The sequence below is a fragment of the Lycium barbarum genome, chromosome 1, assembly GCF_019175385.1.
Source record: "Lycium barbarum isolate Lr01 chromosome 1, ASM1917538v2, whole genome shotgun sequence".
Taxonomy (NCBI): Eukaryota; Viridiplantae; Streptophyta; class Magnoliopsida; order Solanales; family Solanaceae; genus Lycium; species Lycium barbarum.
The window spans coordinates 131,479,109-131,584,503 of NC_083337.1; the positions used below are offsets into that span (position 1 = coordinate 131,479,109).

The window sequence follows — 105,395 nt, forward strand, 5'->3', positions numbered from 1 at the left end:
CTTCCCGCCGGCTTCAGATGTGAGAATGACTGCAAAATATCTTCTCACCTCGACTCTGTGAAAAAATTTGAATCCTTCATCGATGAGGCTACCATCCCCGTAATTAGGGAGGATGCAACCTTGGTGCGGATGTCGATGTCCACCATGTTGAAAGAGGGATGAGGATCAATCATCATGTTGCTGGCTATTCGATGATCTATACCTATCATTTCGCCATCGAGTTTTCTCTTCTCATTCCTCAAGTGATCGAGGATTTTTGTTGCCGATATCGTGTTTGTATTGGCCAAATCGCCCCACAAATTTGGAGTCTTGTGTACTGCTTCGGAATATTAGCTAACGTTGCCGGGGTTCCCTTCACCCTCGATCATTTGTTACATATATACGTACGCCGGGTAATCCGAGGGGGAATAGTTCATTTGCTTCCCCGAGAAACTCGAGGTCTCATAGACCCGAAAAATGATTATAACCAGGGATGGCTACATCAGTTCGTGATGATTCGCACGACCCAACTTCACCGCTCTTTATCCGCAGATTTCCCCGAGATGTGGAATCCTATCCCGAATCTATTTGAACCTGAGCTCATAATCACTATCTTTGAATGGGTAGTTGCGCTTTTGGGCGCTTCTCGTAATGTGGGCCATTCTTAGAGGAGGATGGCACCCGAAGGGTGGAAAGGCAAAAACCATGGTAATTTTCAATCTGTTTGTGGGATTCTTTAGCTTTCCATTTCGTATCCTAACCCCGATTATTCGATTTTTAGGACTCCCGATAAAAAGGTCTTCAAAAGGAAATACCATTGACGAAGAGGGCGTCGAGGGTGCAGTTCGGGGAAGAAAGACTTCGCCTGCGTCGGCGAGGACGTCCAACCGACGAGTCACTACAGCACCTCGGCCATTCCTTCAGAGATAGGTTCTCGGGTCAGAACGTGCCATATCATGGAGACTCGACGAGAGATACCCCGTGGTGGACTACCTTCGACGATAGTTTTTGATGAGGAGGACCTGTCGGACGCAAACACCCCTGATTCCCATCCACGCGTCATGACCCGATTGGGTGAGAGGTCGGTTATGAAATCTCAGCCATCTCGACCTCACTCTATAAAAACCAAGTTTTTCCTTTCACTTTTTACTTTCAGAAATTTCACTCTCAAAATTTTACCATCGTACCTTTGAATACGCCTACTTTCATACATTCATAAGTTCATAAATTCATATTCCCACCATCATATCTTCAACAAATCTTCCCATACCTTCAAACCTTCATACCAAACCTTTAAATCTTGCTATTACCATAACAATGACCAAGTCTTCGAAAGCAAAAATTGGTGAGACTTCCACGGCTCCAAAATCGGAATCGAAGTTGTCAGAATTTGTCCCATCTTACTACATAACGACCAGGGATTTTAACTTCGAAAGGCCTTCTCCGCAAGGAGACCAAGGGGCTAATATATCAGACTACATATGCACAATTCCCCCGAATAAACTCGAGTAGGTCAAGAAGGCCTGCGGTTGGGAAGATAAGGAGGTCGTTATTCCCGAGCACACTGAAGCCATAACGACCCATGTGGAGGGGTATCTGAGTGTTTATACATACCCCTTCACGTTTGGTCCACTCGACCCGGTGGTCGTGGACTTTTGCAAGAGGTACGAGATATGCCTCGGTCAGATCCACCCCTCATTTTGAAGGATCATTGTACTCCTCCGTTATTTTACAAATAACGTGAATGAGCCTTTCACAGTCTACCACCTCCTCTAGTTGTATAGTCCCCAGGTATTTCGGGGAGGGGGGGGTATGATCAAGCTCACGAAACGAGCAAGAAAAGCTCCCTTCTCTAGCCTTGATGAGGATAGAGAGGCTGGCAGGGAAAATTTGTCCGGGTCAAGATCGAGGATCTGATCCCTGCCGACAAGATACCGTTCCCCGAGAAGTTGAACCCGACTCGTAAGCTGCTTATATTTTCAAACAGCCCGGTGGTACTTTCGACGTTTTATTTGCGATAATTTTTAACTCTTGTTCATTTGTTTGCAGCAATTCCCCGAACCCTCAACGTAGTTTCCAACTTCGAGGAATGGATCGGAAAAATATGTTCTCAACTTAACGCAACTGGTGTTCATTATCCAACGACAGATGGGAGACCGAGAATCACGGTGAGTCTCTGACCGAGGTTCTGTTCTACTTTTCCCTTGTATTACGCCATAATTTATTTACTTACTTTGTTCTTCCTTCTTTACAGGCCTTTCAAAGGCCACCAAGATCCGGGGGCACGATGAAGAAGAGGCCTCGGACGATGAAGCTGACATCGAGGCTCCCGGCGAAGGACACCCTTCTAAGCCCCCTACCCATCTGCAGACCGGGGTTGAGGCCGCCGAGGAAGATAAAAGCTAGAAGAAGAAAAGACGGTCCTCCGAATCTACTGGTGCTCCTTCCGAGGTCAGAAAGAGATCGAGGCTTACCGACAAGGAGGTCCCAAAAAAATATGCCAGGGCCCGGGTTCTGGATCCCGAGGCCATTGATCTGCTTGAGAATTATTCTGATGATGAGGGACTCGTGTTCGTCAAGCACCATTCTTCTGAGGAGAAACACCAACCAAGAGTTGAGAAGCTCCACAGAAACCATTCCACCATTGGTGCAAAGTACAGGTCAAGAGCCGGCAAGCTCAAAAAATAAATATGCCGCCACTAAGCCTTCACCCTCTGAGGATCGGGGAAAGAGAAAGCCGCAGCGGCCAGATCGAGGGTGGCGTCTATTTTCTCAAGATCGAAGGTACCTTACATTCCACCTTTATATGGTATAGGTTCCGTCGTTTCGATACAAGCTGTGGCTTCGGCTAAGACCATTATTTGCATACAGGACTCGCCACCTCGACTAAAGGTCGTTCAATCCGAGAGCTCTAAGGCCAAAGGAAAAATGACCGAGGGGTCGATAGCACTGGAAGATGAAATCGGTCATTTGCCTGAGAAATATGATGTCCCGGTCGAGGGATATTCAAGGTTCGACCATCTACCCATCCCAATAGCCAATCGTTTTGGGGTTAATTATTATCCTCAATTGAAAAAAACTTTTTCGGCGCCAAGCGTAGACCCGAATCGAAAAAGGCGGGTCTTGTCTACGGTACCGGATGATATGAACATGTTATCGGGATCGGTCGGGGTGGCCAGTTATCTGTACCCTCAGGTGACCGCAGAGGATCGTAAGAAAATAAAGAAGGTCGGTGAATCCTGCCTTTACGAGGCTCAGCAAGCTTTGAACCGAGTATACCTTTTTCCTTTTTTCATTTTTATACTTAAGATTTATTTTTCTTTATTATTCTAACAATTTCTCCTTTCTTGTTTTAGGCCTCCGTGCTTCATCATGAAAGCTTCCACCGACTGAGGTTGGGGGTGGACCGTCTTAAGGATCAGCTCGAGAAGCAGACTCAAGAGACAGAAGCACTAAGGAAGCTCTACGAGCAAAACCTGGAGTATATCTCGAGCTTTCCTGACCCCTCCACTCTTCAGTCGGATCTGGCAAGGGCCTGGAATGAGGCCATCAAGGCCAAACGGGAACATGACCTCCTAGCAGAGAAGGTAAGGGCTTTCAAAGTTGATAATAAGTGGTTAATAGCTGATGCTAACGCTACTCATTATCAGGCCTGGGATTATGTGACCCAGATTGACCAACTTCGGTCAGAGCTTAACGAGATCAAGCCCGAGCTTAAGGCCTTCAAGGATAAAATGATTGGTGTTGACACCGAGCGGGACACTCTCAAGGATCAATTTCGTGCGATAACGGAGCAGGCTGATGAACTTCGATCAAAACTTGCTTTGGCTGAGTCGGAGAGTGACAATCTTGGCCGGGATATTACCGATCTGTGGGCCAAACATAATGATGACTTAGGCCAAATCTCAAGATATGACGGGATTTTGGCTCAGTATAAAGCCGACGTGGCCGCGGCCGAGAGGGTTAGCGACACTATGGCCGAGTATATGCGGCGCCTATCCCGAAGGGAGACCTTGGAAGAGATTCACGCCACCAGGGTGGACTTGTTGGGTCAGATCGAAGAGGCCAAGAGGCTCAAGGCAGAGCCGAAGGCCTTGTATGATCCTGAGGTGTCGGATAGTGATCTCGAGTCAGCGAAGGGTGATGCCAAGAGCTTAGGCAAAGACCAGGCTTAGGAGTCTTAGATTTCTTTTTGTCTTTCGAAACTCAAAGCCGTTATCTGAGCCTTTGTAATTCTTTGACATATATATATATATAAGAAGATTTTTGCCCGGTCTATTCACCGTTTTTCATTGCCTTGTATTATGTGTTTAAGAATTAGAACACTCATTGGTTTGGTTTAATGTTTGTCCAATATGCACTATTGCCTTAGCATGTATCATTGCCTTAGCAAAAAATAAAATTTAGGTTGGTAGTGACTCGAACTCGAGTGTTATCGTCATGATATTACCATAGTACCGAATTATAGAGACGATAACGAGGTTATTCGTTAACCGTTAACAAGTTAATGAATATGCAGCATACAAAAGGCCTTGTTTGCAAACTTAGATGTCTCTGATTGGCATAACGTGATCGGGTCAAAATCTTAAATGATTTCGGTCCTCGTTTTGTCCGTAATTGGCTAGACGAGCTGGGTTGTTATTTTTAGGTTTTTAGACAATAGTCTTTAACTATTTAGACCGCCGTCTTTTAGTTTACACGTTTCAGATACTTAGGGGTTCGATGACTGTTTTCTTTATCGATTTAGACCGTAGTCCTTTAGTTTGCATATTTCGAATACTTAGGGGTCCGATGAAATGCAATATAAATACGAAGGACAGTTTCAACAAAGACGATACTTTTAGGAATTTCCTCGTTTTATTGATAGAACCGGAGACAAAATTACAATTGTTTCCGAGCCAAGAACAAGCTAATCAGGCAGGATTCAATTAATCGTTTGGCCCAGCTAATCGAGCACGATTCAATCGATCGTTTGACCCTTACATAAAATACTATCATTCAAGCCTTAGCTTTAAATAGGCATCGATTAGGCCAGGGTATGATAGTCCCCTAGTACTTGAGTCTGAAGTGTGAGGGCTCAGGTATTATTGATCTGATGTGGGCAGTCCCCAGTCGCCGGTTCTTGATCGGTCTTCTTTATTTTAGTAGCATGTTGTACGGTGTTGCCTCATTAAAAACCTTTTCGGAAAACCCATTTCTAGACAAAACCAATCGAAGGGAAAAAGAGTGTAGCACGTGCTTTCAGTCCTGAGTCTATGACTTCTCGACCTTCATTGTGCTGCTTTCAATGTCCACTTCGATGTATGCCTGCATGGTTAGACCAAAAGGAACAGAAAAAAATAAAAGTTTACTCGTACCTTTAACAATAGTACCGTTTTAGGTGCGCCACATTCCAATTGTTTGGAAGTTGCTTTTCATTTTCACTCTCAAGCTGATACGAACCTTTCCCGGTAATGCCGGTGGCTCTGTATGGCCCTTCCTAATTCGAGCCCAATTTCCCTTCATTTGGGTTCTTGGTTTGGAGTGTGACTTTCCTCAGGACCAAGTCCCCAATCTGAAAGTGCCTAAGGTTGGCCCTTCGGTTACAGTAACTTTTCATCATTTGCTTTTGAGCTGCTAACCGGACGTAGGCAGCTTCCCTTTTCTCATCCAATAGATTTAGACTAGTAGTCATTGCTTCGCGGTTTGAGCCCTCTGCAGCATGTTGAAATCTTAAACTTGGTTCATCGACTTCAACGGGTATCAGTGCCTCGGTTCCATATACCAAGGAGAACGGGCTTTCCCCGATACTCGATCTTACCGTTATGCGGGAGGCCCATAAGACCTCGGATAGAATCTCTTTCCACCTGTGCTTAGATCGGGTCAAGCTTTTCTTTAAGTTCTGCAGTATAATCTTGTTTGTCGATTCAGCTTGACCATTCGCGCTTGGATGATACGGGGTGGACAAGATCTTTTTGATCTTGTATTCTTAGAAGAATTTGCTGACCTTGTTGCCTATGAATTGCTTCCCATTATCACATGCAATTTTCGCGGGTATCCCGAACCGATAGATTATATGGTCATATATGAAGTCGATGACTTCCTTTTCCCTGACCTTCTCGAGTGCCTGTGCTTCAACCCATTTAGAGAAATAATCAGTCATAAGTAAAATAAAATGCGCCTTACCGGGAGCCCAGGGCAAAGGCCCTACTATGTCCATTCCCCATTTCATGAATGGCCACGGGCAAAAGACCGGATGAAGTTCCTCCCCCGGTTGATGTATCGATGGAGCGTACCTTTGGCATTCGTTGCATTTTCGAACGAAGGCTTTTGCATCTTTCTCCATCTCATTCCAGTAGTAACCGACACTGATCAGCTTGCGCACCAGTGAATCGGCTCCTGAGTGATTCCCACAAGTCCCCTCGTGAATTTCCCTCATAGCATAGTCGGTTTCCCCTGGCCCCAAACATCTCTCCAAGGGACCATAAAATGACTTTCGGTACAATTGGTCATTGACCAGACAAAATCTGGCTGCTTTAGTTCGAAGGGCCCTCGATTCTTTGGCATCATATGGCAATTTCCCTATTTCAAGATAGTCTATGTATTTTTTTCTCCAATCTCAAGTGAGGCTGGTTGAATTTATCTTAGCTTGGTCGATCTCAATGGCCAAACTCATCAATTGTACCACCGCTCCGAATTGAACCCTTCCGATTCTACCGATGATCCCAAGTTTGCCAGGGCATCAGCCTCATTATTTGGTCCCGAGGCACGTTCTCCAATGTCCATTCCTTGAATCGACGAAGGACGGCCTGTAGTTTTTCTAAATAACTCTGCATTCAGTCGTCCTTGACTTCGAATGTGTCGTTCACTTGATTGACCACCAGGAGAGAATCACACTTGGCCTCGATGATTTTGGCTCCCAAGCCTTTAGCTAGTTCTAAACCTGCAATCATAACATCATACTCGGCTTCATTGTTAGTCAAGTTAACAGATCTAATAGATTCTCTTATTATATCACCAATGGGTGGTTTAAGAACGGCCCCAACCCGGACCCCTTCACATTGGAAGCACCGTTCGTGAATAAGGTCCAGACCCCCGAACCATTCCCCGAGGTAAGAAGTAATTCTTTATTGACCTCCGAGATCATGGCCGGTGTGAAATCGGCCACGAAGTCTGCTAGTATTTGGGATTTTGATAATTCAATATCGTACCCACTAATCTCGACAGCCCATTTTGCTAACCGACCTGAGAGTTCGGGTTTATACATGATATTCCTTAAGAGGTATGATGTTACGACACATATAGGATGACATTGAAAGTAAGGCTTTAATTTTCTAAATACACTCAATAAAGCCAATGCTAGTTTTTCTAAGTGTGGGTATCGGGCTTCAGCGTCACCTAAGGTCTTGCTGACATAATAAACTGGGTATTGCGTACCTTCTTCTTCTCGAACCAAGACACCACTTACCGCTATCTCGGACACCTCCAAGTATAGATACAACTGCTCGTTTGCCTTTGGTGTGTGTAGTAAAAGTGGGCTCGATAAGTACTTCTTGAGTTCTGCTAAAGCCTTCTAACACTCGGGGGTCCAGGCAAAGTCAGTCTTTTTCTTCAGCAATGAGAAAAACCGATGACTTTTATCCTAGAATCTGGAGATGAATCAGCTCAGGGGAGCTATCCGCCCGGTCAACCTTTGCACCCCTTTGATGTCATTTATCATGGTGATGTCTTCAATTGCCTTTATCTTGTCCGGGTTGATCTCGTTCCCTCGATTTGATACCATGAATGCAAGAAACTTACCCGAGCCGACACCGAAGGCATATTTTTCCGGGTTCAGCTTCATGTTGTACTTCTTTAATATGTCAAAAGTTTCCTGCAAATACTTTAAATGGTCCTCTGCTCGTAGGGACTTAACAACCATGTCATCTATATAAACTTCCATTGATTTTCCTATTTGGTGTTCGAACATACGGTTGACTAGCCGCTGATAAGTGGCACCGACATTTTTTAATCCGAAGGGCATTACATTATAGCAATATGTGCCAAACCTAGTCACAAAAAAGGTTTTTTCTCGGTCCTCTAGGTCCATCTGTATTTGATTGTACCCGGAGTAAGCATCGATGAAACTCAGTGTCTAGTGGCCCGCCATAGCGTCAATCATACAATCGATGTTGGGCAAAGGAAATGAATCCTTCGGGCATGCCTTATTTAAATCTTTGTAATCTATGCACATTCTAAATTTGTTTCCCTTTTTAGGTACTACTACAACATTAGCTAACCAGTCTGGGTATTTAACCTCCCGAATGGATCCTATTTTAAGGAGTTTAGATACCTCGTCTTAGACGAACGCATGCTTGACCTCGGGCTGCGGCCTTCTCTTTTGTTTAACTGGAGGGAAACTTGGGTCCAGACACAGCTTGTGCGTTGTCACCTCCGGTGGGATACTTGTCATGTCTAAATAGGACTAGGCAAAGCAATAGGAGTTATTTTTAAGAAATTCAATAAATTTTGTCCTGAGCTTGGGGGTTAACCCCATGCCCAGGTATACCTTCCTGTCCGGTAGATGAATGAACATTATGATTTGCTCAAGTTCTTCGACCGTGGACTTAGTGGCATCTGAATTATCGGGTACCACGAAGGACCTCGGGACTCCAAAGTTGATCTCTTCATCTAGCGTGTTCCTATCCCAGTCTTCCGAGGACACCAGGATCGGAACCGTTGATTGCTATTTGGCATCTTCCCCTCTGTTCGACTTTCCGTCCTTCGATACTGGAGCCTTGACTGCCGCAATCGCTTCTTCGACTGCCAACATTTCCTTTGTGGCTTGCTGCTCGCCATGAATGGTTTTGATCCTTTCTGAGGTCGGGAACTTTAACGCTTGGTGCAGAGTTGAGGGCACTTCTCTCATGTTGTGAATCTATGGTCTTCCAAATAATGCATTGTATCCCACGTCTCCCTCTATCACATAAAATTTAGTCTACTGTGTGGTCCCAGCTGTGTTGATTGGTAAGGCGATCTCACCCTTCGTCGTTTCACAGGCCATGTTGAATCCGTTAAGGACTCGGACTGCTGGCACGATCTGGTCTAGTAGTCCCAACTGCTCAATGACTCTCCATCGGATGATATTAGCCGAGCGACCTGGATCAATCAACATACATTTAATTCTAAACTTATTAACAAGGATAGATATTACCAGTGCATCGTTGTGGGGCCGAACGATGCCTTCTATATCCTCGTCATTGAACGAGATGGGACTATCAGGGTCATAACTTCGGATACATTTTTCTCTTGTTATGAAAACTCTGGTGCTCTTCATTATCGGCCCCTGAGGGATGTCCGCTCCCCCCATAATCATAAGTACCACCTGGTGAGGCTCTTCCTGTCTATCCTGCTTGTTGGTGTCCACGTTTTTTAAATGAGTTTTAGCCCGTTCACTTAGGAATTCTCGAAGGTGACCTAGATTAAACAGACGAGCGACCTCCTCTCTTAACTGTCAACAGTTTTCGGTTCGGTGACCGTGGGTGTGATGCTACATGCAAATTAGGCTTTTATCCCATTTTTTCGGGTCGGATTGAATTGGCCTCGGGTGCCTTATTTCTCTATTGCGGATGACGGCTGCTACTATGGTCGCCACATCGACGCAAAAATTATACTCGGACAATTTCGGGGCTTCTTTATTTCCCGATGATCTGTCGATAGTATTCCTGTTCATCAACCCTCGATTACTTGAGCCTCAATCATTCCTTCTATCATTTTTGCCTGATTCACCATTGCGCACATTACCCTTTCGATCATGTGGATAAGGCTGATACCTGTCATGTGATGGTCTCAGTTCTCGATTCGTCATTCTTCTCGATCGATCGTTCCCTTTATTGGGACGTCACGATCCCGATGCAATTCTCAAAAACATATCATCCTCGACCCTGATCTTTGATTGATACGTGTTGTGCACATCGGCCCAAGCGATTGCCGGGTATTCCACCAGATTTTCCTTCAACTCCAAAGATGTGACCGAGCTTCTTGAGTTGAGCCCCTCGGTAAAAGCTTGAACGGCCCAATCATCTGTAACCGATGGAAAATCCATACGCTCCATTTAAAATCGAGCCACAAACTCACGGAGGGTTTCATCATCTCGCTGTTTAACGTTGAACAAGTCTGATTTCCTGGTTTCAACCTTGATGGCTCCAGCATGAGCTTTGACATAACCATCTGTAAGCATAGCAAACGAGTCAATTGAATGCTCGGATAAATTGTGATACCATATCATTGCTCCCTTGGACAAGGTTTCCCCGAACTTCTTAAGTAGCACTAACTCCCTCTCGTCCTCTGCAAGGTCGTTGCCTTTAATGGAACATGTGTATGCGGTCACGTGCTCGTTTGGATCAGTGGTCCTGTTATACTTCAGGATGTCGGGCATGCGGAACCTTAGGTGGGAAAGGCATCTGAATGAACTTCTTCGAGTCCGATCCTTTCAATACCGGGGCGCTCTACGAATTTGATCAACCCTCACGTTATAGTTTTCCACCTTCTTGTCATTTGCCTCTATCTTCTTTTCCCCGAACTCTACTTGTTTCGTCTATTCCTCGAGCATTCTTATCAGCTCGACATTTTGTCCGGGGTTATTCCCGTTGTTCCCAGCAATGTGCCTTTCTTCATTTTCCTCAGTCTATTCAGATGGAGCAGCGTTGGGCGCTCGATTTTTATTTTGCAATTGCGCTATAACCGCCTGTTGGGCTTGCAATTGCGCCATAACTATGTCCAACTGGTTCTAGAGCTGTTGCAACGTGGCTCCATTATCCCCATCTACTGGCACGTCACCCACTGACGACCCGATCTGGTCAGGATCGATTGGGGGCACGTTGTTGTTAGGTACCCCATTGTCGTTTTCCTCATAGTGGCTTGATTCAGCGTGAAAATTGACAGAATGAGAGTCTGACATATCGGGTAGACTTGAAATCAAACCTTAAAGAGCAAGTGTAAAATATCGAGTGTTATCAAAACTCGTATTAAACCACCACTATTATCCTAGGCCCCACGGTGGGCGCCAGACTGTTTACCCTACAAATGGATAACAATTAAAGTTGTACGCGGTGCAAAAGATACACGGTTTGATTTAACACGATTGACTATTATGTGATAAACAATGAAGTAGATACAAATATAAATGATCTAACCACAGTAAAGTAATGGTTGGCCTCGGGTTCTGGGAACCGAGATCGAGCTACAATGGTTGTATAATGAACAATGAACAGTGATGAAACACTAAGATAAATGAACAGTTGCTAACAATTGTATTGCTTTTGCGGATTTATGCGTGTGTCAAAAAACTCTGCAAACTAAAAGGGGGCCCTCCTCTTTATATAGTAGAGGAGTCCTAACCCTAGTACAAGTCTAGATAAGGCATATAATCTCCTATTAACGGATGGGCTATATCAGTGCCAAAATATCCGACTGATGGTGGATATTTCGATCCTTCACCCATCGTGATTAACTGCCTTATTTTTGTATCTCGGTAACTAACTTCAACCGAACTCGACGACCAGGGGCCAGGTGTGGTCGGTCTGGCTCCAACACGATGCTCGACTTGGTACCTAACCGGGACTAGTTTGACCCAGCAATGATCGTCATGAACTTAACCCCCATGTCGGGAAACCGAGGATACCATTATCCTCGATTTTACCCGTATACAGATTTTTATGATTTTGATTAATTTGTAAAATAATAAAGTACATAATTAAATAATGCTAAAAGTTATTGTTAACAAATTTAGACAATGAACTAAGCTTATATATTGGTTTATTTTTCACAAATATTAACTATTATAATCTGTCGAGGTGCTAAATATACTAACATTCTCTCATGTAAGTTTTACAATATTATTTTACATCAAACTGAATCTTGAAATTGTTCAATAAATCTGTATACTCATGATTACGTTTATCATGCGCAGGTACATATACTAGTTGAAGTGAATTTGAGATTTAAAATTAAAGTTTGAAGTTAGTTTTAGTCAAAATGAAAGAACTAACACAAATATAAAATCAAACCTTGAAATCATTAGTTAATCGCATGTCCAAATATATGATTTTCGGTTGAAATTCTACGGCTGAAAAGGTTGCAAAAGGGACAAGAGGGGTTAAGCACGTATCATTTTCGGTTGCCAATTTCGAGCAACGAGATCTTTGAATTATATACGTTTGTTGGAGAAAACAAAAAACAAAAAGAATCTTTGAATTATTCTAGATGTGAAAGTGGAACACTTGAAGATGCAAGTGTATGGCAGGTATAACAACAAAAAATATCTTTACAAATAAATAAATATATTGATGAAATATTAATTACTTGCTGTTTTTTGTACATTTTTTTTCAACCATCAGAAGTTGTGATACAACAGTAATTATTCTTCCATCCATAACTAAGAAGTCGGGGGTTTAAACCTTAGAATATAGTTACCTTTTGTAGTAAGCGCTAATTGAATAAGAAGTGAGCTACCAGACACCAAATTTAAAACAACAAAAAATATTGGTCTTTACAAATAGTCTTCCTCTTGCTTCTGTACTCGTTAGTCACTTAAAGTAGCATTTAGATGTTGTTGAAAATATAATGAAAAAGCTATTACCATACTGTGTCCGCCAATCTCTGAACTTGTCAAAATAATTGGGAGTCGTCTATGCATTTTTTGCCTTTGATCTATGCGGACTCTACACATATAGGTCTGATGTAATACTGCCTTACGATAAAAAGAGTAAAAGAGTGTTTACATAATTTGTTTTTAAATCAAAAGAATCTCCACTTATCAAATCAAAAAAGTATTAATATTATTATTTTAGATGTGCCTCTATTAAGTGATATATGATCAAATTTTAATACCTATTTAATTAGGCGCTGTTTAATTAAATTTATATACGGGTAAAACCGAGAGCATGGATATTCTCAGTTTCCCGACATAGAATCTAGGATCGGCTGTAGTCAAAACCGTCATACAAGGTCTCGGGTTCTCGTGCTCGGGATGGAACGAGGTGCTGGGCCGCGATAAGAAGACAACTAATCGCTATAAGGGGAAGACTGAAATATTCGCCACCAGCCGGATATTTCGACACCGATCTCGCCATTAATTATTTGGAGGATTTTTGCCTTATTTAGACTTGTATTAGGGTTAGGACTCCTCTACTATATAAAGAGGAGGGCCCCCTTTATTTTTCGCCCAGTTTTTTTCTGACGTAGAAGCAAACAGTTTGTATTGAGCAGGCAACATAGTTATCTACATTCTTCTTGCTAACTCTTTCACCATTGTTCACTATTCAATATCCGACCGCGGTGGATTGACCTCTGTTCTTAACACCCGAAGTCGACCTATACTTGACGTGGTTAGATCTAAATATTTCATTTCCCTTTATCGTTTATCATATAATCTAATGTCGTGTTAAATCAAACTACATATCCTTAGAGTTGTTATCCATTTTAAGGGTAAACAATTTGGCGCCCACCGTGGGGCCTTGGATAACAGTGGTGGTTTAACATGAATCTTTATAACACTCAATATTTTTACACCTGTTCTTTGAACTTTGATTTCAGGTTACCCAACATGTCAGACTCTCATTCTGTCAACTTCCATGTTGAATCGAGCCACCACGAGGGAAACGACAATGGAGTACCTAATAACAACGTGCCCCCAGTCGATCCTAACCAAATTGGGTCATCAGTAGGCGACGTACCAGTTGGTGGAGATAATGGAGCCCTGCTGCCACAGCTCCGGAACCAGTTGGACATGGATATGGCCCAATTGCAAGCCCAGCAGGAAGTTCTAGCATAATTGCAAAATCAAAATCGAGCACCTGATGTTGCTCCATCTGAACAGACTGAGGAAATTGAAAAAAGGCACGAGACTGGAAACAACGAGAACAATCTCGGTCAAAATGTCGAGTTGATAAGGATGCTCGAAGAACTGACGAAACGAGTAGCATTCGGGGAAAAGAAGATAGAGGCAAACGACAAGAAGGTGGAGAACTATAACGCGAGGCTCGACCAAATTCCTAGCGCACCTATGGTATTAAAGGGACCGAACTAAAAAAAGTTTGTCCAAATACCGTTCCCGTCAAGTGCATCGCCAAAGTCGATCCCGAAGAGGTTTCGTATGCCTGATATACCAAAGTATAACGGCACCACTGACCCAAACGAACATGTGACTGCATATACATGTGCGATTAAAGGCAATGATCTTGCCAAGGATGAGGGAGGCGGTGCTGCTTAAGAAGTTCGGGAAAACCCTATCCAAGGGAGCAATGATATGGTACCACAACTTATCGAGCATTCGATTGACTCGTTTGCTATGCTTGCAGATGCTTTTTTCAAAGCTCATGCCAGAGCCATTAAGGTTGAAACTCGAAAATTGGACTTATCCAACGTTAAACAGCAAGATGATGAAACCCTCCATGAGTTCGTGGCCCGATTTCAAATGGAACGTATGGACTTGCCTCCGGTCACCGATGATTGGACCGTTCAGGATTTTACTCAGGGGCTCAACTCAAGAAGCTCGATCACATCTATGGAGCTGAAGCAAAATTTAGTGGAACACCCAGCAGTCGCGTGGGATGATGTGCACAACAGGTATCAATCGAAGATCAGGGTCGAGGATGATAAGGTTCTGAGAGCCGCATCGACATCGTGGTGTCCCAGCAAAGGGAATGATCGATCAAGAAGAACAACATATCGAGAACCGATACCATCGTATGACAGGTATCAGCCTTATCCACCTGATCGAAGGGGTGACCGGTGAAATGGCGAACCGGGCAAGAATGATAGGAGGAATAATCGAGCCCCGAGAAACCGAGGACTTATAAACAGAAACGTTGTCGATAGATCCTCGGGAAATAAAGAAATCCCAAGATTATCGGAGTATAATTTCTGCGTCGATGTAGCGACCAAAGCAACTGCTGTTATCCGCAATAGAGAAACAAGACACCTAAGGCCAATTCAATCTGATCCAGAAAAAATAGGACGAAAGCCTGATTTGTAAATACCATCACACCCATAGTCATTGAGCCGAAGATTGTCGACAGTTAAGGGAGGAGGTTGCTCGTCTATTTAACTTAGGTCACCTCCGACAATTCCTAAGTAAACGAGCCAAAAATCACTTCAAGAACGTGGACGCGAACAAGAAAAATAGACCGGAAGAGCCTCAGCAGGTGATCCACATGATCATGGGGGGCGGACCTTCCCCAAGGGCCGGTAATGAAGCGCACCAAAGTTTCCATAACAAGAGAGAAGCGTATTTGGAGTTACTACCCCGACGGTCCTATCTCATTCTATGACGAGGACATGGAAGACATCGTTCAGCCCCATAACGATGCGTTGGTAATATCTGTTCTTGTTAATAAGTTTAGAATTAAACGTGTGTTAATTGATCCAGGTAACTCGGCTAACATCATCCGATGGAGAGTCATCGAGCACCTGGGACTACTAAATCAGATTGTACCAGTAGTTCGGGTCCTCAACAGATTCAACATGGCCTGCGAGACGATAAAGGGTGAGATCACCTTACCCATCAATACTGCCGGTACCACGTAGCAGACCAAATTTTATGTGATAGAGGGAGACATGGGAGACTACGCATTGTTGGGAAGACCATGGATTCACAGCATGAGAGCAGTTCCCTCAACCCTGCACCAAGCTTTAAAGTTCCTGACCTCAGAAGGATCAAAACCATTCACGGCGAGCAACAAGCCGCCAAGGAAATGTTCGCGGTCAAAGAAGCAGTTGCGACGACTAAGATTCCAGGTTTAAAGGACGAAAAGTCAAACAAAGGAGAAGACACTAAATAGCAATCACAAATTTTGATCCTGGGGTCCCCGAAAGATCGGGATCGGAATGCACCAGATGAGGAGATTGATTTTGGAGTCCCGAGGTCCTTCATGGTGCCCAATGACTCGGATGCTACCAAATCCACGGTCGAAGAGCTCAAACAAGTCATACTATTCATTCATCTACCGGACAGGAAGGTATACCTAGGCATGGGTTAACCCCCGAGCTCAGGAAAAAAATTATTGAATTTCTTAAAAATAACTTTGATTGCTTTGCCTGGTCCTATTTAGACATGACAGGTATCCCACCGGAGGTGACCACTCACAAGTTGAGTTTAGATCCAAGTTTCCCTCCAGTCAAACAAAAGCGGAGGCCGCAGCCCGAGGTCAAGCATGCATTCATCAAAGATGAGGTATCTAAACTCCTTAAAATAGGATCCATTCGGGAGTTTAAATACCCGGACTAGTTAGCTAATGCTGTAGTAGTGCCTAAAAAAGGAAATAAATTTAGAATGTGCATAGACTATAAAGATTTGAATAAAGCTTGCCCGAAGGATTCATTTCCTTTGCCCAGCATCAATCGCATGATCGACGCCATAGCGGGCCATGAGACACTGAGCTTTATCGATGCCTACTCTAGGTACAATCAAATACAGATAGACCCAAGGGACCGAGAAAAACCTCTTTTGTGACTAAGTTTGGCACATATTGCTATAACGCGATGCCTTTTGGTTTGAAAAATACCGGTTCCACTTACCAGTGGTTAGTCAATCCTATGTTCGAACGCCAAATAGGAAAATCAATGAAAGTTTATATAGATTACATGGTCGTTAAGTCCCTGCGAGCAAAGGACCATTTAAAGTATTTGTAGGAAACTTTCAACATATTGACGAAGTACAACATGAAGCTGAACCCGGAAAAATGCGCCTTCAGTGTCGGTTCTGGAAAATTTCTCAGATTCATGGTATCGAATCGGGGGATTGAGATCAACCCGGACAAGATAAAGACAGTTGAAGATATCACCGTGATAAACGACATCAAAGGGGTGCAAAGGCTGACCGGGCGGATAGCTGCACTGAGCCGATTCATCTCCAGATCATCGGACAAGACTCGTCGATTTTTCTCATTACTAAAGAAAAAAACCGACTTCGCCCGGACCCCCGAGTGTCAGAAGGCCTTAGCAGAACTCAAGAAGTAGTTATCGAGCCCTCATTTGCTATATACACCAAAGGCAAATGACCAGTTGTATCTATACTTGGCGGTGTCCGAAATAGCAGTAAACGGCGTCCTAATTCGAGAGAAAGAAGGTACGCAATACCCTGTTTATTATGTGAGCAAGACCCTAGGTGATGCTGAAACCTGGTACCCACACTTAGAAAAACATGCATTGTCCTTATTGAGTGTATCTAGGAAGTTAAAGCCTTACTTTCAATGTCATCCTATATGTGTCGTACATCGTACTCGCTAAGGAACGTCATGCATAAACCCGAGCTCTCGGGACAGTTAGAAAAATGGGTTGTTAAAATTAGCGGATATGATATTGATTTTAGACCCCGGAACGCTATTAAATCCCAAATACTAGTAGACTTCGTGGCCGACTTCGCATCGGCCATGATCCGCGAAGCTGATAAATAATTACTCCTTACCTCAGGAGTTAGTTCGGGTGTCTGGACCTTATATACGGACGGTGCTTCCAACGAGAAAGGGTCCGGGTTGGGAATAGTTCTCAAACCACCAGGTGGTGATATAATAACGCAATCTATTGATTTGACTAACCATGAAGCCGAGTATAAGGCTATGATTGTAGGTTTAGAACTAGCACAGAGCTTGGGAGCCGATATCATTGAGGCCAAATGCGATTCTCTCCTGGTGGTCAATCAAGTGAACGACACATTTGAGGTCAAGGATGACCGAATGCGGAGATATTTAGAAAAACTGCAGGTGGTCCTTCATAGATTGAAGGAATGGACACTGGAGCACGTATCTCGGGACCAGAATAACGAGGCCGATATTCTGGCGAACTTGGGATCATCGGTAGAATCAGAAGGATTTAATTCCGGCACTGTGGTGCAGCTTATGAGTTTAATCATTGAGACCGGCCACGCAGAGATAAATTCAACCAGCTTCACGTGGGATTGGAGGAATAAATACATAGACTATCTTCAAACAGGGAAGCTTCCGGCTGATGCCAAAGAATTGAGGACCCTTCAAGCCAAAGAATTGAGGACCCTTCAAACCAAAGCAGCTAGATTTTGTTTGGTCGACAGCCAATTGTACCGAAAGTTATTCTACGATCCACTAGCGAGATGTTTGGGGCCAGAGGAAGTTGACTATGCAATGAGAGAAATTCACGAAGGGACCTGTGGAAATCACTCACCGACTCATTGGTCCGCAAACTGATCAGAGCTGATTATTACTAGAACGAGATGGAGAACGATGCCACATCTTTCGTTCGAAAATGCAACGAATGCCAAAGGCACGCTCCATTGATACACCAGCCAGGGGAGGAGCTTTATCCGATCCTTTCTTCATGGTCATTCATGAAATGGGGAATGGACATAGTGGGGCCATTGCCCTGGGCTCCAGGTAAGGCATGTTTTATTTTACTCAGGACTGAGTATTTTTCTAAATGGATTGAAGCACAGGCACTCGAGAAGTTTAGAGAAAAGGAGGTCGTTGACTTCGTTTACGACCATATAATTTGTCGGTTTGGGGTACCCGCGGAAATTGCATGTGATAACGGGAAGCAATTCATAGGCAGCAAAGTCAGTAAGTTCTTCGAAGAATACAAGATCAAAAAGATCTTGTCCACCCTGTATCACCCGAGCGCAAATGGCCAAGCTGAATCGATGAACAAGTTATATTGCAAAACTTAAAGAAAAGACTGACCAGCTCTAAACACTGATAGAGAGAGATTATACCCGAGGTTCTATGGGCCTACCGTACAAGGGTAAGGTCAAGCACCGAAGAGACTCCACTCTCCCTGATATATGGATCCAAGGCTCTAATACCCATTGAGATCAGTGAACCGAGTTTAAGATTTCAACATGCTACTGAAGACTCGAACCATAAAGCAATGACTGCTAGTCTGAATCTGGTGGAAAAAAAAAGGAAAGTTGCCTATGTCCGGTTAGCAGCTCAAAAGAAAATGATGCAAAGATATTATAACCAAAGAGCTAACCTTAGGCACTTTCAGATTAGGGACTTAGTATTGAGGAAGGTCACATTTCACACCAAGAACCCCGCCGAAGGAAAATTGGGCCCAAGCTGGGAAGGGCCATATAGAATCACAGGCATAACAGGGAAAGGTTCCTATCAGCTCGAGAATGAAAACGGAAAACAACTACCTAATAACTGGAACGTGGCACACCTAAAGAGATACTACTGTTAAAGGTACGAGTAACCTTTTACTTTTTTCTCTATCTGCTTTGATCTAACCATGCAGGCATACGACTTAAGGGACATCAGAAGCAGCACAATAGATGCCGAAAAGTCATAGACTTAAGACTGAAAGCACGTGCTGCACTCTTTTTCCCTTCAATCGGTTTTGTCCCGAAATGGGTTTTCCGATAAGGTTTTTAATGAGGCAGCGCCGCACAACGTGCTACTAAAATATAGAAGACCGATCATGGACCGGGGACTAGAGATGGCCCATATCGGATCAATAGTACCCGAGCCCTCATACTTTGGACTCAAGTACTAGGGGACTATCATACCCTAGGCTAATCGATACCTATGTAAATCCAAGGCTTGAACTATAGATTTGATGTAAGTACCATACGATAGATTGAATCGTGTCCAATTAGTTTGTTCTTGCCACAACAATGATTATAATTACATCTCCGGTTACATCAATAAAAATCATCTTGCCCCGACTAAGACATTCTAATATTGCATTCCGTCGGACCGGGCCCCTAAATATACGAAAGGCGTGAGAAAAAAAAACTTGCGTTAATCTCAAAGACTACGGTTTAAACAGTTAAAGACTACGGTCTAAAAACCCTTGCATTAATCTAAAAGACTACGGTCTAAACAGTCAAAGACTACGGTCTAAAAAACCTTGTGTTGATCTAAAAGACTACGGTCTAAACAGTAAAAGACTATGTCCTATTTTGCCACTTATGAACGAAGCAGTGACCGAAGTCATTATGGGTTTGGATCCGATCATGTTGGGCGACTCAGAGATGTCTAAGTTCGCAAACAAGTCTTTGTGCAGGCCACAGGAACTCGAGAACGAGTCGCTATCACTTTAAATTTTATCTTTGCTAACACAATGATACGTGCTAAGGCAATGGCATAAATCGAACGAACATTAAACCTAGCCAATGAATACTCTGATTCTTGAGCACAAGAAACAAGGCAATGAAAAACGATAGGTAAGCTGGGAAAAATCTTCTTTTATATATATAAGGCAAGAATTTACAAAGACTCAGACAAACGGCCCTGAGTCCAAAGAGCAAAAAGAAATGTAAAGTTCCTAAGCATAATTTTCACCCGAGCCCTCGGTATCATCCTCGGCTGACTCGAGGTCGCTATCTAACTCCTCAAGATCGAATACAGCCTTAGCCTCTGCCTCGACTATCTTAGCCTCCTCGATTAGATATGATAAATCCACTCCAGTGGCCTGAATCTCCTCAAGGGTCTCTCTTCGGGATAAACGCCGCATATATTCGGCCTGAAGATCGCTAACCCTCTCAACAGCGGTCACATCGGCTTTATACTGATCCAACATACCGTCTTAGCTCGAGATTTGGCCTAGGGCTCTATTATGTTGAGCCAGCACGTCAAATATATCCCAGCCAAGACCATCACGCTTGATAACGTCCAAATCCACCCTATTAATTAGAATGGGCACGATCGTATGCAAATATAATTTACCCAACTATGAGTCGGGGTCGAATCCCACAGAGAACAATATGTAGGTGATTTAAGCAGATTAGGAATTATCACTAACAATAGCTATGCCCGAACGCATCAATGGTGGTTTTTTATAAGGTTTTGATAAAATACGGAAATATAAATTCTAATCTAGAAAGCAAGTAAATTGATCAATGGCAACAAGAATGGAAGGAGGGAAACTACTTCTCAAGTAACGATCCAATCTATTTCACGAATTGTAAATAATAGCAAGTTTATGTTATTTAGCCTCGGATAATGACTCTAAATTAACTTCTTCCGAAGATTAGCTAGACTACCCAATTGAAGATCCCTCAAGCAATTAGGAGCATTAAGAACACCCGAATATGGCTACAAGTGGTATTGCCTATTCCTAGGTCAACTTCCATTAGATGAGGGTTAACGCCCCAAATTCATGTTAATTATTCTATCCCAACTCCGTTCTTCCTCTTCCGAGTTTCAAACAAAGTAAATGGGCGAGTTGAAAGGTTAGCTAATCCAATGAAAACATTCAAGAACAAGAATAATTAAAATAGCAAAAACTTACTTGATTAAGAACAATGCAAATGAATAAATAAGCACAACAAGAGTATCAATCTTAATTGTCACCAAGAGATTTCCATCAACAAGGATTAAAAAGAAGAGAGAACATTTTTGTAGAAACCCTAGCCTCCAACTTGTGGGAGCTGCCAAAGATCTGTAATATTTTGCCCTAGTTTTCTATTTATATGAACTGGAATGGAAGACATCGTCAAAATCCGAATTCTGGTCGAAAATGCCGAAAAATCCTTCATCGCGATCGCGCCATGTGTCTGCGCGATCGCGTAGATGACGTCAATCTCCCCTACTCCCTTCATCGCGATCGCACGTCGATCCTGCGCGATCGCGTGGAATTAATGCCGCGCGTAGGCGCGGTCGCGTTTCATTCCAGCGCGAATGCGTGGATTGCAATTCCCGCGTGGGCGCGATCGTGTGGGTACGTTGCGCGATCGCGCAGAGCAATATTTCGCCAGTAATTTCCAGAACCTCCAATTATTTCCAGTTTTGCAACATTTTTGCTTGTTTTCCACACTTTGGCTCCAGGGACCTCGTATTACCTGAAACATGACAAAAACTACGTAAAATGACATAGACTTGCTTAAAAACAAGTAAAACTTATAGTTAAAAAGCATCGATTGTGGCGAAAAATCACGCCACATCAATACCCCCAACTTAAAGTATTTGCTTGTCCTCAAGCAAGCCATACAAAACCATGACTCAATCTAACACCTAGATATTATAGAATAACAATGTCTACATTGGTTTTGACTTTGAACTACCGGCATGCATGTTTTTCTTCCAAGGACCACCCCAATTTCTGTTTTAAAGCAACATACGCAACTCAAGAACACTACAACTAACCATGAAGCTTCAATGAATGACATCATATTATCGAACATATTATGGTGCACACAAACGCTACTTTAGGCGGTCACTTTATTTTGTTCAATTTTCATCCTTATGCCCTCACATAGACCAAAGAATGTCCCAACACACATATATACGACAAGAATGGGACGAAGACGAAAGAGAAGAGAAAAACACTCACACTCACAAAGAAAATTCATATTTACACATGCAAATACCATAGGCTTGCCCTTATTTTCTATGTTCTCATCGTAAGCTCGTTCGGTTGTGATCACATTAGGACTTGTTTCGGCTTGTAATGTAGGTTTAGGGACGGGTCGGATACTTTTTGGATATTAGTGACTCATCCTCCTTGAACACTACAACATCTTGTCACCTTAATTCGCCTCTTTTCTTTTCACCCCTTTATTTTCTTTCAGTTTTCAACCTCGATGTGGTTTTACTTCTAACCAACTTACAAATCTTTTTTTTTTTTTTTACAATTTGGTGATTTTTTTATTTTTATTTTTATATATATATATATATATATATATATATATATATATATATATATATATATATATACGCAACTACCACATCGAATCTCCACTAGCAAACTCCACCACCCCCAACTTATGTTTTTAACATGTACTCCACATTTAGTTCACCCCCAACTTAGGCATTTTGCCTCATCTAACTAGTAGCATCAAGGAGGGAACGGGTGCGAAGATGGATTAATTTCACAAAGGGTAAGGTTTCATAATTGGCTAGCCAAGAAAAAGGTCAAAAAGGCTCAAAAGGGAAACTAAGGGTATTTAACACTTTTGGTAAGGCTTATTTAGGCAAAGTGACTATTTCAACAAAGAAAGCCTAAGATCATCTCACAACCAAACTAACTTTCGGATTTCATACAAGACCAACCGGCAAGTTCTAGATTATACATGCATAAACAGAATCAAACTAACAACTCACACACACATCGGCATAAGGACAATAATTTTTACACTTGTGACCTCCTAAGTAGTAATTCATCACACACAACACCCCAACAATCATAATGTCATATAAAGAATCAATCATGTCAGACAATAACTGTTCTAAGTATGCATTTTTCAAAATTTCGAGGGGTCTAAAAATTTCAACAAAACACAATACATGCCATTAGTTACCAAGTAGTACCAAATAAAACAAAATTACTCTATTCAACCTAAGTAACATCCTAAACATGCCAGTTTCAACAAAATAAAACCCCCCTCAGGAAAAGAACTCTGGCAAAGAAAAGCCGAGGAGGTTCCTACCCCTAACTAAAAAAACTTGCAGTGTCCTCACTGCAGTACATCAACACAGATTTTTTTTTTTCATACCTCCTAGCACTGCGTGCTAATGGTCATCTCTGCTCACCCTCTGAACTGGAGCTGCTGGGCTCTGGCAGGACAAAATCGTCCTCATTTTCCTCCTCTTCATGTTGTGCTCCGCATACACTCCTCACAATGCTCATCATTTTGTTCAGAAATTTGGTTTGCTTCTTGGCGTGCTCTCTTGCCTTTTTCTGCCTCCTCTCTATCTTTCCCTGCTTTTCTTTGATATGCTTCATGTCCTCCACCACACCTGCTAATGTCGGACCAATAGGAACAGAGGGAGCTGTAGATGTGCCTTCTCCATGTGGGCCCGAAGGGAGACTAGCCACTAGCTGCTGAATCCGATTGTCCACCCCATGGACCTGGGTGGAGATATATTGGAAAGGCCTGGCGGCTTCTTGCAGTGGTGGCAAAATTGGTATAGCCATGGGGGGAGCAGATGCTCCACCAGTCGACTCTGATGCAGTAGAGGTGAACTGCCCAAATGATGATATTGCTATATCAATCTTCCTTTTCTTCTGTACATTACCAGGCCCTCTCTTTTTCAATGGATAAATCGGTCCAGCGGGCCCTTTTTCTCTGTCGCCTGGTCTTGTGGGCACTCCATCAGTGGAGCACAAGTAAGTGATCAATGATGGGAAGAATAAGCTCTTGGTCCGTTCAAGCACCACCTCCCGAATTTCCAGCATAATGAGCCTCCCCACGTCAACAGGAAATCCTTCCATCACAGCACAAATTACTTTAGCCCTCTCAAGCGGCACCTCTGAATCATGTTTTGAAGGCAGCACCCTGGATGTGACAATATCAATCCAAGTTTTGGCTTCAGCGGTGAACTCTGCAGAGTCAATCCTTTTCTGCATTGTGTTTAGCCACTTTGGTTGTTCCCCACCGTGAAGGTGGGTCACAAACCATTGTTGCCGCAGGTTTTCGTACATCTGTGCCATCTCGCTGTTGTCACCATCCTGCAGATTATAATAGGCATTGATTCTCGAGGCATTGCACAGGACATCCACACCTCTGACTTTGACAATTGCCCTATGTGTAATGTCTGCCTCTGCAGCATTTGCGTAGAATTCCCGCACCAGGGTATGATTTGCCCTGATTGGTTCATCTGCAAAGCGTATCCAGCCGCTTGTCACCAACCTTCCATAGAACTCGGGCATCTTTTCTTCCAAACTCTCTGTTACAAAGCCCCTCTATTCAATGAAGCTCTTTCCCAACAGTCTATCATATAGCTTCGAACATTTTGCTGACTGGAAGGTGGTGGTGTCATAATATTCAATCAAGGGTACTTGGGCAGCACTGGATGATGAAGCCATTTTTTTTTTTGAGTTTAAGTACCTACAAAACAAACACAATGCATATGAACACCTACAATGATGTATAATGAGGAGTTGGGTTAAGGACATTGGGCACCCAAGTTTTGAACCGCTCTGTGTGAGCATTCTGTTTGTGAACTGGGTTTTTGCCTTCAGCGCGATCGCGCAGGGAACTGGTGCGATCGCGGAATTTTTATGGGTTCCTTAACCGCGATCGCGGATCAACAGTACGCGTTCGCGTCAGTTTTGGTCGATTATTCAGCGCGATCGCGGCCTGTAGTAGCGCGATCGCGCTGAATTGTTTCAGATTCAGCGAAACATTTTCACAAACAGGTTATGGGCATCAATTTTGGGGCTTCAATTCAACGATTTTAAGCTTGTGTTTTGCCCAATTTTTTTCTTATATCAGCAACCAACACTCAACTCACATCACTCAACAACAAACAACAATTTATATAACAAGAATTTCAACAATTTCATCACATTTTCATGCTTAAATAAATGGAGAAAAAAATTAACTCACAATTTCTAACATGGAAAGATGATAAAAACAACCCTAGGAACAAGATAATGGAGGAATCACATACCTTGTGGTTGCAAGTTGAAGAAATTTTTCGAAATTTTGAAGTTGAATTTGAGAGAAAAGTGAGATTTTTGGAGGAAAAGTGAAGGAAAAGGGGGGTTAAGCCGTTTTGCCCTTTTAATTCTGTTTTGATACCTGGACACGCGCCTCTGCGCGTTCGCGTGTCCGTTCCGCGCGATCGCGCAGAGTTAATTTTTTTTTTTTGTTTTTTTAACCGCGATCGCGTTGGGTTGTTGCGCGATCGCGTAGAGTAAAATTCGGCAAAAAACCAGCAGTTCAGAAAATAAGCAGAAAAACCAGCAGCTACTGATTTGTGGCTGTTCTGAAAACTCAACATATTCAAAACAACTTCAAAAATTGTGAAATTTTGCAGATTAGTCACAAATCATAAACTAAACAATTCTAAAAAATCAAATTTCAAAAATGATTAAAATATTTAAAAACGATGGGTTGCCTCCCACCAAGCGCTTAAGTTAACGTCGCGGCACGACGGATACCAACTTTACCGCTTTTCTCGCCATTTGGAGCTTTTGAATTGGGCACCTAACTTGGAATCAAGTTTGTGACCACGAGCAGTGGGGGGTGGTAAATATCTGATCACGCCAAGTAAAATATTGTTCATTCTACACTTCTTGGCTTTCAAGTGAGGAATGTCATTTTGCCTTGTTGAATTTTCAAATTGCAGAATATAAGGCTCTTGAACTTTTTGAACTATGACATCCTCTTTTTCCCCCGGATTGGGGTCAACACCAACCATATTGTTCAGAACAATGGTTGACTCCCATTCATTTTTTTCTTTGGCATTCCCAATAAACTCATCTTCATGATTTACCCTTTTATCTTGAGCATTGGGTAGTTCATAATGATTTGCCCGTGGAGGATTTTCTTCTTCTTTCATCAAACCAAGTTGGAGACTAGTTTCCAAGTACTCTTCAAAAGCTTTTTGGTTTTCATTACCCTCACCTAGTAGACACTCCATCATGAATTTGAACTCACCAATTTGGCCATGCTCACAATAAAAGTCATTACTAAACAAGTTTTCATGGAAAGATGCCATTTTTTTTTTATATAAAATAAAACACAGAAAACAACTACACAAATATTTACGGGTTCGGATCAAAGCAAGTTAGCTTATTTCCTAGATTAGCCAAAATACACCAATTGTTCCCCGGCAACGGCGCCATTTTTGATAACGTCCAAATCCACCCTATTAATTAGAATGGGCACGGTCGTATGCAAATATAATTTACCCAACTATGAGTCGGGGTCGAATCCCACAGAGAACAATATGTAGGTGATTTAAGCAGATTAGGAATTATCACTAACAATAGCTATCCCGAACGCATCAATGGTGGTTTTGATAAAATACGGAAATATAAATTCTAATCTAGAAAGCAAGTAAATTGATCAATGGCAACAAGAATGGAAGGAGGGAAACTACTTCTCAAGTAACGATCCAATCTATTTCACGAATTGTAAATAATAGCAAGTTTATGTTATTTAGCCTCGGATAATGACTCTAAATTAACTTCTTCCGAAGATTAACTAGACTACCCAATTGAAGATCCCTCAAGCAATTAGGAGCATTAAGAACACCCGAATATGGCTACAAGTGGTATTGCCTATTCCTAGGTCAACTTCCATTAGATGAGGGTTAACGCCCCAAATTCATGTTAATTATTCTATCCCAACTCCGTTCTTCCTCTTCCGAGTTTCAAACAAAGTAAATGGGCGAGTTCAAAGGTTAGCTAATCCAATGAAAACATTCAAGAACAAGAATAATTAAAATAGCAAAAACTTACTTGATTAAGAACAATGCAAATGAATAAATAAGCACAACAAGAGTATCAATCTTAATTGTCACCAAGAGATTTCCATCAACAAGGATTAAAAAGAAGAGAGAACATTTTTGTAGAAACCCTAGCCTCCAACTTGTGGAAGCTGCCAAAGATCTGTAATATTTTGCCCTAGTTTTCTATTTATATGAACTGGAATGGAAGACATCGTCAAAATCCGAATTCTGGTCGAAAATGCCGAAAAATCCTTCATCGCGATCGCGCCATGTGTCTGCGCGATCGCGTAGATGACGTCAATCTCCCCTGCTCCCTTCATCGCGATCGCACGTCGATCCTGCGCGATCGCGTGGAATTAATGCCGCGCGTAGGCGCGGTCACGTTTCATTCGAGCGCGAACGCGTGGATTGCAATTCCTGCGTGGGCGCGATCGCGTGGGTACGCTGCGCGATCGCGCAGAGCAATATTTCGCCAGTAATTTCCAGAACCTCCAGTTATTTCCAGTTTTGCAACATTTTTTCTTGTTTTCCACACTTTGGCTCCAGGGACCTCGTATTACCTGAAACATGACAAAAACTACGTAAAATGACATAGACTTGCTTAAAAACAAGTAAAACTTATAGTTAAAAAGCATCGATTGTGGCGTAAATTCACGCCACATCAACGCTCCACCTCGGCCGAAGCAAGTTTTGACCTAAGTTCGTTAGCTTGCTCTACCGCCACCCGAAGCTGCTCCTTGAGAGCATCCCGCTCGGCAACAACACCAATCATCCTTTCTTTAACGACTTCGAGCTCGGGTTTGATCTCGTCAAGCTCTGCCCGAAGTTGATCAATCTGGGTCTCATAAGTCCGGGCCTGAGAAGGAGTAGCGTTAGCATCGGCTATTAACGACTTATTATGAACTTCGAAAGCCCTTACCTTCTCCGCTACCCGGTCATGCTCTTGTATGGCCTTGGCAGCCTCATTTCGGGCCGCTGCCAGATCTGACTGAAGGATGGAGGGGTCAGGAAGTCAGGAGATATACTCCACTTTCTACCTATAAAGATCCCTGAGCTCATCCGCATCCCTAGTTTTCTTCTCGAGCTCGTCCTTGAGACGGTCCACCTCCAACCTGAGTTGGTGGAAGCCCGCATGATGAAGTACAGAGGCCTAAAAGAGGAAGAGAAGCAATTATTAGGACGAGACGAGAAAATAAAGCTAAGTGTAGAAACAAAAGAAGTAAGATATACCTGGTTCAGAACCTGTTGAGCCTCGTTGAAGAGGCAGGACTCACTCACTTCCTTTCTCTTCTTCCGATCTCCTTCTGTCACTAGAGGATACGAGTAGCTGGTCACCCTGACCGGTCCCGACAACATGTTCATGTCAGCCGGAACCATAAATGAGACCAACCTTTTTCGATTCGGGTCAGCACTCGGGGCCGGGAAAGTTTTCTCTAGTCTGGGGCCAGAAATACCCCGAAGTGAGGGGCCACGGGAATGGATAAGTGTTCGAATCCCGAACAGCCCACGGCCGAGATATCATATTTCTCGGTCGGATGATTGGATACCCCCTCTGGTCGAACAGATCCCTCGGCCATTTTTCCTTTGGCCTTAGCGTTGTCGAATGGAATATCCATTGTTCGAGGTGGCGAGTCCTGTATATAAATAATGGTCTCAACCGAAGCCACATCCTGTATTGGAAGGACAGAACCTATACCATATAAGGGCGGAATGTAAGGTACCTTCGAGCCTCGTGTGGAGAGGGGCTCAGTAGTAGCATCTTCGGGATCCCCGACTTTCGACCTGCCGGTTCCCACGTCTACCGGTCTCGGGATATCTTTCAAGCCCACTGGCTCCGGGCCTGAACTTTCCACCAAAGGTGGGGTGATTTCTGTCAAGCTTTTCAGCTCTTGGTTGAGGCTTTCACTGGAAGGCCGATGCCTGGACAACGCTTGGTCTTCATCATCGGAATGATTCTTGAGAATATCAATGACATCGGCATCCAGAGCCTGTACCTGGGCATCTTCTGAAGAAGGCTCCCTAATGGTAAGCCTCAATCTCTTCCTGGTCTCGAAAGGAGCGCGAGAAGGTTCGGACGGCCGTTTCTTCTTCCTCTCGACCTTATCTCCCTCGACGGCCTCTTTCTCGGTCTCAAGCCGAGTACGGGGCTTGGAAGGACGTCCTTGGCCAAGAGCCTTAATGTCCTCCTCATCGGCTGAGGCCTCCTCGTCCTCCTGCCTCCGGATTTTGGTGGCCTTTGAAAGACCTGCAAATGGAAGGAAAACAGAATAAGCATACTGATCATGGCATAATGCGCAAAAAGATAAGATGGCACCCCGATAAAGGATTCACTATGATTTTCGGCCTCCCATCTGGACTGGGATAGAGCGCGCCAATTGCGTTGGGTGTAAGTAAGCTGAGAACAGGTGCTCCCAACCCATCCCTCCATGTTGGCAACCGCACCGAGGGTTCGACCAATTGCTACGTACACATTAACAGAATTGAGAGCTAGTAAAAACCAAACATCAGGGATAAAATAGGGATATTTGAACATGAATGCCACTTACGGGTGAGGTTCCATTTCTCGGGGAAACGCATCTTGTCCGCGAGAATCAGATCCTCGATCCTGACCCGGACAAATCTTTCCTACCGTCCTCTGTCCCTATCTTCGTCAAGGCTAGAGAAGGGAGCTTTTCTCGCTGGTTTCGTGAGCTTAATCATGCCACCCCGGAATACTCGAGGACTATATAACCGGAGGAGATAACTGACCATGAAAGGTTCATTCACATTCATTGTGAAATAACGGAGGAGTACCACGATCCTCCAAAATGAAAGATGGATTTGGCCAAGGCACACCTCGTACCTCTTGCAACAATCCACAATCACCGGGTCGAGTGAACTGAATGTAAAAGGGTAGGTGTAAACACTCAGATACCCCTCCACATAGGTCGTTATGTATTCAGGACTGGTCGGGAATAACGACCTCCATATCTTTCCAGCCACAGTCCTCTTTAACCCGCTGTATCTTATTTAGGGGAATCGCGCATAAATAATCTGATATATCAGCACCTCGATCCCCTTGCTAGGAAGGTCTCTCGACCTTGAAATACCTGGTCGTTACATAATCGGACGGGACAAACTCCGAAAATATCGGTTTCGGTTTAGGAGCTGAGGAAGTTTCACCAGCTTTGGTTTTGGAAGATTTGGTCATTGTTCTGAGAATACAAGGTATGAAGATCTATATGAAGATTTGAAGATCTAATGAAGACGTGACGTGGAAGATATGAATGTATGAATATATGAATATATACGTATTCAAATACCCGCTGGTAAAAATTTTGAGGGTGAGAATTCAGAAAGTGAAAAAGTGAAAGTGGAATGTTATCTTTTATAGGCGGGGGTCGAGACGTTTGGCATTCTGTAACCGACCCCCACCCAATCGGATCACGACGGGTGGCTGGTGTCAGAGTGACGCGACGGATGGGACTTTGATCCTATCCATTCATGAGAAGCGTATGGAAGAAGGAACCGGACCAGGCTACAAATGCATTCAAGAACCAAGAAAGACGAAGCCCTAGCTGCATTTGATTCCCGGTTAAGCCATTTAACACTCTTTTTATGGATCAAAGATCCCGTAACCAAGGTTTCAACACGGCTAAGAACGAGCATCAGCGTTATAACGATCAAGATCAGGTAGGGTCGAGTATGTCCTATCTCGATCATAGCAAACGGGGGTCGCTATCAAGGCGTTTTGATTTTTCGCGCATTGCTCCAAGTTCGACAAATCAAGATAATAGTGGATCGGACGTTTCACAAACATAAACAAAAGTACAAATTCAAAAAGAAGATACAAGTTGAATGCATTCGGTAAAGCCTGGAATAAGACCAAATAATGAAGTTCTATTAATTCGCTCGATATGACAAAACCCCCGATTTGATCGGATACATCAATCCAAGCAAAAGGAGAAAAATAAACCCTACTCTGCGACCCTACGCTAACAAAAAAAGGAAAATACATAACCACCCGCTAAGCCGGTATAGCCAGTCAAAGGTTAAGAACTTTGGCCTACACCTTAGGATGCTGGAACGGTATGAGTCGCCGACTAGACGATCCGGGAATACTTTGTTCCGGTTGATCCTCCTCATCAAGAACTATAGTCAGTGGGGGCCCACCATGAGGCATTTCCCGCTGGGTCTCCATGATGTGGCGCGTTCTGACACGAGAGCCAATCCCTGAATGAACAACCGAGGTTCCTGTAGCAGCTTGATGACTCAGTGTCCTCGCTGATGCCGATGCCTTTCTTCCTCGAATGACATCATCGGCGCCCTCTTTGACAATGCTTTTCCCTTTCGAAGATTTCCTTGTCGGAAGTCCTAAAAATAAAAATCAGGATTACAATGCGATACAGAAAAACTAAGACCCCATGGGCGGATTGAGAATTACCGTGGCTTGCGCCTTTCCACCCTTCAGGTGCCATTCTCCTCCAAGAACGGCCCAGGTTGCGAGAAGCTCCTAAAAGTGCGACTACCCATTCAAAGATAGTGACGATGAGCTCAGGTTCGATTGGGCTAGGAGTGAAGTTCCATATTTCCAGGAAATCGAAAAATAAAGGACGGTGAAGCTGGGTTGTACGTATCATCACAAACTGGTGAAGCCACCCCGGTCATAGTCATCCTCAGAGTCTATGAGGCCACGAGTTCCCCGAGGGAGCAAGTGAATTATTCCGCCTCGGATTACCCGAGGTACATATATACCCAGCAGATGGTCGAGGGTAAAGGGAATCTCAGCTATGTTAGCCAACATTTCAATACAATATATGAGCCTCCAAACCTAAGGAGCAATCTGACCAATACACACACGATAGCGGCAGCAGAAGTCCTCGATCACTCGAGGTATGGGGAGAAAAAACCCGATGGTAAAAGGGTAGGTGTAGATCATTGAGTAACCAGCGACGTGATGATTCATTTTCATACCACTTTCAACCAGACGAACATCAACATCCGCACCAAAGTTACAATCCTTCTTGACTATGGGAATGGTAGCATCATTTGATACAAGACCCAAATTTCTCCACAGAATCGAGGTGATAGGATATCTTGCAGTCATTCGCATATTTGAAACCCGACGACAGAATATCCGCAGCCAGAAGTCCTAACTCCTCAGTAGGACCGGAGGGCCCCGTAGGCGACAGAGGCGGCGAATGGGGAGGGGACATAGAATGGTCCTTGCCTTGGGTTAGTAATGGAAGAGAAGCCATTAATGTACAAAGCCAAACAAAGGAAGATCCCATCCAAAACGAAGGAAATTTGCGACCTAAGAAAGGGAATAAGATTTGGTATGAGCACGCAATGAGTTCCTGAAAAATAAAGGTTTAGAGAAAAGATCAATGATGCATGACAAAAGGAAGACATATGGGCTTTATATAGAAGAGGCTCCAAAAGGCTTTTTAGGGGTTCAAGAATTCTGACAAGGGCTGGTTCCCAAGATTGATTTGGCAGCTGAAGTAATAATGAGTTAACATCGGGTAGCATGCAGAAGGTTGACACGAACATCTTGTCTTAGGCAGATAAGGATGGCCCACTGAGCTTTATCTGGGTCCATTTCCGGCAGTCACTATCTCCCCTCGGGAAATGGGGGGACTATCTGTATACGGGTAAAACCAAGGGCATGGATATCCTCGGTTTCCCGACATAGAAGCTAGGATCGGCTGTAGTCAAAACCGTCATACAAGGTCTCGGGTTCTCGTGCTCGGGATGGAACAAGGTGCTGGGCCGCGATAAGAAGACAGCTAATCGCTATAGGAGGAAGACCAAAATATACGCCACCAGCCAGATATTTCGGCACCGATCTCGCCATCAATTATTTGTGGGATTTTTGCCTTATTTAGACTTGTATTAGGGTTAGGACTCCTCTACTATATAAAGAGGAGGTCCCCCTTTATTTTTCGCCTAGTTATTTTCTGACTTAGACGCAAATAGTTTGTATTGAGCAGGCAACATAGTTATCTACATTCTTCTTGCTAACTCTTTCACCATTGTTCATTATTCAATATCCGACCGCGGTGGATTGACCTCGGTTCTTAACACCCGAAGTCGACCTATACTTGACGCGATTAGATCTAAATATTTCATTTCCCTTTATCGTTTATCATATAATCTAATGTCGTGTTAAATCAAACCACATATCCTTAGCGCCGCGTACAAATTTAATTGTTATTCATTTTAAGGGTAAACAAAATTATCAACTTATTCTGCCATTAATTTAACATTTATGCTCAACTAGACATTAGAAAGTAATTAAATAACCGTTTCTCGAAAAAACAAAAAAGATTTTGAACAAAGATATTTTTCTGAGTAGTTTTTTCTTTTTTCTTTTTGTTTAAACAGGGTAGTTACTTTGTTCCATATCAGATATTCCGGGAAAAGTGGTGGAAAAACGTTCAAAGGTAGATATTTTATGTAATCCCATTTCCATCAGCAGCGTTAAAAAAAAAAAAAAAAAAAAAAAAAATCAATGAAAGGTGTTCTATAAGAAGGCACCCATTTGCACTTGTATTTCTGCTAATTTGGTGGAAGAGCCATTAATTCTTATTCATTGGTGTTGTATAAAAACAATTATATCAACCACTACCCCAATTTGTTTCACACCAATATACGCAACCCTTTTTTGTGCATTGGTGTGAAGCCTTACAACTCTCTCTGTGCCTTTTGAGTTCTGGCTTTGGAAATTAAAGAGGAAGAAAGAGATTTGCTTCTTCAAGAAATGGAAAATGGGTTTGGGGACAGTCCTTCTCGTAAGGAGAAAAAGAGTGATGTTGTGATTCCTGAAACTGCACATCAAGTTAGCAACGGTTTGTTTCTCACTTTTATTTGTGGAGAATTTGTCTTTTTCCCATTTTAATTGATGAAAACGGAGGGGATTTGAAGCCATTCTTGATCTATGGGGTCACGTAAATTGTTGTAATCTCTGTTTTTCTTGACCAAAAAGTAATTCTCTGTTTTCTGCTTCGTTGTTTTATGATCATTATTGGTCCTTTGTCACTCTAATTGATGAAAAAGCAGGGAATTTTACAAGTACTGAAGCCATTATTGATCATTTTTTGCATAGAATTAACCGTAAGTTGCTTCTTTGTGAAGAGATTTTTGAGATAGTTTTTTTGGGGAAACGTATTCTATGAGAATTGTTGTATCTCTGCTGTTAATTTGTTGTTTTATACTATTTCATTGGGAAAAAACAAAACAAAAAGAATGGTAATTCTTGGTCCTTTGTGAATTTGCCCACCTCTTCGAAATGGCTAGAAACATTTTAGGTGCAAAGGGGATTTAACAACTTTTAAATGTGCAACAAAAAATCATTTTTGTCCTATTTATGTAGTATAATTTTTCGACGAATCCCCTTGCACCCCTCTGCGTCCGCCCCTGTTCAGGTGTATCAGATGCCCCCTATGGATGCAACTTTCATGTTACAAACTTCCAATCAAACGTTTGAGTTCTTTTACATTTCTTTTTTGTCTCTCATTCATAATGAGAAAGAAGTCATTTTTCTGTTTGTCTCTTCTGAAAAGTTCCAAAAATAGGTTCTCTGATCCATCATTACTATTAAAAGAACTTGATAGCTTCTGTTTTCTTTTGAGCCGAAACAGCCTCTCTACCCCAGAAAGGTAGGGGTAAGGTCTGCATACATCTTACCCTCCTCATACCTCACTTGTGGATTACACTGAGTATGTTGTTATTGTTGTTGGTATTTTCTGTTTCTTTTATTAATTTGTATCGTTGGCATGAATGCTGTTTGACTCTTTTGTTGATTCATTTGCTTTGCGAAATGTAGATTCATGGTTTCAGGTGGGAGTTGTTCTGAGCATGGGTGTCAACAGCGCATATGCACTAGGATATTCTGGCACAATTATGGTTCCTCTAGGTTGGATCGGAGGTGTAGTTGGTTTAGTTTTCTCCACAATTGTGTCTTTATATGCAAGTACTCTTATGGCTAAGCTCCATGAAGTTGGGGGGAAGAGACATATCAGATATAGAGACCTTGCTGGATTTTTATATGGTATGACTAATGAAGAAAATACAACTAGCTGATTTTCAAGCTCCCGACATCAATAGGTTGATTGTGTTTTCAGTTCTAATTTGAATTGAGCTTATTTTATTACTGCAGGTCGGACAGCTTATATGCTTGTATGGGCATTACAATATGCAAATCTCTTCTTGATAAATATTGGATATGTTATCGTGAGTGGTTCAGCTTTAAAGGTTAGACTCTTCCCTCGTGCCACCTTTTGTGTTTTTCTTTGGACAATTAGATATGGTGAAGTGGAAATCCTTTTACCCTCCCCTAGACGATAGAAAGGAGAAGAAAAAGGTGGCAAGGCATTGCCAGATATAGATATCACTGATTGAATGAATTTTCTTGTTTTTGCGCTTCATTGTTTCATTGCACCCTGCAAATATTTAGTCAGTAGATCTTGACCCTTAAGTAATTCTGATGTACCGTTCTTTGAGTTGATTGCCAGGCTTTCTATATTCTCTTTAAGGATGACCATCACCTAAAGCTGCCACACTTTATAGCAATAGCTGGAGTTGCATGCATCCTCTTCGCCATTGCAACACCCCATTTATCAGCACTAAGGATTTGGCTCGGGTTTTCATCACTATTCATGCTACTGTATCTCGCCATTGCATTTGTGCTGTCCGTTGAAGATGGTACGCGTGCTACTTCCTTTAATGTTTGACTAGCCACAGAGAACAGTGTGTGCATGTGCCAACAGTTTTATTTCACATTAATTAATTTAGTATACTAGTCCACAGAATTGCAGTTCATGACTTAATAAAGTGGAACATGAATAAAGTGGAATATGTAATGAAATTTAACACGAGATCTACATACAACTTGAGGAAGTTGTAAAATGGGAATCTTCCATAAAACTATTGTACTTATGACAAAATTGATTATTAGCTTCCAAGTTGCTATTGACTACAAGTTCATTGATGATAAAATTTGATCACAAAATCATGATTATAAATGTTGAAACTGTTGGATAAGTTCAAAAGACTGCCTATTCTCAGGATTTATACTAAATATCGCCATTTCTCAAAGTAAGAAAAGCCATATTGTCAAGTTGCTTATTAAAAGACCTGCAGGCTTTCAGTGCTCATCATGTAGTTTTGTTTTCTTCTGCATTATGATAACAACTTATTATAGGAAAACTAATGCATGTTTAAGGAAACCAATTGTGTTAATTGGTTGCATAAACAGATAACTATCATTTGTTTCAGAGTGTTTGCTAATAAGAAATTTCAAGATGCATCCCAATGTCAAATATCACCAGTTTGTCATATTATACATGGGAAGGCAACTAGATTTTTTCAGTACAGCATGTCACTTTTGTTTTTTCTGTCATTCCTTTCCAGAAAAGTGTTCCAAAATCTCAAGGAACAGTTGGTAGAGCAATTACGAAAGCGATATTGTGGATTTTGTTCTTGCTTATCAGCCATATTTTTCTCTATCTAGACTGTTCTATGTTGTCTTAGTCTGCAAGCAAGCTTTGTGGCAGTTGTCAAAATGTCATATTCCCTGCCATGTTATCATCATATCAGGAGAATAGTTAATATGTAGGTTATCTACATATGGAGGCGTATCCTGTTTGCAAACCTGATATGTAGTTGATGTCACATTGGAGTATGATTTGATGCGCAAGCACTGTACTCTATATTAAAAAAAAAAAAAAAAATATATATATATATATATATATATATATATATATATATATATATATATATATATATTATGGTGTTCAGAATTGGAGAAAGGAATGTTAAAGTTTCAAAGATTATATCATTCAACCTTTCGATTTAAAAGACTAAAAAGGGAGGAAATATGGTTGCAGGAAATCTTTCTTTTGGCCCAAAAACCACTTCTTCGAGGGAGTTAAAAAAACATGAAGAAATTTAATTGGAATGAAGGAGATGCAAAATTCTGTAATATCAAAGATTCCACTCTAGTTTCTGACGGGATCTTTCAAATGGAATAATATCTTTTGTAGTCTCTTACCTTTTTCTCTGAGACCAGTCAAAGGGAAGAAATTGAACTTTTCCTTCCTCTATGTTTCTCACTTTTACCTTGTGAACTTTTTATTTTTTTTCCAAAAAATTTCATGGTCACTTAATGAATTTGAACTTTTTGATTTTCTTCATTTACTTGTACTTATTATAGCATTAGGATTTAGGACTATGTTAACCCTTCAATTTTGGTGAGGACTTGTACTTGATGATGAATGTCTATAATAATTTATCACATGCATATCTTTGGCATATGGAGGCAGCTTTAGATTTTAGGCAGGTCCTTCGGTTTGATTTTATTGAGTGACAAGGATGCCTACACTTTCTTCCTTCAGAATTACTTGAAGCAGCTACTGATTATACTTTAGCATCATGTTGCTTGTCTCATAGGTTCTAAGTTTACTGAAGTGTCTTAAGTTCCATATTACAGGTGTAAAGGCTCCTCCTAGGGACTATAACATTCCAGGATCAGGAGACAAGAAAATTTGGGCAATTATTGGTGCGACTGGAAACCTTTTCTTTGCATTTAACACTGGAATGATTCCAGAGATACAGGTTAGCAAATACATCCACCAACTTTTGTGATTACTGCCATCTTTTGTTATGAACTTCAAGTTACAATGACATGATTATATCCTTCAGATCATGTTGTATGATCAGTATTATCTATATGATATCATATTCAGATTGATATGGCTTCTTTATTATCTAATTGGATTAACTTAAAACGCGTTTGAAATGTTCGACCATCATTTGTAATTCCAAGATTTTCTTTTCTAAATACATTGATGGCCAGATTGCGCCCACTGGCACCTGATACACAAGTCAATGCTGTCGTGATAGTTTGCGCTTTTTAGCTCATTTTGAAGGGTCTCACTTGCTGATAGAGTGATAATTTCGGTTGGTGCTAAATGTTGCTTAACTAACTGCCATCTTTAGTTTGCTCTCCTCACCTGAAAGAACAAAGTTTGTTTTCTCTCAATCTTTGTTGATGTTTCTTGCTAATTGAGAAATATTCTATCTTATCTATTTAACTGTTGAATGGACCCCGCCAGGCAGTATGGAAAAAGATTTTATCTGGAGAATTCTGTTGATTTTATCTGTTAGCTCTTAAATTTATTTCAACCTGTTGTTTAATACGGTTTTCTTGAATTTGCATTGCAACAGGCTACAATCAGACAACCTGTCGTTGGAAACATGGTGAAAGCGCTTAACTTTCAGTTCACGGTTGGAGTAGTGCCTCTGCATGCTGTTACTTACATTGGTTATTGGGCTTACGGATCTGGTGTTTCGTCCTATTTGCTGAACAATGTTCATGGTCCAGCATGGTTGTTGGGAGTGGCTCACTTATCTGCTTTTTTCCAAGCTGTCGTTACCTTGCATGTAATAATCACCTTGTGACTATACTCTTCTTTTTACTAAAAGAAAGGCCAACAGTTTCACTCAGTTGATTATTCTGCTCTAATAGTTGTTATTTTTGCTGCTGCTTCTTGCAGATATTTGCAAGTCCAACATATGAGTACCTAGATACTAAATATGGAATCGAAGGAAGTAACTGGGCTCCGCGAAATATTCTATTCAGACTGATTGTCAGAGGTGGCTACCTTATCATGACCACTTTCCTCTCGGCTTTGCTACCTTTTCTGGGAAACTTCATGAGCCTTACTGGTGCTATCAGCACGATTCCTCTCACATTCATACTCCCAAATCACATGTACATTGTCGCGAAGAAAAACAAGTTATCTAGCTTACGGAAGAGTTGGCATTGGCTAAATATTGCCGTCTTTAGTTGCATGTCAGTTGCTGCATTTGTAGCTGCCTTGAAGCTTACCATTGTACAAACTCAAACTTATCATGTCTTTGCTGATTTGTAATTTTTTTTTTTCTGTTTGGTTTAGTTGGAAGATGTTCCAAGGTCTATATTTCTTTGTTTAGTAACTTTTATTTGGTATTATTATAACAACGCAAGCAGTCAGGTTTTGTGATTTTGATGCTGCCTAGCAGTTTTATCCATTCGCTGATATTTTATAACAGCCTAAGTTCAGTTTTGGTCTAAGCTCGTACAATTTTATAATGCATCACTAGGATTTAAGGCTTGCACGACCCAGCATCTCCTTCGTATTTTGCCGAGCATCACTTTCGTATTTGGCAATGGAGGATATGTCTAGTGAGTGATACACCTCTTTTATTAAGGGCATGGCGTTCTTGTTAAGGTTTCATCTGATTTTCCTAAGCCTAACTTGGTTTGTTCTACTGCCTATTTTAATGATGTGAGATTTGCCTAAACTTAATAGAACATTGAGGTTTATCTGCAATATCCCTCAAGATTGCACGTGGAGTAGCTCTAATATCATATGCAACAACTTCATACCATTACGTATTGTTTGCTTTGGGTTTAGGGCCACATAACTTCAAAACATGTCATTGGAATTTGATGCATCTCTTGAATTTTGTTGATGTGGAATTCGCCTGGTCTATTGCATATTTTGACTATGTTATTTGGGTTTACGTATAATATAAACGTAACCCATGTTATTGGCAGGTGTTTGTCTACCATTTTGTTTCTTTACAAAATGATACTTTTGCAATAATTATTCTCTTTGGTATAATTTTATTTATGACATTGACATCCTTCATCGATTAAAACTTTAATCCAACCTTAATTCTTCAAAAAGACAAAAGGAATTGTATAGGCCAGTGCACTAAATTACCACAATAATTATTATTCATCTAGTTACATTCCTAATGTTATAATCTTTATATGCTTGTGAATAAAATGACAAGTGAAATATGGAGATGTCAACTTGACTGTAAATTCCTCTCTGACAAACCCTTTAAAGGTTTTTGAAGCGAAGAACAATGGTTGGTTTGTATATCATCAATCAAAACGGATGTTCACAACCATAAGCAGTAGTGCTGTACAATTCCTAGAGAAGAACATATACGGTTCTTAGTTTCTATGAATGGACATAGCCCATTAACTCATTGGAATTATATTGTTCGGATTCTCCAACAATATTGTTTGGTGTATGTCATGAAATCCTCCAAAAGTTATGTATGTTGAAGTTATTTATCTATTTGCCACTGTTTTCTTGTTCTTGTAATGCAAAGCCAACCAAACTTTGTGGGTCCCTTTTCATTTATTTGTCTTATATGAAATGCACTTTATCCTTTAGTGGTGGCAGAAAGTTTTTTCTTTCTCCTTATATTGACACCCCCCCCCCCCCCCGCCAACAAACAACCCTCCTGCGCGAGACATAAGACACCAAAAAATCCTATCTGCTTCTTTTTCAAACTTCGTTTTCTTTTCTGGTCAATTCAGTTTGTGCAAACTCTAAACTTTTATCCACTAGTGCAAGTGTGTTTGGGAGTGGTATGAAACCTTGGGAGCGATTTGCACCATAATCGGCCTGAAATCGTTTTCAAGACAGTGGCTTGCGCGAGTCAGCATTTATTCGATAAGTTGTTTTCCTATTTTACTTGATCTTGATAAATATTGTTCTAATTTTACTAACAACGTACTTTCAAAGAATCCAACACGAGGGAGTGATATCTGAAAAATTCGAGCAATATAAATTGTGTAAGCTAGCAATAAAGAAATCCATCATGCGATCTAGTAAAGTTCACGTTAAATGGGCTTTATAGAAATACTGACAATTAGTTAGAGATACGAGCCAAAGCCGAGGAGCGCTTTGTTTACATGTTTTTGCGCGGATTGCCCTTCTTTTGGGGTGGTCTTTAAATTTTATCTCTCATATTTGTGATCTTTAAGTTTTGCCCTTCGCTTGGATACCTGAGGTTCTGGGTTCAAACCCCCCGCTTAGGCATAAAAAAAAATCACAAGGCAAGGCTGGGGGGAGTGTATGCCGAATCCGGCATACAGTCCTTAAGGAAAAATTAAAGTTATGTCGGAGGGGGCAGACTTTGCTTTGAGGCACATATTTTATTTTATTTACTTTTCAAGACAAACTTTTAGTTATGTCTTAGGGAAAAGTTTCGCCTTATGAGGCATACTTTTAGTTATGCCTTAACTAAAAGTGTGCCCCATAAGACATAACTAAAAGTATGCCCCATAAGGCAGAACTTTTCCTTAAGGCATAACTAAAAGTTTGCCTTATAAGGCAAAGTCTATGCCCTAAGGAAAAGTTCTGTCTTATAGAGCATACTTTTGGTTATGCCTTAATTAAAAGTTTGCCCCATAAGGTATAGTTCCATAAGGAAAAGTTCTGCCTCATAAGACATAACTAAACTATGCCTTGAGGAAAAGTTATGCCCCCTCCGGCATAACTTTAGTTTTTCCTTATGGACTGTATGCCCGATCCGGCATACACTCCCTCCAGCCCTGCCTTGCCAAATTATTTTTTTATTTTATGCCTGAGTAGGGGTTCGAACCCAGAACCTCAGGTATCCAATCGAAGGGCAAAACTTAAAGACCACAAATATAAGAGACAAAATTTAAAGACCACCCAAAAGAAGGGCAATTCGCCTTTATTTACGATCCATGCATGATGCACCCATTAGTGATTGGAAAAATCATATGCCATAAGGTTACGGGGTCAGATAAGTCAACTGGCTCTCTCTGCCCTGTTTTAGACTTCAGAATACTCCGTAAATTTTGTATCAAGCTTTTGAAGTCATTAACCTCTCAATTTATTTTTTCGATTAATCAAGGTAAGTGTTATTCATTATATTGTTTAAAAATCATTGTCTAATGATCTGAATGAGATCTTAAGAGTTAAGACACTAGAATGTTAGCACTAGGGGTGCTTTGTCTAAATATTTTTTCCGAATTAAAAAATGAATATTTTCTTATGATATTTCAATTAGTAGCTAAATACTAATAAGCGGTTCAAAAAATATCAATTTCACCTAATTTTCTCTATATATATTTAATCATATAACGTGGATGGCAAGCCTATAGTTCTCTATTAATCTTCTGCATTCAACAATTTAGACACGTAAACCTCAAGATTTTTAGTATGTGTATTCAGAGTGAGTATTAGGAGTGCTTTGTCTAAATATTTTTTTCCGAATTAAAAAATGAATATGTTCTTATAATATTTCAACTAGTGGGTATATCTATCTATCTATCTATCTATATATATATATATATATATATATATATATATATATATATATATATATATAAGTCAGATTAACGAAGAGACAATTTCTGCTATAACGTGGGAATTACACGGTCTAAGAGAAGATATAGCAAGACTTACAACTATTATAGAGCACCATAAGAAAGCTTGTAAAATAACAATTCCGTTAGGATAATAAATAAGCCGAGAAAAATAGATACCTTAAAAAATATAGAATACTTAGACTTAAAAATATACCCAGAAAAGAAATATAGAGCATTAACAGACCATAGTATTATAAAGTGTAATTTTAGTAACGGAGATCATATATTACATAGTGAAGACAAACAGTTGAATACAGTAGTAGATTTAGTCATAAATTTCAGTGAAAAAATACAAGAAAATAATAAAGATATCACTAGAATATTAGAGGTGGTAGCTGCATCTCAGACTAAGCAAAAGAAAACCTTTGAAAAATTAGAACAAAACCTAGATTACTTAAAAACACAAGAATTAGAATTAGAAAAGAAAATCCAGATTCTAGTTAATAAATTTAATTTAGAAAAATTGCCTACAAAAACGGAAATAGAAAAGGTAGTTAAAGTTATTACGGAAAAACCAAAAAAAATAGAACTAAAAACAACCCACATAGTCTCTAAAATAACGCAACAAGTACAAAATAGAATTAATAAATAGAATACAAGGAAAGAAAATATTTAGCAAATTTGACTGTAAATCAGGATATTGGCAGGTACGAATGCATGAAGAAAGTATAGAGTGGACTGCATTCACCTGTCCTGAAGGACATTTCGAATGGTTAGTAATGTCATTTGGATTAAAGACAGCTCCACCGATTTTCCAAAGAAAAATGGACAGTATATTTGGAGAATACAAAAGGTTTGTATTAGTATATGTAGATGATATACTAGTATTTAGTAGAGATATTAAAGAACATTTAGGACACCTACAAACAGTATTTAGACTATTTGTAGGAAATGGAATAATAATTAGTAAGAAAAAAAATGGAATTATGTAAAAATTATATAAAATTTTTAGGAGTAATACTAGGAGAGGGTAAAATAAAACTACAACCTCATATAATCAAAAAAGCTTTAGAAATGCCAGATAAGTTAGATAATGTTAAGGAGTTACAAAAAAAATTAGGAATAGTCAATTATGCTAGAAATTTTATAAGAGATTTAGGAAAAATAGCAGGACCATTGTATTCAAAGACTGGATCTAATGGTCAAAAGCACTTTAATACTGAAGACTACCCTTTGTTAGACAAATACATATTAATCATTGGTATTTATATAGAGATATAAAGAAAAGACGAGAATATAAAAAAGCCTTAAGTGCATATTTAGAAATAATAAATTCAGAAACATTATCATCACTAATACAAAATAGACACTTACAAAGTCAGATTAACGAAGAGACAATTTCTGCTATGGCGTGGGAATTACACGGTCTAAGAGAAGATATAGCAAGACTTATAACTATTATAGAGCACCATAAGAAAGCTTGTAAAATAACAATTCCGTTAGGATAATAAATAAGCCGAGAAAAATAGATACCTTAAAAAATCTAGAATACTTAGACTTAAAAATATACCCAGAAAAGAAATATAGAGCATTAACAGACCATAGTATTATAAAGTGTAATTTTAGTAACGGAGATCATATATTACATAGTGAAGACAAACAGTTGAATACAGTAGTAGATTTAGTCATAAATTTCAGTGAAAAAATACAAGAAAATAATAAAGATATCACTAGAATATTAGAGGTGGTAGCTGCATCTCAGACTAAGCAAAAGAAAACCTTTGAAAAATTAGAACAAAACCTAGATTACTTAAAAACACAAGAATTAGAATTAGAAAAGAAAATCCAGATTCTAGTTAATAAATTTAATTTAGAAAAATTACCTACGAAAACGGAAATAGAAAAGGTAGTTAAAGTTATTATAGAAAAACCAAAAGAAATAGAACTAAAAACAACCCACATAGTCTCTAAAATAACGCAACAAGTAGAAGTTTAATTTTAACCAGTGACATTAGAGAATTAAAAAAGACAGTAGCAGAACTAAAAGAAATCACTCTTTCATGAGTAGACCAACATTAGCTCAAGAAGAAGCCTTAAAATTAATAGAAAAGTCTATACCTTTACCAACAGACTATAAAGATTATATACCCAACGCTAAATCGGACCAAATAATATTACAACAAAATATTACTATAATCTCATTAATACTAGAAATAATAAAGAAAATAGAAATAATAATACCAAGGTTAGAATTATTAGATGAACGCATTTGGTGGTTAATGGAACAACAAGAATTAAAATTAGAAAAGAAAATCCAGATTCTAGTTAATAAATTTAATTTAGAAAAATTGCCTACAAAAACGGAAATAGAAAAGGTAGTTAAAGTTATTACAGAAAAACCAAAAGAAATAGAAATTTTTTTAGATACCATTTCAATTTATAATTTAAAATTTGAACATATAAAAGGAAAATATAATAATTTAGCAGATCAATTAAGTAGATTAAAGATTACTGCTAGCTAATTTTTTATTTGGACAGCATGAGACCTTCCAGTTCTCAGACAGCAGACAAGGGGAAAGGCATAGCCTCAACCCAAGACACATACAGACAGACAGTATTAGGTAACCTTCATTTTAGATCTACATCTTTATTAGAAAGAAATACTATGGAAAGAATATAATTCGGAGCCAATAACTTAGTAGCTTTCCAGCCATCAAATTGGACTTTTAAAGTATTACCAGAATACGTAATAGACAGACAACAAAGATGCTTAGTGGATAATTTATGGATTTCGCATAATAAAAAAGACGCTAAACATTTTGTAGCTACTATAAATTCTCTTTGTCAGTATTTTACAGACCGAAATTTAGACAAAAAATATAAATTTTATGTTGTAGTTCACGGTAAAACTAATGATATTTTCCAAACTTGGATAGAAGTTGTAGACTCCATTAAAGACATAAGAAAACCTCTTTTTAAAGGATTTAATGATTTCACTGAAGCATTAGACTATGTTAGAGGAGTATTGGGCCCAAACTACTATATTTCTCCAGCCCTCAGACAAAACCCAGACAAAATTTCTCAGTACAATGTACAAAAAGACACAGACAAGATAATTTTTTGTGATCACTGCTCTACTATGACTGACGTGGTCAAAAGATTAAACCAGCAGAAAGAGACATTGGTTCAAGAAAAAATGAAACTCTTGGATCAAATGAAGACATTAGAACAAAGACTACAAGCGGTTAAGTTCCAATTGATGCAATCTCAGAGTTCTCCATCTCAGACAAAAATGGATGAGACGGGTGTGCATTCCCCAATGAATGCAATTAGACCCATTGTATCGGGTAAGGATACAGCTAGTCCGGTTCAAACGGTAGCCGGTAAAGACTTATCAAATCCGTTGATGGCTGTCACTTTGCCAAAAAGTGAAGATGAGGGATGTTCATCTCTCCAAACCAGACAGAGACTACCAAAGACACTTACGCAAGGAGCGACTTCTACAAAGAAAAGCACACTTGTAAAAAATAAGAAAAATGAAAAAATAGAAAATATAGTAAAAGAGACACTAGAAAAATTTTCCAGACAAAAGAGCAAGATAAATATATAGTCAAAGATCCTAGTCCGGAATTATCTCCAAGACAAGGGATGTCACCGGCCCATAATTCAGATTTTGAAGGAGATGATATTAATTTTCAAGACAGTGCATTTCAAGACTCGCAAGATCCAAATGATGTAGACTCAGGCATGAGCTTTGATTCAATTGCTCTACACAATTTAGACACTTTAATCAGTTAATGGAGGAAATAACAGAGCCTAATTGAAAGACAAGGATTGAAGACATTAGCCAGCAAAAAGACAAAATAAAAAAGCAAGGTAGAAAACATTTCAAGAAAGGTAGATGAAAGGAAAAAAAATTGAAAGAGACATTTTAGTGGCATGGTTCAGTGAAACATAATGAAAAGAAGACAAAGGCAATAAAAAGAGACAATGACATTTGGCAGAAAGGTAAAAGAAGATGAGACAATGATAGAAGACTTTTGTGACTTTGTATCAAGACTTTTGTGATCTTTCAGAGAAGATACTTTGGATAAAAAGATGATAGTGACACTTCAGAAAAAGAAGACTAGACTTTATTAAAGTAGCTTTAATAAAGTAATAGTTTTATCAAGAAATGGGACAGCTCAGCAAACAGACAAAATTATAAAGCATCTTTTGAAAAGTTTCACGTGGCGATGGAGCCCAAAGAACTCAAAAAAGATTCTTCACAAATTTGAAGTCCGCAGTTCAAGTCCGCCAGACTCCTATAAATAGCAGCATTTGTAGAAGAACAGATCATCGATCATCAATCAAGAAAAAAGCTAGCAAGAAAAGAAACTACCATCTGACGCCTCTCTCAACCAAATTTTCCATATTCCTCTTCCCTTTCACAAAATGCCCCAACTCCTTTTCCCAGTAAAATCATTTGTAATATAACTTCCCTGTAAAATAGTTTTAAGCTTTCCAGTAATTTTCTCTTAGTGTGAAGTAGTTTTCGGGTTCTCCGAAAGGGAAACCTCTCTCCATCTTCAAGTCATGTAAGTTTTATCTATGTTTACTGTACTAATCTCCCTACTATGTAAATTATTTTATGTTTAATTAAAATATTATGTTGATAATATTTGAGTAATTACCTACATGTTGTTATGAATCTATTACTCATAGTATATGGTTATTCTCTTAATCTCTTAATGGACTCGATGGATTAACCTGTAAATTCCTAGGTGTTTGAAAGGCCGTTTTAATGTCTAAATGATAAAGGACGATGTTGGCCATGGTAACCGGGGTGTGGTTAAAGAAGACGGATATTAAGAACCAAGATTAAGGGAACGAGATGAACAGTGTAATAAAGATTCATAACTAAACAGATTTATTAAAAGAAAATAATAAAACAATTACTAGATGAAATAGAAATTATAGGAGAAAACCCATTAAAACATTGGAAAAATAATAGGATTGTATGTAAATTAGATATAATAAATCCAGATTATATAATTAAAACAGTCTCGATTGAAGCAACAAATCAAGATGTAGAAGATTTTAAAGTACAAATAAAAGAACTATTGGACTTAGGAGTAATACGGAGATCTACTTCTAAACATAGATCTGCAGCATTTATGGTAAGAAATCATAGCGAAATAGTAAGAGTGGGAATTACACGGTCTAAGAGAAGATATAGCAAGATTTACAACTATTATAGAGCACCATAAGAAAGCTTGTAAAATAACAATTCCGTTAGGATAATAAATAAGCCGAGAAAAATAGATATCTTAAAAACTCTAGAATACTTAGACTTAAAAATATACCCAGAAAAGAAATATAGAGCATTAACAGACCATAGTATTATAAAGTGTAATTTTAGTAACGGAGATCATATATTACATAGTGAAGACAAACAGTTGAATACAGCAGTAGATTTAGTCATAAATTTCAGTGAAAAGATACAAGAAAATAATAAAGATATCACTAGAATATTAGAGGTGGTAGTTGCATCTCAGACTAAGCAAAAGAAAACCTTTGAAAAATTAGAACAAAACCTAGATTACTTAAAAACACAAGAACTAGAATTAGAAAAGAAAATCCAGATTCTAGTTAATAAATTTAATTTAGAAAAATTTCCTACAAAAACGGAAATAGAAAAGGTAGTTAAAGTTATTACAGAAAAACCAAAAGAAATAGAACTAAAAACAACCCACATAGTCTCTAAAATAACGCAACAAGTAGAAGTTTTTACCAGTGACATTAGAGAATTAAAAAAGACAGTAGCAGAACTAAAAGAAATCACTCTTTCATGAGTAGACCAACATTAGCTCAAGAAGAAGCCTTAAAATTAATAGAAAAGTCTATACCTTTACCAGCAGACTATAAAGATTATGTACCCAACGCTAAATCGGACAAAATAATATTACAACAAAATATTACTATAATCTCATTAATACTAGAAATAATAAAGAAAATAGAAATAATAATACCAAGGTTAGAATTATTAGATGAACGCATTTGGTGGTTAACTGAACAACAAAAAGAAAAAAATAAAGAGACGTTTAAAAACAAAGAAGTTGAAGAATTAATAGACCAATTAAAAAAGGTAGAAATAACACCTCAAAAAGAAAAAATTAAAGTACTTAGAAAACCACAAAAATGGACCTTCTTTCAACTAGGCCAAGAAACGAAGGAGGATCAGAAAGGCAAGAAAGACAAAGAGTAAATTTTTCAGATAGTAGAATAGGTAATAATTTCGTATCAATAATTTTAAGTCGAAGAACCCCAGAAGAAAACAATCAACAGTTAAGTGAAGTAATAGACGTAGATAGAGATATACAAATTTTTCAACAAAACCAATTAAAATTATTAAATCCAAAAACTCTATATAATTTAGGACAGTTTTCAAGTACAACCCAATTATATAGACATTATAGAGAAGAACAATTATCAGCCATAGGAACTAAAGTTACAGCCATAAGTTTAATAGACCCAGTAGCTGTAAGACAAATAAAAAATACTGGAAGAAGTTTAATGCATATGGGATTAATAGTAGTAGGATTAAAAGGACTAACTAGAAAGAACTTAGGAACAAAAGTTTTAATAGTAATTTATGACGATAGATGGTCAGACATGAAAAAATCAATAATAGGACTAACGGAAGTAGACATGACAAATAATGGAGGAATCTTTTATATTAGCCCAGATTTTATAATGAACTTAGCAGAATTTGGAAACACATAAAAATAGGAATACAGACCAAGGGATATGAAGAGATGTGTAACGGTAATAATTTATTAATATGCGTAGGATTTCTAGGAAAAATGACTAATAATAGTAATACAAAATTTAAAATTAAGGTAGAAGATGTAGTAGAAGTAATGGGAAATAGAGGAATAAGACTAATAAAACCCATTAAAATAAATCCTGAAGAATATGCAGGGATGGAATGGAATCTGGAAGATTTTAATAGAAAAAAGGTTCTACAGCAAGAATCTCATCTCATGTACACTAATTCTAAGGGAGAGACATCTGTACGTTTTATTAATTATAATTATACGCCACAAAAAGACATAGAAGAAGAAAGCACTTTAGACGAAAATGAAATTACAGAAACAACTTTTATGAATATAGAATTAATACAAGACGAGTTTGCAGTAGACATAGCTATAGAAGAAGCAAAAAGACTTCAAAAAGAAAACAAAAATATGCTTTTTAGATGTAAAGGATGTAAGTTAGGAGAATTAACAATAGAAGAAACCATAAGTCACTTTAAATTATGTGAAGCCCGAACTGATAATTGGGGATATAGAGTAGAACATGTATACCAAAAGAAATCTGATGATTTTGATAAAATATTAGAAGATATGCAATATAATGACGACGAAATAGAGATAGACTCGGTAATAAGTCAAAAAGAATTAATGGAATCTAGCGCGTCTAGTTCTAGCCCGTTTCCAAGAACAACAGTTGGAGAACAATACACTATAGATACTAGTACAGGAAATGTACCTAGAAGAAGAGTTTTTAGAACAGCAGGAGAACCCTTAGACAATGTCAAACCATCAGGAAAAAGAATGCCCATAGAAGAACCCATTATTCTTCAAGAAGGAGGTAATAAAGGTAAATTATTAAATATAGCAGCACATGATCCGCAAAGATGGAATTCAGTAATAGATCTTTGGAAAGGAATAGTAGTAGCGGACTATATAAAAACATATAGTGATACAGACACAGAAACAATGTATAAATATTTAGAAACTTTTTTAGGAGAATCAGCCAAAGCTTTATGGGAAGCTTATAAAGAAAATTTTCCAATGGAATTTCAACACTTAGTATCCATGGGAGCAAATCCATATAATTTCACTAATAAAATACATACTTTAATTACAGGGGAAGATCCAAATAGTGGATTATTAGTACTACAAAGAAATGCGGTAATAAAATTAGAGCAACTAAGCATAAGTAGTTGGTTTCATATTAAGAAATTTTTAAACGATTATTTTTACTACTGTACTATTAGTGGAAATGCATTTGATCAAGAATTAGGTAAAAAATTATTTAATAAACTACCAGGAGCCTTAGGAAGAGAAATAGAAGATAGATGGAATAAGAGAGACGGAGTAGTGCAGAATCCTAATTTAAAATGGTCCATAGGACATAGAATATAACATATAATGGACATACTACAAGAAAAATGTACTCATATACAGATACAAAAACAGTTAAAACAAAATGAAATGAACTTTTGTAAAAGCGTAGTTTACACTACACAAAGCTATGATAAAGACAATTACAAAAAGAAAAAGCATAAAAAATAGAGAACACATTATAATAGAAATTATCCTCAATATAATAGAAAGAAATATTATCTTAGAAAATCAGCAGCTAGAAAACCTTATTTAGACAGAAATAGACATGTAAGAAAATATCGAACAGAAAGGAACTATAAAAATAAATTAGAATGCTTCACTTGTGGAAGCGTAGAGCACTTAGCAAATACATGTCCAAAAAGAATAAATAATAAGACAAGAAATTCTCAGCTAATTGAAGATTTTCAAGAAACATTAATAAATGTAGACGAATATATGTCAGATACAGAAAGTATATATTCTATAGTAAGTGTAGACACTGAAGAAAAAATCAAAACAGACTCATCAGACTCAGAAGCAGACGAATTAATTAATGAAATAGGATTAGAAAATCTAGACTTAGAAACAATGAATAATTTAGCAAATATAGCCGAAGACTGTAACCATGAGTTCGAACGAAATAAAGGATTGGATAGTAATGCATGTTTCTTTTGTAAATGGTATCCTAGTAGGGACAAAAGAGCTAAATGTAAAAATTGTTATATAGAAGGATGTACAATGTGTATAGAAAAAGAATTTAAAACAAAAATAAATAGAGAGACAACTCATAAGAAAATTGAAGACCCTACTATTAATCTAAGAATAATAACATTAGAAACAAGAATAAATGAATTAGAAACTAGATTATGTAACCTAGAAAAAGGAAAACAAAAAGAAGTAGATAGTGAAGATGAAGAAATAAGATTATCAAATATACAATCAATAATGAAACCATTAAGATTATACCAGAAGATTCTCAAGCAGAACTAATGAGTATAGAAGATCATGAAGCATTAGTATGTAATGAAGATAAAAAATTAGGAATAATAAAAATACTTGCAAGAATTAAAATAGATGACTATGAGATAGAAACATTAGCATTAGTAGATTCAGGGTGCACAAAGTGCATAATAAATAAAAGAATAGTTCCACCTAATTTAATAAAAATTCTAGAAAAACCAGTTGCAGCAATGCAAATGGATGGAACCCATAACATATATAGACATTATGTTCATAAAGCCTACATTAGCTTTATAAATACATGTTCAGAATTTTACAAACCAAACTATAAAATGGATAAGATATGGGTAAGAGACCTTAATATAAATGTAGACTTTGTCATAGGATTAGACTTTATGTTACATAATAATGACAGCTGTATGATTACAAGAGATGGAGTAATTTTCTTAAAAAATATTACTCATACACCAGTACAAGTTCTTAAGACTGAAACTAGCTAGGATCCGTTATAAAAAGATACCCATCACAGACCTGCAAAAGAATATAACGTGGATGGCAAGCCTATAGTTCTCTGTTAATCTTCATGTGTATTCAGAGTGATTATGTTGTTAAAAAACAGATTCAATTAAACCTACATACATAATAAATGTTCTAAGTCCGACTTTATCTAATTGTTACCGGCACGTGATTCGACTTTCTAATTCCCATTCTTCAACAGTTCCATTTATCCTCCATTTTCTTAGTGGACATTATTAGATTGATACCTTTTCTTTTTTAAAGGATACAATTATAGAAGTAATTTAATTTGTAGATAATGGGACTTTCTACTAAAGTTTTCAAACCTGCCAAATTAACGTAGCTTTTGGGGCTTTAGTTGCCTCAGTGCATTAATGCATGAGTATATGTTTATTCAACTATGTATAGTCCCTCATTCGTCTTGTAATAGGTACCATCCAAAACTCTTCTCATTCCTATGCCCTTGTAGTCAGGGGCGAAACTAGTCTTCGGCATTAGTTCGACTGAATTCAGTAGCTTTTGTCCGAACTATATATTTATATTGAATGTTTTATTAAATATGTGCAAATTATTAATTAAGAACCCGATAACTTTAAAGAATTAAAATTCCGAACCCATAAGCTTCGAATCCTGGCCCCGCCTTTCCTTGCAGTGTCACTTGTTAAAATCTTTTGCCTTTTGCAATTTTTTTTTTAACTCTTCTTATTTTTAAAGTTCTCATTTAGCTTCAAAACAATCATTTTAATTCCAACATTCACAAGAATATATTTTATCATCCAAAACACCTTAGAGTAATTAGACTTAACCTCTAAATACCACATACATGTACGTAATCAAAGAGAAAGGACCAAGAATATAGATGAGAATTATATATCGATGACAATCAACTAATCTAAATCTAATTCAGAGCATTGCATATATATATATAGATAGAGTCTAACTCCCTATCTATATGATAATTCTTACAAATTTAATCAAGTTCATTTTCAAAGTTGATCAAACAAAAAGAATAATAAACATGATAATAAGAAAATGATTGTCATTATAATAAATACAACAACAATCGTCAATAGTGTATGCAAAATATTACCTGACATAATGAATCTAGGGCACAAATAATATTTCAAACGGTTCTGTGGCCCATATGTTGATGATTTTCATTACAATTTTTGTTAATAAGGGAGCTGTTGTGATTGAAATAATCAGGGTGTTATGCGGAAGCTTATAATTGCAAACCTTGAGCGACTATAAATCAGACAACAAAGAATATATACTAAAAACATAATAGTATAATATGAATTGGTCAAGTGACCTACATATTGAAAAACTAATATATAAAACATAAAAACCTATTGAGAGAATAATCTCCCCCTAAACAAGACTCTTTAATGACTACATTGTGGATGCTATTGTGTTCAGTTGTATGAGAGAGATTCTTCAATTTATAGAGGTCCAAAACTTTTTCCTCCAAGAAAAGGACTAGCCGGAAGAGAATTATATTTTCCTTTCAGAAAAAGTAAAGCGATTATGGTTATATTTTGACTTTCCTTCGAGAGAAAAGTAAAATTCAAATATGGTAAGAAAGTTAGGGCAAAACCCTAACAAAATCTCTCCTTTTGGCTTGGATTTTCTTGACAAAACTTGATCCCTCTTCTTCACATATGTTCATCACTGCTTCTTGCCATGGTTAAAAATATTGGTTAAAAATGGTTTAAAAAATATTTTGTTTTTGTTTATAAAGATACAGCAGCATGAATGTTGAAAATATGGTTGAAACTTCTTCTCCACATGCAGTAGTCCGGATAAAATGTTCATTATCGTGAAATAGGCGTTGTAGCTTGATTTGAATTCAACCATTGGCGCTGATACCACTTGTTGAATCATTGGATGAACCCGATGTTGATACCACTTGTTGGGATCGAAATAATCAGAGCGTCATGCGGAAGCTTATAATTGCAAACCTTGAACGACAATAAATCAGACGACAAAGAAGATATACTAAAAAGACATAATATTATAGTATGATTTGGTCAAGTGACCTACATATATATCTTTTGTTTCATGGTAGCCTGCTCCAGTCCCCTTACGAAACCTTCATTATTGGGTTCGCGTAAAAACTAATATATATAAAGTATAAAAACCTATTGAGAGAATAATCTCCCCCTAAACAAGACTCTTTAATGACTACATTGTGGATGCTATTGTGTTATATTGTATGAGAGGGATTCTTCAATTTATAGAGGTCCAAAACATTTTCCTCAAAAAAAAAAAATACAGTTAAATATGAAAGAGAATTATATTTTCATTTCAGGAAAAGTAAATTAAAGCGATTATGATTATAATTTGACTTTCCTTCTAGAGAAAGTAAAACTCAAATATGATAAGAAAATCAGAGTCAAACCCTAACAGGAGTAATTCGAAAAATTTAATAAACAGATAAAATAGTGGGACACGAAAAGAATATTATACGGGAAATATAAAATGGAAATAAAAGCTGATACCGTTATACGTAATTAGGATTAAAATTAAATACTCGTCATTAGCTGCCTTTAGTCAGTGGTCTGTAAATGTATTCCCCTAGCTTCCTATTGGCACATGCAGCAAAATTGGGACAGGCAGCAATATAATAGAGCTATAGATGCTTTAGCTAAGTCCATTACGTATTATTTAGAGAGAAATCAGTTGAAGGAGTTGCTCCATCACTCTGTTTAATATCTCCCACATCAGTAGTAGATATATATTTTATATTTGGGCAAGAAATAAAATGGGAGAAGAGAAGGAGGTGGCTGATCATGTTATTTCCAGTCTCTTTTTTGAGGTTGAAGTTCCTAAAACTCTACATCAGATTGGCCAAGGTGTCTCTGTTTCTCTCTCCCAACTAGCTCGCTTTTAATCATTTCATGTAATCGATCCGCTCTTTGTCTTTGAGTTAATATCTCAAAATCCTCATAAACTATTCACGTTTTGTCAATTTAATACTTAAACAGTTAAACTATAGGGGGTGTTGATGCAATATGTTATCTTTGAATTGTGACATTTCCGAATTAAACCCCCTGCAGTGCCAAGTGGAGTGAAGAGTGAGTTCACGCTCTTTGTAGTCTTTAAGAGCTAGAAAATAGACCAAAAACAATATTTATGTAGCATTTGTTAAAATTAACTATCATTAATTATTTTTTTCTTCCTCATATGGTAGACTCAGTTAAAAAGACATAAATCATAATGCACACAACATTTATTTTAAGTATGTTTTAATATTCAAACTTTTCAACTAGATTTATATTTTATTCTACTTTGCAATTAGGTTTACTATTAGTAATTAGCTTTCTTGGTTTTCTGTTATTTGAGAAATATATGTTTTCAATTGGATTTACTCTTATAGAAAAGTTGGATTTCGGAGAAGCAGAAAAAGAAACTAATAAATTTAGATAAGCCAAGAAGAAAGAGCAAATAAGGAAAAAATTGTTTTACACTTTAAATATACATTTTTTTGTTAATTTCCTTGTTCCAATCTATGCTAAAGTTATGTATGATTGATTTATTTTATTTGAAATATTAAGGTTACTAAAGCTTAGAAATTTGTCATTTGATTTATGAAAATGAATCGTTTTCATGTCCAGTGTTTTAAAAGGCGGGGGCGTAAGCCCCATCGGTATTTAATTTTTAGTATTTCTTAAAATAATATAATTACAATGAATATTTTTAAATAGGTAAAATTACATAAAAAAAAATAAAAGAAAACTGTAAATAAATGATATATATATATATATATATATATATATATATATATATATATATATATATATATATATATATATATATATATGTGTGTGTGTGTGTGTGTGTGTGTGTGTGTGTGTGTATGAGCGCGCCACGCGCTTGATCCTCACAAAAAAATGATCAAAGCAATCCATTATACACCGCTTATAACTTGTAATTATATATAACATAATTTTACAAGTATAAACAATACAATGAAATAAAAGCTATTATGAAATGCAAAACAATTCTAACACTGTAACTTTCAAACACGGAAAAAAACACAGTTTCTTAAAATACTATTACTATCATACTATTCATTTTATCTCCCTATAAGCAAATAATCAATAAAATTTATCAATATTACAATTAAAACATAACTTCTTCATGAACAAAAAATAAAATTATATGATAATTCTGATACATAGGACTTATGACCAATGACAAGTGAAAATGTGCAATTCCGCTATGTGTTTTTTTTTTAAAAATTAAGTGATATTCACCCTCATGACGTTCTCAAATAGTAAATATCCAATACTACGACTTGTTAATTATATGAGTTACACCCAATCTTCTATTTCTATAGATGAAAAACTATTAAGTATCATTATTTTGTTAAACAATTATGAGGGTGAATGATTTTAATTAAGGAATTTAAAATATAATTTGTGTAAGTGTTAGGCGAGCCCTGGGTGTTGGGCGTTAGGTGTGTTTAGGGCGTATGGTTGGGCGCTTAGGGCGTAAGCCTCATAGGAACTAAGCCCCGTACGTTAGTCCCAGAGCGTTTTGCCACTGTCCTGCCCCAAGGCGAGCCCCGGGGCGAGTCCTGACACTGCCTTTTAAAACAATGTTCATGTCCCACAATCAAATTTCTCACATATAGATGTTCAATTAGATATTGTTTCATTTATTTGAATTTTAGATCGGACATGATATTTTTCATCTTTACATCAGCAGATTGAATTAATTGAATTTGTGTTTTATGTGGAAAATAAAACCAAAGAAGAAGAGAAAATTATTGGAAGATGTGGTATTAAATGTACTATGATATTTATGTGACTGTGAAATTGTGTTATCAAGGGTCAAATGAGAAAGTTTAATTTAAATTATTTCTCTATATGAGAACATATCATGCATGAACGGGCTAAAAAGGAAAGAATGTGTTGCAAAATGTAGATTCATGGTTTCAGGTTGGACTTGTTCTCACAACTGGTGTCAACAGTGCTTATGCTCCAGGATATGCTGGCACACTCATGGTTCCTCTGGGTTGGATTGGTGGTGTGACTGGTCTTGTTTTACCAACACTCATGTCATTGTATGCTAGTACTCTTATGGCCAAGATCCATGAATATGGGGAAAGGAGGCATATTAGATTTAGAGACCTAGCTGAATTTATGTATGGTAAGAAGAAATTAAGAAAAACATATTTAAGACAGATCACAGTCTAGCCCCTTTTAACTTTGACATTTCATTAATATATTCTATTGTTGCTTGGTGTATATGATTATAATATCTCTCTCTTAGTTAAAAGTTATGTTGGTTGATGCAGGCTGGAGAGCTTATGTAACTGTCCGGGCATTGCAGTTTGCAAATCTTTTCTTGATAAATATTGGATTTATCATTTTGGGCGGACAATCCTTAAAGGTAGGATAATGATTTATAGCAGTGTATTTTTTTAACACTATTAGTGAATTTAACCTGTAATAACATGTTATGATTGGCAGGCTTTCTATCTTCTCTTTAGGGAAGATCTTGAGATGAAGCTGCCATACTTCATCGTGATCGCTGGATTGGCATGTGAGGTTTTCGCCATTGTTGTGCCCCATTTATCGGCTCTAAGGCTTTGGCTAGCAGTTTCCACAGTCCTCAGTATAGTGTATTTCACAATAGCCTTTGCTCTTTCTCTTAAAGATGGTATGCGTTCTATCCTTAATTAATTTCTCACAATGTGAAGTGTGAAATTGATTGAAATGTGTGGTCCGCTCTTCTAAAAACTTAACTTGTTGGAGAGAGCATACTTTTATTTATTTAATTATATGTTCTTCTCCCGAATTAAAAGTGATCTACGTGATGAAAAACAATTTGTCATTCCTTGATAAATTTATGAAGCACAACTGCTCGGGGAAAAATAGTACTAGTACTATATTTAAGTATGCAAATGTACATATGATACACTCAAATTACACATATTAAATGATGTAAAGCGGACCATGTCAAATATACTAACTCAACTAGGTTGGGGTCGAATCTCACAAGAAATATGGTGTGAAAAGGTTACTAAAGTCGTATAGTACTTTCTTGCGGTCTAGTTTCGTATTCCGTTGAGTTTGTAGAAGATTGGTTGTTTATTAACTAATTGCTTTTGGTTGCAATAAATGGGTAAAAGAAACCAAGGTTGTGTCCCCCTTTAGATAAAGTGTTTGCTATGATGATTGATCATGATATACTTCTAATGGATTGTTATAGGAATGCACTTAATCTCTGATTGAATCCCTCTGTTTTCCAACAGTTGGAGATTATTTCTCTTTATGATTTTCCCAAATACAAAAGAGTGTATATAAAGAACGGTTAATTCGTGTCAAGTAAATTTCTCTTATTTCTAAGTGAATTTGTTAAACAAAGGTTAAGGCCTTGCGTTCTTATTATTTATTCCTACCAAACCCCACTCACTTTCCCAAGTTAAGCAAAGTTTATGGCTTTAATCAATATTTGCAACCATCAATTATGAATGAAGAACAATGAATAAATAAACCCTAACAATTCATTAAGCATATATCAATCTCAATCCCCAATCACAAAACACCCATTTTAGGGTTCACAACCTTAGTAGAGAAATTAGCTACTCATAGTGAAAGACGAATAATAAGAGATAATAGAAATCATAACGCTTACTTTTGATTGATTGGAATTGAAAGAAAGTAATTGCAATTGTTTGTTCTCCAAAAAGATTCAAAAACTGTGAGTATTCTATGCTAGGAAAATAATAGTCTAAAACTGACAACGGGTAATAACTAAAACCCTACAAGGAACTATTTATAGTGGGCCAATTTGCTCCAAAAATCAAATAACGTGTCTAGCCCGAAAGAACTTTTCACGGACCATGGAATTACAACTTTTCTGAAATCAGGATCATTTGATGCTACCATTTAACGGACCGTGGAATATTTCACGGTTCGTGGAATGCCGTCGTGGAATCACCTTCTTCCACATGAGTCACTGAAATTGTTTCACGTTAAGTTTCACGGGTCGTAGAATGATCCACGATCCGTGTTTCTTCTCGTGGAATGGTATCTTCAGGTCTTTCCACTCTTCTATGTCTTTTTGGCTTCTTTTTGCTTAATTTTTACAACTCAGCCTCTCGAGAACTTGAATATCTAAAACATGATAAAAATACGTAAAAACAACACAAACTTGCGTGAAAACAAATAAAACTTATAGTCAAAAAGCATCATATGTGCTGCAAATACACGGTCCATGAACATACTTCTCTCTTTCATGATAAATCTCTTTTCTGGCTCTAGCTGGTTGAAATGGACAGGTTATCTATGCTTCCATAGATCCTTTGTTTAAATCGTTTCGGCGATAGATGACTTCTGTTGAATCTTCATCTAACCAACTATATCCTGATCATTTTTAATTTTAGTGTTTGAGGAAATATTGTGTTTAATTAATACACCTGCATTCTCCTTTTCCCCTAAATTACAGGTATTAATGCTCCTCCTAGGGACTGTAGCATTCCAGGATCAATCCCAATCAGAACTTTTACAACTATTGGTGCAGCTGCAAGTCTTGTTTTTGTATACAACACAGGAATGATCCCAGAGATCCAGGTAACTAGGCTATGGATTCGTGAACTCTTGTCGATGTACGATTTACTGATAAATTTGTGTGGTGGTCGCGGAAAATGATGGAATAAAATTTGAATTATGACCTTAAATTGGATGTCTTTGATGTCCAATGCAGCGAAGATCTTGTTCAATTTCATTTGATTCTCACATTATTGTTAAATTCCACTATGTCACAGGCTACTGTAAGAGCGCCTGCGGTTGAGAACAAGTTGAAAGCCCTATATTTTCAGTTTACTATAGGAGTTGTGCCAGTGCATGCTATTACTTACATGGTTTATTGGGCATATGGATCCAAATCATCATCCTATTTGCTCTACGATTACAGTGGCCCTGTTTGGCTGAGGGGATTAGCCAACCTTGCTGCTTTCTTTCAATCCATCATTACTTTGCATGTACTTAAAAGCTAAAACTGTACTTTCACCTTTTACTACTATTTATTTGGTCATTTTCTGCTTTTCAGCCCCCTCTATGAAACGACATATAGTAGATTCGTGTCTAATCTTTTCTCATATTCTACGCCTTGTGTTATTGTCACTGCAGATATTTGCAAGTCCAACATACGAGTATTTGGATAGTAAATATGGAATTAGAGGAAGTGCAGTGTGATAACGTCCAAATCCACTCTCACGGAGAAAGTGTACATGGTCGTATGCAATATAATTTACCCAATTATGAGTCGGGATCGATCCCACAGGAAACAATATGCTAGGCGATTTAAACAAGTAAGCAATTATCACTTTCTACGCTAAGCCAAACACTTGATAATAATTTGATTTTTGATAAAATTATAACTAATGCAAAAATATAAACTAACCTAGAAAGTAAGTAAAATGATCAATGGCCACAAGCATGGATACAAGGAACTCTCAAGTAACGATCCAATATATTTTATGATATTACAACTAAGAGCGGGTTTATATTAATAGATAATGGTTTCTAAAATCTCATTGAAAGTCTTCCAACCAAATCAATGAATTTCACTCTAAGCTTTTCCAAGCTTTAGAGTGTGATATCAAGCACAACCAATTGAATCTCAAGTAACTTTCCTATTCCTAGCTCAAGTTAGTAGATGGGTTTAATGACCCAAATTCTTGTTAATTAATCTTTCCCAACCTAGATTTCCTCTTCCGAGCTCAATCAAAGTAAATGGGCGAGTCTTAGGGTTAGCTAATCTCTTAAGAAACATTAAAGAACGAGATTAATTAAATCAACAAAGACCCACTTCATTAGCAATAAAAATCATTCAATACATAAGCAAAACAAGAGTTTCATCCAACACTTTAATCATAGAATATTTTCATAAACAAGATTCAAGTGAAGAAAATAAATACTACACACTTAGATATACAATACAAAGCAAGGAATTGAAGAAATGAATTAAAGGTTTAAGAAATGATCAACCAAATCTTCAAATCTTCAACCCCAAAGTATGGTGTAGGAACCTAGTCTCCAAAACTTGTGTTGAATGGCCAAAGATAATGTTTTACAAACCTTAAAAGAGTATTTATAACATTCCAAAACGGGAACAAATTGTGGACAAAAATGGCCTGCGTGCAGCACTTGCTGCAGCAGGTGCTACTCGCAGACACAACATGCTGCAGCAAGTGCTGCTAGCATGTGCTGCCAGAAAGTGCTGCTTGTTCTATTTTTGCTCTATTTTGCTCCGTTTTGCTCCGTTATGCTCTCCGGGTATCTTATCCTACAAAACGACACATATACACAAAAAGTAACAACAAAAGTGCTTGAAGAGTCACAAAAGCTTAAGGAATTAGCATCGAATATCCCGTAATTTCGCGGCACATCAACACCCCCAACCTAAAGTCTTTGCTTGTCCTCAAGCAAAACAAAACTAAAATCTCAATGAGGATCCATCAATATAGGCTTAGGTAGTGCTACTATCATTTTCAAAGCACATTCTTCAACTAAGCACAACCCTCATGATTTTGGTTGGTACCAACAATTAGGCTACAAACATGTGAAACTTCAACCAAATAATTCCCTCATTTCAAAATACAATTTCAAAAATGCACTGGAGTTTCAAAAGAATCAAGCGACAAGATGATAAAAGTAAGCACAAGAATTATTCAACAAACACTCACCACACATGGCATATGAACTAGTCAAGATGGAGCAATTTCACTTCCTAAGCAAGAACAACTAGAGCAATATCTCATAATCCAAAGTAAACCTAACTAGTAGGTAAAGAGTCACTAAATGAGCCAAAAAGTTGTCACAAAAGTCATTTTTTCCTATGCACCTTGCTTTTTAACTTTCACAAACAATTTGTAGGGTATTCGCATTTCAACATTTCACATGCAAGAGACTAACTCTATTAGTATCAAACAAGCCAAGAGTTTCCACATTTTTCCTCAAAGAAGCACCTACACCAAAACTACAAGACTAATGAAAGAATCTAAGAAAGAAAATAAAATAATAAGAGTGACTAATCCACAACATGCCAAAAGAACGAAATTTTTAGAAATTTGAGCAAGTTCCGTTTGTAACGTTTATCCACAGCCACACCAGCAGTCACAAAATAAGCCTAGCAAGGGCACACATTAAGCATAACCAAAATATAATGTGCTACCACATGCCACCCCCAACTACAAACATTGCAGTGTCCTCACTGCACATAATCAAAATAAAACATAAAATAGTTTGAGGACAAATATATTTTTTTTACTGTCACGACCTGCGAACAGTACCTGCGACTCGCAGGCATGACCTGCGATGCGCAGGTGATGTCACCTGATTTTTTTTTTAGGCACTAAAACCATATTTCAGCAGCAGCTACTGGTTTGTGGCTGCTCTGAAAACCCGAACTGTTCAAAACAATTCCAAAAATTCTGAAACTTTGCAGATTAGTCAAAAATAATGAAATAAACTACTCTAAAAAATAAAATTTCAAAAACGATTTAAATTTTTTAAAACGATGGGTTGCCTCCCACCAAGCGCTTAAGTTAACGTCGCGGCATGACGGTTACCTTTACCACTTTTCTCTCCATTTGGAAGATATGAATTTGCGCCCCAACTTTGAATCAAGATTCCGGTAATGCTCGTGAGGCGGTGGTAGGAAAGCAAAGAGGCTAACTCTCGGGTGTCGCATTTTGCACTTCTTAGCCCGTAAGTGAGGAATGCCATTTTGTCTTCTTGGCATAGCAAACTTCAAAATGAAAACGCTTTCTTCTTCATCTCCAAAATTCTCCATAGGCTTGGTTAGTTCAACTTCAATATCATCAACCAAGCACAATGTTGAAAAATGGTTGGAATGTGGTCCAATGCGCTTCAATTTCAAATTCCCTTCATTTTTGACATCCTCACCCAAAAATGAACTAGAGTCTTCAAAAACCATTTCATGAACTTTTTAATGCAACTCTAGTATCATTTCTTTCAATCTCGGCATCTTGCATTATTTTTGGATTGGTCGGTTGGCAATTCACCATTAGCTCATGAAAATCAATCTTGACCTCTTCTTCATTGGAAACCAACTCAAAATTACAATCCATGGCCCTTTGATATTGAGCATTACATGCTTCAATCTTTGCATTCAATTCGGCCTCCAATTTTCCGATAGCAATTTCAAGTAGCTCCGCTTCTTGACTTTGCTCAACATGCATTTTTAGAAATTCTTCCATCATCCGTGAAGTGCCTTCACGGTGATCTCCATAGGCTTGAAGTTGTTGAGTTGATTCATTAGCCTCTTGGCTCAAAATTTCCATTTTGTCAAGTTTTTCTTCATTGTGAGAGTCGTCCAACTCTTGTAAAAATCCATCTATGGTGAGATATACCTTTTGGATAGTTTCATCATCTCCATGTTGAACTTCTTCCCACAATTTGGTCAAGACTTTCCCATAGTTTTCATTCCTCCCCATTATGCTTTTCAAAATTTCCTCAACTTCTTCTTTTTGAGAATTGGAGATTTCTTCTTCAAGATTTTGCTCTTCTTCAAGTTAAACCACTTCTTCACTTTCACAACTTTCGTTGTGGACACAAGGATTTTCGGGCTCATCTTTCAAATTTGAAATCTCTTCTTCAACCAAGTCATTTTGAGGAGTCGACACTTCCATGACAATTGAGGAATTGGCATCCTCAAATGAATCATTCATTCTTTTCATAACTTCTCCATTTTCTAAAATGGATCGTTGGAGGAGTTTTCGCTCTTCCTCCATCTTAGCTTCCCGATCTAACTATGTTTGGAGCATTGTCATGATGCCTTCAAATCCGGCACTTTGTCCTTCACTTGTCATGTCACTACAAGAAATATGATATTTAGCTACGAAAATACTAGCTACGGCGCAAAATTCGTCACTAAATGTTCACTTTTTGTGACAAAAGTTCCATTTCGTCCTTAAATACATGAGGCATATATTTTTAGTGACGAAACACAAAAATTCGTAGCAAAGTTTTGTCCCCTAAAGTTTCCCTAAAAAAAAAAAGCGTTGGCGCCATTTATTGAGTACTATTAGCCACGAATTTAAAGTTATTAGTGACACATTATTTTGTCATTAATGATGTACCCAATTTGTGACAAACTAATTTTCGTCCTAAAATAAGTTAAATTTTTTAGACGAAAAACTTTTGTCGCAAAAATTATGTTGATACATTAGTGACAAATTAAAATTTATAGTTAACCATTGTAAACTTTAGCCACATAATGTTATATTTAATTGTGACTTTAATTTTTGTCACTAACAGTTTGAACAATTAGTGATAATTGTATTATTTGTCTCTGTTCAACTTACAATTTAGTCACAATGCAATTTTGTCACAAAAAGTATAAATTTTAAATGGCTACGACTTAAATTTCGTAGTTGAATAGTGCAATTATTGGCTACAAAAAAATTATAGTTATAAAGAAAAAGATTCAGACACATCTCGATCTAAACAAAATAAAAATTAGAGTTTTATCCGTCAATACATATACCCCACAGGCATAATTTTCTTTGAAATACTAGACCATACTACTAACAAGCGACGTAACCATATTACATAATAAAAGAGATAAAATGCCTATACACATATTTTTAACTAATATACCACTAAAATTTGGAGACGAAAACTTTTGTCGCAAAAGCTATGTTGATACATTAGGGACAAATTAGAATTTGTAGTTAATCATTCCAGACTTTAGCTGCAGAATTTTATATTTAATTGTGCCTTTAATTTTTATCACTAATAGTTCGAACAATTAGTAACAATTGTATTATTTATCTCTACTCAACCTACAGTTTAGTCACAACGAAATTGTCACAAAAAAATATAATTTTCAAATAGTGACCACTTAAATTTCGTAGTTGAATAGTGCAATTATTGGCTACAAAAACTATATTGTTACAAATTAAAAGATTCAGATGTGAAATTATTGGCTACAAAAAATATGTTGTTACAAATTAAAAGATTCAGATACATCTCGATTTAAACAAAATAAAAATTATAATTTTCTCCATCAACAATTATACACCACACAAGCATAATTTTCTTTGAAATACTAGACTATACTACTGATAAGCGATATAGACCATATTATATAATAAAAGAGATAAAATGCCTATACACGGTTATTTTCTGAACTAATATACAACTGCACAGTGAGCTTAGCAGCGAATTTTATTAATAACGAGGTTCATTACAAAAACAAAGTAGTTGCGCTTTGCAGAAAAATAAAATTCTATAATTAACTGCAAAGATAACTTATTTTGAGAGGTAAGTTTAATGATAATCCCAATCAATGACATGAAATAATCCCCATTGTCCAAATCAATCGTGTAATACGAAACCAAGAAAATCTACCAGGCCTATCAAATATTTCCATTTCAAGTTCTAGTCTACTTTTAGGGCTACAATAAGGTGAACGAACACTTTCATTAGTGCTTATCCTCTGTCAAACTTCCCAGTAAAGAGTATAAATCTAGCGATCTCTATAGGATGCATATTACTGCTTCCTTTGTAAATCTAGATCACTTGTGCAGGCCACTTGGATATCTTGGCAGTGGAATACATTTTCTCGATAGTGATTGTTAGACCCCGTATTTTTATACGTCGAGTTATTCGCGAAGGAATCGACGTGAGTTAAAGACGGAACCCTTCCCGGACATGAAATAGAAACCTTTAATTTTTAATTTCTAAATTAGAACTAATTGTTTATAAATTTTACTTAGTATAAAAATATTATTGGAGATTAGGAACTACTTAATTGTGGTGTTAATTAAAAATTAGTGGCAACAATGAGCCAAGAGGAACATTAACGTGCCAATGCCTAGTGATGACTCAAAGTCATCTAAAATAAGGCTATTACTCATTTAAATATTGGCAATTCATTATTATATGAAGGCATGCTATTACATGTTGGAAGACTCATTTAAATATTGGCAATTCATTATTATATGAAGGCATGCTATTACATGTTGGAAGACTCATTTAAATATTGACAATTCATTCTTGTATCAATGCAATTGACAAAAGGCTCACGTGGAAACCTTATGGAAGACTTTAATTATTCAGCATGCCACATTATTCTATTACTTAGTGGACCTAATATGACCATATGGTCTTCCACTAAAGACCAAAAAAACGGTCTTCAAGAATAGTGTGCAAATGAGGCATTGAATTGAGTTAAATATTAGACCAAATACACTCCACATGGATTAAAATTTTGCTGGTCACGTGTAGAGCTTAGGAAGAGCATATATATATTTTATATGACTCACAAAATCAGCAAAACCCTCATTCCATCTTCAACACATAAGCTAGAGAGAGAGAGAGAGAGAGAGAGAGAGAGAGAGAGAGAGAGAGAACATAAGCCATGGCATTCGGCCATAGCTAGCAAAAAATTGAAGCTCAAATTTGTTGATCAAAAATCAGATTTTCAAAGTATTCCGACCCTTAGGAAGGTGCATAGCAACGTGGAGTAGTCATTGGAGCAACAAGAACAAGTATTATTTCATTTCACAAATTCTAGTCAAGTTGAGAAGTCAAGTGTTTAACGTAAGGTTTAACTTTCTTGGCATGTATTAAGGATTTAAACGTATGGTAGGTGTGTAAATATAAATTGCATGTATGAAATCATGAATGTTGGTGTTGGAATGTTGTTGAAGCCGTAGGGGCTGTTTTAAGGGTGATTTAGATGTGTTGTGAATGTGTAAATGTGAATTGCATGTATGAAATTGTATGTGTTGATGTTGAAGCATTGTGGAACCCGTAGGGGGCTGTTTGGTGTGAAAATAGTGAGCTGATTGTAACTAATATTATGGTTGTTGCTATCATAGATTACATAGTAAAAGAATGAAAAGAATTGGAAAGTTAAAGGTGAAGTTGTGTTGATATGAACATGATTGTTATTTTTGTTGAAATGTAAATTTGGGGCCGTGTAGGGACTGTTTTGTAGAAGGTGGTGGACTGATTTTACTTGGTATTTTGATTGTTGTTGTTATGAATCTTATGAAGAGAATAAAGGTATTAAATGGTTAGAGTTGGAGTTAAATTTGTTTGTGGGTTGTTGTAAGGATTATAGTGATAATAATGTAGCTTATTTGCGTATGAATTGAAGATGTAGTTCTCGTGTGACTGCTGGTCGTAACTTACTGAAATTATATGAAAATAAGATATGAAATAATGTGTAAGAATCGTATGTGGTTTGCTAGACATGTTCGTAAGCGTTTGCAAGAATTCCGAGCATCTTTTGTGTAATAGTTAGGGGCTTTTTTGGATACGTTGTTGTTGATCTTGTTGCGCTTGGAAGATTAATGATAATTAAGATTATGCATTGTGTTGTATGTTGGTTGGGCTGTTATAAAGTTGCTTACATGAAAACGTTAAGGCTACGGACTATTAGGAATAACTTGAAGACGTAGTAGCCGTATGTGGATCGTTATTGAATATTGTGAATGTGGGCTGTTTGGAATATTGCGTGGACTGTTTGGAATGTTGTGCGGGCTGTTCGGAGTGATTCTCGCATCTTGTCTTGGATAGCCTCGATGTAGTACTTGAACGTATAATTATTGGAGTTAGCTTGACTATTATGTAATCAATTTGGGATGTAAGGAAACCGTCGTCTAAATTGTCTAGAAAAGAATTGCTAACGTTGGGAAACGTTTTGAATCTCCCCGTAGCTTAACCATAATTCTTGACGTCTTAATATAGGTTGAAACTTTGGGCAGCGTATACGTGTTGTGTTACGAATAAACGCCAAAGGTATGTAAAGCTAACCCTTCTTTCTTTTGGCATGTCTTAGATCTAAGTGTTGAATGATATGAATTTTGGAGTAATCCTATTTATAAGTTTCGAGTGTGATTTATGATTCTTATTCACTTCTTGATGTTAGAACTCTCCAGTGATTGAGCCTCCCCCTTCAGTCTTGTGTACGTTGGATAATAGTCGATATATATCAGCTTCTATTTTTAGGAACTCTATGACGACTCATGTCTTGACTTCTATAAAATGTTTCATACTATATTGGCAAGCAACGTTTTGTGACTTCACTACATATTCATATTGGATATCATATGTATTGTTATTGTTCCACCTGATCAGCTGGATTATGATATTCTTAAGCCGGAAGCGGCTGCCCGAAGGGGCCATTATTATTAAGCCGGAAGCGGCTGCCCGAAGGGGCCATCATTATTATGCCGGAAGCGACCGTCCGAAGGGACTATTGTGTTATTATCCGGAAGCGGCTGTCCGAAGGGACTATTGTATTATTAGCCGGAAGCGACTACGAGTAGGATATTCTATATTTATATTGTGTATGCTAGAATTTGTGTAAGGGACCATATGGCATGGTTCAAAATGCTGTTCTAGGTTGCTTTCTAAACTTGTTTACTGTTACGCTTTTCCTTGTTTATGATTCAGTAATGCTTTACATATTCAGTACATATTCCGTACTGACCCCCTTTCTTCGGGGGTTGCGTTTCATGCCCGCAGGTTCAGGGATGCGGTCAGACAATCCAGCCACCTAGGAGGAGTCAGCGTTGAGAGTCAGACAGCTCCACTTACTTCGGAGACTGTTCCTGTTTTGGTATAATTTTGTGTGTATATATTATGGGCACGACGGGGCCCTGTTCCGTCACTTATGCATGGTCATACTCTTCTAGTAGTCTGCGAACAGCGTGGGTGTCATGGATACTGTTTGGCCTTACCGGCCACTGTTTTGTTGTACAGAGGCATTAGCAGCCTCGTTGGCTTGCATTGTGATATGTTACATATATATATAAATATGTTTTGGGATGTTTGAGTACAGGTAACATAAGTTAGGTTATCAAGCAGGTTAAGCTCGGTCACTGGTCATGGCCCTAGGTTGGGTCATGACAGTGATTCTCAAAAGCAAACTGGAATGCAATTGTCAAGATTGAATGATGATTGTTATTGCTTCCTTCAACTTCACCAGCGGGTCGTGTCCCACAAGTTCTAGCCTCAAGAGTTGAATCTAAATCCAAATTCTGAGCTGCACTGGGAGAATCCTGCATCATAAACAGTAACAGTAGTAAACTATGAGAATAAGGTAAGATACTAATTTCGAAGTTAATAGAAAATCCAGTAAAGTCATATGTAAATGATATACAACTATTTCTAGGAAACTATATCAATGTCCACCAACATAGCTTCACACTCCATCCAATACAAACTATTGAAACCAAGATGATTACATTTACATATCATATGTAATAGCAAAAAGAGTTGAAACACCAACAGGTGAAAAAACAAACATTATGTCATCGGTTACTTTCACAGTTTCACTAGACAGGGCGCTTTAACTAAACGATGAAAATTGGCGAAGCGACTCAGATTATAATGTCATGTGACATTCTTAATTATCCGAGGGTGCTCCATGATCTTTTGAAGAGAAAGCATTTTTGAAGAGTCCTTCACAAGAAGCTGCAAAGAGAAAGGAAACAATCAGAAAGAAGGCGTGCAACCAGAAATTTTGCAAGTGTTTTAAAACGTAACTCTTTGACCTATATACACCAGTATTATTTTTTATATGCACTGCATGTGTTTTAACTAACCACTCTTCAGTTTATGTAGTTTCTTCTTACAGAACTAAAGCATAGACAAGTAATAATCAATTTACCTGGCTAATGAGATTCTTAGCTTCAGCAGATACATCAGGTGTTGAAGGGAAGCTGAGGTCTACGTTCATAATTCTATAATACTCTGAGTTAGTACATCTTGATTTTCCAGTAACAGTTAAAAGATGACAAAAGCAGAGAAATCGTTACCTTCTGAATGTGTCGGTCTGTCTCTCGGCCTCAAGTGGAGGCACACTGTATAAAAACTCGTAGCAGAGGATCCCTTGAGTCCAACACCCAAAAAAAAAAAAAACATTACAACTTTATGGAGGAAAATGTTTTTCAGGAAAATGTGATCTTGCAAAAATAAGTGAATTTCAACTTATTTTCTCATGTTCGTTTTGGGTAGTGGAAAATAAGTGAATTTCTTACTTATTTTCTCATATTTGTTTGGTTGGTAGAAAACATTTTTCTGAAAATACCCACCCAAACCCCGCCAACTCCACCCCAACCCCACCTCCCCATACCACACAAACCCCACACCCCAACCACCCCCTTCCCCCCCCCCCCAAATTTTTTTCTTTTTGAAGTTTTTAATTTTTTTTCCTGGTTTTCTACACCACCACATCTCCCCCCCCCCCTCAACACACAGTGGACCCATACCACACCAACCCCCACACTCACCCCTCCACCCATTTGTTTTTTGAAGTTTTTAATTTTCTTTTCTTGGTTTTCTATACCACAACCCCCCACCCCCCCACGGGAAACCCCCCCTAAAAAAATTCTTAAAAAAAGTTTTAAAAGTTACTTTTTATTTTGGATTTTTACACCACCCCCTCCAAAAATCTTAATTTTTAACCACACAAACTTTCAATTTTTATAATTTTTTAATAAAGATAAAATTAAATAGGAAGTAGAAAATTTGGAAAGGGGTAGGGGGTGCATGCGGTGGGTGTAGAGAATCAAAAAACAAAACCTTTCAAAACTTTAGAAAAAAAAATTGGAGGTGGTGGTGGGGTGTCGGGAGGGGGGGGGGGGTCGTGGGGATGGGTGGGGTGAAAAAATAAAAAGGGAAACTTTTAAAACATTTTTTAAGAAAAAAAGAAAAAAAATGTTGGGGGGGGGGGGGGGAGGGGGGATGTGTTGGTGTAGAAAACCTAGAAGAAATTTTTTTAAAAAAAAAGTGGGGAGGGGGTAGGGTGCGGGGGTGGTGCATGAGTTGCGGGAGTGGTTGGGGTTTGGTGGTTGGGGGGGAGGGTGCATGGGTTGCAGGAGTGGTTGGAGTTTGGTAGTTGGGGGTGGGGGTAGGCGTGGGTGGTGCAAAAACCCAAAAAAAAAATCAAAACTTTTTTTTCAAAACAAAATTATAATTTTTTTATTTTTAGGACGGGGGGTTATGGTGTTGGTGTGTCGGGTGGGGCTGGTGGCATGCACTTGTGGACTTGTTTTTCCTACTTTTATTAAGGAAGTTATTTTCCCCATTTTTGAGGAACTTGTTTTCCTAAAGAAAATATTTTTCAGATTTTTTGACTAAAAGAACATGAGAAAATTGGAAAACATTTTCCAGAAAATATTTTCCTCCATACCGAACACGTCCTTCAAAAAATAATTGGAGGGGGCGTAGGGGAAATTGTGGGGTGGGGGTGGGGGTGGGGGTGGTGGGGAGTGCTAGGTGGGGTTGTAGGAGTGATCGGGGGTGTGTTGGTGGTGGTAGGGTGGTTGGTGAAATGTCACTTGTGGACTTATTTTTCGTACTTCGATTAGGAAAGTCATTTTCCCCTTTTATAAGAAACTTGTTTTCCTTAAAAAAATGATTTCCAAAAATTTTGATCAAACGAACATGGAAAAATTGAAAAATGTTTTCCTCCATACCGAGCACACATGAAAATATTTTCCACGAAAAATGTTTGCCTGGAAAATCTGTTCTTGAAAAATAAGTGAATTTCTACTTATTTTCTCACGTTCGGTTGGATAGTGGAAAATAAGTAAATTTCTCACTTATTTTCTCATGTTCGGTTAGTTCGTAGAAAATATTTTTCGGAAAATGCCTACCCAAGCCCCAGCCCCACCCCCTATCACTCACACCTACCCCAAGCACCCACCCTTCACCACCCAACCATCACCCTTGAACGCACTCCATCTTCACCCACCCCTACCCCATACCATCACCCATCCCAACCCCACCTCACCCACACCACTGCTACCCCCAACCACCCCACTTACCCCCTCCCAATTCTAGTTCATATATTTTATTTTACTTTTTTTTTTAAAAAATCATTAAAAAAAAAATTCCTTACCCACAACCACCCACCCCACACCAATTTTACACACAAATTTTTCATGTTTTATAAAAGTAAAACAACCGGGGTTTTGAGAAGGGGGGGGGGGGTGGGATGGTGTAAAAAAAATAAAAATAAAAAGTCTATTTGAAAAAAAAAATGTGAAGAGGTGGTGGGGTGTTGGGGTGGTAGAGGGGTAGTGGGTGGGGGTGGTGTGCATGGAGTGGTTGGGGTTCGGTCGAGTGTGGTGGTTGGTGGAATGTCACTTGTGGACTTGCTTTCCCTAGTTTCATTAGGAAAGTCATTTTCCTCATTTTTAAAGAACTTGTTTTTTAAAGAAAATATTTCCAACGAACATGAGAAAATTGAAAAACCATACCGAACACACCCTAAATGGTGTACATCCTCTAAGTTTTTACATATGAAAAGATATATTAGAGCTAAAATAATCCAATATTAGGAGTTATTAGTTAACGGAAGAGCATTTATATCTTTGTGATTGGTGGTGCGAAATGTAATTAACATTTTAAATTTAAGAATTCAATAATTAATGAAATTCAATCAACCACTTTATTATAATTTTAATTTTTCCAATGGTGTAGCAGTACGTAGAACAAAACATCAAAGAGCAAACTCGGGCTTGGCTCGGCCCAACTTGAGCTCGGTGATACTTGGACAAAGCTTAGTTGAGCTCGGCTCGGTATTGAAAGACGGAAATATTGATGAATATCTCTCCCCTTTTAAAATATAATGAAATAATTAATGTTAATAATATACAAAAACTTAAATACATTTATAATAGCTAAAATGCTCAGTCATATTATTAATGCCAAGAGCCTTTTTCTTTTTTGGTCTTTTTATTTATTTGTATTTATACTTATTTAGTGGCTTCAAACTTCTAAACCTTTCCAAATTCTTCATCAATATTCATTGATCTTCTAGATAATATTTTTTATATATAATATATGAAAGTATTTGTCTCCCTGTATATCTCCTTTTTCATATATTTTTTTTAGTTAAATACCATTAAGCAAAGCTTAGTGGATAATTTATTAATCAAATAATAAAAAGAAGCCCCACTATCTTCATGCAACACATAACATTAAAAAGGGGAAAGGGGATCAGGTCATAACAACAAAACCCTAAAATGTAGCCTAACAATCGTATATCTAGTGCTGGGTTTGAGCACTTCTCCACTTCCTAAGTTTTTGGGTTAATCAGAGGCACCACTTCCTTCAAACTCGTTGTCCTTCTAATTCCCACCAAAGAGAATTACAGAAAGCTGAAAAATGAAAAAAAAAAACTGTTTTTTGGCGCTTACATTTTTTCACAATTTTGGCTCCAAAATAATTTCAGGATAACCACCATATATATGAAAAAATAAACGAAGAAGTTACATTGGAAAGTGAAGCAGAACTTCTGCACCTGAGCAAGAAGACCAGGTATGTATCATTCCTCCTTTATCTTTAAACAAGATTAAATTGATAGTTATTTGTGACAATGATATCTTGAATGATTTGTTCATTGATTATTTGTTGAACATCCATTCATCTTGATTTATATTTGTCTCATATAATCAATCTAGAAGCTCGAGAAAATAAATTACTATAAGTTTTTGAAACAGAAAGACTCTACTTTACTGTGTAGACTACAGTTTCGTGCGGTGTGTATATTTACCGTTGGTGTGGCACATAACGAGTGAAGTATGACATTATTCAAGGCATCTATTGAAATAATTTCTCCTCTGTTTTGTTCATATTGGCGTTTTCCCCTCGGGTTTTGAGGGAAGGATTGATTGTGAAAACATGGTATTAAAGCATGTGTTTGTGTCAAATGATTAGAATTCGGATGGGTAATGACAAATTGAATCCGGATGAATCGAACCGATATCTTTTGAGATGAATATTTTGTAGTTTAATTAAATATTTTGTTGAAACCAATGGGTATTTCTTCACGAGGCTCAATATTTATCAGACCACAGCCTCTTGTTAACACTGTAACCTATATAAGTTTATGAAAAAGTTTCTGTGCTTTCACATTTGGAAATTTCCTGCATAAATATATCTTTGGTATGTTATACTGATTCTTTAGTACGCTAGTGATGCTTGAAAAATTCAATTAGTAATACAACAAGAAGACATTGAACTCTTCTTAATAAATGACGTGCGTGAGACTTTCCAGCTTCATGATTTATGTTCTTTCTGGATTTTCCTTTAGTTATCAGTGATTTGGTGCTTTTATATAACTACTGATTTGTTAATCCAGTTTACATCTTATGAACATACTAAAATTAGATATTGTGTTTTGTAGAATTTTGCAAATCAATGGCACCAGGAGGATGTATCTTCAAACAAACTACACTTACAGGGGAAACTATTCAAGCTACTCAATCCCCGGATGAATCAAATAACCTTACTCCCGCTGTTAATACAGGTAATACGTTTTATTATATTAGTTAGAATTAAATTATTTAGTTATTGGCCAAATTGGAATAAAAGCATTAACCTTTGAAACTTTCATTTATGTTAAACTAGTAAAGAAAGAGATAGACATTAGCTCAGTATTTGAGGATGGTGAGAGTGATATTGGGCAAACGAAGTACTAGGATAAATGAAGTTGATTCAGTTCACTCTAGCGAAAATCATTCAACCACGAATGATTGGAATGATAAGCAAGTTTTTTTTTTGGGTCAAATGTGTAAATATTATTCAACCAAATTGAGCATAATTACACTACTGGTCCTTTGTGACTCCAGGAACCAGTTCAAGGCAAGATTAAAATGAAAACTAAGCTGTATTACAAGGATTCCTATCTATAGCTATACAATGCTTTTAAGGATATGCTTGCACAGTATTCAATACTCCTGTCCATTTGTACTGTTTTTGTGCAGCGATAGGCAGTTCCTGTGCAATGTCCTTTAAGATGGTCATGCTGTCCCTCCTTTTTTGTTGGAACCTCCGACTATTTTTTATTTTTTTTTGGTAACTAACTTTCCATTAATCACCAAGTATTCATTACAAAACTGGTAGCAAGGCGATACCGCAGCCTGCTATCTCAAATAAATCTAACAGAACAAGAGCCTAAAAGTGAAACATAAGCTTTAAAATACAAGATTGTCTACTAAATTCCTAAGTCTCGGAGGAGCTCGAACACAGCATGTATATATAATTTCCTTTGCAATTTGTTCCCCTGTTTTGCTTTTGGCCTCAAATACTCGTTGGTTGCGTTCCATCCAAACCTTGTAGACTAACTCTGTATATAATAGTTTGAACAGTTGCGCTTCTTGTGATTGCCCTTTGACACTTCCAATGATCCACTGTTTATGTTGTTCCCAGGTGAGATTTTGTGGAGTAGTTTTGTTCATCCATCTTAGTACTCTATCCCATATGCATCTTGTCACCATACAGCAGCCAAACAAGTGTTCATTTGTCTCATCTTGTTGTAAACATATGCTACATTTTGTGTCTATATCCATGCCCCTTTTTACCAAACGATCAGCAGTTAATAGCTTCCCTGTACGTGAATCCACATAGTGAATAGATAAACAGTTGCAGCATATAACAACCCCAGTATATTATTCTTTGGCGACCTGTTATCAATTAGGAGTGGTAATTGAGAAACGAGGTTCGTTTACCTTCGATTATTTTGACAGGACAGTGAAATTCTTTTTGATACACAATGGAGCTTCTTTATAAGTGGAATATAGAAAATTTTAGAGCTAACATACTTAGAATTGGGGTTGTAATAGTGAAAGTACTAAATCTGTAATAATTATTTAGTGTACTCTTTCTTCTGTGTTCTTTAATTTTTTTCACCTCTCTTTCTTGCATTTCCGAATTTCTCAAATAATTCTTATGTTGATCTTGACTGTTATTTCAGTAATTCAATCATCAACCGATATGTTTTGCGGATTTAACTCATAAAGTTATCTGATGTTATTTCAACATTTTAAAAAGAAGTGCTTAATGATATCACCCTTTATCTTACATATTTTCTTAAAATGCAAGCCATTGGATATTTTGTGTGAGCAGTTGCGATTGATTTTGCTTTGTCAATATGCTATATAAGCTACATACGTGAGTCTAAGAAGTTGAAAATGTTGGCATAGATTACATGTAATAGTTTCTTCATGATAACTAGTGCTAGTTACACTTGGTTTATTCTTGACCGGCTCTCCTTTGCTCATCAGGGTATAAAAACCAGATATGTAAAGGTACCTACTTCGTCAATATGCACAATTTAAACCTTTTCCTTAATGGATAGTTGTTATGATCTACGCCTTTGGAATCCAACGACATTTTATGTAATCTGTGAAATTTATAATCACTGGGTATGATCTCAATGATCAAAGGAGATGCTATTAGCGGATTAGCTGTCCTATATTCTTGTTGTTTTGTCGATGAATTTCTTGACTTGGTTGTCTGTTAAAATAAATGAAGCAAAATTTTAAGTTGTTGCTTTCTTCATCCTGTGCGATACTCATATGTGGTATTTTGAACTGACTTTTTTCCTTCAGATGATTCCCCTAGGATCAGGAATGGTCGTGGCAAGACTAGAGGGAAAGGTCTTGAAAGGATGAGGAAGACTATGGGAAGCAAGATGAAAATTGAGATCCCAGTTGGTAAAGGGAGGCCAACTAAGCCAACTCAATCGGCAAAATTATCCAATGAACTAGGGATAATTGCTAGAAATTTTCTTTCGCTTCCAAACAAGTGGAAGGAACTCACAAGAGAGGACAAAGATGCAGCACTCATTAGATGCCACATAAGGATTCTATACTCTTGTAATTTTATTACATGGTAGTGATTATAGTGAATTCTCTTCTTTCGAGTATTGTTGTTACTCATTTATCTATTTATTTGATGAACTCATCGGCGATATCTATCTCCATCGAAATCTAGTAGTAAGTTCACTTATGTAACTGAAACAATTTTGGCCAAGAAATGGCCATAAACTGCTTCTATACAGTACAGTTTTTGCCTTGACTGCACTGCTGATATGGAACTGTGCATGCATAGCCTCTGTGTGTGAAAAACTGCTGCATACACAACCTTCCTTGTGGAAACAAATCAGTTGCATATTGATTTCTGCTCCTCTCCATAGCTACTTGCCTTGCATTATCCTCCAAATGATGACCCAAGTTTGATCCTTTGTTGCACCATTTCTTGTTGTCTTTCTAAGCTTAGCATAACCTTGCAAATGTTTTTTCCCTGATGTTGTTGCTGCAAATCCTCCTAGGCCTTGTGAAATTCTCCTGAGTAACATTTCTGATGGTATTTGCATATTTGATATTTCAAGTCTTTAGCCATATTGCATGAGTATACAGCAACTCTTGTGATTCCTTGCTTTTTCTGCTTAATAATAGCACCACTTGACCATCCTTAGCTGTATCAAAACCACTAAAACCAGTACTCTTCCTAAATTTGGCAATCTCTCAGCAGGTTAAGCACATAGTACTAACACCACACACTCAGAAAGAGCCAATAAATAGATTAAGTATGGCCTTCTGTTACTATGCCTGGCGTATCACTGTAGTTACTGCAGTTGTTGTAGTAGCACCAAGTTACATAGTATTGCCATTCAAGAAAACCATTACCCTTTCCATAAATTGGCGATCCCTCAGTAGGTTGAGCACCTAGTGCTAATACCACACATTGAGAGAAAGCCAATAAATGGATAAAGTATGGCTTAATAGTCATTTTCAACCACTTTGCAGATTTTAGAGTCTTGCAGAACAAAAAACCAGCAAAAGTGCAAGAGTTTCTGCACACTGCATATTTTTTATGAATCTGCAAAGTAATATGAACAAAAATACCACAGAAAGCTGCACCACATATACATATATTACTAAAATCTCATTAGTGCAATTTGTAGTAGTAATCATAGTGCTTAGTAAACCCCTATCATATTCAGCGCAGTTTGGATCAAGGACAATATAATAATAACCATTTATGAACAAGTATGATGTATGTAGTATTAGATCTGGTTTGAAACAAGATTGTACTAAATCCTTTCCTAGATAAGTAGGATCAGTGATACGAACATGCTTCAAATTTTCAGTTGGTCTATATACTTGAGTTTGAAGTTAACTAGTATATTAGCCGATGTTATGATTAGTTATTGTTTTAATATAAAAGGGATTTTTATTGTTTGTGTGTTTCTTCATAACATATCTGTTTTTTAGGAGAAGTTTGAAATTGATTTGGACAAGCATTACGTGAAAGATAGTGTTGAGGATATTCTAAAAAATAGAAGCCGACAATGGCGTTACAAGTTAAAACAACTATTTGAAGGAGCACGTTCCGAGGAAGAAGCTCGTAAAATTGAAGTGCCAGAGTTGACCCGAGAAAATTAGAATAAGCTTTGTGACATGTGGGCTGATCCAGCGCATAAGGTAATTTATATTCATGTTATTCTCCTTGTTGTTTAAGTTACATATATTTATATTTTCTTTGTAGAAACGATGCGAGATAAACATGGCCAATCGAGCTAAGCTTAAAATTAATCATTTTATGGGGTCAAAAGCGTTTGTACCTGCTCGTGCTGAACTTGTAAGTTATACCATTTTTGTTCTTCTTACTAACAATATTTTAGTTCTACATCATATTAATATTTTATTTTATAGGCTGAAAATGGAGTAGAGCCTGACAGAATCGAGTTCTACAAGAGTACTCATTACTCTACTGAAAAAGGATGGTCATCTCTAGAGGTTGAGACTAACTATGTAAGAAAATTATTATTTTAGTACCATAGCCATTGCATTTGTCCGGGTAAATATTCTTCAGAAGTTGTGTTTTCTTTCTTTTTGACTTAAAAATTGAGATTAGCCTTGAGTAATTCATAATAAGCTTTTTCTTGTGATTGGACTTTAAAATAATGAAAATTCCACTTTACAACATAAACAGCTACTCAAATCAATTCCCGAGCGAGTTTGGTGAATTCCATTTTACCAGGGGAATATTTATTTTGTTATAGTTTCCCAGAAAACTGATTTCCAATCTAGATGTTGCTGTGTTCGCTGGTAGAATTTGTGTCCTGTGTTGCTATTTGGTAGCGTGTTTTCGCTGCAATATAGTTGTATTTTCTGCTAGATTTATAATTAATTTAAATAATATTAATAGTCTTATGCAGAACAATATGAAATATTTGAAAGATATATATACTTCGGGAGAGCCAGGAGAGCCTTGCATGACTATTGATGAAATTATGGATACTACGCTTGGTACAAAATCGGGGTACATTGAAGGTCTCGGTTATGGTCCGAAACCTGATACTACAAGAGCCACACAAAGAAGAACGGCAGAATTAGAAGATTCCCTTAGAAAGACGAAAGAGGAAGCTGCTAGTGCCCAACATGATTTACAGAAACGATTAAATGCAGCTGAAATTGTGGTAGAGACCCAGCAGTCCAAGATAGAAACCCAGCAGTCCCAGATAGAAACCCAGCAGTCCCAGATACAAGCATTAAATTCTCAATTGGTTACTCTAGCAGCACGCCAAGAAGAAATGTTTAAAAAAATGCAACATTTTGTTAGCTCATCGCCATCAAGGTTAGAAATAGCACAACTTTACATGACAAGTTCTATTATAGTTCTTTTGTTATATATATCAATTAGAGTCCTACGTGTCTGATCCCATGTGTTAATTCTAGCAGCCATCTAACAGCCATTTTATTAGCATGAGTTTTGTTTCATTCAGTTTCTCTATTTCATTAAGAGAGATGTTTTCTATTTGACTGTGCTTTTGGTTTGGGATGCTTAGTGGTTTCTTGTTCAAGCTAGTTCTCATTTCTTGTCATTTGTGGTACTATTGTTGGCTGCCAGTTTTTTTCTTTTTAATTTTTTGGGTTGTTGGCCGCGACTTAGTATGCAGTCCTGGCAGTTTGAGTAACACTTCAATTTATAAACAAATGCTCTTATCTGTAACTGGCTCATGCATGGTTGGTCACTGTATATTCCTGGCGTCATTCAAATATACATCAGCGATTTCTATATCAATTTTGATATAATGGACTTCTCTTTTCTGGTTTTTATATTGGCATCTCAGTCTGCTTACAAAGCATTCTGGATATCATCTTATTTATAGTATTGCAGCATGATATTGTTCCAAATTGATAAACCCTTTTGATGATGAACTCTATTTAGCTTTGGATTGGGGATTTGAATTCTTCAACTACTACACTTTAAAGCTAATCTTAATTTTCTTTTCTCTCTTTTCCGCAGGTATTAAATGTGGGAATTGAATCAAGACTGATTGCAAGCTGAGTGTCACCACATTATTAGTATTTTGGAAAAAACTTGCACTATCTGTCTTATTTTAGGAGTAATATTTCGTATATTTCAGTTGAATTGGCACTTTGGAAGAAACTGTATTGTCTGTCTTAGTTTAGGAGTAATATTTAGTATATTTCAGTTGGATTTTCTTGTTATTAGACAATTTTACTTTTGTTTAGGAGTTTGTAAAGAGATATGATCTCAGTACAATTTTAGTTGTTCTTAATTGTATGATCATGGGTGAATTGTATTATTATCTGGTGTGTTTTATTATTTTATTTTCAATTTATGCAATTCTATTTTAAAAATTAATATCTACTAAATAATTAAACGTCATCGAATGTCTATAATTAGTGACAAATATTTTGTCATTAAAGGATTAATTTTTGGCGACGACTAAACTAAATTTTTCTAGACAAATATGTTTTCGTCACGAAACAAATTAGTTCGTCATAAGTTGACTAAATTTAGCGACAAAAATATATTTGTCCTAGTATCCTCCTTCTTATTGGATACGAATTAATGCTTTATGTTATGACAATTGTAATTGTCACTAATCATGACAATTTACAGTGACAATTTATTTTGTCAGCAAAAGCAATACTATTAGTGACGAGATGATAGATTTAACTACAAAATTGTAAACTTTGTTTATAACAACAAATCTGTCACTAATCTCTATACATTTAGGGACGAAACATTTTTTGTATATAAAAGGTAGTCTTTAGTGACGAAATTACATTATTTTAGCTACAAAATACATATATCTTTTGAGACAATTGATATCGTCACTGAACAAACTACATAGTTAGTGACAAGGTAGTTTCGTCGGTGTTAATAGCCTCTTTAGTGACAAAAACACACTATCAACTACGAAAATCTATCCTTTTTATGACAAATATGTTCGTCACAAATACTATGCATTTGGGGACGAAAGGAGGATTTCATAGTTAATAAACTTTATTTAGCGACGAAACATTAAGTTGTCTTTGTATACTTTTAGCGACCCGCTTTTAAGGACAAATGATTGACGAAATTGTTTTCATCACACAAGATTTTTGGTGACGAAATTATTTGTCCCTGATAATCGAATTTGTTGTAGTGTGTCATTATCCCTATCAAACTCAAAAGCACAACTAGCATTTTCGTTAAAACAACTTGGGGGAGGGGGAGCAAAATAATTGGGACAATCACCACAATGTCCACCTTGACCACCACATATATTACAAATATTTCCATCATAGGATTGAGACGGTGCACGCATCTCTCTCCCGGGAGCATTTTCACAATCTTGCCAAAAGTGGGGTCCTCCAAAATATGGACATGGGTCATCAAAATATGGATTGCAACCATCAAACCCATTTTCATTCCAAGATGCCATAGAGACAAAAGTAAAAATATAATAAAAACTAAACACAAAACATAGGAAAAAAAAATCACAAACACATTTTCACAAATATTCACAAGTTTGGATCAAAGCAAGTAAGCTAAAATCCCATAAGCTAAAATCCCATTGTTGCATCCGGTATTTTTGTATATTCGAAAAATTTGAGACAACTTGACTTGTAATGAATAAGGCCATATTTGGACCTTACTTGGTATGAATGTGTCGGTTATGAATACGTTGGTGTGGAATTATGAAAGGAGGCCAAGGGCAAAAATTGGAATTTTGGAAACTTGTTCCATGAATTACAATATTTATCCCAACAATTGGACTCAAAAAAAAAAAAATAAGGCCCAACAAAGGGAGGCCCAACCAGCCATGTACATTGACCCAAGTCCATGGAATTATTTTTTTCCATGTGATAAATTATCTTATAAGTCATCTATATCTATAGAACATTCAAGAGAAAACAAGAAAAACCAAGAGAAAAGAAAGAGAGGCAATTCGGGTAAGAGAAAGAGAGAAGAGAAAAAGAAAGAAAAATTCTTGGAGCCAATTCCTTTGGTTCAAAAATCCAATTCTTGTGGGATTATTACCAAGCTCAAGATTCTCTACAACTCGGTATAATTATTTTGGCCAAAAGGGTGACTTTGGTGGCTAGTGAAGAACTTGAGGAAAAGGTATGAATTAATTCATTTTCTTATGTTATGAAGTTTGGTTTATGTTGTAATATGTAGAATTGAGTAGAGTGTATGAAAATATGGAAGTTTGTAAAGTGGGTATGTTGTTTGGAAGTTGGCCGTGTGTATGCATATGTTGCATGTATATAATGACTTGAATTCATGTTGGAATCTAGTTGTGATTATGGTAGAAATTGCATTGGAAGTGAAAGTTGAATGAATTAGTGGAAGTTGGAAAATATAATGTGTGGCCGTGTGATGTAGGGGTTTGAAATGGAAATGGATTTGTTGTATTTAGTATGTTAATTGTGTTGTTGTGAAGTGAATGAAAGAATAATGGTTTTTGTTATCATGGAAAAAAAAAATGGTTGCTAAGTTGTTGTAGGAAATTATGCAAACTTATTGTAACCTATGTAAATATGGAAATGAAAGTAGTAAGAGGCAAATTATGATTATCATTGATGAAGTTGGAAGATAGAAATATATCATGAACATGCTTGCTAAAAGATTGGAAGTTGTGGGCGAATTAAGCTTTTGGTAGGAAACTTGTATATGGTATATACCCTATGTATATCTTGTGAAAATGGTATGATATGCCTCCGACGTATGTTGTAATGGCCTTGATAAGTGAGGAATATGAAAATGGTAAGATTGGTTTGAAAGGGTAAGGTCGGAATGGAAGATGTTATGTTATGCCGGAAAGATGGCTAGTTATGCCATATTATGTGTCTTGTAATGCTTGTTGTTGTTATTGATGTTGTTTCTGGGTTGCTGTGTTGATAAATTAAGCCGAGCTAAGTCTCGGGGATGATATATATATAGGGGAAATGCTGCCGAAATTTCGGTAGGCAATTATGTGATTAAGTATGGAATCTTAAAAGCTTGAATTTGACTTTTGGCAAACTTGACCATTTGTAGATTCTGGACGAAATTGGAAGTGAAGCTAAGCGAGTATAAGGCGTTATTGAGGTATGTAAAGCCTACCCCTTTATTCTTAGGCATGTTCTGAATGTAATAGGCTCGGCCGCGAGCCTTGAATACGACTCCGTTCCTCGGAATTCGAGATGGAAATCCGCTCCAATTCCTTCAGTACGATTGAAACCATTTCCTTATAAAGTGAACTTTTGTACGGAACTTTCCTAAACGGAGTCGGAATACTTCCAAATGATTATGGATGACCTCATAAGGTCTATTATCAGTAATTTATATATGTCGCCTCGGGCTGGTCAGAGGTGGGCCCACGGAGCCCCGATACCTCTTGTATGACCTAAATTGCCTTATTCCTGTCCGTTTTTCAAAAGTAACATCTGGACTATTATTCTGATCATGATATGACTATTTTTATATAAATCCTACGAAATGGTTTTGATATGTGGAAATTTGATTTCGGTGATAATCTGCCGTGCCTTCCCAAGTAGGATATAGGCGCATATTATGAACACTATCCGAATACTCTGATTTGACTCGCCATATGGCCTACCTCAATTTGATTGGGTCTGTATAATGATCTGTATGTATGTAGTTTCTCATTAATCAGTTCGTGCATGTGCTATGATTCTTTCGCCGGATCCCGGGCCGGTTTATATCGTGCGGATGGGCCGTCGAGTCCCTTGTCAGGGGCCGGGTCCCATGTATGAATTCCGAAGTATGATGTGTCCGGTTCCGGGGTACTATGGTATATGTCCGTCCCCGGTTACCGTGTATATGTTACGAAGTATGATGTGTCCGGTTTCCCGGTGTATGATCTGTCCCCGGGGTTACCGTGGTTATGATATGATGTGTTATGTGACGGAGATGTTCGAAGGTATGAAATCTTCTGAAATATGATATGTTGTGGCGCCAAAGGCAGGAGTGGCGACCACGTTCCTGTGCCCTATTATGATTGTGCCTGTCTGATTGGATTCTGATTCTGTCTGTCTGATTGGATTCTGATTCTGTCTGTCTGATTGGATTCTGATTCTGTCTGTCCGTATGGATTCTGATTTTGTCTGTCCGTATGGATTATTATTCTGTCTGTCCGTATGGATTATTATTCTGTCTGTCCGTATGGATTATGATTCCGTCTGTCCGTATGGATTGTGATTCTGCCCGTCCGTCTGGACCATGATTCTGTCCGTCCGTTTGATTTATGGTTTTGTCCGCTATATTTCTGTGCTTCCGGTTCAGACTATGATTATGTTTGTTATGTTTCTTCTTTACATACTTGGTACATTTTTCGTACTGACCCCCGGTTCTTCGGGGGCTGCGTTACATGCCCGCAGGTACAGACGCACCCGGTGATATGCCGCCAGTCTAGGGCTCAGATTCTGCTATTTTGAAGAGCTCCTTTGATCCGGAGTGAATATTTTTGGTATATATCTTCTGACACCTGTATATTCTGTATGTATGATAATTCTGGGTACGGCGGGGCCCTGTCCCGTCATATGACTCTGTATGTCTGTTAGAGGCCTGTAGATATGTATGTGGGTTACGGGTTACATCTGTTCAGGTAGGCGTGTACGATTTTGCGACTCTGTCCGTTATGTTAGCCTCATCGGCTTATGTGAAAGTTTCAGTATGCTTATGTACATATATAATTCCGAGCGCGCTGCATTTGTATTAGTTTGAATCTGAGAACGCTTATTCTGAATTTTCTGTCTGGCACGCCGATTCTATCAGGTAGGTACGTATGGGTATCCAGTTAGGATACCAGTCGCGGCCCACGGGGTTGGGTCGTGACAGAAGTGGTATCAGAGCGGTTAGTCCTCGGAATGTCTGCAGGCCGTGTCCGGTAGAGCCTTGTTTATCGGTGTGTTGTGCACCACATCTATAAACAGGATGCTACAGGGCATCTAGGATGTTACCCTTCTTTGGATCTTAGATCGTGCGATAGAACTGTATTAGTAGGATGATCCCTTCCTAACGATCTGTTATGTTTTCAGCGATGCCTCCGAGGAAAGCAACAGCTGCCCAGAAGGGCAAGGCGGGGGTTGAGGTAGGAGCAACCAGCCGGGCCCAGAAAGTAACTAGGGCCAGTGCGCGGTTAGCGCTTGAGGATGAGCCCCTGTCAGCCGGCTCTGTTACACCGCCCTTATCAGAGGAGATTGGAGCAGCAGCAGCTGCTCATCAGAGGGCGGCTCCACCGCGAGCTCCCGGGGTTCCAGTGCCCGAGCCTCCAGCTCCACAGCCAGGGGCGGAGGACAGGGCTATGCGAGATGCGGTTCAGTTATTGACCACACTGATGGCAGAGCAGGTTCGCAGGCATGGATTTTGGGGTGGTCGTGCGGACAGATATGAAAGCTCCAGGGCTCGTGAGTTCTTGACATGTAATCCTCCAGAATTCTCCGGGACAAAACCTGAAGACGACCCCCAGGAGTTTATCAGAAAGATGAAGAGCACGATACGGTTGATTAAGGCTTCGCCGACTGAGTCCGTCGAGTTGGCTTCGTATCGGTTATATGAGGTAGCGGCGAACTGGTATGAGTCCTGGCAGCTATCCAGGGGTGACGATGCTCCCCCAGCAGTATGGGTCGAGTTTACTAAGGTCTTTCTTGATCATTTTCTACCTCCAGAGCTACGGAGAGCCAGGGTTGATCAATTCTTGCATCTGAAACAGAACGGTAGAAGTGTTCGGGAGTATAGCCTTGAGTTCGACTCGTTGGCTAGGTATGCACCCGCTATAGTAGCCGAGATGGCCGATAGGGTGCAACGGTATGTGATGGGGCTAGACCCTTATTTGATCGATGGTTGCTTGGCGATGGCTTCTCAGCCAGGGATGCATGTTGCCCGGGTGCAGGCATACGCCCAGGGCATGGAGGACCGGCGTAGGGAACGTCGGCCTGATAGGGGTCATGACAGGAGCCAGCCTAAGAGAGCCAGATCGGCCGGGTACTCAGGGGGATTTCAGAGTGAGTTTTCTCAGCGGCAGGGTGACAGGTATTCGTCCCAGCCAGCACACAGTACGCCCCCACAGTTCTCGGGACAGAACTCCATGGCTTCGAGTTCGCAAGTAAATAGGAGTTTCAATCAGATGGGGCCATCCATACCTCGGTGTCCTTATTGCAGGAGGCGTCACCCTGGTGAGTGTTATCGTGCCACTGGTGCCTGCTTTTCTTATGGCCGACAAGGCCATACGATGAGAGAGTGTCCGTATAGGGGTGGTCCAGGTGGTTCAGCCCAGCTTACCGGGTCAGTTGTTGGCTCGTCTTCTCCTTCGGCAGCCATACGCCCCACGGGGCGAGGAGCACCAGCACCAGCGCCAGCACCAGCGAGTCGTGGTCGGGGGCGAGGCGCAGCTTCTGGTTACAGCAGTCCTTCGAACCGCGTATTTGCTTTGACCGGCCGGCAGGACCCAGGAGCATCTTCAAGTGCACACCCAGGTATGTTAGTGATCTGTTCTTGAGGGATATGTGTATGAATGGGTCTATACTTTATCATATTAGGTGATTTTCTTCTTCTAGGTATTAGTAAGAGTAAGATAATTGTCAACGTGATAGACACTGAGGATTCAAAAAGGCGATATGATAATGGTATGGTTTAGCCCGGGGCGGGACCCGCTAAGAGAGCTTTTCGAAAATTTATTAAGACCCCGATCTGCCCTAAATTATGTGACAAAGGTCGTGCGGGGCTGTCGACGAAATTATACCAGCCCTAACGCGTCAAAATGCATAAAAGTTTCGAGGTTAAGCGTGCTAAGGCCAGGGCAATTCTGGGATGAGTGACCCCCTGGGAAGGATACAAAAATTTTCATAAATGTAAGTATGATATATAAATGGAAATTTTGGGTAACCTAAAGGAAAGGAGGATGTGTGGAGTAACTAGTGCCCTTACAGGAGTCACGCAGAACGAGGCGGACTAAAGGGGCGAAAAGAAAAAGTGCAATACCGCTCGGGAAATTGAGCGAATTTGAATAACAGTCGGAGACGTTCGCAAGTAAGATATTAGTAAATGTATATGTATGTGTATGATTCTCGTCTGGTGATTATGTGGATCAAGAGCCGAGTCCCGGCGATTAATGTTATGATAGACGAAAGGTTTTACTAAACCGAATACATGAAACGAAGCGGAGACGAGGATACGAATGTTGTCAAAAATATATATAATAGATAAACTCCGGCTATGTTACCACTTAGTCTAGTGCGACGATATTTGGAAAAGAAAATAAGTATGGATAGTAGGAAAGATGAAGGATAAGAAATGTGAATAAGCAGAATCTTTGAAAGAGTCGATAAGCGACACGTAAGACGATTTGTATGACAACTTGGCGAACAAGTTTATGAATGAGTGAACAGGTTTCGATGAGATAATCGGTGATATAATTGTCGAGGTGAATAATGAAATGTCGACAAAAGGAAATTTTCGTAAATCACTGGAGCCTTAATAGAAGTGGTCTGATTCTAATCAAAACTCTATTTATTATACTTCTGCACCTCTGATTCTGATAAGGCTCTGTCTATTACGCCTCTATACTTCTGAATCCGATTACGTTTCTGTCTGATACACCTCTGTCCGATTGACTCGGGATATGAATCTGTCTGATATAACTCTGTATGTCTGGCTCTGATTACGAATCTGTTCGATACATCTCTGTATGTCTGATTCTGATAACGAATCCGTCTGGTACATCTCTGTATGTCTGACTCTGATTGCGAATCTGTCTGATACATCTCTGTACGTCTGACTCTGATCTCGGATCTGTCTGATACCCTCCCATACATCTGACTTTGACTACGAATCCGTCCGCCATAGTTTAGTACGTTTGCCTCCGATTGTGAATCCGTCCGATATGCTCCTGTGCGTCCGATCCCAGTTCTGAATCTGTTTGGTACGACGTGGAATCCTGAGGATGCGGTAAGGAACCGAAGAGTATGAGAAGAAGTGATAGTAAGTATAATGTCTGAAAAGCTTTGAAGGAAAAGGAAGAAGGGACATAGCGTCCGTAAAAGAGCGAAAAGCATTCCTCTGTTACTAGAATACAATTCATGGCCCAGCGATTATATGGGATATGAGAAAACACGTTATGAGAGCATATGAGTCAGTAATGCGAAGAATTACTCCGCCATATTGGTAAAGAATCCGTATCGAATAGTCGACAAAGGAAGATTATAAAAAGGACCCTCCCGAAATAGTATGACGCCCCATGAGGTCAATCTAACATTCGAGGACGAATGTTTTAAAGGGGGGGAGGATGTTACATCCGGTATTTTTGTATATTCGAAAAATTTGAGACAACTTGACTTGTAATGAATAAGGCCATATTTGGACCTTACTTGGTATGAATGTGTCGGTTATGAATACGTTGGTGTGGAATTATGAAAGGAGGCCAAGGGCAAAAATTGGAATTTTGGAAACTTGTTCCATGAATTACAATATTTATCCCAACAATTGGACTCAAAAAAACAAAATAAGGCCCAACAAAGGGAGGCCCAACCGGCCATGTACATTGACCCAAGTCCATGGAATTATTTTTTTCCATGTGATAAATTATCTTATAAGTCATCTATATCTATAGAACATTCAAGAGAAAACAAAAAAAACCAAGAGAAAAGAAAGAGAGGCAATTCGGGTAAGAGAAAGAGAGAAGAGAAAAAGAAAGAAAAATTCTTGGAGCCAATTCCTTTGGTTCAAAAATCCAATTCTTGTGGGATTATTACCAAGCTCAAGATTCTCTACAACTCGGTATAATTATTTTGGCCAAAAGGGTGACTTTGGTGGCTAGTGAAGAACTTGAGGAAAAGGTATGAATTAATTCATTTTCTTATGTTATGAAGTTTGGTTTATGTTGTAATATGTAGAATTGAGTAGAGTGTATGAAAATATGGAAGTTTGTAAAGTGGGTATGTTGTTTGGAAGTTGGCCGTGTGTATGCATATGTTGCATGTATATAATGACTTGAATTCATGTTGGAATCTAGTTGTGATTATGGTAGAAATTGCATTGGAAGTGAAAGTTGAATGAATTAGTGGAAGTTGGAAAATATAATGTGTGGCCGTGTGATGTAGGGGTTTGAAATGGAAATGGATTTGTTGTATTTAGTATGTTAATTGTGTTGTTGTGAAGTGAATGAAAGAATAATGGTTTTTGTTATCATGGAAAAAAAAAATGGTTGCTAAGTTGTTGTAGGAAATTATGCAAACTTATTGTAACCTATGTAAATATGGAAATGAAAGTAGTAAGAGGCAAATTATGATTATCATTGATGAAGTTGGAAGATAGAAATATATCATGAACATGCTTGCTAAAAGATTGGAAGTTGTGGGCGAATTATGCTTTAGGTAGGAAACTTGTATATGGTATATACCCTATGTATATCTTGTGAAAATGGTATGATATGCCTCCGACGTATGTTGTAATGGCCTTGATAAGTGAGGAATATGAAAATGGTAAGATTGGTTTGAAAGGGTAAGGTCGGAATGGAAGATGTTATGTTATGCCGGAAAGATGGCTAGTTATGCCATATTATGTGTCTTGTAATGCTTGTTGTTGTTATTGATGTTGTTTCTAGGTTGCTGTGTTGATAAATTAAGCCGAGCTAAGTCTCGGGGATGATATATATATAGGGGAAATGCTGCCGAAATTTCGGTAGGCAATTATGTGATTAAGTATGGAATCTTAAAAGCTTGAATTTGACTTTTGGCAAACTTGACCATTTGTAGATTCTGGACGAAATTGGAAGTGAAGCTAAGCGAGTATAAGGCGTTATTGAGGTATGTAAAGCCTACCCCTTTATTCTTAGGCATGTTCTGAATGTAATAGGCTCGGCCGCGAGCCTTGAATACGACTCCGTTCCTCGGAATTCGAGATGGAAATCCGCTCCAATTCCTTCAGTACGATTGAAACCATTTCCTTATAAAGTGAACTTTTGTACGGAACTTTCCTAAACGGAGTCGGAATACTTCCAAATGATTATGGATGACCTCATAAGGTCTATTATCAGTAATTTACATATGTCGCCTTGGGCTGGTCAGAGGTGGGCCCACGGAGCCCCGATACCTCTTGTATGACCTAAATTGCCTTATTCCTGTCCGTTTTTCAAAAGTAACATCTGGACTATTATTCTGATCATGATATGACTATTTTTATATAAATCCTACGAAATGGTTTTGATATCTGGAAATTTGATTTCGGTGATAATCTGTCGTGCCTTCCCAAGTAGGATATAGGCGCATATTATGAACACTATCCGAATACTCTGATTTGACTCGCCATATGGCCTACCTCAATTTGATTGGGTCTGTATAATGATCTGTATGTATGTAGTTTCTCATTAATCAGTTCGTGCATGTGCTATGATTCTTTTCACCGGATCCCGGGCCGGTTTATATCGTGCGGATGGGCCGCCGAGTCCCTTGTCAGGGGCCGAGTCCCATGTATGAATTCCGAAGTATGATGTGTCCGGTTCCGGGGTACTGTGGTATATGTCCGTCCCCGGTTACCGTGTATATGTTACGAAGTATGATGTGTCCGGTTTCCCGGCGTGTGATCTGTTCCCGGGGTTATGATATGATGTGTTATGTGACGGAGATGTTCGAAGGTATGAAATCTTCTGAAATATGATATGTTGTGGCGCCAAAGGCAGGAGTGGCGACCACGTTCCTGTGCCCTATTATGATTGTGCCTGTCTGATTGGATTCTGATTCTGTCTGTCTGATTGGATTCTGATTCTGTCTGTCCGTATGGATTCTGATTCTGTCTGTCCGTATGGATTATTATTCTGTCTGTCCGTATGGATTATTATTCTGTCTGTCCGTATGGATTATGATTCCGTCTGTCCGTATGGATTGTGATTCTGCCCGTCCGTCTGGACCATGATTCTGTCCGTCCGTTTGATTTATGGTTCTGTCCGCTATATTTCTGTGCTTCCGGTTCAGACTATGATTATGTTTGTTATGTTTCTTCTTTACATACTTGGTACATTTTTCGTACTGACCCCCGGTTCTTCGGGGGCTGCGTTACATGCCCGCAGGTACAGACGCACCCGGTGATACGCCGCCAGTCTAGGGCTCAGATTCTGCTATTTTGAAGAGCTCCTTTGATCCGGAGCGAATATTTTTGGTATATATCTTATGACACCTGTATATTCTGTATGTATGATAATTCTGGGTACGGCGGGGCCCTGTCCCGTCATATGACTCTGTATGTCTGTTAGAGGCCTGTAGATATGTATGTGGGTTACGGGTTACATCTGTTCAGGTAGGCGTGTACGATTTTGCGACTCTGTCCGTTATGTTAGCCTCATCGGCTTATGTGAAAGTTTCAGTATGCTTATGTACATATATAATTCCGAGCGCGCTGCATTTGTATTAGTTTGAATCTGAGAACGCTTATTCTGAATTTTCTGTCTGGCACGCCGATTCTGTCAGGTAGGTACGTATGGGTATCCAGTTAGGATACCAGTCGCGGCCCACGGGGTTGGGTCGTGACACCCATACTAACCCAAATACGCCAAATTGTTCCCCGGCAACGGCGCCAAAATTGATAACATCCAAATCCACTCTCACAGAGAAAGTGTACACGGTCGTATGCAATATAATTTACCCAACTATGAGTCGGGGTCGATCCCACGGGGAACAATATGCTAGGCGATTTAAACAAGTAAGCAATTATCACTTTCTACGCTAAGCCAAACACTTGATAATAATTTGGTTTTCGATAAAATTATAACTAATGCAAAAATATAAACTAACCTAGAAAGCAAGTAAAATGATCAATGGCCACAAGCATGGATACAAGGAACTCTCAAGTAACGATCCAGTATATTTTATGATATTACAACTAAGAGCGGGTTTATGTTAATAGATAATGGTTTATAAAATCTCATTGAAAGTCTTCCAACCAAATCAATGAATTTCACTCTAAGCTTTTCCAAGCCTTAGAGTGTGATATCAAGCACAACCAATTGAATCTCAAGTACCTTTCCTATTCCTAGCTCAAGTTAGTAGATGGGTTTAATGACCCAAATTCTTGTTAACTAATCTTTCCCAACCTAGATTCCTCTTCCGAGCTCAACCAAAGTAAATGGGCGAGTCTTAGGGTTAGCTAATCACTTAAGAAACATTAAAGAACAAGATTAATTAAATCAACAAAGACCCACTTCATTAGCAATAAAAATCATTCAATACATAAGAAAAACAAGAGTTTCATCCAACACTTTAATCATAGAATATTTCCATAAACAAGATTCAAGTGAAGAAAATAAATACTACACACTTAGATATACAATACAAAGTAAGGAATTGAATAAATGAATTAAAGGTTTAAGAAATGCTCAACCAAATCTTCAAATCTTCAACCCCAAAGTGTGGTGTAGGAACCTAGTCTCCAAAACTTGTGTTGAATGGCCAAAGATAATGTTTTACAAACCCGAAAAGAGTATTTATAACATTCCAAAACGGAAACAAATTGTGGACAAAAATGTCCTGCGTGCAGCACATGCTGCAGCAAGTGCTACTCGCAGATGTTGCATGCACAACATGCTGCAGCAAGTGCTGCTCGCATGCACAACATGCTGCAGCAAGTGTTGCTAGCATGTGCTGCCAGAAAGTGCTGCTTGTTCTATTTTTGCTCCGTTTTGCTCCGTTATGCTCTCCGGGCATCTTATCCTACAAAACAACATATATATACAAAAAGTAACAACAAAAGTGCTTGACGAGTCACAAAAGCTTAAGGAATTAGCATCGAATATCCCGTAATTTCGCGGCACATCACACTGGCCTTTCGGAACCTGGCATTCAGAACATTAATTAGAGGTGGTTACCTAGCGATTACAATTTTCCTGTCTGCTTTGTTACCTTTTCTCGGAGATTTCATGAGCTTGACTGGTGCTATCAGTACAATCCCACTCACATTTATTATTCCAAATCACATGTACATTGTTGCTATGAGAAAGAAGATTTCGCCGTTATAAAAGAGCTGGCATTGGTTCAAAACTGTCTTTTTGAGTTGCATAGCTATTGTTGCATTAGTAGCTTCTGTAAGACTTATTGCTGTGGACTCAAAAACTTACCATGCATTCGCAGATTTATGATTCATTCGATGTTTATTTGGATAAGGATGTATCTTATGATCAGGGTGTTACTTGTATTCAAAAAACATTGTAGCTTCTCTATTTGAATAAGAGCGTTATGATTTCCCTCCTTATAGAAGTAAATATTTGTCCAAGCAGTCAGATAACTGACGTTCTAATAAATTTTCAAATTGATTGGTTGAAATGTGAAAGGAATTTTGAGAACATTTTTTTCTCGACTTTGGGACCAGAGTTAGTGTTGAATGACGAAAGTTGGTAGCGTATCAGAACTCTAATCAAGAGGATAGTTACAAATGAATGACGAACCCTAAAACCAACTGCTTAGCATGCGCAGAAATACAAGATAAATTGCTGTAAATCCTGATGCAGCTCTCAAGTAGCTCTCTTTTGAAATTTCCAGGAAAGATAACTCTTAATTCTAGAAGAATTGTTATGAGCAGCAGGGTATATAATTACCCCAACATGTTTGCAACTTATTATTAGAGATTGACTCTAAAACCTGGCCTTAATTGAGTGTACCTGATGCAAATGCTCCACATTATTACAACTATCCTGGTAAGAAAAACAATTAGTCAATTACTAATAGTCAAGATAGAGTAAGTCTAATTCCCCCGTTTTGTTTGACCCTTATCACCATCCTAGAAATATTCTATATTCAGAACTATTTTCTAACTAGCTAGTAGTAGGTCTTATATTAGTATCTGCAGCAAATTAGTTGGGAAACTTTTGAGGCAGCATTCGCCTACTTCTCTGTCTTTTGTTTTGCATTTGTGTTTTTATACTGGCATTTTAGAGGGTACTGAACTCAAAGGCAGATGCAATATGGATACAAGGGGTTAACGTTCCTTACACTGTGCATAAATTAAATAAATATAGAAAATCACTAAAACTTTAACAAATATAAAAAATGTAGAACCTATAATCGCAATATGAGTTTGAGAGCATAAAGGTTGAACTCAGAAAGTCTAAATCTTGAATCCGAGTCTGCCTCTAACTGAACTATCTCAGTGTATCATGTTTCGCCTCACTAAATTCGATTAGGGAATTCATGTGAAGAATATTGAATTGCATGTAGTAAACTGAAAATGGTTTTGTACATTTTTTCATCTAAGTTGCTAAAACACCAAAGATAACCTGAATTCCTATCCCAAAAGAAGAATTTGAACATAAAAACATGCTTAAATATACTAATAAGAAAAAATTGACATTCTTAAATAATCTGGTGGCTGAGATGTAAACTTGATTTGTGTAAGCATCAGTCTATTGAATTATTGTACTTGATTTATTGCTTTTCCATTTCTAGATATACAATTACTGAAGATCTGGCAAGCTGAAGATTATATACAGGCGATCTGATCTGGCTCTGAGTTAACTGGTTTGTTGCAGAGGCAGGCAGATGGGCCTTACATTTTATGGTTCAATTGAATAATATTTTCGACAGAGTATAGATAGATATACATGTGAATAATTACTAAAATGTCAACAAATATTAAATTCTGAAGCCATAATTTTCAAAGTGCAACTGGTTCAGTGTAAGAACCTTAAAAGTTGAACCCATCAAATTTATATGCCTTTAGTCTGTTGGCTCTGTGCCGTGGATGTGAACTGAGAATCTTACTCTCCAGAGACTTTTCCATCTGCTTTTGAGAGTTTAGCCGTTGTAAGCCTATAAGCAATTAGGAATAACTTTCTTGCCTTTCTGCTCCTCATCAGTCCCTTTTGTCCGAAACATTTCCACACCCGTCCTAGTCCAGTTAATTACTTTTTGACTTTATTACTCTCGGGTTGGTCTGAGACAAACACAACCGGGGAACGGATTTGCATAGAAATTTTCCTCCAGTTTTGGTGAATCCCCAACAACTCTAACATTTGGTGCTCCTGTCCTGTTTACATGTAAGCCCATAACTTGAGTTGCAAATTCTTTCCAAGTCAGCTTCTTGTTGTCCATTTCATCAATAAGTCTAACAAAATTTTGCCTGCAACAAGTCTAACATATCAAACAAAGAAGTGAACAAACTATGTAACTAGCTATAACACAAGCAATAAGGAAAATAAATGGTAGAACTTGAGCATTGATCTCTATTTTACTTGTCAGGATTGATAGTCTTCCAAAAGCCTTGGAAAAGGCGGTGACCCCGAACTGCTTTGGCCATATTCCCGTCATAGGTGTAGAAGAAAACATCGGCATGAAGAGCTATAATATAATCTAATGCAGCAAGCTGATTATGCCTTTGCCTGAAAGGCTTCAACTCTTGTTCTGTTGCCAAATTGGAATGGGAATATACATTTGGATACCTTTCTTGAAGAGACTTTAATCCATTTTGGCCAAAAATCTCTCCGGCAACTATGCATATTTTAGTGTTGGATGGATATTCCATTGCCTCTAGAAAAATAGCAGCCTCTCGAGGTGTCATGGGACAAAGCCCCTGGAGCCGCTTTTCTGTCCCATTTATCCTTTTTTCTTTCCAATGCTTAGTTTTGTACCTTAATTTTCGAAGTTCCTCTGCTTCCTTTCTGGTAAGATTGTGATTGCAGCCTGTGAAAGCCAGCATATCTTTCTCATATCTGTCATGAATGTATGTAACTTTCTAGTCAGTAATGATGATCGATAGCCAATACAAAAATATTGGAATTAGCTGTGAATTTCGTTGCTGAATTGTTTTCACCTAACAGAATTTTTTGATCATCTGTTGCTTAATAGGATTAGTGACGAATTTTTCTGTTTAGCTATAGAATTTGTCTATCGCTAATTCCTGTTTTTCTAATACTGAGCATGTAAAAGTTTTGGGACATTAATTCGTGTACCTTAAATGGAGAGCTATATATGGTTCACCATTTTCCTTGAGTCTGCTTACTAATTTTGTTCCAAGTTCTTCGATTTCCTCAGTAAAACGAATCGCTTCATACATGGCATGACACCGGAGTTTTTGGATTGAATCTGGGATGCCATTGTTAGCGAGTCGCGAATCAGTGTGAGTGAATTCTATTACTTTGTGTCTTTTCAGTAACTTCAGAATATCTCTACTATAGTAACTGGACTGCACTAAAGTAGCAAACAAAAATTTAGATATGATCAGCCAAGCAGAAACTCACCATTAATTCACTAAATGAAAAATGCAAAATTGTATTCATCACAATTTCGTGACGGATTTGTGATAATTTTATGACAGAATTCATATCAATGTGAACAAAATTTGTGACAAACATGATGATCTGTCACAATTCAGTTACAAATTTATGACAGAAAGGATGGACGTTATTGTATCACAAATTTATGACGAAAATAAGTATCCGTTACAATTTCATCACAAATTTGTGACGGAATTGTGACAGATAGTCTTCTGATGGAGATTTTGGGAATATGAAGAAGCATGCCTTTGACCAAGAAACAGGTGCCTTCACGAGAGGTTTCACATTTGCAACACTTGGAGGAAGAGACTCCAATACTTCAATATCATCTTCCAAAGCTTTTCTAAAGTGCTGCCAGTCAAAGATATCTTTGAATTCACTGTAAAACAGAATTAATAAAAAAAAAAATCCAACTTTATTTCAAATAAATACAGGAGAATGTATGAATATATAATTTGCACCTAGGATCAGTCCAAAAGGATTTGTGATCTAACAAAGGAAGAACCAAGCTGGCATTCATTAGTTTTGCTACTGCTACCATATCGCTTATCTGCATCAAAGTTTAGTAAAATTAAGATGAGCAATTAGTAGTTTTCACCTATAGGACTCGAAACAGAAAAATGAAACCTACCAAGTAGTTCAGACTTTGGTTCAATTAAATTCATCTAGCCCATGGATGCATGAATTTATTTATTTTCAGTTTGTAACCGGATTAACAAATTTTTTAGCTTATAAAGTTCTAGTATTGTTTACCACTTTTAAACTTTTTTCACTTCAAAACTTCCCGTAATAAAGTTGATCTGGTAAAGTTCTTAGACTTCAGGCATGTTTGATTTATGCTATTGCCCTTGATTTAACTGATTTGATAGTTGTTTAAATATAAAGTGTATAAATGTAAGAAATTGCTTTCCAGAATTATGAATGGAACATTGCTTACTTTATAGAAAATTAGAAATCATAAGATATGGCACAAAATAAATAAAGAAGACTTTAATTCATTTCCGTTGTATAAAGAAATTCAAGCTCAATGCAGTCTGATCTGTTAAACCGGGTTACCTATCCTCCTTTTTCCTTGGTACATCATTTAATCACGTCTAGTGTTAGATAGTTTCAAACTTGATTGTGTAAAATATTTGACCCTATAAGTAGAGAAAAATTACTCATACGCACACAAAATAAAACCCTATTAATCCAAAAGCTGGTAATAAAGTCTTACACCGGTTCTCATTTGGTTAAGTCCTCCATTTGCATGAACTAGAATATAACCATTGCTGATAGTTTTGTCTCCTGAGAAAATTTCAATTACTGCTTAAATTAAAAGGTGCAAATAAAATCCAACAAACAAAGCCAAAATATCAAGTGTTAAGGATACGTACTTGTCTCTATACTTGATCGATCGATGCATTTATAATACTTATCACTTCCGGGGTTTGTCCAAATTTCACTATTCTGGGGAGACATGATTGAGGAAAACCTATGATTAGTACAATATCATTCACAACATAGACATACTTTAGCTCTACAAAGGCGCCAATACTCCAAGTAAACTGTTGGGAATTGATTCAAAAGTCTATTTTGTAAGTTTACCGTGAGTTGAATAAGTCCTTTATTAGAGTTGAAAGAGTCTTTGTTAGGTTGCTATTTTTTCTGATTTTGTTGTTACTTTTATGGTCTTTTCCTTTTTTTAGTCAAGTGGGAGTCTTGATAGATATTATCTTTATGAGTTTGTAAACCTATAAAAGGTAGACACTTCCAGTTAATAAAGTATGATCTTCTATAAAGAATTTCCTTCATTTACCTTGGGTAACTCCGTCTTCTAGCTAAAGAATATCTCTTTTTCCTACATAAACTCCCATATTTGCCACAACCATAACCTCGTTGTATGAGCAGACATAGAAGGTAACTTATAGGTTCATCGATCCGAAATCAGTAATTTGAGCTCGCATTCTATATTAAATGTTTTACTAAGCAAATATAAATTGAACTAATAGATTTCAAACAAACCCAATAAATAAAATAGATAGTGATAATTGAATTCCGAACTTGAAACATAATGTTCAAGTCCTGAATTAGTACCTGCCTCATGTAATCAAAGTTGGTCAAACGTTGTTGACAAATTAAACGGCAAATAAAAAGAAAACTTTGAATGACAATTGAGATTAAAGCCATGCACATATAAAACAAACCTGTGCATGGATGAAGTCACGTGGAAGTTGCAAGAAATCATGGGAAGTCATGGTGGCATTGACTCTAAGAAATATATGTATCAGAATAATCTTCACAAACATGGTAGAAACCATAAGTAACATTAATACACCAAAAATCCAACGGCTCAGATATCTTCCTGGTCTCAATATTGAATTAACCGATGTTCTTCTATGATGATGATGATGGCCAATATTATGCTGCACATTTTGTGTGTTAAAATCAACTTTTCCGTTACCATTTTCCTCAGCATATTCAACAAAATCAACCGGTCTCCGACGAGTTGTGATGGTGCCCGTGGCCAACGGGGAATTGCTCATTTTTCTTTTATTATTATTATGGGAAAAATGAGAATGTTAGGGGAAAATATGGTGATTATAAGTGGAAGAGAGACATGGAAATGGAGAGGAGAATAATAAGCCTCTAGGGGACGTTAATGGCATCATCCTTATTCCCATGTTGTTTAATTACTCTGCCGTTATTGCCGATTTCCACTTTTGTTTTTCTTTTCTTTTGTGACAAATGGCTCCGATTTATGAGGCAAAGCACCCAATGTAAAATTCTAATAAGCGGTATTTACGAATTAAGGTTGAGTAGTGGAGTAAGTAGTTTCTTCTTTTTTACCTTTTTCTTTATTTTGTTTTCACAGAAAATAAAAGGGGCACTTAATTTCTTCGAGGGGAAAATGTTTAAAGAATTAATAGGCAAAACTTTTGGGAATTAAAGGTTAAAAAGAAAGAAAAAAAAGCATTGTAGTAGTTTATTTATTTCATTTTATAATTATACGAAGGTGTTTGAATGAACATAAAATTTTAAAAAATAAACAAAAAATTTAACATGTAAATAAAATATATGCACAGTATTAAAATTATACTAGTAGATTTGACCGCGCGATAAAGGATCAATAAATTTATAATATAATCATAGAGCTAATAACGAATTCACATATTATCCCTCTTTTTATAAGAAAGAAAAAACTTATACTAAATAACATATAGTATTTGGTTTATATATCCTTTGTACACTTCTGTGTATTATATAGTTAGTTATATCTTATCAATGTAGCTTATGTAAGTGTTATCTTGCCATTTAAAGCATACTTTTGTGAGAAATACATTTAATTTAGTAAGTAAAACATTATATTAGAGATAATAATCACTTATAAGTAGCCAAATAATATTTTAGATTGAAAAATGTCAATTAGCAAAATACTTTTATAAATTGTAATGGAAACCAAAACTAATTCTGTTAAATCCTATTTGATATGCACTTCACTAATTGAAATATAATTATTCTTTTTTTCCTCCTACTAAGATTAGACTGCGTAATATCCTATATTATTATTAGTACATTTGAATCCTCTAAAATAGCTGATAATGTGAGTTTTCAATCATGTCTAGCACACACAAAAATCTCTATTATTTTAAATTGTCAAACAAGCTACAACCTAACTAAGTACCCTTCTAAAAAGTTCTTATTGCATCACCCTCATTATAGCCGGCCATTATATGATAATACTAACTGTTTACCCCGAATTTAGGTAATCAATTGAATTTGTGAGTGAGGTATAGGATATGTGGATGAGCTTTAATCTATTTGGTTGGAAGAGAATATATATGGATCTGTTGTGAGCAAGTGAATAATAATCGGTGATTTACACTAAATGTATATATTAAATAAAGTATGAATATTGCTTGATTGAATAAAGCTAAAGAAGAACACACTAAATCCGGACCAAAATTAGGGAATGAGAGGGAGAGATTTTATATATTTTGCTATTACAATGTTCTAGATCCGAAGAAGTCAACCCCCAAAAGTAGGGAAATGTCCCCTATTTATAGTTTTTCCTTGTGGGCCTTATACAACATCAAGCCCTTTTGAATAAAGAAAACCCTAAAAGGATAAGGTTGAGTCGTACGGGTGTCATCACCCGTACGACTGACAGTACAATGTGGCAGAACAGTCTTAACGTGTGGCATTTATGTAACGGATTACCTGGACCAACGGCCACGATCTACCCGGCTATGGAAAAACCGGACCAAACAATTTCCTTCGCTTTCTTCGGATCAGCCACTCCTAGTGCAATACTTCCGGTCCGAAAGAAAGTCTTCATGCTTTTGCTTGTTTCTTTCTTCCCTCGATTCCGGTCTCACCGGTCTGGCATAAGTCCGATTTTTACCATATACTGATCGTTTGGTCCTTACATCGAAACCTAATATAGAAGGTCCAGTTTTCATTTTGCCATAGCAAATACTAAGTGGACACGATTCATTCTGATCGTTTGGTCCTCACATCGAAACCTAATACAGAAGGTCCGATTTTGGTTTGTTGAGCTCCTCCGTTTTCGCCTAACCGGGGTTAACCTCGATGTGGGTATAATAGTCCCCTAGTGCTTATCCGAGCTGCAAGATTGGGTAAGCGCTATCAAGTCCCCACTCGTAGGGTGTGGCCCCGAGTTTCCGGGTGTTTGTCCTCGTCTTTGTCAAGTAACACGTTGTACTTGTTGCCTCATTAAAAACCTTGTCGGAAAACCCATTTTGGGACAAACCCGTACTAAGGAAAAGAGTGCAACACGTATTTTCAGACCTAGATCCTAACTTTATCCGGTACTTGACTTCCTGCAAAAAAGAGAAAGGTTAATAGATAAATACGAGGTGTCCATACCTTAGCAGTAGTATCTCTTCAAATGAGCCACATTCCAGTTATTGCGCAACCGTTGCCCGTCCATGGATTCCAGCTGATACGATCCTTTGCCCATTACCTCGGTTATCTTGTACGGTCCTTCCCAGTTCAGACCCAATTTTCCTTCGTTGGGATTCTTGGTGTTCAAGGTAACTTTCCGAAGCACCAAGTCCCCAACTTGGAAATGTCGAAAATTGGCCCTCCGGTTGTAGTACCTTTCCATTCTCTGCTTCTGGGCCGCAATACGGACCAACGCGTTTTCGCGAAGTTCATCCGTCAGATCGAGTTTTAATGCCATGGCCTCCTCGTTTGACTCCTCGGTGGAGTACCTGAACCGGAGGCTCGGTTCACCAACTTCTACGGGAATGAGGGCTTCGGCCCCGTAGACCAATGAGAAAGGTGTTTCTCCTGTGCTTGATTTCGATGTGGTTCTGTAAGCCCACAATACCTCCGGTAGTACTTCCCTCCACTGATGCTTTGACGCTTCAAGTCTTTTCCTCAGATTTTGAATTATTATTTTATTCGTGGATTCCGCCTGTCCGTTCGTACATGGGTGATATAGAGTTGATACGATTTTCTTGAACTTCAACCCTTCGAGGAAATCATTGACTTTGCCGCTGTAACACCTCGTAACTTCGGACGAAAGTTTGACTCATAAGATGATAATATAATGGAACCAATATGAGGGTTATAGGAAGTGTTTTGAAAACCAATTAAGTCATAAGAAATGTCTTTGGGCAAAGAAAAGTTGGAAGCCACTCTACAGGGCATGTTTGCAAGTGAGTTTATGGAAGGTTTTACTTCCAACGACCATAAACCCTCTATTAATTTGTAATTTTGGAAAACTTCCTTGATGAAAGTTGTAGCCCTTTGAAATATCTTTCTAACGGTATATTATGGGCCTCAAACGGACATCTGTGCAAAGAGTTATACCCATTATACGACAGACTGTCCTAGCAGAAAAATTTCGACGGACCATTTGACGGTCCGTAGAACATTTTGACGGTCCGTAAAACAATTATACGGTCCGTCAAATGGTCACAGAAAACCATATTTTGCTGGGCAGTTTTACGGTTCATTTTTACGGTCCATAAAAAAATTATACGGTCCGTCAAATTGACTCAGGCCAGCGTAAAACGGTCACAGAAACCCAATTTTTGCTGGGCAGTTTTACGGACCATTTTGACGGTCCGTCAAACAGTTTGACGGTCCGTAAAAATGGGCGTAGAATTGCCCGACGGGTCAGATTTTAAGATGTTAATAAGAGACCCAAGCTCATTTTTTTCATTCCCATTTCTCCTCCACGATTCAAGGGTTCTCTAGAGCCATCCAAACACTTCATATGCAAGAATCCAAGTGAAACTAAAGATCCACTTCATCAATCCACAAAACTAAGTGTGAGAAACACATCAAATCCATTCAAGTCAAGAAATTCCATGGAAGGTGGAACTAGGGTTTTGTTCAAGTGAAGCATTTCAACTCAAGGCTTATTCCTACAATAACTAAGGTAAGTTTTATGATGTTTCATGATGATTAAAGTGTTGATAAGTTCTTGGGAGAATAGTAAATGGGTTTGATAAAGAGAATTATATGAACTATGCTAGGGTTTTTGGATTATTGACTTGGGATTGTTGTATTCATATGGGTGATGAAGAATGATGTTAATTACATCTAATTAAGATTTTAGAATCACCTAGGAGTAATAAAATGGGAATTGGGTGAAGAAATCACCATTAATGGAGACTGTGGAGCTTCATGCCCACTAAGTGTTTGATAAAATGCTTAGATGACCAAAGCATGAATATTATTGCTAATATAGAATCCCTTTGACATGTATTGATATAGATCAAAGTTGAAAGGGTTGACGAACATTGTATTACGCTCAAAGGCTGGAATTAAGGTATGTGAGGCTAACTATCTACGTTAGGGAATATTCATGATTCTCCCTACGCCTCATTCTTCATACTTGTCAGTAATTTGACTCAGAATATAGTTTAGCCCTAGTTTCATGATATGATATAGAACTGTTATCTTCTAGGGTTGCAGTTACAGAATTCGTTCATGGTTGTCACTTTGAACATCATGAACTCAGCACGTAATCTTTATAGACTTATGCATTATTATCACATGAGTCTCAATCAGTGTATAACCAGTTATTTGCAAGAGTCCCATAATCAGATCAGTTATCATGCTATCAGCTATAGCCAGTCTCAGTTTTGTAAATTGTTAATGTTGAACACCTGTATCTGTACTTTTGGGCCCTAGGCCACAGTTTATGCATACGTATTGCTTGGGCTAGAGGCCACAGTTTTTGTGCACATTATTTGGGCCCCAGGCCACAGTTATATTTACAGTTTTACAGGTGATTCTTCATCCAGAACAGGGAGTACTTCAGCTTCTTGCTTTCCTGTTTAGTTCAGTTTCAGTTTCAGTTCCAGTATTTTATTGCTTCGGTTGCTTTACATACCAGTACAATTCAAATGTACTGATGTCCCTTTTTATTGCTTGGGGGCCTGCATCTCGCGATGCAGGTAACGATACACAGGTTGACGACTCAGCTAATTAGGAGTGCACGTATCAGCTACTGGTGAGCCCCACATTCCTTCGGGGCGTTGTCAGCTATCCATTTATTTCAGTTTATAGACAGCTCTATCATTCAGTACTCTTAGAGGCTTTATAGACACAGTTCAGACAGTCAGATATTTATTATGTTAGCCTTGATGGCAGTTGTTCAGTCGTTTTGGTTTAGCCATGTTGGCTACTTTTAGATATATGTTCATATTGTCTATGTATTTACGCATTATGATTTCAGTCAGACCTTTAGTATATCAGCATGTGTTTAGTTATTCTACATTTAGTTATGTTTTGATATCACATGTTGATTCAGTCAGCCAGTTGGTTCGCTCGGTCACATGCAGTCAGGCACCGGGTGCTGTGTTACGTCCATGCCTAGGTTCAGGGCGTGACAGCCGCCTACGAACTGAGGACCATTATCACAAGTTATCTCGGCCGGGATGGCGAAACGACAAACAATGTGGTCCCATATGAAGTCAATAACTTCCTTCTCTCTAATTTTTTCGAAGGCCTGCGCTTCAACCCATTTGGAGAAATAGTCAGTCATAAACAAAATAAAACGGGCTTTACCTGGTGCCCATGGCAATGGACCAACAATTTCCATTCCTCATTTCATGAAAGGCCAAGGTGACACCACCGAATGCAGCAACTCCCCGGGCTGATGAATTATCGGGGCATGTCTTTGACACCCGTCACATTTTCGGACAAAATTCTTCGAATCTTCCTCCATCCGGTTCCAGTAGTAACCGGCTCTGATAATTTTTTGGACCAAGGCTTCAGCGTCGGAGTGATTGTCGCAGGTCCCCTCGTGCACTTCTTTCATCACATACTCCGTTTCTCCGGGACCCAAACACTTGGCCAGGGGTCCGAAGAAAGACCGTCGATACAATTAGCCATCTACCAAGCAAAAACGCGCAGCTTTTGTCCTTAGTGATTGTGATTCTTTTGGGTCACTCGGGAGCTTTCCATCTCGCAAGTAGTCGATGTACTTATTGTGCCAATCCCAAGTTAAACCCATTGTGTTTATTTCAGCATGTCCGTTTTCTATCGCTGGATTCAACAAATGCACCGTAGTCCCGGGGTTGATTTCTTCCCCTTCAACTGAAGATCCCAAATTGGCCAATGCATCGGCTTCACTGTTCTGCTCCCTCGGTACATGCTGCATGGTCCATTCTTTAAACCGGTGTAGTATTACTTAGATTTTTTCCAGATACCTTTGCATCCGTTCGTCCTTGACCTCGAAGACGCCCTTCACCTGGTTAACGACCAAGAGAGAATCGCACTTTACTTCAATTATTTCGGTCCCCATACTCCGGGCTAATTCCAAACCTTCAATCATAGCCTCGTACTCGGCTTCATTGTTAGTCAATTTAACAGTTCTAATGGATTGTCGAACTGCATCCCCGGCGAGGGTTCTAAGGACGATTCCTAGCCCGGAACCTTTGAGGTTCGAGGCCCCGTCCGTATGTAGCGACCAAATACCCGAAGCTTTCCCCGAGGTTAGCAGAAGTTCTTTCTCAATCTCGGGGAACATAGCTGGGGTGAAGTCCTCCACAAAATCGGCCAAGATCTGGGACTTGATGGTCATCCGAGGCTTGTATTCGATATCATACTCGCTAATCTCTACGGCCCATTTAGTTAGTCTACCCGATAATTCCAGTTTATGCATGATGTTCTTTAGGGGGT

At 38.1% G+C, this 105,395-nt stretch overlaps 4 protein-coding genes and 1 pseudogene across 5 annotated transcripts; 4 read left to right on the forward strand and 1 right to left on the reverse strand.

Moving 5' to 3' along the window:
- Positions 1 to 33,516: 33,516 nt before the first annotated feature.
- Positions 33,517 to 39,118, forward strand: LOC132637856 (proline transporter 1-like). The gene is made up of 7 exons (XM_060354885.1): positions 33,517 to 33,922; positions 34,900 to 35,124; positions 35,233 to 35,327; positions 35,588 to 35,777; positions 37,564 to 37,688; positions 38,301 to 38,516; positions 38,630 to 39,118. Exons 1-7 carry the CDS (start codon positions 33,835 to 33,837, stop codon positions 39,005 to 39,007), a joined length of 1,317 nt encoding a protein of 438 aa, XP_060210868.1. The 5' UTR covers positions 33,517 to 33,834; the 3' UTR covers positions 39,008 to 39,118.
- Positions 39,119 to 54,654: 15,536 nt separating this feature from the next.
- LOC132602333 (proline transporter 2-like) lies at positions 54,655 to 93,119 on the forward strand (annotated as a pseudogene).
- On the forward strand, positions 72,911 to 76,595 carry LOC132601944 (uncharacterized). 2 transcript variants are annotated; one of them, XM_060315010.1, is made up of 3 exons: positions 72,911 to 73,219; positions 74,088 to 74,210; positions 76,294 to 76,595. In XM_060315010.1, exons 2-3 carry the CDS (start codon positions 74,102 to 74,104, stop codon positions 76,578 to 76,580), a joined length of 396 nt encoding a protein of 131 aa, XP_060170993.1. In that variant the 5' UTR covers positions 72,911 to 73,219; positions 74,088 to 74,101; the 3' UTR covers positions 76,581 to 76,595. The 2 variants fall into 2 exon arrangements, with proteins under 2 accessions (XP_060170993.1, XP_060171041.1); XM_060315058.1 differs by lacking the exon at positions 72,911 to 73,219 and having other exon boundaries at positions 73,765 to 74,210.
- On the forward strand, positions 78,919 to 80,295 carry LOC132602217 (uncharacterized). Its single transcript, XM_060315195.1, has 2 exons — positions 78,919 to 79,327; positions 80,000 to 80,295. Exons 1-2 carry the CDS (start codon positions 78,966 to 78,968, stop codon positions 80,004 to 80,006), a joined length of 369 nt encoding a protein of 122 aa, XP_060171178.1. The 5' UTR covers positions 78,919 to 78,965; the 3' UTR covers positions 80,007 to 80,295.
- Positions 93,120 to 94,396: 1,277 nt separating the features above from the next.
- Positions 94,397 to 98,884, reverse strand: LOC132602438 (O-fucosyltransferase 19-like). Its single transcript, XM_060315312.1, has 8 exons — positions 98,435 to 98,884; positions 97,625 to 97,697; positions 97,465 to 97,535; positions 96,710 to 96,798; positions 96,495 to 96,627; positions 95,925 to 96,157; positions 95,208 to 95,684; positions 94,397 to 95,095 (listed from the first exon to the last, which is right to left on the reverse strand). Exons 1-8 carry the CDS (start codon positions 98,771 to 98,773, stop codon positions 94,894 to 94,896), a joined length of 1,617 nt encoding a protein of 538 aa, XP_060171295.1. The 5' UTR covers positions 98,774 to 98,884; the 3' UTR covers positions 94,397 to 94,893.
- Positions 98,885 to 105,395: the final 6,511 nt, after the last annotated feature.

Bases quoted from the DNA above. Each gene is read 5' to 3' on its own strand.
- LOC132637856 (XM_060354885.1), top strand. From the start codon at position 33,835: ATGGAAAATGGGTTTGGGGACAGTCCTTCTCGTAAGGAGAAAAAGAGT. The intron at 35,125-35,232 runs GTATGACTAATG...TTATTACTGCAG, and splicing joins CCTTGCTGGATTTTTATATG to GTCGGACAGCTTATATGCTT. The intron at 37,689-38,300 runs GTTAGCAAATAC...GCATTGCAACAG, and splicing joins GAATGATTCCAGAGATACAG to GCTACAATCAGACAACCTGT.
- LOC132601944 (XM_060315010.1), top strand. From the start codon at position 74,102: ATGGCACCAGGAGGATGTATCTTCAAACAAACTACACTTACAGGGGAA. The intron at 74,211-76,293 runs GTAATACGTTTT...TTTTTCCTTCAG, and splicing joins TACTCCCGCTGTTAATACAG to ATGATTCCCCTAGGATCAGG.
- LOC132602217 (XM_060315195.1), top strand. From the start codon at position 78,966: ATGACTATTGATGAAATTATGGATACTACGCTTGGTACAAAATCGGGG.
- LOC132602438 (XM_060315312.1), bottom strand. From the start codon at position 98,773: ATGAGCAATTCCCCGTTGGCCACGGGCACCATCACAACTCGTCGGAGA. The intron at 96,799-97,464 runs GTAAGACTTTAT...ACTTTGATGCAG, and splicing joins TTAACCAAATGAGAACCGGT to ATAAGCGATATGGTAGCAGT. The intron at 95,685-95,924 runs GTACACGAATTA...CATTCATGACAG, and splicing joins TATATAGCTCTCCATTTAAG to ATATGAGAAAGATATGCTGG.